The sequence below is a fragment of the Harpia harpyja genome, chromosome 20, assembly GCF_026419915.1.
Source record: "Harpia harpyja isolate bHarHar1 chromosome 20, bHarHar1 primary haplotype, whole genome shotgun sequence".
Lineage (NCBI taxonomy): Eukaryota > Metazoa > Chordata > Aves > Accipitriformes > Accipitridae > Harpia > Harpia harpyja.
Genome location: NC_068959.1, coordinates 7,011,192 through 7,147,458, shown reverse-complemented (window position 1 = coordinate 7,147,458; position 136,267 = coordinate 7,011,192). Strand labels below are relative to the sequence as shown.

The 136,267-nt window shown below is 56.6% G+C and overlaps 6 protein-coding genes across 15 annotated transcripts; 4 read left to right on the top strand and 2 right to left on the bottom strand.

The window, feature by feature from the left end:
- Positions 1 to 6,907: 6,907 nt before the first annotated feature.
- On the bottom strand, positions 6,908 to 29,003 carry NDST1 (N-deacetylase and N-sulfotransferase 1). The gene is made up of 15 exons (XM_052816666.1): positions 28,894 to 29,003; positions 16,273 to 17,182; positions 15,219 to 15,701; positions 14,923 to 15,010; positions 14,540 to 14,694; positions 13,214 to 13,399; positions 12,702 to 12,830; positions 12,343 to 12,525; positions 12,012 to 12,108; positions 11,734 to 11,857; positions 11,081 to 11,255; positions 10,655 to 10,825; positions 9,682 to 9,791; positions 8,691 to 8,793; positions 6,908 to 8,577 (listed from the first exon to the last, which is right to left on the bottom strand). The coding sequence occupies exons 2-15, from the start codon at positions 16,780 to 16,782 to the stop codon at positions 8,458 to 8,460; spliced, it is 2,634 nt and encodes an 877-aa protein (XP_052672626.1). The 5' UTR covers positions 16,783 to 17,182; positions 28,894 to 29,003; the 3' UTR covers positions 6,908 to 8,457.
- Positions 29,004 to 34,079: 5,076 nt separating this feature from the next.
- On the top strand, positions 34,080 to 37,698 carry RPS14 (ribosomal protein S14). The gene is made up of 5 exons (XM_052816203.1): positions 34,080 to 34,299; positions 35,639 to 35,789; positions 36,107 to 36,268; positions 36,767 to 36,843; positions 37,597 to 37,698. The coding sequence occupies exons 2-5, from the start codon at positions 35,641 to 35,643 to the stop codon at positions 37,662 to 37,664; spliced, it is 456 nt and encodes a 151-aa protein (XP_052672163.1). The 5' UTR covers positions 34,080 to 34,299; positions 35,639 to 35,640; the 3' UTR covers positions 37,665 to 37,698.
- A 5,571-nt stretch (positions 37,699 to 43,269) lies between these two features.
- CD74 (CD74 molecule) lies at positions 43,270 to 47,990 on the top strand. Of its 4 annotated transcripts, none has more exons than XM_052816199.1 (9): positions 43,270 to 43,447; positions 44,833 to 45,008; positions 45,121 to 45,209; positions 45,313 to 45,366; positions 45,605 to 45,700; positions 45,939 to 46,029; positions 46,455 to 46,643; positions 47,017 to 47,100; positions 47,328 to 47,990. In XM_052816199.1, exons 1-9 carry the CDS (start codon positions 43,377 to 43,379, stop codon positions 47,336 to 47,338), a joined length of 861 nt encoding a protein of 286 aa, XP_052672159.1. In that variant the 5' UTR covers positions 43,270 to 43,376; the 3' UTR covers positions 47,339 to 47,990. The 4 variants fall into 4 exon arrangements, with proteins under 4 accessions (XP_052672159.1, XP_052672160.1, XP_052672161.1 ...); XM_052816200.1 differs by having other exon boundaries at positions 43,318 to 43,447; positions 47,331 to 47,990; XM_052816201.1 differs by lacking the exon at positions 46,455 to 46,643 and having other exon boundaries at positions 43,321 to 43,447.
- A 1,355-nt stretch (positions 47,991 to 49,345) lies between these two features.
- Positions 49,346 to 71,321, bottom strand: TCOF1 (treacle ribosome biogenesis factor 1). Of its 5 annotated transcripts, none has more exons than XM_052816195.1 (18): positions 71,176 to 71,321; positions 70,504 to 70,559; positions 67,169 to 67,311; positions 66,337 to 66,443; positions 65,763 to 66,117; positions 64,837 to 64,931; positions 64,146 to 64,370; positions 63,247 to 63,516; positions 58,919 to 59,093; positions 58,618 to 58,754; positions 56,508 to 56,681; positions 55,782 to 56,031; positions 55,445 to 55,533; positions 54,487 to 54,706; positions 52,809 to 53,378; positions 50,986 to 51,086; positions 50,366 to 50,427; positions 49,346 to 49,933 (listed from the first exon to the last, which is right to left on the bottom strand). In XM_052816195.1, the coding sequence occupies exons 1-17, from the start codon at positions 71,284 to 71,286 to the stop codon at positions 50,395 to 50,397; spliced, it is 3,111 nt and encodes a 1,036-aa protein (XP_052672155.1). In that variant the 5' UTR covers positions 71,287 to 71,321; the 3' UTR covers positions 49,346 to 49,933; positions 50,366 to 50,394. The 5 variants fall into 5 exon arrangements, with proteins under 5 accessions (XP_052672155.1, XP_052672154.1, XP_052672153.1 ...); XM_052816194.1 differs by having other exon boundaries at positions 50,391 to 50,427; XM_052816193.1 differs by having other exon boundaries at positions 49,346 to 50,427.
- A 20,501-nt stretch (positions 71,322 to 91,822) lies between these two features.
- ARSI (arylsulfatase family member I) lies at positions 91,823 to 97,722 on the top strand. Its single transcript, XM_052816604.1, has 2 exons — positions 91,823 to 92,637; positions 93,777 to 97,722. The coding sequence occupies exons 1-2, from the start codon at positions 92,318 to 92,320 to the stop codon at positions 95,176 to 95,178; spliced, it is 1,722 nt and encodes a 573-aa protein (XP_052672564.1). The 5' UTR covers positions 91,823 to 92,317; the 3' UTR covers positions 95,179 to 97,722.
- Positions 97,723 to 102,089: 4,367 nt separating this feature from the next.
- CAMK2A (calcium/calmodulin dependent protein kinase II alpha) lies at positions 102,090 to 135,909 on the top strand. Of its 3 annotated transcripts, none has more exons than XM_052816650.1 (19): positions 102,090 to 102,370; positions 108,165 to 108,259; positions 112,799 to 112,858; positions 116,802 to 116,856; positions 117,190 to 117,255; positions 118,786 to 118,858; positions 119,239 to 119,341; positions 119,893 to 119,976; positions 120,586 to 120,680; positions 121,109 to 121,231; positions 122,020 to 122,103; positions 123,489 to 123,531; positions 125,374 to 125,414; positions 129,669 to 129,701; positions 130,791 to 130,839; positions 132,141 to 132,216; positions 133,049 to 133,143; positions 133,522 to 133,750; positions 133,972 to 135,909. In XM_052816650.1, the coding sequence occupies exons 1-19, from the start codon at positions 102,309 to 102,311 to the stop codon at positions 133,973 to 133,975; spliced, it is 1,470 nt and encodes a 489-aa protein (XP_052672610.1). In that variant the 5' UTR covers positions 102,090 to 102,308; the 3' UTR covers positions 133,976 to 135,909. The 3 variants fall into 3 exon arrangements, with proteins under 3 accessions (XP_052672610.1, XP_052672609.1, XP_052672611.1); XM_052816649.1 differs by having other exon boundaries at positions 133,522 to 133,759; XM_052816651.1 differs by lacking the exon at positions 129,669 to 129,701 and having other exon boundaries at positions 102,093 to 102,370; positions 133,522 to 133,759.
- The last annotated feature ends 358 nt before the right edge of the window (positions 135,910 to 136,267 follow it).

The window sequence follows — 136,267 nt, the reverse complement described above, 5'->3', positions numbered from 1 at the left end:
CCCCCCGGCTGCTCCCCACGAGCGGGGAGGGGTCCATCAGCCCGGCCGGGAAGCAGGGGGGGACCGTCACCCATGTGGTCACCAGCTGCTTGGAAATCTTTCCCTGGCTCCAGGTCATAAGTACAGATTTTTATAATTATTAGCCTTAGTAATTTACCGTAAAATATTTATTCTGGCTCATTCCGAGGCGTTTGATTCGTGTTGGGTCCGTATGGCTTTTGGGGGGGGGGGGGTTGCACAGGGAGGCACATGGCTGTGCGGGGCTGGATGCTCTGCTCCCATCCTGTATAAATATCCATGTGGATGTGTGTGGCCCAGGGAAGAGACCCCGGCGGCAGCCTGGAGTGGGGGTCCAGCTCGCCGTGCCGCTCCTCACCCCCTCCCCACTGCAACCCGCCCCCCCCCAAGGCCTCCATGCACCCACGGACTGCACCCACCCTCACGCCGCGGGGCTCCCTCGCAGCCCACGCTGGCAGACGGGACCCCGTGCCAGCACCAGAGCGGTCCCTGAGGACAGGCTGCTCACCTGCATGGGGGTGCACAGCCGGGACCCCCACCTCGGGGACATCTACTGCAAGAGCCGGCAGGTCTCAGCTCCGGCGGTGATAGCGCTGCATGCTCCGGCACACCAGCCAGAGCCGGTGGCTGTGAATCCATGTCAAGGAGGAGCTCAGCAACTGCTCTCCCAGTGCTCCCAAAATAAGGGGGGAGATGCTGTCCCCCCCTTGCCCCTGCCAGGCCTGGAGCAGCACCGTGGCAGGGGCACGAGGTGCCCGGGCTGTGCCGGCCGGTGAGCCGGCTGCAGGCAGGGGTGTCCCTGCTCTCACCCTCCTTTTTGCTAGGGCTGAGGGTGAGCCGGAGGTTTTTGGGATCTGTGAGCAGCTGTGAGCTGGATGCCCGGGCCTCTCCCCGGCACAACATCTGGAGGGGGGGCAGGGAGCCAGCCCGGCTCTCAAGGCTGCCGGCAGCAGCGTCCTCCCGCTCGGCTCGCTGGTCCTGCCGTCAGCCCCGACGGGCAGGATGGTCAGTGGGTGCTGCAGGGGAGCGTGTGTGTGTGTGGCAGTGGCACTGCACGTGGACAGGCTGGCCGTGGCACTGCTGTCCGGCCGCACAGCACCCGCGTGGCCGCCAGCGCTGTGGGACACGGGATAGGGGAGGATGGAGGCGATGCCCTGCGTGGAAGGGATGGTGGGGAGAAAGCATCCTGGCAAACCCGGGTGAGGGTGGGTGGATGAAGGTCGCAGGGGAGAACGAGGAGCCGGAGTGTCCCGGGGGTGGCTGCGGCGAGCCCAGCACGCCTGGGTGGTGGGCAGGACTGGGCTGCTCATGTCTGGCTGTGGAGGAAGGGCTGGGAAGATGGGGGCTGAGGTGGGCTCTCCGCAGCACTGAGCCCCCCTGTGCAAGGTGAGGAAGACGGTCCTAAGCACCCTTCCCCGCCTGCCCCGGTGCTGGGATCCACGTCACGGCTCTCCAAGCCCCAGCGGCTCCAGCAGCGGCGGCGGCCCCCACGGTGCGCAGGGAGGACCAGCGGTGAAACTCAACCCAGATGTGCAACAGCAGGAAACCCTTTAACATTTCCCTCCTTTGTACCTAGAGCTGGAAAGCCCCTCTAGCAGCCCTTGCTCCTGAGTTTCTCCTCTCTTGCTTCCCAAGTGCCCTGCAAAGGTGCCGCAGATGTTGTCCTGGGGAGGGGCTAGGACAGGGACTTGCTGGGATGTTCCAGCAGCTCTGGGCAGCGCTGAAGTTTTGGGGGAAGGCAGCATCCCTGCCTGACGCCAGCGGGCAGGGGAGAGGCGAGCAGCCCACGGTGAGCAGCATCCCGAAAGCAAGCTTTTCCCTAGCAAACAAACAGCCTTGAGTTCCCCACAGGGCTTAAAAAAAGGAGGAAAAGTATTAAAATGGTTGAAACCTATATATTATGTGGGTTGAGTTACACCTCCACAGCAGTGCCAGCCCCTCGGTGGTGGGAATGTGCTGGTACCGATACAATTTTTGTCACTCCCTGAGCCCAGAGAAGTTATATCTGCGTTTACATGGCTAGAAGCTGGGTTTGCTGAATGAAAAGCTGCCAGAACAGCTAAAGCCATCCGCATCTTGTCGCCTTTTGCACACCCTCAGCGTCTGGAGCCTCATTTAATGTCTGCCTTTGCTTTTCTCCAGGGCTCAGCATCACCTCACAGCCCTTTCTCATCTTAAAGCTGCCCTGAGCCTCCAGATCCAGCCTCGCTCCGCCTGCCTCCCAGCTGTCCCCTGCATTATTAAACCAGAACCACCTTATCAGCCACTATCTTTTTCCACTGGTGCAAACCCCACCTCATCTAGCTTGGCCAGCTGGCAGCACTTGCATTAGGAGCCAGAAGACATCGGGACACCCCTTTGGTGCTGACCCCACCAACTCTGGGTGCGAGAAAGCCACCGAGCACTGGGGCCCCGGGGAGTCCCGTGCCTTGGGGAGCTGGAGCTGCCCCCCAGTTCATCCCCCCCCCCTCTGCACGGGGACAATTCGCCTCTTCCCTGTCCCAAGACCCCCAGGAAGCAGCCCCAGCCCCCCCGGGCTCAGAGCCGCTCCGACACCTGGTTTTAATAATAAATGGCGCGGGAAGGGACAAAGACGCCTTGCAGGAGGGCGGCGGGATGCAGGATGGCAGGGGGGGCCGGCAGGTGGGGAGGGAGCGGGGATGTGGGGCTGGGATGAGGGGGATGCTAAGGGGGGGCATCAGCCCAGGAGCTTTGTGGGGCTGGAGGGGTCCGGCTCCCAGCAGTGCTCCACGGGGCTACAGCCCCAAGCTGCCCATCACGACGTCTCCTCTTTAAAACAAATACCACTCGCAGAACTGGGTTAACTACAGCCACCGGAAAGCTGGGATTAATGGAAATTGGTTATAAAACAATTTTCCCGGATGGAAGAAACATCTTTTTGTCATCTGTCCTTTGACGTTTCAAGTCTATTTTACATCTCCAGCATTTTCTGATTTAGGCTGTGACATTTAAATGGGCGATTCATATTTACAATCTTAGCCTTCATAAATATCTTACATATAAATGTCTTCTAACGTACGGGAGACATTCTATAGATTTGTATCTTCCAAAGAAGACCTCTCTGTGTTTACAGGAAAATACATGACTTTTTTACAAAAAGATTTTTATAGGCTTTGTAATCTAGGGGCGGATGAACATATAATAAAAATACACTGATATTTTTCAGACGCCAGAGTATAGCATTATTTTATCGCAAAGTGTAAATACGTCTCTTCAAAATCACAAGACGCATTAGAAGAAATATTTTGCATGGCTTTTATTCAAGGACTTGGTGACTTGCACTGTCTCCTCCCAGCCTAGGCATTGTCCCCGCTCCGATCACAGGTCCCACGACAAGGATGCGGTAAGCGCCAGGGCTGGAGAGCCAAGGTCACGTCCCAGCAGCTGCAGGGGTCATGCAAAGCGAAACGGCTCTCCGGTGGGGCTGTCCCCTCCCAGCACTGCTGGGTGACACTGCGTGGGGTCTCGGGAGGCTTTTGGCTGTCCCTAATCTGACCTTCCATGAGGGTCCCATCATCCCAGCAGGAGCCTGGCCGCAGCCAGAGCCCCATCAGCAGCACCTCTGCCACCTCCCCGTCCACGCGGGTCCTGCTGTGTCACACCCCCACCCATCTCCAGGACACTATCCCCCAGGAGGAGGTCCCCAGCCTGGAGGAAAGGGCTGTGGAAGAACACAAAGCCATCGCTGCTTTCGCAATTCTGCTGCAGTGTGAAATATTTGCGTCATCTGGTTTTAACCTCCAGCCATCTGGTCTGGGGATGCCTTTCTTGGGGGAGCAAAGGGCTCCACTGCGGTCCGTGATCTCTGTTATTCATAGGGTGCAAACCCACCCTTGCCTCTCCTTGTGAGAGAGCAGTTTCCATGGTCCTTCCTGACTCCCTGGCTAGGTTTTCAGAGCCGAGGTTTTGGACAGGTTAGTGCTCGCCGGACTCGGCCCCTTTCAGGTACCTCTTTGGAGGAGCAGAAGTAGGAGGTGGTTTAGCTTGGTAGGGAGGGTCACAGCAAGATTTACCCGACATAAAACCATGGTATAGACATTTTTTGATTGAAATAATTCTGATTTCTACTAAGTCTCATTGTAGAACTTGATTTAAATGTCGAGCTTCAGCAGGCTGTAAAGGCTGGACACAGCACAGAGTGCTTGGAGGAAGAACCCATCCCACCCGAAAACTGCCAAGCACCTCCACCTCCACCCGCTTTGGGAAGCCAACACAGGAGATATAGCTTTCAAGTCACCCAGAGGTTTCTTTCCTTGTCCCGCCACCCACTCTTCTCACCAGACGATGGAAGGCATGACATCCCCCCGCGGGGGTTTGCATCCCACATGCCCCCAGCACCCACACAGAGCCGGGGCACCGCCGGCAGCGGGACAGGAGGAGCCATCCAGGGAATACATGCACCCCAACTGCCGGCACTGCCACCTCGTTCCCTGGCTGGACACGCTGTGAAATCCCCCTCCATCCCCTCCTTCCCAGGGCTGGCCAAGCAACGGGGGTTTTAAATCAAGCGAGGCTGTGAAACTGGGAACTTCACTCCAGTCCCTCCTTTCGGGAGTGGGCTGTTAATGCCTACCCTGCCCAGGGCTGTGCCGTGCGTGGCTGAGCCGCCGTCTCTGGTAGCAGATGGAGCTGCGGGGGGAGCAGGGGCCTGTAAATCATCTGCCATTCCAGGTTATAATCCCCCCAAGTGATCCCGGCAGGAATTCAGGAATCTCTCGGCTTTTCCCTCTTCCTGCAGTTCCCAACCCCCAGACCCGTCTGGAGGAGCTCTGGGAGCACAGCGCTGTGCCTCCAGCCCTCCTGCCAAAATCCCCGTCCTGCTGAGACCCGTGCGGCACACGGCACGGCCGCCGGCACAGCAGCTCGGACCTCACGGTCCCTGGGGAGGTCGGGGCCCGGTGTCAATGCTGGTGCGGGTGGCTCTGCGTGGCTGTGGGGTGACGGGGCATCACGCACCGGCTGCATGGGGGAGCAGGACCATCAGCCACCCCACTGCTCTGGGGGGCACCTGGGGGGAGGATCCAGACCCTGTCCTGAGCAGCTCTGCTGGGGACAGGGAGAGGGACCACAGGCTACCTGCATTCACCATCACATCCCGATAACGAGTTACCCCATTGCCTATGGCCAGCACCCCCAGCCCTGTGCCCAGCCAGGCGAGCCCTGCACCCTGCTGCCCGCATCCCTCCCTGCCCGCATCCCTCCCTGCCAGCCCGGCGGGCTGTGGCGTGCCCAGCATTGCCCAGTCCCATGCAAACAGCAGCCCGGGCACTGCTGGGCTCCACATCTCTTCTGCAGCGGGGATTCACCAGCACATCCCCAGGCAGCCGGGAAGGATGCAGGATGCGCTGGGGCATGGACATGGGATGTGTCAGGACATGGATTCGGGACGTGTCAGGGCACGGCAGCAGGATGAATCAAGGCGCAGAGAGCAGCCTCTGGGGCTGGACCGAACCCCGCAGTGGCTCGTCATGGGCAGGAAAGCCAGCCCTCAGCACGGCCACCACAATCCTGCCCGCGGGCTGGGCGTGCGGAGGGCTTGGAGCAGCCTCAGGCTCAGCCCTACGACCTCCGGGACCCCCGGGAGGCTGCTGCCTCACACCCACTACCCCACGCAGCCCCCAGCCCCCCGGGGGCTCAGAGCCAGGCAGGGGCTGCCTTGGGGTCTCCAAAGAGAGTTTTTAGGAAGAGGCCGCAGCAGGGACAGCCTCGGCAGCCCCCGGCCACAGAGGGGGAGCAGCCCAGGGGTGTGGAGGGTTTGAGCCCCGAGCGGGGATGCTGGCTGGGGCTCCCGCTCCCCCGGGGAACCTGCCAGCCGCAGCCGCCCAGCCCCTGGCCCTTGCCCAGTCCGGCACAGATTTTGCCGAGTTTGCACATTTTTGGCAGAGACAGAAGCTAGAAAACATCATCGGTGCCAAGGGGGGCCAAAGGCGAGTGGGACAGAGCCTTCCTCCCCCACAGCTCTCCTGTGGCCTTGGGAGGGCAGAGCCCTCCTCATCCTCCCGGGCACCTCAGGGCCATTGCATAGGGCTGAGCTGTGCTCCTGGCCCTCTTAATTAACAAGCAATTAACTCAGGGTCAAGCTGGGCAGCAGCTGGTCCCACCTGTGGCACCCCAGCCGAGCTGGGAGGGTGGCACATCACCCGGGGCTGGATGGGGACGATGGGGGCTGGTGGCCAGCCCCGGGCACAGCGGGCTGGGGGACACCGGGAAGGGAACCACGGAGTAACGGTGTAGGGTGCATAGCCTGGCTTTGCTCCAGTATGGCCAAAAATTAAAAGCCCCCTTGTCCAGGCAGGCAGCCCCAGGGGTGCGGGCAGGCAGGCAGCCCACAGCTCTCCCCTTTGCAGCCCCCTCTCCTCCGTCCAACGGCTCCTGCCGCACCGCACATCGTTTGTCACTCCGACAGGTTCAAACAAACCCGGCTGGGATTAATTAGACTCCGTCTTCGTTTCCTCCAGCGCTTTGCAGGGGCCAGGCTGCGGAAGGCGGTGGGGAGACAACAGACAGGCAGGCTCTGGCAGGCAAGGACTGGCTAATAGGGCAGGGGGAAGAAGGCAAGCGGGGATCTCCCCGGGCCCCCCCCCAAATCTCTGCCCCAGTGCTAACACAGTCAGGGCTGGATGCTGTCCCGGCCGACGGCAGGCCCCATCCCGGGAACACGAGGCCGCGGGCGGCTGCGCAGCGTGGCCGGATCCAGGACTAGACGGCTGCTGCCACCTCGTGCACAGAGGGCTGCTCCCACACACCCCCTCTTCCTCCCCAAATCCCCCCAAAAGATGGGCCCAAAAGCCCCCAAAGGCAGATGGGACCCCTGGGGGGGAGGACTGGATCCTGCCAGCGAGGAGAGAAACGGGCAACAACCAGCAAGTAAAACCAGAGCCCCCCGATTTATTAGCAGTTGGTTCAACAGGACCTTACACCAGCACCTGGGAGCCTCTCCCGACACATCCCCACGGAGGGGCAGAGAGGAGGTGCAGCCCCCCGCGGTCCCACGCACAGCAACAGGGGCTCCTGCAAAAAGAACCGGGTGGGAAGCCCCGCTGCCAGCGGGGCCCCTCCATCACCCAGGGTGAAACACTGCGTTCCCCCCCACTGCCCTGGCCCCGCTCTGGAGGCGAGGGCAGCATCCCAGGTACCACATCCACCTCCGGCGGCAACCGCTGCCATCCCGCACCCTGCGGAGCAGCTCCATCCGAGGGGAAATTTGGGCCTTTATCCTGGTAAACCCCCGATGGCTCAGTCTCGTTTGCCAGCCCCGGTAGCAAAACCCAGGGGACACGGCAGGGCACGGGAGAGGCAGAGTCGGGGCTGCAGCTCTGTACGGCACCACCGGTATAAAGACACATTCCCGGCCGGGAAACTGTCCCCCATTTCCCCACTGACCTTCATCCACATCACATGTAACAACCAAAGAGACCACGTAAAACCCTCGGGATTTAGGTACAAATTCTGGCACCGAAGAAAAACAACCCCCTGCAAAGTGGGAACCAAACCAACCCCACCCCCCACCCCAACATTATTAAAATACTTTCACTTTTAATATTCAAGAGGTTTGAAGTTTCAGCAGCCTTCCAATTGCCGTTATCCCAACGTCCAGCCTGTCCCCGAGGGCCGGCTCTCCTCCGTGCCAGGGGATGCCGGACACCCCTCGGCTTTACCACAGGAAACACCACGCGTGTACAAGATCGCAGGGTGGGCTTGGGGGGACGGGAGCGCGCCGGGGAGTGTGCTGGGGTCACCACACCAGGGCCAGCACACCGACCCCTTCTCCTGCTCGGTCACGGTCCCACCGCGCTGCCCACGGAGGGGGAGCAAGAGGTTGAGGAGCTTGAAAATGAATGGAGATGACAAAAGAAATCATGCCTGAGTCTTTGAAAGAAAAATCCGTCTTGTTCGCAGCTTTTCCAAGTAGGTGTCGGGGGAATCCAGCAAACTGCTGTTTCCTGCCATGGGGCTGATGGCAGGAATGGGTCTGGGTCCCTCTGTGCTTTGGGTCTCCACCAGCTCCGTTCCTCTGCTCCAGCTCAGCAAAGTCACCTCCAGCATGCCCAGAGCAGCTCCTCCACCCTCGGACCAGGAGGTGAGGCACGGCTCTGCTGCAGCCCTCAGGCCCAGGGGAGTTGGAGGCCGTTTTGGGGAAAGAAAGGGGGAATTTGTGCCACTTCCCCATGTCGGAGCGGGGCAGGAAGGGACCTCACCGACAGGCCCAGAAATTAAAAGGGAAAAATAAAATGAAACGGGTATGGGGTACGCAGCGCAGGGATCGCAGAGTCAGGCCGCTGCTCGGGCAGCCTCCGGCACAGCCCTCCGCTCCTGGGGGTCCCCTCCGAGGCAGCGGCCGGGTATTGCTGAGGAAGGTCCCGCTGGGTGCAGGGGTCGGCCCCGCTCAGGTATTGCTGGGTGGGCAGCGGGCGGCAGCTACCTGGTGCTCTGCAGCTCCTCCCGCAGCCAGGTGGGCAGCGTCTGCCCCATTTTGTACAGGAGCTTAGAGAGCTCTATGTTGTGGTCCCTGTAATAGTCCCGCAGGAAGGCGCGCGACTGCAACGGGAGAACAGAAAGGAGGGTCAGGAGGACCAGCCCCGAGCCCACCGCCCCAGCACAGTGCCCTGGCCCCGCTCGGGACCGTCCCAGGAGGCTTTCTGCATACTCACATCCGAATCCATCTCGGGGTACTTCCTTCCTTTGCTCTTTCCCAAGCATTTCGTTTTCCCTCCATCCAGAAGCTGACACCAGAATCCTTTCTTTGGATCGAACCTGTGAAGTGAGAGCTCTGCCTCACCCCTCTTGTCCCCGCACACCTTCCACAGTCAAGCATGCTGCCCAACAAGCCCCGCTGCTGCCCAGCCCTGCACAGGGGCACTTCTCCACCTCTTTTTAATCCGCAGCCCAGCTAACATCTTGTTATCGACCCCCTGGTACAACAGGTTCCCCGTGCAGCCGCACAGTAAGCAGCCCACCAAGGTTCATTCATCACTGCATCGCCCTGCTGAAGGAGCACGGGGGTCAATGTGGGTTTATTATTTTCTGCAGCACCTTCAGCCCTGGATGCCCTCAAGAGCCCCACAGCACCTGGGTGCAGACTCAGCGTAGCCACGTATATAGACAAGCCCTGCGCAGAGGTAAATTATTATTTTTCTAGGAGCTCTGGAGGCTCCTGCTTCCCACGGTGGACTTTAATGTCTGGAAGGCTCAGAGCAAGCTGACACCTGTGGAGGTGCCACACGGCCAGCACCAAGAGCTGCTCTCTGCAGTGCGTGCACGAGGAGCCGAGGTGCCAGGGCTCAGCACTGTCACATGCGGCACAAATGCACGCCTGAACTCTGCTCCAGGAGCCCAGAGCTGCTCCTGAGCTGCCCAGAGTGACGCCACCATCCCTGGTGCGGTGTCTGGATAAGCATGGCAAAGCGGGGTGCTTGTTTGAACACTATTTCTGATTGCAGCTCCCCCAGTGTAGGTTGCAGCAATGAGGAGCTGCTGTTCGGCCTCAGGTGAAACCCTGGTCTCATCAAAACCAGCAGCAGCTCTGCGGTGAGCCCCAGGGCTGGGGGCTGCCTCGAACAGCGCTGGGTGTCCCCAGGGGCAACCCACTGCACTGGGAGCAACAGCAGGTTGGAGGAAGGAGAAGCTCAGGGAAGGACTCACGCCAGGGTCTTGTGATAATCGATGAAGTTGGTCACGCCGAGAAATTTCTGGACCGTCTCCATCACTTTGGCAGGTTCCGTTCGGAGCAGCTTGCCATCCAGGACCAGGATCTGCAAGGAGCAAGGCAGGGCGGTGAGGTGCTGCTGGCTCCCAGCCCTGCTCTCCTGGGATGCAACAACTCCTTCACCACACCTTTTGCCATCTTGGAGCCAAATTTGCCACGAGCCTGTGCAAGGTCCCCTTTTGAATGCTAACACGCCCCTGTGTTCACTTACACTGGGTGTTGGAAAATGAAATGCAAATAAAAGTCAGGGCCAGGATCCATCCAAGGCAACATCAGAGCTTCGGCTCAGCACTGCCCAACCCATGGCCAGCCAGGATTGCATTACAGCAATTACACCAGCAGCAGACAACTAATAGACTTTATAAGGTTAAATGATGGTGGAAAAATCATTCAGGGACTGAGCCTGTAGACGGCCAGCAGCGCTCCACTGTGCGGGTCACAGCAGGGCTGGCATCCAGCCCCCATTTCCCCTGGAGGCAGCTTGAACCATGGGCAGCTTTGCCTGCTATTTTTGTCCTGCTTCGATGCCGTGGTGACACCAGTCAGGGCAGCCCCGTGGGGTTTTGTGGCCAAGAGTGCCCCTGCAGAGTCACCCACAGCCCTCCGCCCTGCAGCTTCCTTTCAACCCTGCTTTGCCAGAGGACTGGCACAAGGACATCTTCGTGCGTTATTCGTCACCAACCTCACACTACAAGGGTTTCCTTCTTCCACAATATCTCCCCCCTGGCCCTTCTCCAAGTACTTTTACTCTTCCCCCCATGGTTTTTAGGGTATAAGAAAAGCAGCTCCCACGGGAGCACCCTCACAGCTGACTTTGGACCCAAGCTCTCTTCCTGCCACATCCTTGCTTGGTTAAGGGGGGCTCCCCAGGGTGCTGCCACTGTAGGAGTGGGGTGCTCCCATCCCTACCTGGTTGGCATGGTAGCTGTTCAGCCAGCGCTCAATGTGGGTGGCGTACCAGCCTGGCACCAGGCAGCGGTTCTGCAGGGTCCGGAGCTTCGGAGCAGCCTCGGGTCCAGCCGTTATCACCTCGTGGAAGGTGTATTTCAGGGCGACTGGGTCGTCATGAGCTCGCTGGTGCTGTCAGGCATGAGCAAAGCAGGTTTGTTCCTGGGGCAACCCAAATCCTGGGCTGCCCACGAGGCGCTGCGGCTCCCAGGCCACCATGCCGTGCGCTCACGCGTCTTGTTCAGCCAAAAAGTGCAGCGCCCGCAGCCACCCCACCTCCCAAACCAAGCTGTCGGAGGGAAGCCCCTGGCCCAAGGGAAGGTGGAAGGCTCACACCGCCCCACAGGGCTGCCCAAGCCAGGGAAGAGGCAGAGGCAGGCAGCTCACCTGATACCAGGAGTAGGCTCGATCTGCAGGGTTGATGAGGATGGTGATGACTTTGGCCTTGGAGAGCAGGGCTGCGGCTCGCCGGGGAGCCACTTCTGAGTCAAAGTAGTTGGCACTTTTCTCGAAGTAGAAATCAGACGTGGTGTTGGAGGGGATGGGGAAGAACTCCATGTACCTGGGGGAGGCACAGCATGAGGCAGGCGGATGGGCACCACGAGATGTCCCTGGCAGCCCCCCTTGCAGGTGACACCTCAAACATTCTGTACCAAGCACTAACCCTGCAGAGTCCCCCCAGTCTGAAATGCTGCCTGGGGCTCCACAATCCCCTCCGGCCATTCTGGAGGGCCAAGCCTCACCAGATTCCCCAGGGGATAGCAGATGCACACAAGCCCAGCTTCTGTCAAGGGCACTTCTGAGTCCTGACAAGTGTCCTTTGCCTTACGGACAACGTCTCAGGGATAAACCACAGTGGTATGATGGCCTGAAGGTACAGGGCAGAGCCCGTGCGGGATTTGTCCCACCCTGCAGCACCCAAGTGCCCCCTGCCAAGAGGCCGGCAGTTGCAAGGCTGACGGGAAAGCCCACGGCACTGCTGCTCCTGTTCCCAAAGGAAGTGATGCTCCCAGCTTAGCCCCCGCAGCACAGAGACCTACCAGTCGATGCCCTTGTGATAGTTGTGTCCGTTGAAGAACTGTATCTCCTCAAAGGTCTCTGAGCTGGGGTAGTTGCTGCTCAAGTCTGGGTGCATCCCCAAGAAGAGATAAAGGGCAGTCGTTCCTTTGGACAGACAGAAAGCGAGAGCTGACTTGGGTCAAACCTCCCTCTGGGCTCTGCTTCAGGACAGAATGGCTGAGAGAGGCTTTTTGGGGGTGTGGGTGGGACCTGGCAAGCCTGCCAGCATGCTCACGGCACTGAGGGCGAAGGGAAGCACCTGTTTTTTGAGGCCCGATGATAAGAAGCTTTGGGAATCGGTCACAGGTCTTTTCTTTGGACCAAATGTCTTTGTGCCGTTTGTCTTCACAGGGATCCTGAAACACAGGGAGGGGAGGATTATAGACAGGGCAACCTGGATGGGACCACACACCACTGCTCAGCCCCCTCCAGCCCGAGCAGACATGCAAGGAGACCATACTGCTCAGCGAGCAGGGCAAAGACTGGGGTTATTTCCAGCTCTACGGGGCAAACTGCTTCCTGGCACTGCACACAGAACCACAGAGAGGGGAAACACCCGCTGTTCCCCCCATTCCAGGCACAGGAGGTACCTGCCACAACGGGTCCTTCTCCTCGGAGAAGATCTGGAAGTATTTCTGTGCCAGCTGCACAGGTGGCAACGTCTGGAGCTTCAAGTTGGTCCAGGAGTTGAGGAAGCGGACCAGGTGCTTGAAGGTGTACAAGCCCAGGCGGTCGTTGCCGTAATTGGACAGATGGGTCATGAAGATGCTGATCTGAAATGGAGAGGACAGAGCAGAGGTTAGCAGAGCCTCCCCTGGCAGCTGTCCCATGCAGATGGCTCACATCCTGGCTGAGGACATCAGGGACATCTCCCACGGCAGCGCTGGGAGGCAGGTCTGCAAGAGATGCCTGTCCGTCTGTCCCCAGGCAGCCAGATGGCAGTACTCACAGGGTTGAGGAGCACCGTCAGAAACAGTTCACCGCCGTTGATGATTTTGTCCAGCTCACTGGAGCCACCGGGGTATTCGTTGTAGAAGATGGTGTGCGTAAAGAGACCACAGGTTTGCCGGGGGAGTACCTGGGGCAAGAGAAAGATATGGATGGAGCAGGTGGAGGACCCAGGGCAATGAAACGGCCACACAGCCTCCTCCAGGCACCCAGGGCTGAGTCCCCTTCTCCTCCCCAATTAAAAAGGGGTTCTCAAGCCCTCAGAGGTCAGGACTAGCTCCACTGCCCCTCACCATCCTCGACTTGAATCCTGCTACCCAGAAGGGATCTAGGTGGACAGACGGAGAAGCCAAAAATTGTCCTCACACAAGCTTCCCCCATGCAGGATGAGCAGCGGGCACAGCCCCCTCAAATCAAAGCATTCGAGCTGCCCAGAAACCATCCACCGAGGTCCTGGGATTTGGTGGAGGAGGCAGAGGAGAGAAGCACCAGATACAAAGCCTGGCCACCTACCATGATGCCATTGTGGATGAAGCCACGGCGATAGCGAGCAGGTTTCAGGTGGGGGTACTCCTCCGTGCTTGTCACTTTGATTGACCAAACCTGCTTCCAAGCTTCGTACAACTGCACATGGACGGGGTACACGCCCGAGTGGTGGGGGGCCACAGCATACCCCATATCAGTGGGGATGCCATGCTCCTGCAGAGAAGAGAGCGGGGCGCGAGTGACTGTGAAGACCCCAAAACCACAACGTCCCAAACCAATCTCTGCCCAGCGGACTGCCCATTCCCAACTACAAATTGTCTATTTGTGCCTCTGGAGAGCAACCAGGGCAGGATTGTGCCCACACATCCTCTCCTAACCAGGGCTGTCTCCATGAAAGGGAGCCCAGGAGCAGATGTGCTGGGTGGACACCCGCTCCTCTGCTTCACGTGGACCATCCTCATCCTTGCCATTTCTGCTGTCACCAACAAAACAACAGCAGCAAAGCTCTTCTGTGGAGAACGAGGAGATACATCTATACAGGACTATAAATTGGTTTATATCAGTAGATATAGTATATAGTGGCTTGGAAATTCTGAGCTTGACAACTGCCCGTCCCAAATAGGGATGGTCTGGTCTCTCTCTAATTAAGCACCTCCAATTATCAGACAATGAATCCAAGTTAGCCTGAAGATCCCTCTCTTAGGCCATAGGACCCAATTATTATTACCGGGTCTAGCTTTACTCATTTGGATTCAAGACAGCTGTGAGAAAACCAGTCAATCACAACATGATCTGGTCTCAGTGCTGGCTTTATCAGGGCCACATAAAGAGGATGGACAACCCCTTACCAAGCTGAAGGTCAGAGCCTGCCTTTATAAACCAAACATGTCCCAGACAGCTCGGCCTGCAGAGGGAGTTTCCATGAGCTGGAGCCTCCCGGCACACGGCCACCACTCCAGGATCCCACATCACTGCCCAGCACAACATCAAACTGTGCCAGGCTGAGCACCCAACCCGCATCCCCCTGGATTGGACCTCTGCATCCCCCATGGTGCCAGGCCAGTCGGGCATGGCTGCAATACACAGACAATGTCTCCCCTCAAACAGGCACCAGGGCAGCTCAGTGCCACAGCAGCAAGTTGGCTGGAGCAGATAAATCCTTTTGCTCCAGGTACTAGCCTATAAATGGATTTACCTGCCCAGCTGCAATGTGGGGGACATGACTTAATATCACCGGGTCCCTTTGCTCCAGCAAGCAGAGACCGTCACCTGGGTCCCCTGGGAAGCCTCTTCGCCCCCCTTCTCCCATCCTCCCCCCACCATGAGCACTCCCACCGGCGGCATCTTACTCACGACAGCGAATTTCTTGTTTAAGGTCATCTGCTCGGCAAGAACCGACTGGTTGTGGAAGAGGTGGGGCTGCATGTGGCTCCACATGTGGGGGAACCACCAGAACTCCCTCACGTAGGACAGCAGCAGGTCGTCGCCTTCGTCCTCAGCATCGGTACCTGCGGGCATGATGCTCGCTGTCACCACCGGGCACACGGAGCCATGTGTGAGCAGCCGGGACAGAGGGAGGGGGAGCCCCTCTCAGCGACTGGGTGATGGGGGGCAGCAGGGTGGGATGCCCAAGGACCCTCTTGCAGCCCCAACTTCGGCCTCTTTGAGCACTGGTTTGTGCCTCAACACCAGCCATATGGCACCAACACGCAAAGCGATGCCCTTGCCCTCCTCACCCGTGTGGAAGAATTTCCCTGAGTATCCCAGGTTGAAGGTGAAGTTCGGGATGTGGGTGCGCAGCTCGTTCTGCGTGTCGAACAGCGCCTGGGAGAGTGGGAGAGAAAGCAAGATGTCCTCAGCATGTGGCCATGGGGACAGCTGCCACACCAGGGTGAGGACCCATGTCCCTGAGAGCTTCGCAGAGGGGCTCCCACGGGGCCAGGAAAGCTCATCCCTGGAGCATCCCAGAGCAGGTACAAGCACCCAGCCCCACGCATCCTCTGCCCACCCAGCCAGGACATCACAGCCGCACCTTGACATCTTCCACCTTCATACGCGTGCCCTCCTTGCCAACAAATATGTCGTCAATGTCCACCAGAATGTAGCGGTCAAGGGGCAGGGAGAGCCTCTTGCCCGTCAGGAAGGAGACAGAGTCCACGAAGACGAGCTTGTGCAGCCAGAAGTTGAGGTTGTTGCCAAAAAGCACCCTCTGGATGCCGTCGTGAAGGCCCAGGTCCTGCATCACAGTGGTGTGCAGCGCCGCATCCACACTCATGTGCGGGATGGACTCGGCTGACTTGGTCTTAGCCAGGAGGACCGGCTCGTAGGTGGAGTGGTTGGACTGGAAGACAGTCCAGTCCTCCCCGGGGAGCACGCCCTTCTCTACCTCGCTGGGGCGCGTGATGTACAGCAGGGGCGACTTGGGGTTGATGCTGCAGTCCTTCAGCGCCAGGTTGGAGTGGAGGAAGAGGGGGAAGCCCTTCAGCTGGGCGCTCAGCAGGCTGTTCTCGTTGGCCTGCATGGGGGAAAACGGGGCTAAAGGAGACAGGACGCTGGGGACGAGTGCCCAGACTGGCTGTGCAGGCAGGGGGGACCGTCAGCCATGGCAAGGGGGAAGGCGGCTCACTACCCCCCAAGATCCGAGTGCCAGGTCCCCCTCCTTCCTCTCCTGAGCATGGGGTGCCCTTGTCCCCCTCACATGCTCAATTCTGCTCACATCCAACATGCAAAGCCCCCTGCAGGGGGCTGCCTAGCAAAATACCTGCTCATGCTTGTGGCGAACCCCAGCAAGGGTCACTGCTGGGAAACAGGATGCTAAAAGCAACTGGACTGATCCCAGAGGTGTGTTTTTACCCCCAAAAGACCCAGGGGCCACACAGCCCTTCCACAGGGAGAGGATTAAGATGGTGCCCTCTGCTAGAAGCCTGTGCCCCATGCCAGGCTGCAGGCTGGGTCCACACCAACTCAGGCTGCTTGCAGAAAGCAAGGGGAGGGCAAAGTCCCTGCAAGGGCAGCAAGACCCCAGAGCCCCCCGCTTACACCCAGCCTGGGCATGGGGTCTCGGCTCGCCCTGCACACCCCCTTACCTTGAAGAAGCCAATGATGCCCACGCCATACTCCACACAATATTTGTCCAGTAGCTCCCGATTCCAGGCATCCAGGTTGACATACTTGAGGATGTTCTCGTAGATGATGAGCGCAAAGCGTCCCCGGTCCTTGTCGGTCAGCGTGGGCATGTCCCCCTTCCCCGGGGCAATCTCTGTCCTGTATTTGAAGCGGCTTGACTCCAAAATGGCCACGATCTCCTGGCCAAGCTGGGAGTAGAGACTCTCCACAAAGACCAACACCAAGGGGTCCGTGCGGGAGGAGTCGGCCACCTTGAGGGTCTTCAGCGGCAGCAAGCGGGAAGGGGCGACCTTAGGCTCATCACAGTCCGGCCCCACCACATCCCCGGAGGGCTCCAAGCCCCTTTTCCACCCATATAAATAATATGCAGAGATGAAAACACTGAGCAGACAGAAGGCGAAGAGCAGGAGCAACACCACCTGCGGAGAAAGCTGCCGGATACCCCGCCGGGCCCTGGCCAGCACAGTCATCCTTGCATCCGCAGGGCGAGGTGGGGCCCCTCTCCCCTGCCCGCCCCCTCCCCTTGGGAGCCCTGGGGAGGGGAAGAAGCAACCAACCAACCAAAAAAAAAATAGGCAAAATAAAATTGAATACTACTAATAAATTAAAATACTAGCAGGCCGCCTGCACAGGCTCTCTCCCCTCCAGCAGTCCGGCGTCCCTCGCCGTCCGCTTCATGTCACCATGGCAGACGCACCGAGAGTCCCCTCGCCGAGCCGAAATCCCCGCGGTGGCGGCAGCGACGGCAGCAGCAGCCCCATGGCCTCAGCGGGGCGAGGGGGCGGCGGGCGGCCTTGGCGCAGCTCGTGGCGGGCGGGCGGGCATGGCGGCTCCCCGAGGTGCCCCGGTCCCCCGGCTCCACACGGCGCCCTGCGAGAGAGAGGCAGGATGAGCGGGGAGGGACGGTGTCGGTACCAACGCCGTCGCTCTTATTTACGCCAACGCGGTGGCCCTGGCAGATGCCTCGTCGAGCTCGCCGGCGTGCCGGAGCTTGCCGCGAGAGCACCGCGAGCTCCTGACGGTGCCGGGGATGGGGCGGGAGCGCAGCGCGCACGCGTGCCGTGGGATTCCGGCTGCGGCGTGTGCCTGGAGCGCGGCAGCATCACCGGGGTGCTACGGAGGGGAGCCCCCGGCCCCCCGTGAGTCCCCGTTGCACAAAGCAGCCAGAGGAACAGCCCCGCTCCTCCTGTTTGCCCAGCGGGAGCCAGGCTGCAGCGAGGAGAATGGGGGTGTGGGGGTCCGAGCCCCCCATCGCCCAGCCCGGCTGGCAGGGAGGGACGCGGGCAGCTGGCCAGCTGGGCGGCACGAGGCCGAGCTGGGAGCCGCCAGCCAAGGTCACCGAGACTGGCATGCAGGAGTGCCTACATGGAGCTGAAGAGACCTTGGGAATATTTTTTCCCTTCCCTGTGAAAGAAGTATTTGAAAAAAGAAAAGAAAGGAAAAAAAAAAAGATGGGCACCACTTGCTGGGAAGTAAAGCCGCCCCGGGGGGGGGACGCTGATGCGGCCAGTGTGTTTAAGGAAAAAATAAACGTGTTGGCACAGTGGCTCACAGCACTGTCCCCAAACTCACCACCAGCGATGGGGACAAGGGCAGGAGTCCCTGCTCCTCCCCGGGAGAGCTCCCTGTGCCCCACCGGCACCACAGCTGAGCGAGCGCCTGCCCTACAGACACCAGCCGGGCAAGTAAGGGGATTAAACGTGGCCGGCTGAACGGTACCATGGATTAGAGGCTGGGGCTTGGCAGGGTAATCCTGTCATCCCTGCCCTTCCCTGCAGTGAGCCCCGCTCAGGCCCCGCTTCCCAACCCTGCCAGCATGGCACTGCTTTTCCCAGGCCCCCGCACATGCCCCAGCAGCCAGCCTCCATCACTGTCTCCATCACCCACCGGCAACCCCTGCTGCTAGCCGTGCCGGGTACGGCAGAGCACCTGGTTTTATTTACTTGTAATTTATCTCTGTGCACATGGATGATCTCCAGGCAGGACCAAGAGAGGATGCAGCTTCACTCCTTGGCCCCCCGAGATGTGTCCTGCCCCAACTCACTCCTTCCTCCCCTGCAGTGGGGCTGGGCCTTCAGCATCCCCAGGAGAACACTCCCGCTGGGGTATTGGAGCAGGGCACTTCTCCAGGTCCGAAAGGAGAAGCACACGGGGACATTGATTTTAGGGATGTGCCCGTGCAGAGGGAGGCTCCCCTGCCCAGGTACCATCCCTAGGGATGGGGAGAGCCAGGACCACATTTTCAAGCATCCTGGCCACGCCATCCCACTCTCCCTCCATTTCTTTCATCTTTTAGGAGCGGTGGGTGCTGGCAGTTGCATTCCCATGGTGATGAGCAGGCAAGTGACAGCCAGCGGATTTGATGCCAAGCCCTGGAGCCAGTGGCTGATGGGCAGGACCGCATGTCCATCCTCGCACCACCCTCCACAAGACAGAGCAGATGGGAACGGGGCCCTGCACCTACATCACCTGCCATTTTCAAGGGGGCTTCATTAGTCCATCCTCTTCTAAGTGCTTTTAATTACAGTACTTAATGATCAGGCTTTGGAGACAGCATCTCCAGGCAGACGCCGGCTGACTCTCCCCGGGGAGGTAGGCTGCCACGTCAAAGCACGAAGGCAACGCCTGCCCGGGCAGGGAGCCAGCACCGGACCCCTGGAGCAGCCAGGTGTGAGCCGGGACCAGGGCAGGCAGCATCCCGCCCCACAAACCCGCCGCCGAGGCAGAAAGCAGGCAGGAATCCTGCTCTGCCGGTTCGCTGCCAAAGAAAACCCTGCACGGGGAGGATGCTGAGAGGTTTGGGCTGATGCTGTGGGGTGGGGATGCTCTGGCTCAGGGTTTTCCCCACACGAGTGCGTGCTGGCTGCACGCTGCCCAGCAAACCCCTGCACATCCCCAGCAGCAGTGGGAGAGCTGACAGCTCCGTGCCAGAGAAGGAAGCAGGTTTAGGACCAAAAGCACCAAACAATTTCTCGAGACCAACAGCTTTTCTAAAACAAAAAGGGAAACACGATGGTAAAATAGAAAAAAAACCCACAAGAGCTGGCAAGGTGACAGCCAGAGTCAAACTTCCTTTTAACCTGATTTTTAGAAGCTGCTCAGGTGCCTTTTAAAACCACAGTAGTTATTTAAAAGGCACCAGCTGGAAATGTCAGCCCAAGTCCAACACACAGACCTCAGGCCCCCAGAAACACCATACGGCGCCGGCGGGCTCCCATCGCACAGACAGGTGCTCAGCCACAGCCACATGCCAAGGACCGAAGGAGAAAGAGCCCTGGAAAATGCTGTTTTCTGGTGGGTTTCTGAGCAAAGCTGTGGCCCAGGCTCCACTGGAGAAGAGGCTCGGCGAGGAGGCTTAGCCACAGTGCTCTTAATCCGGCCGCCCTGACAAACACAATCAGCATCCGAGCAGCTTTCCTGGCACAGCCGGGAGCCTGGAGCACCCGTGGGGCCAGATCTGATGCCGGGGCAGGCAGGGAGCACAACGGGTGGCCGGGGAAGCCCTTTACTATCAGCACTTCAAATCTGAGACAGCTGCAGGAGGAAGGGGAAAATGGTTTAAAAGCTTGTCTAAATCCAGCCCCCAGTGTGGTTTTGGGGCTGTGGTTTCCCCCTGGCCAGAGTTATTGGCCAGAAACGCTCCCCAGGGAACCTCTGTACCCCAGAAAAGCAGAGGTGCACCGGAGGGGATGAAAGGGGATGAAACCGTCTCCGTCAGCGGCTTGCAGCGCTCTCCCTTTAACCTCCAGTGGGATTTTGCAGGGATGCAACGGGAGGATTAAATATAAGCAAGGAAGTGCAAGCAGACCCAGAGGAGAGAGGAGGGTCGGCGGTCCCAGCAGACGACCACAGCAGCATTTGATTTATCGGAGGGGGGGGTGTGCAATAGGTGCAGCCACAGGTGCAAGCAGTGAAGATCAGGCAGTTCACAAGTCCCAGCTGTCAGATAAATCAACGGCCCCAAGCCCAGGGATGGGAGGTGAGCTCAAAACCACGGGTATGACATGGCAAGAAATTGCTCATGCATCTCTCTTGCACCAATTTGGAAAGGGCTGCAAGGGAGGGAGCAAGCATCCACCTTCATGGCGAAGAGACCCCAAGACCTTGCATGTGCAAGGACCCCAATCCCTGACTCTAGTAGCTCACAGACTCCCAACATTTAACCCACAGAGATGGGGCCACATCCTAAACACCAGAGCCAGATAGGTCACCCCGCTCCTCTCCTGCCAGCACCCTTTGGGTGGGCACCTCTGTTCCTCGCTCCTCATCACCGCAGGGAGAGCCCCACCACGCTGGCATGGCTGGGTAATCACCTTGTCACCGCCCCAGCTCCACTTCTCCACGTAAGCCAGCCCTGGGGGTTAAGCCTGGATGGAGGAGGATTTAGAGGCAGGATGCTAAATTGCATCGCCCAGCTCAGCGATTTGCAATCGCTTCTGCTCGCTCCAACACTTCCCTTCCCGTATCCGACCACCGAAGGGCACGCGGCTGGCTCGGCCCCACCGACGCATCTGCTTCATCTCCCACTCGGACATTTGATGGCAAAAGGCTACTGGAAGATCTAAATTCGGCCAGGCTGAGACCTAGGTCCCCAGCGGGGTGACAGTGCTCAGCCCACCATGCCTGCTGTCTCTCCCACACCTCACGCATCCTCGCCAGCATCCTCAGTGGTCACTACCCGGTGCCCGGCAGCCCCGGGAATCGCAGACTACCTATAAAGATGCACAAAAGGCAGCTGAATTATTATTAATAGGTTTAAGTTCCCTCTAGAGGGAATCCCCTTCACTCCACTGGTAATATTTAGAGGGTTGAAGATCTAAAACCACCGAGCTAAGCATGTCCTTAGAGAGGAGATTAATGCCACCATATTATTCAAGAGACAACTGCGAGCTTAAGACAGGGGAGCTTGCTTTGAAAATGAAAAAGTAACTGGCATGAAAATCCTGCCTTTAAACACCTACCTCAGCACTGCTGCCTTTATCAACTGAACGGCAGCAACCCAAACTGCGACTGGAAATACCTGCAAGGAGTTGGGAGTACTTTAGGATGGGCCCAAAGAGACACGGACGGAGGCGCGAGCTGTACGGAGATCCAGCTGCCTCCTGCCAGGCTGCAAACCCAGGCTGTCAGGGCAGGGGAGAGGGATGGGGAGCAGACAGAAAGGGGAAAATGAGCAGAAGGACAGAAACGAGCAGAAACGAGCTCATCCCAGCCACCCGCTCTCACTGAGGCTGCCCGCGCACCACCGGTGCGGTTTTATAATGCCAGATAAGGAGCATCTTAGCGGTAGATTACACGGGCTGCTTAAGCGCTTTGCAAACAGTAGTTACAACACATCAGGGAGAAAAACACCCTGCTGCTGGCAGGGGGACAGCCCCAGTGCCGCTTTCCTCAGTGCCCAAAAGGTGCAAAATTAAAGAAGGACAACGGCAGCCCCAGCAGCTACCCTTGGGACAGGCAGGAACAGGTAGGGGCAGGCAGCCACTGGCACTGCTCCCACCCCAAACCCACCCAGCTCAGCTTCTCCCCTCCATGCACAGGCTGGATAGGAGCAAACACAAGGGAATACCGGGAAAATTTATCCCCGATCTATTCAAGGTCTGGAGCATTTGCACCCCAGGAGGACTTCAGCAGGAAAATCCTCTCTTTTCCTCAGCACTTTTTTTAAGATCTGATTTATAAAGCCTGACCAGAAATGAGCAGTCGGAGCATCCACCTGGATTGCTGCTGCTGAACCAAGTTTCCCCTCGACACCTCGCTCCCCTCTGAAAATAAACCTCTGGCTCCGGCTGCCCACCACCTGCGTAGGAAAGAAACGAAGACGAGTGATGAGCCCAGTGAAAGTGGTCAAAGATCTTCACTTTTAAAAAGTTATTTTTGGCCAAAGCGCCTAGCTCTGGAAGAGACGTTTTTTCACCCAGAAAGCCCTGTTAGCACTTCAGTTTTACTGGAAAAGATAAAAGTAATATTTTTCTCAGGTTTTCTTCAAAAAAAACAATCATGAAAATGGTTCTTTCCCTGCAGAGGGATGGAAAGGCAAGGTTCAATGTGAGGCAAATCGCTGCAAAGATTTGCTGAGTTTTTAGGGGAGAAAAAACCCAAACAAAAAAAACGCACAAGACCCCAAAGAACTGGGTGAAGTTTCTGGAAGCCTGTGGTTAAAACTTTTTCAGTGGCAGAGCAGCTGGCAAGCACTGACTGATGGGGCTTTTAAGACCAGCTCTAGCAAACCCCATGTCTTAACTCCACTCCCCAAATGCTACCCCTGCTAACCCCTGTCTCCCAGCCCCTTTCCCAGCCCCAAGGTGCTGCAGCCCCCCAACACCGAGGCTGTACAGAGGAACCCCCCGGGGAGGTCACCCCATCTCTGATCCTTGAGGACCGGTGGCTGCCACCCCTTTTTTCCTCAGCACCCTGATCTGGAAGAGCACCCTGATCTCGAAAAGCACCTCTCCACACTCCCCATCCCATCTCTCAACACCCACATGAAATCAGCCTCCTCCATAAACTAGGCCAGCAATTAGCAGCAGTCATTAGCTTTCCTATGCCCCAGGGATGCTGGGCTGGATAACCGACCCCCCAGCACCAATGCTCCCCAACACCGTCCCGACCAAACACCCCGACACCCTGCAGCCAGGTTACAGTTCAGGCTGTGCCGCTGCCTCCCCCCAAAAAAGCCAGAGCCTTTCGCAGGTGACTCCTCCTCACGGGTATTTTTTGCCCTTGAATCCTCAGGAACAGCCTCGCTCCAGAGGAAGCAGAGCTGGGGGAATTCTCCCAAACCTTAATTGAAAGAGGCGCTTAACGAGGAGAGTTTCTTTTGTCTGTTAATTGAAACAGGTTCTTACTGACAAAACTCTCCATGAATTTTAAGTGGGTTCGCAGGGGGGGGAAAATCCACTCAATGAATCGGGTTTTCCTGCTTTGAAATGTGCCATGTCGGTTCCTGTGGCTCTCTAAGCGCCTGAGAGCCTTTGTGGATAAGCAGGGCCTGAATTCCAAGTATTTTAAAAAGAAAAAGGATGAGGGGAAAATAATCTCAAGTGAATTTTTACATTTTGCTGGAGCAGCAGCCTGTGCTCTCACCGACTGGTCGCACGAGGACTCCTACCCAAAAAAACACTGACTGAAAACCCCTCAACACCACCTTTTGCTGCCTCCAACACTGCTCAGCCAGATTTTCCCCGCAGAGATGCTGGTCCTGCCACGAGCGCAAGGGTGATGCTTGATCATGGAGAGCAGCAATTCCTCCCCATGGCCATGGCAGCAGTGCAAGCCCCACGGGACAGGCCAGCTGCTTCGTTTTCTTGACAGCTTCCCATTACGGGGAATCTGAAGTCGGAGTCGGTAGGAGAGCAGGTCCACCCCGCCACAGAAGAACTGCCAGCTGTTCTGGGGAGCGCAGGCTGCCCTGCTGAGTGCTAACCTGGCCCCAAAACAGCACTTTTGCAAAGCAGCATCCATAAAACCACAGCATGAACCAGCTCATGGAGAGCAACTGACACCCCGGCACCCGCATTCAGGAGAAATCCCTGCAAGGATGGAGCATTGCACGAGCTGCCCCCTCCTCCCAGGGGCTCCCAAGGATGCTCCTGCCAGATTGCATCCATCCTGCCTGATGCCCTGATGCTTTACTGAGCTGCAGCTGACCTCTGCTTCCCTGCAGTCTGCCAGGACAGACCCCTCCAGGAGCCCAAAGCACCCAAGGGGCTGGGTGATGGCAGCCGGTGTGGAATTAGAAGGTAAGTGCCTGCTGTGAGCATGAGCATGCTCCAGCGACGGCTCCTGGGCTGGCAGGTCCTTTGGGAAGGGCCGGGCAGTGCACACTGACGCACGGGTGGGATGCTCCCGGGGCCAGCAGCTCCAAGGTCATGGCCGGGCCAGGCGGAGGTCAGATCTTTTATTAGACCAACGGACACAGTTGGAAAAACCGACACATTTTGAGCATGCAGGCATTCCTCAGGTCCAAGAGCACATCTGTTTTTTCCTAAAGGTATTAGTTAGGCTAATAAAAGACATTACCTCTGCACGCAAACTTTGCCACCCTTAAAAAGTACCAGAGGCTGCAATGCTCACCAGCCCAGGGGACATGCAGAGAGCAGGAACAGGTGCAGAGTACAGGAGACACTTGCAAGATCTGTTTTGTTTTCACCCTCTAAGACACTGCTGGTAAAGCCCACGCTTGCCCCCGGCAAGCGCAGCATCGGGGCTGCTGGCACCCAAGCTGCCTCTTGCCTCCCCTATTTCCAGATCTGTGTCTGAGATCGCACGAACCAAGTGGCACGTCCACAGGAAGCCTGTTTCTTTAGTTTACCTGCTCCCAGGCTACAGCATCAGCCCTGTCCTCTCCTTCTCCTCTGCAGGGGCTCCAAGCAAAGCAAATGCTTGAGGAACCAACCTCTGATGTCCCACCTGCACCTCCACCCCAGCGCCGCACTGCCTGTCCCACACACACCAGCTCATGCTTTCAGCTGGTGAGAGCTAATAAACCACGGGTAACATCTGCTGCTTCACATCCCACCGGCCAGCTGGGCCAGGGGACCGCACCGCTCCTGGCCTCTCTACCTGGGGATGTTCCCCACTCAGGTGGGCTCCCATGTTCCCACCCAGCCATCAGGCAAAGCATCGCCATCCCGGGTACCACGCACAGCCTCCCTCCCTCCCAGCCTTGATCCCACTCTCCAATGTAAATCCATGAGGCCAGCAGTGCACCAGCACAGCCAAGGGATGGATCGAGGATGGTGGAGGAGATATAAAATGGCCTGAGCCATACGTTTAGACTTCAGGCATCGATAGCATTTTGCAGCCATATTTCAGGACTGTGCCATTAACACTTCTTAACGCATCCCTTTTTTTTTAAGCTGCTAACACTGCTTCAGGCTCCAAGCCCTGGGGCTGCAGGGCTGTATAAGGCTGTGAAGAAGCAGAGGGTGGTCAAAAGGGAAGGGGGATACTCAGCAAGATGCTGACAAGTAGCTGGAAGGCATTTGGGTTTTGCCGAGGCCGAGGCCGAGGCACTGGAGGCAGAGCCAAGAGAGCAGCAGGCTACCCCAAGGAGCAGGGACACCCTGGGGGTTGTCATCCTTCCGGACCATACACAGAGCTGTCAGGGGAGACGCACACCTCCCCATGTGGCAGAGGGAGCCTAGAGGGACACCCCTCGCTGTACATTCAACCCTCAACATGCTCAAGCCCAGAGAGACAGAAAACACTTCTTCCCGGCTTTGCATCAGTGATGAGATTTCCACGATGCTTGGGGCTCCCTGCCAGAAGGGGGACAACAGGGCAGAGCCCCTGGGAGAGAGTCTCAGTCTCTCCAAGACAACCTGCATCTCCACGGTTTTGGACCAGACCGAACTCTGGGCATGCCCCTCGCACAAATACCAGGACAGCTCCTCCCGGGATATCCCACATTTAGGGATCTCTTGACCTTCCTAAACCCCTCCAGGAAGGCTCGTGCCACCTGAAGGTAGCGCTGAGGATCTCGTCCCCTTCCCCGGGCAGAGGGCTGCAGCAAGGTCCTGCTGCTTTTGGGGAGGACGCAGCAACCGAGGCGCTCCCAACCCCAGCCCCTTCGCCACCCGGCCGGCAGTCACGTGCGGGATTTACGGCTCGATATTGATTCGTCTTCTGCAAGCTCTGCCATTACAGTCGGTGACTTTTGCAGGAAAACAACATGAATCATAAGCTACAGGCCGCCCTCTCCCCGCATCCGCGCTGTGTGACTCACCAAGCCCTTCCAGGGGTCCCGGTGCGAGGGCTGCCCTGCTCCTCCGCACCTGGGGACGGGCGCAGAGGCGGGGTGCAGGGGGACCATCTCCCGTAGGCACTTGGGGGCCAAGGTGTCACAGCCCCCGAGGTTTGCGAGGTGGTCTCCAAGAAAGCAGCATCACGATTTCCCTCCACCCGGGTCCTCCTTCCCCTGTCGCAGGCTCCAAAGCCACCGGCACACACGTGACAATAGCACATTATAAAAATGCACAAAGAAATGCCACCACCTCGGCCAAAAACACCTAAGGAAGCCAGGGGCAGTCCTGAGGCCCTGAAGTGCCTTCAAAAGCAGGGCTGGAAACATGGGTGAGATAGAGTGGAACTCCAGCCCTCCGTGGCCATGAAGCAATCGTGATATATAGGAACTTAGTATCTTGCTTCTCTCTCTGCCTTAAGTCCTCACCTCACTCTAGCAGGCTCTACTTCAACAGCCAAAAATAAAAAAAACAACTCAATAAGGACATCTAGGAGGTGAAATTCTGCAAAACCCTTTTTAAGCAAAGCCCTCCACGACCCTGCCCCAGAGCATGAACAGCCAAGAGAGCAGCTCCACCTCCAGCGCCTGGCCAGAAGCCCCGGAGACGGGATGCTCGGTGGGACCACAGCCCTCTGTCCCTAGCTCAGGCAGCCAGAGATACCCCTAAAATCAAACCTGGTTATAAAAGACTGCAGGCGGAGAGGGGCAGGCGGTGCCGGTGACACTCTGCAGCAGGGACACACTCAGCTGTGCCATACTTCACCATGACATGCTACTGAAAAAAATATTAATCATTCCCTCTTCGTTCCAGCCTAGTTTTTGACTTGTGAGGCGTCTTTTTTCTTCTGTTTAAATTACCACCAACAGCGCATTAAATACGTCCTGTTCTAGAGTACTGACAGCGCCGTACAGAAAGAAAAGGGGGAAAAAAACCAAAACAACCTGTAATAAAAAGTCTGTTTGGCTGGGATGGGTTTTCCATCCCCACCCAAACACAACCAGACCAGACCCATCAGCTTTCCAAAGGCGCAGGAAGCGGGAAAGGCTTCGCGTGCGTGAGCTTTACCACCAGCATCTGTGCCCCATGCCGGCAGCTCCAGGTCAGAAGGGAGGAATTTGGGGGCTGCAGCTGGCGGGGTGGCACAGCACGCACCGGGGCTGGGCGAGGTGACCGTGCAGGGTGGCTTGGGGACCGGCAGGACGGCACCGTGGGAGGTCCTGGCTTCCCGGCACCCAGGCACAGATGCTCCAGGCATGGAGGGGTGTCGGGAAACACGAGCATCACCATTGCTTTCGCCATCCTTGCTGAAAAGGAGCACTGACATGGGTGAAGGGAAGATGCTCGGCCATCCCGCCAGAGGCCAGCGAGGTTGGGGTTTTTTTCCTGCCATATAAAGCCCCACATGTTTTTTCTATTGTTTAATTTCCTTCTTCTCCACCCACGGCAAGTTCACTTAGAAGCAAGGAACTTATTTCCTACAGAATTCGTCCTGGTTGTTTTATTTGGAAAAGGACGACTTCCTCAGCCACGGTCCCCATGCGCAGCCGAGCGGAGCAGGCACAGGGCCGCTCGCCTCCCCATCTGCACCAGCCCAGCCCCGGTAAAAAACACTATCAAGATTAAAGTAACAAAGATGCTGCTTTGCTGCAGGAAGAGCCGCTGTTTCAAGGCTGTCGGTGACAAAGGAGCATTACAAGGCGCTGGCTTCCCAACCCTGCGAGCACCGGCAGCGGGAAGAAGACCAGCCCCAGGGTGTGCTGCAGCAGCAGCAGCAGCTGGCTGGGACCGCGGGAAGGGAGAGCCCCGGCGTTGGGATGCGATCGCAGTGCTGGGAGCGAGCACCAGCCTCGATGGGAAGCAAAGCCTTCCAGGCGATGCCGAAAGGTGGCCAAGCTGGCGCGGCTTCTGCATCGCCGGGCATCAGGGGCTGCCCCCGTAAGCAGGGGACAGCCTGCCTGTGCAGCGGTGGAGGCAAAAAACCAAAAGACTTGGGGGAAATAATAAATACAGTTACGCACGAGAGGCCCAGGAGTTCACCGGTAGCTGGGTAAATGCTCGGACCTCTTCCAGGAGGGGTGATAAGGTGCTTTACGGGGACCCCAGCCAGACCGGCCAAGCCCTGCCGCGCGGAAGGCGTGCACCATCAAACCGGCTCTCAGCCGCACCGCCCCGGTCTCCTTCAACCCCTTATTATTTTTAACTAACGCCACTCACGCTCCTCCAGAGCGGGGACGCTTCAGGCCTGGCACCCCACGCCCTCGCTGCCCGCGCTGCAGCTCGGCCTCGACTTTCCCAGCGGCAGCCGGCATCCCCGCCAGCGGCACCGCGGTGCCCGACGCCGAGGTGGGATGCCCGGGCAGCGCCGGGGCGAGGGCACCCCCGACCACCCCTCCGGGCTTCGTCTCCTCTTCCAGAGCCCCCCCCCCCCCCCGCCGTGCAGCTCACCGGAGGAGGGATGGGTGGGAAGATACGGGGGGGGGAGATATGAGGCCCGATGGAGCCTCGGGGCGAGGTGGGCTCCGGCGCCGGACCCCTCGCTCCGCCCCGGGCAGGCCCCGCCGGACCCCCGGCCCCGACCGGCTCCTCCCGAGGGGGTCCGGGCACCGCGGGGACCTTGCCGAGGGGATGGGAGGGAGGGCACGGGGGAAGCCGCTGTGCCCGCGAGTTGGGGGGGGGACGGGGACGGGGACGGCGAGAAGGGCGGCGGGGCCCGGTTCCCCCGCCCCAGCCCGGCCCGGCGGCGGTGCAAAGGCCCGCCGGGTCCCGGCCCGCGCTACCGGCCGCCCTTTGTCTGCGCCGCCGCCGCCGCCTCCCGCCCCGGTCAGCCCCTACCTGCCTGCCCGGCCGGGCCGGCGCCGCTCCGCCGGGCCGCCACCGCCGCCGCCGCCCGCGCCTCTCCGCTCGGCTCCGCTGGGCCCGGCCCCCGCTCGGCGCGTCCCGCCCGCCGCCCCGGCCAGGCACCGCCTCCCCCTCCGCCCGGCCCGGCACGGCACGGCCCCCCCCCCCGGCACGGCCCGGGCCCCGGCCCCGGGAGCGCCGCCTGCGCCGGGGAGGGCGCCGGGTGGCGGCAGAGCCCGAAAACGGGGCGGGGGGGGGGGGGGGCCGGGGAGGGCTGCGTGTGTGTCCCCTGCCCAGCACAGCTGCCTGGTCCTCAGCCCCCTGAGACGAGAGCCCCGTCGGGGGACGGGGGATGAGCAGAAGCCGTGCGATCATCTCCCGACGGGAGGGCTCCTTCCATCCCCCGGGGCCTGGGGCACCGGCGATGATCTACCCGGCGATGCTCCCACCAGGTCCCTGCTCTCCACGGCTGTTCCCCCGCGGGGTGTCCCGAAGGATAAGGCCCAGGCGGCAGGTTTGGTGTAACTGGGGTGCCAGGCTGATGTCTCCTAGAAGGAGTCCTTTTGTCTTTCTCCCAGCGTGCGTGCACACGCGCGCGCCCTTCGTGTCAGATTTTTGAAGCCAGTTAAGCCTGAGGTTGTCCCCATCCTCCTCCCCAGCTGCAGAACCCGGGTGTGATTTCGGAGCGCCGGTACATCACATCGTTTCAGCTTTTCCACCCTGACTCCAAGACAAGCTCAAGGTACGCATCTGAGTCACAGGCCGGCTGCCCCCTGACCCGCAACGCACACACACAAAATTCCCTTCATTCCTCAGAGAGGGGAAAAACAAGATTAACACGGCTCAGCCGCTCCGCTCCTGCCCCTGCCCTCCTCATGAAGGCTGCCGGGGGCTCTGCTGGCATGCGGAGACACGCTCCGGTCCAGGGGAAGGGAGCCCACGTTAATCGCCAGCAAGAGCCGCCCGGGCCTGTCTCACCGCCTGCGTGAGAAGGGATGCAGTGCACGAAGAAGACCCCGCCAGGTTTCGTGTCCAGCCCACGGGGATGAGGTGCGGCAGAAGGTCTGTTGGGTTTGGTTTTGGCAGCGTGCTCTGGGAGAGCTTCCGACTTAACGGGAGGCGAGGAAGCAATTTCAATCAAATGAAACAGGCAGATAAACAAACAAAAAGAAAAGAAGAAAGGAAGTGGTAGGGAAGGAGACACAAAGAATTGCAGACAATTATGGCTGCAAATTTTCTAACGCACTCTGAAGCATTCATTGAAGTCAAAGACTTCTTATCCTTAAACATTTCAGTTCCCTCACAAGCCTTTTCTCTGAAGATCTCTGAATGTCTTGCCTATGCCAAAGTTACTTGAAAGCTCAGAAAACAAAAAAGGGACAAACAGGAAGTTTTTCAACTGTGAACTGCTGTAAAGGGTATTAAAGGGATTTTTTTTTTCAGCCTTAAATGATTTGCAAACTCAGCCTGAAAATGTATCTCCACCGGGAACAGCTTTCTGAGGCCATGCTAACCTCCGTCAGAGTTTTAGCAGGGGAGATTCATGCACAAATCATTGAGCAAAAAGCCAGCAATGAGTAATCAAAGGCACGCACCAAACTCCGAGGACAATCTGCAGAATCCACAATCTCCAGCGGTAAACTTTTCCACTGAATAATTACTTCTGAGAAAAAGGAATTTGTTGAATTCTTGGTCTGGCATTTGCTAATACATTTTTTTTAAAAGAATGACCTACTCACTGGAAACAGAAGGCTGCTCAGAAAGGCATTGGTATTTATTAATACCAGCTCTAACATTTTACATGAGTATCAGGTAGCTTTTTTTTTTGCCTATCTTCTGTTTGCAAACACAAAGGAAACCAGTTCCTTTCCTGCATGCTTCTAACTTACAGGCTCTTCTTCAGCACATCTGTCGGAAAGAAGTTCAGCGGCTTTCCTCCGCATTGTCTCCAATTTATTAATCAACACTTTCAGCTCCCTACTGAGTTACAGCCAAATTATGGTCCCCTTGAAGTCCATGGCAGCACTTCCACCGACTTCATTAGGACCAGAAACCAGCTCTTGAAGTCTCTGCCAATTCCTTAAGTGCTTTAACTTCAGCGTTGGAGATTTCTTTTTTAATCTTCTTACGCCTGTTTCTGACACATCATTTTACATGTGTGCATGCACAAACTGCCTTTCTGAAACTAAAAACGGCCTTAAAAGCAAATGGAAAACCTTGCTTTTTTTTTTTTTTTTTTTTTTTACCTGTGAATGGCTGCATTCGGGGCCCTGAATTTCTCTTTGCCGGGGCTATAGAGGAAAGATGCCATTTTGAGGGGCCTGGAGCTGCCTGAGAGCCCCAACTGCAGACTCTGCTCTGTACCAGTCAGAAAGCAAGGGTTCAGCCTCTGGGGAGAGTTTTGGCCTCTTCCAGCTCCAGTTTCCGTTTCAAGGCCACCAGTAAGGCAACTGGGCTGGTGGCTAATGGGAACAAGATGCAGCCACCGAAACAGTGACATTCGAGCGCCAAAATTTCCTGCTTGCGGGAAGCCTGGAGCCGGGGCCTTTGCAGGTCAGGCCAGTTGCTTCCCACTGACCCCTCTCAGCCAGGACCAGTTTACACCAGGGCCAAAGCCTGGGCAGGAGAAGAGGTCGAGAGCAGTGTTTCCATTTGCTTTGGCTCTCGGGCTCCCTTTTTGTTTAGTCACCGGCTGAGTTACGAAATCCGCCTGCAGCATCACTGTGTCTGTGGGTTTCCCATGGGCTGGAGAGGCTATTACCAAGGAGCATCTGGAATGTTAATTACCCATTAAGGAACTAAATCTGGGGGATTTCTCAAAGCAAATACACATCATCTCTGGCACTGACCCCACCGTGGCCTGAGCATCCTTCCCATCCTTCCCCGCCAGGCTGGAGGATGCAATCCCTGCAGCCCCTGCTGAGTGCCTCCCTTCTTGCTCATCCCAGACTGGGAAGATCCTCAGTGTTGTCCTCAGCAGCTAGGACAGCCTGGACGGCGCTGGCATTTGAGCCCCAGGAACATTTTGCAGGGCAGGCAGTTCCCTTGCAGGCATGCCAAGACTGGTGCAAGGCAAAGCAAAAGGAAAGAATTTTTCCTGGGGAGTGGAGAAAGCCCCATCCCGCACAGAGCCTGGAGGGACTGGGAGCAGCCTGCCTCCCAGATGCTTTTGGGCTGAGGGCAGCATTGGATTTTGAACTGCTGGGTTGGTTTTTTTTTTTTTTTAGAAGCTCATCTGGTTATTTCAGCCTGTTACCCCATAAGTGGAGGCTTGCCCGTTTCCTTGCCTCCGGCTTGCATCTCTTCCAGGGGAACATCTGTAGGCTGGTGCAAGCCTCGCAGAGGATTGTCGCAGCCTGCCCTGCACGCGTGGCTCCCTGGGGAGAAACCCACCCTGCCTGGCTCAGGCTGCCTGCGTACCCTTCACCGTCCCCATGGCTCCTTCTCAGACGGGTCACCCACAGCCACCACCGCACACGTGGTCTGACGCAGGCTGACCTCTGCAGTGCTTGACTGCTGCTAGCTCCTTCCTTCCCCCCTTCCTTCAAATCAGGCCACGGCCGGTGTCACTGGAGCCCCCGGCTGGAATTACAGCAGTCCCGCCAATGTATATTTTAAAAGCCTCTCCTTCAATACTTAAACAGGAAGATCCCTGACGCAGTGGCAAACTGCTGACAAAGGGAGGAGCGGGCACGAGTGGCCCACAGTGTCGAGGCAAGTGTTACGATGGCACCCGTGAGCACAGAGAGCTTTCCTGGGGAAGAAGCTCAGCACAGGAGAGTGTAGAGAAGCAGGGAGCCTTACGGACCAAACCTCTTCTCCCTGGTGGCAGCTGAGGGGTTTGCATCCTGGAGGGACCTGGGATGCTTGGCCAGAGAAAGGAAAAGGTACTCTGAAAGACATCAGCCTTGCTGGGCACGTGGATGCTCCCCTAAAAACACGCAGCACCCCAGAGCTGCGGAGCTGATGAGCGTGAGAAAGGAGTCAGAAGTTTCCCACGGGCCAGCAGCAAACGCTGTCAGTCCGACAGACATGCTCGACCCTCCCCACAGATGTGTTCTCAGGCCTTTGGACCGTGCAGTCTCCCTAGCGGGGCCATTACAAGGAGTCTCCCCCGTACATCTGCTTCTCCTCTGGTCGGACCAGCTCTGAACGCAGCTCCTGGTGCAGATCTGAAGGCCTGTCAGCCTTCCCCATGTAGGCACCCATGGGTGGGCTCCCAGCCTGTCACTCACAACCCAGACCTGCCTGGCTCCGAGCTCTCCGCTTCCCCGGAGGACTAAGCGCCGGAGGCAGCTCAGTGCCTGGCAGGGGCATCTGGAAGCAGGGCAGGATCAGGCCCAGGAAGCGTATCACAAGCGCTACGAAATCAGGTTCAATCTGCCTTTTTTCCAAAGGTCTTTGATGTTTCCCATCCTTACTCTCCCAAGCGCTTTTTAAATCACTTGGAACTAGAAAATATTCGCTTGCTGGACCACCTTAACATAAAACTTTACAAATTTACACTCTGTTTGCTGTAGAGGTGGAACAAATCTCCCCCAATAATTGTTGTGGGAGATAGTCCCTGCACCAGCGCTCGCAGCTGCAAAGTCTACACCACTCACATCAGCCGCCCGAGTTCCCAACAGAGAATTACCTGTACTGAAATCTCTCCTGTTAGCTCTTTAAGAGAAAATACACCAGACTTCCAGATATTAAAACCACCATGTACATCCCCTTACGGGTAAATTCCCACACACCTCCTCGCAGTCAGGGCTCCCACCTGAGCTCAGGGCAGGGACAAGCAGCTGCCTGGACCCCCACGACACCTCGCTGTGCTCAGCCGCCAGACGGCGGAGCGAGGGGGAAAGGCCTGTGCCCCGGCCCGGCTCTAGCTGAGCCCGGGCAGTGCCGACTGCGGCTGCCCGGCCGGGAGGAAGCGGTCAGCGTGCTAGCATTACACCGATTTTCCTCTCGTTGGTTTTTAAACTGATCCGGGCCTGCGTTTCCAACGCTCTCCCGGCACGGCTCTGTCAGGGGCAGAAATAAGAAACCGGGCACCCGCCGCCATCTTGGGGAGGGACGCTCGGCAAGCGGCCGCCGCCATCTTGGGGGGACCCCTGGGAGGAGGGCGCCGCCATCTTGGGAAGGGACGCGGGGAGGGGGAGGCGGCCGCGCCATCTTGGGGAGGTCGGCCCGGCTTGCCCTCGGGAGCGCCCTTCACGATTTCACGGCGGCGGCCGACGTGGCGGGATCGGGATCGGGATCGGGGTAGAATCCCGCCCTGCGATGGGGGAAACGCCGCTTCCCTCGGCGGCACTCGGCCGCCTCCCGTCACCACTTCCGGGTGAGCGGCGGTGACCTCCGCCCCCTGACCCTGCCGCTTCCTTTCCAGCGGCGGCCGCCGGAGGAGACGCGCAAGTGAGTGCGGGGCTGCCGCGCATCCGTCGCCATCCGCCCGCCCGCGCCTCGCCGCCGCCTCCCCACCCGCCGTCCGCCTCCTCGGGCCCGGGGCTCCGCGGGGCAGCGCGGACGGCGCGGGGGAGGCGCGCCCGGCGGAGCGGGGCGCTAGGCCGCAGGCGAGCCGGGGGCTGCGTAGCTGGGCGCCCGGGGGAGGACCGGCGCTCACGGCTGGGGCGGAGGAGGTCGGGAGGCAGGGCCGCGGCTCTGTGCTCGGCCGAGGCTGCGGGAGGCGGCTGCGGGCCTCCTCCCGCCCGCTGGCCCCTGAGCGGCCGGGGCTGTGTCCAGTGCGGCCTCAGGTGAGCGCTGAAGAGCAGCGGGCTCGTTGCTCCGAGGTCAGTATCGGCGGTAACAGCGCCCAGGGCTCGGTGTTTGCTCTGTCTGTCCTGTGGGTATCGCTGGGCTTTATGGACCCCAGCTGGGGACGGTAATGTCCATGGAGCCTCTCGCTGGCTGTCAGGAAGGGGACGTGGCTCTGTCAGAGTGGCCATGTAGGCCTTGATTTAACAGTCGGTGCTCAGGGCTGTTTTCTGTGGAGGGGACCGTCGGGCTGAGGCCTGTGAGTGAAAGTAGGTCGTGCTTGGATTGATTTCCTTAATGAAGTCACTAGATTTCTCCAAGGTGCCAGTTGTAGCTGGTATTTGGCAGGAGAGGGCAATAGGGAACAGACTTCCCGTGCTCCGGAGCAGTTGCAGGGGATCCCCAGCCACCTAACCAAGCACTGCTGACTGCCATGTCTGCCCACCTTCCATAGCTGGGTATAGGCTTCAGAGGCAGAAGACTTACTTGGGCTAGTCCCAAGGATGTGGTTAGGAGACCAATAACAAGGAAGAACCCAAGCTAGTATTTGAAAGGTCTGCAGAGTCAGAGCTTTGTGACAGTACCTGGGTCTTTAATAATTGTTTGGCTAGGTATTTTCTTTCCATAAAGTCATATAAATAAGCAAGGAGAAGCTCTTGGCATTGTTGGTTATCAAGGAAAGGGGTTCCCTGTGCTGCAGCAGTGCCTGGGGACATCAGCTGCCATGAAGCACAGCTTAGGTAGCTTCTACTGTGAAGTGCTGCTGGAGAGACCCCACTAAACAGTTGTGGGTGGTGACCTGCCTGCCAGCACACAGCAAAGCTCGGAATCTTGGGTTTTATAAGAAGTCCACTTGTACCCCAAAATTACTACCTGTGTTTTGCCAACGGTAACTCATTTATCTTGCTTGGTAAAAGGTTGCAGTAGCAGGGAATTTCCTAAATCCCATAAGAGAATGCTGAAAAAATCCACCATCACTCATACTTTGGTTGTTGTTCAGAAATGGCACCTCGTAAGGGCAAGGAGAAGAAGGAAGAACAGGTCATCAGCTTGGGACCTCAGGTTGCTGAAGGAGAAAATGTGTTCGGCGTCTGCCATATCTTTGCTTCCTTCAATGATACTTTCGTCCATGTGACTGATCTCTCTGGCAAGTGAGTATTGAACGCCAGTCACCTCCCTGCAGTACCTGGCTCCTTTGGTTTTGAAAACAGAAATTAGATTTGACTAGGGGTTCCAACAAAATCCTTGAGCCTCTGCTGAGCTGTAAGATAAGATGGTGTGCGTACATGAACATAGACCAGATGGCTTGGTGTGCTCCTCTGTGATGAATATTGTGCTCAAGGTACTGGATGGCAGCTTATTCATCCTGTAACACTCAAAATACCTGGTTCTGTCTGTACCCAGAAGCTGGTTTGTGGAGAGGAAAGAGGAAGGGCTTTTTTCTGAATGTCTTCTTTCCCTTTTGTAGGGAAACCATCTGCCGTGTGACTGGTGGCATGAAGGTGAAGGCAGACAGAGATGAGTCTTCTCCCTACGCAGCTATGCTGGCAGCCCAGGATGTTGCCCAGAGGTGCAAAGAACTGGGCATCACTGCCCTGCACATCAAGCTGCGTGCTACCGGTGGAAATAGGTATGTTGGAGGGGCTGGGCCCAGCATTCCCAGAGGATGTGTCTGGTCTTGGATCCGTGCCAGATTGCACCACATCCCTTCTTTGCGCTGCCTCAGTTGGTGAGGTAGATGCACCCTGTGAACTTGGCTTTAAACTTGACCTGAAGGATGTCTGTCACTTTGTATGGTGACTGGCTGTTGTCATCTCTCACTGAGCATCTGGAACTCATTCTGAATGGGCGTCTTCAGTTGACTGGAGCTAGGGTATGCTCTTATTTAGCTGGTGGTGGATGGGAGGTGCTGTCAAACTTGGAGATGTGTTAGCTTGGAATGACAGTGAAGTGCCTGTCTGGTGGCTGATTGTGAATGGTTTGGGTCTGGGGACAGGAGGAGGGTGAGTTCTGGTATCTGGATGTTTTGGGCTGGGGAAACTGTGATTTTAACATTATCAGTTGTTTGTGAACTGTGTTCAACTCCTAAATCGTTTAAGGGATTATTGGTTCTGACTGTCTCCTCCAGGACCAAGACTCCTGGACCTGGTGCTCAGTCAGCACTGAGAGCTCTGGCCCGATCTGGAATGAAGATCGGCCGCATTGGTGAGTGATGGAGAAAGTGATAGCTAGATGTGTATGTCATGGTATATCAGTGCAGAGCCTTGTTACTTTGGAGAGAAAAAAAAAAAAAAAAGAAAAACAAAACAGAAAAACAAAACTATGTTTTTCTTGGCCTCTGTCAGATGGCACTGAAGGTGTGGTTTAATTTAAACAGATTCTTAAATTGACAATTCACCAGGAGGTGGCATAAACAGACTTGAGAAACCAAGTTTCTGTCTGCACAATAAACCCCAGCTGCACAGCAGGATGCTGATGCTCCTCTGACATAACAGCGTTTGTGCCAGAGCTGTTGAGTTGCCTAGAAATCCCATGTTGGTCTCGGTTTAAGAGTGTGACTCAGTAATGATGGAATTCCTCCAACTGTTTGAGAGACAGTCCCAAACTTTGTAGGGGAGTCACAAGAAGCAGTGGTGCTGGCTGCTCTGAAAGATACATCAAGCACCCTCTGTTTCTTTGGAAACGCTGTGGCTGCTTGGTTTAAGTGGGATGGGAGATGGGGATTTTTGCTTCCTAAGCATTAAATCACTGAGTACCCAGCCCTTGGCGAGTTCACGAATGTCTGCACTCCCGTGGAGCGTTTCTTCTGCCTGTGCATGGCTCCTGTGGTGACTGACTACTGAGGTGCAGCCGTGGGATCTTGGGGTGACTGCTGGGGTTGGGTGGCTGTGCCCAGTTGGTTTCTTGGGGTATCTCTGGAAAGTAACTGTGTGTTTTTGGGTTTTCTTCTCCCCGCAGAGGATGTCACCCCCATCCCCTCTGACAGTACTCGCAGAAAGGGTGGTCGCCGTGGACGTCGTCTGTAAACAATGCTGCACCTTTCGTTATTAAAGCTCTCTTAAACCTCTTCTCAGCTGTGTGTTTTCTTACTGAGGTACGCTCAGAAGTTGAGTGGCTTTAGTTTAATTACATCCACCAATGGCTTATGCTCTGAAGCTGGGCTTCTGGTTTGTGTTGGGGTTAGTACTGCTGCAGCAGAGGTGCTTTTGAATTACATGGGAAAAGCTTCTAAAAGCACTGGAATTACAGCTCCCTCAGCTGCTCTGTTTATGTATTTATACTTCCAGAGGTATTTAAGAAAAATGACTCCTTGCCTCTTAGTCATGCCCTGCTTCCTGCACTGGTGTTTGCCCTCCACAGAATGTGCTGCCGTCACCTGGAGTAAATGCCCATTTCCACCTTTGCCAGTGTTCCTCTTCCTAGCTCTCCAGGCTTTGAAGTCACTCCTGTTCCTGTTGCTTCCTCGGCTGTAACAAGATTTTAGACCAAGACGAGATTCATGGGCATACAATACTTGAGAAGTGTAGTTGAAGTTAGGTGTGTTCTGTATGCTTGTGGTTAAAATAGCTGTGGCTTCTACAGCTTGAGAGAGAGAGATGAAATTGTCAAAGTTCCTCCTGTGCAGTGGTGATGTCAGCCCTCATACAGTGCAGTGCCTGTTTGGACGTGGGTCTGTCTTGCACTATCCTGCGATAGGTAGGTAGGAGTTTATTGCAGTCGGCTACAACTTATGGTGCTTTCCCTTGTTCAGTGGAACTCTTGGCAATGAGCGAGTGAGCTCATCTGGAGCTGGTAAAGTGTTTGCCCAGGAATACTTGCGGTCAGGTTTAAGTGATGGTTATTTATCAGAATTGGTTGAAAAACTGTAGGGTTCTTAGCACAGTTACATGGCAAATAGTAGTCCTATACGTGAGTGGCGCAGCCTGTAAAATGAAGCTGGAAGGCGGTGTTCTGATGTCCTGGGCTCCTGGACAAGGTCTGCCTCCAGATCCCGAGGCTTGAGACCCTCGCCGCTTTCGCGGGGGCTCTTTCCCACACCTTTGCATCTTAAAACACTTTATGAGGGATTCCTTCACCTGCCTGCTCCTGGCCTCCCTCCCCTCATGGGAAAGGATGCTTTGAGTGATGGTGGTGTTGGAGGTGCTCCGCTCTCAAAGCAGGCTCTGTTCTGGTAAAGTTACTCAGCCCGGACTGGATCCAGGAGATGTTGCTTCTGTCAAGCTTGGTCTTCAGTTGTCAAGCCCTAGCTCTTGCACAGTACAAGGGGATGAGTTTCACAGAGGAGGAAACCAGGCTGTCTGATCTGAAGCTGCGGTGCCTCTCGATCTTCATAGTGAAAACTACTTGGATGCTTGTGGTTTCAAAGTGAGTCATGATCTCTTGGAGGTGTTCTTGCTGTGGAAAAGAAAGCTGGGCTCGTGAGCAAGCTAACTACTGCTGGGTTTTCTGCAAACTGTTGCTTAATACATGACTTCCCCTTTCTGTGGAAAAAATCTCTGCCTGGACAGATGTTCCTAAGCCAGCATTTCCCTTGGCGCAGCCATAGTGTTTTATTTGCAATTTTATATGTGGCCATGGAAAACTTTAGAATAAACTTCCCTTACTGTCTTAGAAGTGCACTATTTGCTGTTCAAATCACAGTTTTCCTGTACTTAAAGTGTTCTTTAAACTCTGAAGAGAAGGTGCTGAAAAAATGAAACCAGCGGTGGCTCAGCCAGCGTGGAGCTGAACTGAGGAGGGAACAGGGCAGAGGACTGCAGCAGAGCAGGATGCTGTTTGCGGGAGGCGAAGGTGTGGCGCGTTACTAACAGCTCATCAGTTTTTTTGGTTTTTTTTTTATTAATATACTCATAGATACAGTGAAACGTGTTGCTGTTCTGGTATGTGTTACTTTGTCCCAGGTGACATTCATGCGGCTACTTCACAGGGTACATTTGGCGAGAGTTCTACAGGAACATAAAATCCAACGCAGGACCTTTGCAGCGGTACAAATTTAACAGACCGGGCTCATCTCTTTTAGGTGCAGTTTGTGATGTTTTCTGCTCAGTTCTATCTCCCTTCTGCTGCCCACCAAGGCAGAGCACAGCCAGCCTGGCGCAGAAAAGTTTAGCCCTGCAGTGTTTAAGGGCAGATGTGGCAGTGGGAAGGTGTCTGCCTCAGTACCGCTCCGAGGGCACGAGAAGGTAAGCGGCTTTTTATCCGGCTGGTGGGTTCTCCCCTTGTAGCAGTCTCGGGCTGATCTCCGGGCAGCACAGACCTGGCTGGCACCCGGTGGCAATGAGCCTTGAGGTGGCATTGGTCTTGCTCAGCTCTGGAGAGGTGGTTGCTGAAGCACCAGCTGGGACCTTTGTGTCTAACCCGAGGCAGGAGGAACACAGACCTACTGCCCTGCTTGGTGTATCCTCCCCTGGGGAGGTTTTCTGGGGCTTGCACAGGTGGCAGGAGCTTTGCCCGGCGCAGGAAGGTGGATTTGCTTTATTAGCCCTTAATCTTTGGAAGCAGGAGCTCTGCTGAGCATGCAGGGCTGTCCGGGCTGAGCTGCTGTAAGCCCAGCCCATGCCACTTGCTGCCCTTGCTGTGCCGTGGGCAGAGTGTTTGTTCCCTGACCTTGCTGTACAATTAATGGCAAAAATAGCTTTTATTTCTTGGCTGATCTGATGTCTTTGAAACAACTTCCCGTGTTGGTGTAAACCCCCCGAGGGAAGAAATGGTGAATGAGGAAGAGAAACCGGAGAGCCAAGCAGGTCGCTGCATGGAGCAGGCTAGCTGGCACACATCCCAGGGCTGTATGGAGGGAAAGACTCTCCTGGCTGAGTGGTGTGGATGGGTTTCATGGCTCTTGCCAGTCCCTGCCCCTACCCAGCTGGCCTGTCTTGTGTGATTTGGCAAGGAACTGCGTCACCTGCAAACCCCCTGCAGCTGGGTGATGGCTCCCTGCCTCCGGCTGCATGGGTGGGAGATGTGTGGCTGCCCACCCTGTGTCTCCCTGGCAGGGATGCTCGTCCTACCGAGGGCATGGGGCTTCTCGGGGGCTGCAGTGCATCCCCAGAGACGGGTCTGCGTTTGCTGGTGAGCCCTGTGGCTCGGCCGTTCCACTTGGGTTTGCCTGGGGCTGATCCTGTGCTGCCGAGGGTGTCTTCTCACCGGCAGTGAGAAATGTGGGTTTGTTCACCACATGTCAGTCTGTGCAGGATCTGCGGGCTGTGATACGGAGGCTCGGCTGGTAATGAATGGCTTCACATGAATGCCTGGGGGGTTATTTCTGCCTCCCTGCCCGAAATAATTGCTCTGCCGGCTTGGGTCAAGGTTCCCAGAGAACAGGCATGTCTGAGCCCAGTCCTGAAACTGCTCCTTGCTCCAGATGGCTTCTTTTACCCCCAAAAGACAGCTGGTTCCCCAGCCTCCTGTCATAGTGCTTGTCAAGTTTTTCATGGGCAGCACAAAATGTGCACAAATACGAAGCCTTGGGGGTGACAGGGTGGTGACGAGCCTGTGCTGGGTCTGGGTGCCAGCCTCAGGCTATGGAAGAAAGAGAGAGGGATAAGGCAGGCTGAAAGCTGCTCTGTAAAAAGGTCTGCATCTTCCCAGGAAAATCCATGTACAGACTTAAAACACGTTAGATGCCACAGCCCTGTGCAGAAAGGCATGGCCGGGGGGGGAAGTACTGAAGAAGTTAATGGAAATGTCTGTGTGCAGAGAGAGGTCTGATTTGGTGCTGACAGTCCCCAGCTGGGCTTGGGGCTGGGGGCTCAGCCTGCCTGTTGGGGGGAGCAGGGCTCTCCCCCACCCCCCAGTTTATTGCCTGTGTTTGTGGTTTGCAGAGTTGGGCCCAGCTCTGTGAAGTCGTGAGGGGGTTTGCTCTCGAGTTCCTGTTCAGCCTTTCCTTAGTTCCCCTTAGGGCTAAGACTGGTCACGGAATGTGCCTGGAGCGTGGCCCCAGGGTGGGGGGCTTGCGGCAGTGAGCAGCTGAGCACAGGCTGGGGCTGCAAGAAAAACCCATGTCCCCCCAACCCCCCCAGTGCCCACTGTGGGCTGAGAGCGAGGGGAGAGCTGAAAAATTTATGGAAGGGTTTTATGTGCTTTTTTCTTCTTCTTTCCCCCCCCCCTCTTTTTTTTTCCCCTTGTTTTTTTAAAACACCTCAGATGGTTTTTAAAGGTAGCATCCCCTAAAAAAAGCAGCAGCAAAGTTATTTGTCTTCAAAATAGCCTGCGGGGAGGAATGCAGGTGGGGGCAGGAGCTGGGGACACAGGTGGCCTGGGGTGAGGCTGATGGACACCCTTGGGCAGAGGGTCTGTGCACCCCTGGGTGCCCCGGGACTTTCCCAGCTGGGTCGCATGAGCCTGGGGATGGGACGGGGCTCCGAGCACCGAGGCCCTTCCCCTGCACGGGGGCTGCGATTTCCCACCCGGGAAGCTGGAGCATCGTCCCACCAGCGCCTGCTTCTCCTCCAGAAACAGCATCTGCCAGGAGATCCTGCCCTACTCCTTAGAAATGCTTTTAGGTTGTTCCTTAATCCTGCTCTCCCAGCGTGCTGCCAGGGACTGGCTGTGCCGTCCCTGCCGGTGGGATGGCTCCGGGATTGACCCCAGGAGAAGGGATGGAGTCGCTGAAGAAACCTGCCCGTGCTCACCCCCGTCTTGCCACTTTCTGGCCCTTGGGCCACGCATGAGGAAGTTTGCCTGGTAACTAGTGATGCCCGGATGGATTGCTTTTCGTTTCACGCTCGGAGTTTCACTTTTGGCTGAACCCGGGCCTCGTTGTGCTGGGTCCTGACGCTGGAGTCGGCTCGGTGCTGGGTGCGGCGTGCCTGGCAAGGCCAAGCCCCACGGCACAGCGCTGGCATCGGGGATACGTTACATCCGGGCTGCCCTGGGTCTTTGTGTAAAATCACCTAAAATCAGCGTTATGGGGTGGATGGCTGCTCTCGCCCACTAAGCGCTAGCAGGGCTGTGGGGTGGGCTGGGAACCCACGCTGCCCCACTCCCACTGGTGCTTTGGGGGTCACCCACCTTGAGGGGCTGCTTCTCCTCCCTCGGGTGTGGGGGTTCAGCCCCCCTAAAGCTGCTGCAGGCAGGGCGAGGGGGGTGCTGCAAGAGGGAGAGGGGCTTGAAAACACTTGGTGGTCCTTTAATTGTTACCCCCCCTCAACCTGAGAGGTGCTGGCCAAGAACCCTCACCCAGGGGGGGTCCAAAGTGACCCTCGAGGTGGGGTTTGGGCCGAAGTGCAGCTTTTCCCTGGCAGCAAAGGTGAGTGAGGAGGGGTGTACCCTGACGGCATGCCCCCACGGAGGGTCCTGCTTAGCCTTTGGTGTGGGGAGCCCTCCCCACGGCATCCCACCTCCTGCCTCCTTCGTCCCCCATTGCCTCCCACCTCCACATACCACGTACCAGTACCCCGTGTCCCACCTCCTGCCCCTCCGGGGGTACCAGACCCCCAGGCCCATGGTACCGTGTGTCACCAGGCTGGGTGTCGTGACCTGCCCGTGGCCGTGGGGTGGGAAGCAATGCCCCACGAAGCGGCTGCAGTGCTCACAGCCGGATCCAGCATCATTTCTGGATTGGAGACCTTCTGAACAGAGGTCTGCCTGGCAACAGGTGATGCAGGCACCAGCAGCCAATGGGGCTTTTTTTTTGCCCCCCCCCGGAGGTGGCAGGGCAGGGTGGGGACCTGGGGGGGGTATTTCCAGCGACAGCACTGGGGGTGTTCATTGCCCATAGGTGTGCTGACAGCAGAGCCATGGCCGAGGAGCAGCGGGACCTCATCTCTGACCGCGGCAGCAGCGTGCTCAACGCTGGGGACACCCAGAGGTGCCGCTGTTGGGGGCACGGGGATGGGGGCCGGGGGGTCAAGGGGGCACGGGGAGGGCAAAGCGGGCACGATGGGGACGTGGGGCAGAGGGGACGTTGCGTGGCTGTTGGGTGGAAGGGGGTAGAGTTGGGCCAAGGGGGCACAGAGTGACCATGGGGCAGAAGGGGGGGGTCACGCTGTGGCTGCGGGGCGCTGTGGAGCCGAGGGGGGCCGTGGGGTGGCTATGGGGTGGAAGGGGCCGGAGCGTGGCTGTGGGGCGGGCAGGGGCACAGGGTGGCCGTGGGGTTGAGGAGGGGGTCACTGCATCTCAGGGGCGGATGGGGACGTGGCATGGCCAGGGGGTGGACCGGGTCACGGTGTAGCTATGGGGCAGCTGGGGGCACGGCGCGTCTGTGGGCCTGGAGCCATGGCTGCGGGCTGGATGGAGGAACAGCGTGGCTGTGGGGCAGGCAGGGACACAGCACGGCCCCAGCCTTGTGGGGCCGCTCCCCGTGTCCCCAACCAGCCCCCATCTCCCGACCTCTTTGGGCCCGCCCCGAAACACTTCCAGCCAATCAGAAGCCCGGGAGCTCTGACATCATCAGTCACCGGGCAGACATCTGTGCAGCCAGTCCCGCTCGGGACATGGCCTGCAGCAGCAGTGGCAGCCGGGCAGCACCCACGGGTGTCCCCACCTCGTCGGGCAGCAGAGGCAGGTGGTGGCTTTCTGGGGCACCACCGCACCCCACCAGTGCCCCGTTCACCCCGGCGGGGCAGGATCTGGCCCGGGGAGGCCTTGGCGGCATGGCAGGCAGCCACTGGGTGCTCGGCTTTGCCTTCCCTTGGCATCCCAGTGCCGTGGCAGCGCTTCGACACCCGCCTGCCCGGCCTGCCTCTGCCCTCGGGGTGCCCCGCACCTTCGCTTTTTGCACGAAATTTTACAAATTAAGTGCAATCCGGCATCCCGTGGGGTATGTCCTCAGCCCCCCAGGACCAGCAAGGCTTCAGGTGGCTTCATCAGCCCGCAAAAGGCGATGCCCAGAGCGATGCCGTACCCCAAAATCCCCTGGCAGCGCCCTGCCCGCAGCCCCCGTGTGCCCACGCGCTCCTCGGGTACCCCTCCGGTGCCTCCCCTCCTCCTCGCCCCCGCGGTGGGTTTCGGTTCCCCCAGTACGGAGGAGTGACCTTCACGCTGAGATTTCACTTCTGCACGCCCGCGACAGGGGAATTTGCATTTGTCTGGCTGCAAACCCCCCGGGAGGGGGGGTGTTTGTGGTGGTGGGGGGGTGGCAGGGGGTGACGTGGGCTGCAGGACGTGTTTGGGGGGGGTGGTGGTGATGGCAGGGTATGAGGACATCTCCTGGTGCCGGTGGCTGGGGCTGAGCTCCCTCTCCGTGTCCTGCAGGTCTGCGTGGGGCCGCAAAGCCGCCCTCTCCACGCTTTCCATCTTGGTGGCCCTGCTGATCGCCGGCCAGGCTGTCACTGTCTACTTTGTCTACCAGCAGAGCGGGCAGATCAGCAAGCTGACCAAGACCTCCCAGACCCTGCAGCTGGAGGCACTCCAGAGGAAGCTGCCCGCCAGTCAGTAGCCCCATGGGCACCAGCGGAGGGGGTGGTGGTGGCCAGGGAGAGGGGACGGGTCCCCCCTGGACCACCCAACCCAGCGCCCCTCACGTCGCTCCTTCCTCGGCAGGTGCCAAGCCAGTGAGCAAGATGAGGATGAATCTAGACATGCCTCTGGCCGTGAGGGTCCTGCCTCTTGCCCCCTCTGCAGACAAGATGGTAAGAGATGCCCACGGCTGCTTGGCACTGGCTGCTGGCTGCTGCCCTCGGGGCTCGCTGCCAGCCCTTGCGCTCATGCTGTCCCTTTGCCTTTTCTCTTGAGAACATGGCCCCTCCTAGCAACAAAACCGAGGACCAAGTGAAGCACCTGCTGCTGGTAAGGTCCCCCGCTCCCCCACCGATCCCGTAGCTGCCCCCTGAGCTGCAGGAGGCGATGGGACCTTCTGCTTCCAGCTTGTTGTCTCTTGGCTGGGTCTGGGGTTTCTTGGGGTGCTCAGTGTTGGTGGGAGCTCGTGGCCTCCTGCAATGTCCGTCTGGCTGATACAAGCAGAGCTTCAACCCACCCTCCCCCTCATTTTTCTTTGCCCTGTCTCACCGTGGTGGTCACTCTGCAGCAAGCAGACCCCAGGAAGACATTCCCAGAGCTGAAGGACAACCTGATGGACAACCTGAAGAGCCTGAAGAAGACCATGACTGATGCAGACTGGAAGGTCAGTGCTTGCTGCCATCCTTCTCTTCCCCTTCCAGGAGTACCCCGCTTTGGGGAGGGACTGGGGTGTCCACACCTGGAAAAACAAAGTCCTGCTTGAGCCAGCCTTGGGTTACTCCCACCCCAAGAAAGGTGGTGGTGCTCACGACCTTCCTTGGCCCAAGGTGGAGCTTGCGGCACGGCTCCCCCCATGGTGCACCCCCCCGTGCCGGTTAACATGCTGGTTCCTCTTGTTGCAGTCCTTTGAATCCTGGATGCACAAGTGGCTGCTGTTTGAAATGGCCAAGAACCCCAAGCCGGAGGATCGTAAGGCGATCCCAGTGGAGAAAGGTATCAGGGAAGGGGGCTGCTGAGCTGGGGAGGGTTGGGACTGGCCCTTTGGGAGCAACCACCCCCTAGGAGGTGCCAGCATGGGACTTCCCAAAGGCAGCTGAACCCTCTGTCCCCTGACCGGTCACGGACCCCTTCGTTCCATGGGGAACCTCTTGGTGGTGACCTTTAGGACATCACAGAGCCACTGCCCGTTGCCTGCAGGGCATTTGGGATGAGCAAATATCTGAAAAGCCAGAGCAGCACACCAAATCCTCAGTTCTTGGCTAGCCCAAGAGCTTTAGAAATGTCACCAGGATGGGGCTTGTTCACCTTTTAAATTTAATTTAACTGCTTCTGGATTAAAAAGCTCCCGCTGAGGCTGCCGAGCGGCAGAAGGGCCCGAGGGGCTCATGGTGTCTCCCCTTTGTTTTTTATTGCCCTAGTGCAAACTAAGTGCCAGGCGGAGGCCAGTTCTGGGGGTGTCCAGCTGGGTCGCTTCCGCCCACAGTGCGATGAGAACGGCGACTACCTGCCCAAGCAGTGCAATGCTGCCACAGGCTACTGCTGGTGCTCCTACAAAAATGGCACCAGGATTGAGGGCACTGCTACTCGGGAAAAGCTGGACTGCCCCGGTAGGTCGCCAGGGAGGGGATGGAGGAGAGGAATGAGCAGCGTGCATGGATGCTGCCCCGTTTTGCTTGCAATTAGGGAGAAGGAGAGCTGCCAGGGAGAGGAGAGGAGGGTGCCCAAGCGGTGGAGAGCATTCCTCACCCCTCTTTGATGCCAGCGTGTTAAGGCTGGAGGGGACCCTAAAAACCACAGCCCTCCTTGGGTAGCTGCAGCTAGAGCCAAGGCGTGCAGTCGCAGTTTTCTATGAGCCCCCCCTTGCCCCCAAACCCACAGCTCAGCCCATGGATGCAGGCTCTCCCCCACTGCCCTCAGAGGGGTAGGGACGATGGGGCAGCTCCAGGTATCCATCACGCACGTCCTGCCCTCCCTCTGCAGGTGCTGCTCCTGCCACCACCCCCGTGGACCCAGAGGAGATGATCTTCTCCGGGGTGGATGCGTTCCAGCTGGGTGCAGAAAAAGGTGAGGGTCCAAGTGCAGTTGTGGGACTGGGAAGGGGAAAGCCCTGGGGGCTGGGGCAGAGGAGGTGGGGGAGCTGGGGGAGGTACTGGTCCACCCCCAAGAGCCAGGGCAGCACCGAAGCATCACTGGGGAGGCAGAGGTTGTGATGGAGACAGAGCAAAAGCAGCCTGGGCTGTGGGAGGTCCTGGAGCCATCTTTCTTACTGATTCCCTCCTCTCTTTCCCCAGCAGCCAAGTAGAAGAGGATGCCAGCGGATGCCTGTCCGGTCTTCAGCATCCCAACTCACACGTTTTATTATTTTTGTTCTATTTCATTTCTGCTCTTACATTGCTTTTCCAAGGCGATTAACAATGGGCACCCCTCAAGGCACCGATTGTGACCCCTCCCCTGCTGCAGATGGGGCTGAGCTGCCACCAGGATCAGTGCTAGAGACAAAGTGTTCCCGCAGAGGGTGGGTAAAGCAGGCTGGAAAAGTATTTCAACTATGTCAGACCCATAAACACTGTTCCATTTTGCTCATCGGCATCCCTCAGCAGCCACGCAGCAGCAGGTGCAGAGCTCACCCCTGCTGAAGAATGATAACCTTAATGCTTTCTTACTCAGAACATTAAAAGCAACAGAACAACCTCCACCAGCTTCTTAACTGACCCCCATAGGTTGAAGCCCTGTTAGATTACTAGAGGGTAGTTTTGTAGATAAGACATTCACCTTCAGCTTTTGCCTTCACGCTCGATAACAGCCACAGCAGTGGGTAAACAGCAGGCAGAGGAGCTGACCCTAGAGTCAGAGGGGCTTCTAATTTTTCTGAATATATCTGATGATAGTTCCTTTATAAATGATCTCACAAGCTAATTATTTCTAATAAACTTTTGAATAAGAAAGCCTTGTAAGCAACTCTAGCAGTGCAGTGCTTGTGAACGGTTTGCAGCTGTCCTAGGTTAAAAATAAATGAATCTTAAGAAAAAAGGGAACATCTGTGCCCCCACCCAGGATCACATATATTCCTTGCCACATTCCTGGCCCATCACTTGTTCCATCTTCCCTGCGCCCTGGGGTCCCCCTGCGCCTAGCACAGCCCAGGAGGCTGAAGTCACTTTTAAGTGAGTTGCAGCGTGGGGGGAGAGGAGAGCAGTCCCCTGTGCCAGGAGCCATCTCCCTTCTGCACCCGGATTGCGCCGGTGTGAAGGTGGCAGCCGGAGAGCTCTGCCCTCACCAGCAGAGCCTGGAGCCAGGCTGCACAGCATGGCAGGGAGGATCATAAGGGGATCTGGTCCCTTTTTTCCTCACGTCCTAAACCCCTGGGCTGGGAGTGAAGCGAGGAAACCAGACACAAGACCAATACAAGGTGCAGGGTAGCAGCTGCCAGCGAGGCAGCAGGCTGGATCGACACAGGGTGAGGCAAAAACCTGCTCTCAGCACCTGCCCCTACACAGCATTTAGTGACGGGGGGAAAAAAAAAAAAAAGTATAAACCAACACCAGAAGAACATGCAATGCAAAGCTGAGGAGCAACAGCCTCTGCTTGTCCTTGGGGAGCAGGCAGAAAGCAAGTAATTCTTCCCCAGGGGTTGAAGCGGTTGAACCTGGGTAGACAGTGGGCTCTGCCCCAGTGCCTGCCCTGCCTCCCTGGCCTGGCCTCGGTCACCTCCCTTCCCTTGAAAGCAGCTTGTGCTGGTTTTGGCTGGGGTAGTTAATTTTCTTCATAGTAGCTAGTATGGGGCTGCGTTTTGGATTTGTGCTGGAAAGAGCGTTATATAATTCAGGGATGTTTTAGTCATTGCTGAGCAGTGCTTACACAGAGCCAAGGCCTTTTCTGCTTCTCACCCCACGCCACCAGCGAGCAGGTTGGGAGGGGACACAGCCAGGACAGCTGACCCCAACTGACCCAAGGGATATCCCAGAGCATACAACATCATGCTCAGCATATAAAGCTAGGGGAAGAAGGAGGAAGGGGGGCCATTCAGAGTTAGGGCATTTGTCTTCCCAAGTAACTGTTACGCATGATGGAGCCCTGCTTTCCTGGAGATGGCTGAACACCTGCCTGCCAATGGGAAGTGGTGAATTAATTCCTTATTTTGCTTGGCTTGTGCACATGACTTTTGCTTTACCTATTAAACTGTCTTTATCTCAACCCACAAGTTTTCTCACTTTTACCCTTCCAATTCTCTCCCCTATCCCACCAGGGGGGAGTGAGTGAGTGGCTGTGTGGTGTTTAGTTGCTGGCTGGGGTTAAACCACAACACAGCTGAAGAAAAATCTCACCGTTCTTTTTTTTTATTTTGTATTCCATAAAAAAAAAACCACAAAAAATTACGCCGCCTTGGCCAAGAACAGCTGCTGGACACAGCTGTTCAGTGCAACTCCAGGGACACAATAATCACTGCTGTCAGTGTTAGAATAAAAAGTAAACCCAAGAGCTCTCTTCCATAGTAGCAAAAGGACTGACACCACAAATCACAGAAGGGGGGGGCAGGGCGGGGGGAAAGGTAAAAGTTTCTCTTAAAAATATAGCTCTGTGATGAGAAAGAGATGGCTGGGTGTCAACTAGGAGGAAAGCAGTTTATGCAAGCTGGCTCTTCTCTGGTCAAACTGCCTCCTTCAGTTCAGTTCTTGTGCAACAGGTGAGCCATTGGGAGGGGCAATAAACATGTCTCTGGGCCCCAGCAGGGCAGGAGGAGGCAGAAAGTTACACTGCTCTGCTCTAAAAGTCACAGTTAAAAGAAGTTATAAATTATTATTTAAAAAAAAAAAGTTGGAATTCTCCTGATGAACTTCCTTTTCCTCTCTTCTGTTTGATCTTCACCCATAAATCCTTAATCACAGGGATGCGGTACCTTTGGGGAGAGGAGTTAAAAGAGTTAGGGATGGGAAGGAGGAGAACAGCCTTACAGCTGAGCAGAGCAAGGGCAGAGTCATCTGGTCCACTTCCAGGTGGCTACAACATCACCATCTAATCCACATTACTTTTCCAAGCTCCCTGTGGTCAGCAGGGACAGACACTGCCAGAGGCCGCTTATCTCTGCTGATGACAGAGGACAGCAACGTCCAGGCTGGACATCCAGTTCTCAGCAGCTAAAGAGTTGAGGTCAAACACATCCAGAGAAGCCAGCACACTGCTGCATGACTTTCCTTACACCGCTCCACTCCCTGGCCCTCTAACCTAAGGCCAGGCTGACTCAGTGAGCATTTAGAGGGCACACCGTCTTCCCAAGACTGGCCCAGGAGTACTGAATTTGGCCAAGGTTACCGCCGTTCAGAGGTACCACCTGGTAGTCCCCACAGGCCATGTACCTTCTCACAATCCTTCAGGCTCAGCTGTTTTCTTCTTCTAAAATGAAAAGGGTGAAAAATAAATCAGTATCATCTGCACCACAAACATGAAGGACCCACCAAAGCCACAAGCCACAGAGGCTTCTTGGCTACCATCTCTACAGGCACATATCCATTATGAGGAACACCCTTTAGTCTCCCTCTGCCCCCCTTCCTAGCCTTTGGGATGGGATGCAGTAGCCTGCCAAGTCCTCAGGAGCTTCAGTTTCTGCTGAAAACAACTAGATGAACAGACAGCTGAAGAACAGCACTTACTCCTTGGGCAGATTCTCTGCCACCAAAAGGGCCCCTGGGTTTGAACCTTCCAGGAAAAGGGACCTCTCCTGGGGGAGTGATACAGGAACAAGCCCTTCTTCGAGCCACCCCAATCCCAATCAACCAAAGGTCAGGGTGTCTGAAGACTAGCCACAGTTAACTGCAGCCTCCTCTGTACTGCCAGCAAGGCCAGGACACGGCTCTGTTCCTCTCCAGCCTGGCATGCTGCAGGGATGAGCATCACAACTGAGGTTCAGAACAGCTCTCCCCATGGTGCCCCATCCCAGGGTCTTGTACATACCTTCTTTTTCTTCTTGTGAACCTCAGCGGAGGCATCTGCTATAGGCTCCCCTTCCAAAGACACCTTTTTGGTCTTCTTCTTTTCTTTTCCAGTCTTTTTTTCTGGAAGAGGGAAAGAAAAGACAAGTAAGAGAGGGACTCTGATATTGCTGGCCTCTGAGATGGAGCACAGAGTGGTAGGAGTATCTCCAGTAAGTTTTTGATCACATCTGAACCTAAGCAAGCTTTGCAGAGCAGTAACTGGGTGAGGGCAGAGCCCTGCTACGAGGCAGCTGCACCCAGGGCTGTTTCTCCAGTACCTCTGAGCCAGAGCAGTTTGATCCCACCATCCACGCACACGTGTGGGCAGAATTACATAGGATCCCCTTCCTTCCACCTCCTGCTGCCCACCCACTCCGAGGAACCACTTCAGTGCTGGAGTAGCTGGGCACATGCCAGAAATCAGGGCAAGGGGAGGTACTAACACAGGATGGACACAAGGTTCAGCTCAGCACAACTGCTCCAAGAGGCTCCAGCTCACCCCTGTGCAACAGCCCACACAAGGGCTGACGGACAAGTCTGTCTCCTCCAAAATGAAGGGCTGCATCTCTGCGGAACAGAAAACCCAGCAGATCTGTCCCACCCATTCCATCTCCCCTTTTTTTTAAAAACAAAACCAACAACAACCACCAAAAAATCCCCCTACAAGATCCAGCACAGAACCAGCTCTGATTTGCAAATGCAGTCCACACTGCAAAGAAAAAAAATTGCCTTTGCATTAGGGCAGCAGAGCATTACAGAGAGGCATGCGGACAAGAAGGGGAGGAAACACTCTTAATTGGGAGCAACGAGCAGGAGGCTGGTACCATCCTCCTCTTTCTCCAGGGGTTTGAAAGCAGCAGTAATAGCCCTGAGTCAAATCTCTTGAATGAGCTGCTCCCCATGTTGCAGCACAGACACTGATCAGGCAGGGTCAGGAAAGGGCAGTGTCGCCCCACGGGAAACAGCAGTGGCTGACACAGCAGATGACAGCGCAGATTTCAAGGCTGATCTCTTTAAAAGAGGCTGGCAGCAAGCGGCCACATTCAGGAAGCTCTAACTAACACAAAGCCCCACGCATGTGAACGCTGGGATTCCTCTGCCATGCCCACAGCATGTCACGGACCTTCCGCCTGCCATCCCCAGCCACATTTCGCCTTAGCTCTCTGCTAGCGCGTTGTGTTTGCCACAGAGGAGCCAGGGCAGCCGGCTGGGTTAGCAGAGCTGTTCTGTGCTGCAGACACAGAGCAGGGCACCATGCAGAGTGCAGCAGGCAGAACACAGGCCTCGTGGCTTACAACTAGCAAGAACTCTCCCAAGCCCAGCGCAGGCGGGCAGGCCATGCGAGGGGGACAAAGTGGCCTCGGGAGGTTCAACGCAGCCTCACCTCAACCTTTTGACAGCCCTCAGCTAGACAGCTGTTTCCAGCCAGGATAAAGGCCAGGAAAGGAGAAAGCCCTGGAGGGACAGGTCATGCCATAGAAGATGCACAGGACACCAACTTGCTCTGCAAGCAGCAAGATCAGCGCAAGCATTAATGCAGTTCCCACTGTGCCAGACACAGGACAGAGGGGCAGGAGAGCCCAGCTTGCTGTCTGCAACACAACCTGGTGCTGAGACTGCAGAAAAACACTGAAGTGGGGTGTTAAAAATCTGGCATTGGCTTTGAGAGGTCCAAGAGGGAAGTAGCCAAGCAGGATGCTAATGGAAAAGTGGGTGCTACTTACAAGGTCCCGCACCAGAGGCTGAACGTGCATCAGCTGCAAGAACCTATTGCAAATGCAGCCCCAAGCCAGGGATGCTTACTTTTAGCTGATTTTTTCTTTTCCTTGCTGCCTGGCAGCTTCTCCAGGTCACCAGCTGCTTTCTTCTTTTTCTTTTTGGGTACTTCTTCATTAGCTTGCCCTTTCCGCTTCTTCTCCTTGGGCTGCCCAACAGCCCCATCTTCTCCTGGCAGTTTCCGCTTCTGAGACGTTTTCTGCTTCTTGTTCTCTTTGTCTTTGCTCTTAGATGTTTTCACAGCCTTGTCTGCTGTGGAGGAAGGTTTCTTCTTTTCTTTCTTTTCTTTTTTCTCCTTTTTCTTCTTCTTCTTCACTTCCAATCCTTCCAGTGTTTGCACTGCAGGAACTTTGGCAGCAGTGGTGACCTCAGTTTCGCTCCCCGAGCTTGACTCCTCTGATTGTGGGATAGAGAACAGTGCATGTGACGCTGGGGTCACTTGCACCCCTTTTGCCCCAACATCATTCTCTTTCACGGCCAGGGCTTTCTTGAGTGGGGAAGGTTTGAGGCTGGCATGACTTGGCTCTGTTTTTCCTGCCACCTTCTCTTTGTTGGAGGCTCCTCCTGTGGCTTCCTGCCCTGGAGGTGGGTTGTTTTCTGCACAAACAGTGAAAAGAGAGAGAAGACAACTCAGGGAGCATTCATTACATAGACCACAGAGTTACTGGAGGATGGAAATATGCATTTGAAGAAGAGCCTCCACAGTCGTCCCCCAAAAGCAAAAAACTTGCTGGGCGTCCCAACTACAGCAGAGCCAGAGAAAGATGCTTCAGCCTTAGATCAAATATCTGGCAAGGGAAGTGGGTGACAACAGCCACAACAGCTTTGGCCATTAGACTACAGGAAACTGTAGTACAAGACAGGTGAGCATAGATAGAGCAGTCCTTCCCCAGGACACCACCCCCAGTAAGTCACGGACTTCCCAAGCTGGAAGGGGTATCCACCCCACCACAGTTAACCATCACCAATGGCTTATCCATCAGCACCTGGGCCTTCTTGAAGCTATATATAGTTGTGACCTCCTCAACAGCCCTTTGCACAACTTAATGATGTGCCCAAGAGGCCAGACCCATTTGAGCCTCTAGAGCGGGCCAGAGTTCACAGCCAGACCAGAGCTCATCTGAAGGTGCCAGGGTCACACGAGAGCAGAAAGACCTTCCAGCTCTGAGTTTTACAATTTGCCAACAAACCAGGGTGATAGGGAAATGGCAGGACATTTCGTTTCTCCATAGGCCTTCCCACTTGCTTCTCCTCCTCTGCCCTCCAGACATGCTACAGAGCCCAGAAAGACCAAGGGGAGGTTTGAATACCAGCATTGTGTAGCCGATGTTCTTCAGCCAGTGTTTAAAACTTCCATAGAATCCATCACTACTGCAGCACACCAATGCAATGTGCGTCAGTTTCAGGGAGAGTCCTACCTGCCCCCATTAACTGCATTAATTATTGCAGTTAAAGCAGAACTTGGAAGAGGCAAGGCACAGAGCACAGAGCCTTGCAAGCCAGCCAGCACAAGAGGGGCGTTCAAGGAAGAGAGGGCTGTGTCATGGCCAGGGCAAGCCAGCAGACGGCAGCAGCACTTCACACTACTGGGCTCTGTGGTGGAGACACACTGGGAACAGGGCCCCATCCCAGTGTCACCCTCCCGTGCCAGCACAGCTTTGCTCCTGGGCCAAGCAGATTCCCAGCCTTGCCAAAGGAGACCCACCTGCTTTGTGGTTTGCAGCCACCTGGTCGATGTCTGTGTCGGAGTCGCTGCTGGAGCTGTCGGCTGGGGCTGCTTTCACAGAGGCCTTGGAGAGGGAGTTTGCAGCAGTCATGGCTGCTTTCCCTTGTCCCACTCTGCCTACAGGCTGGGGGGGAACCGTCTTTGGTGCCTGGGGTGATGCTGGAGTCCTGGAGAGGCCCAGATAGCCTGTGAGGAGGGACTGAAACAGCAGACACTGAGGAATCACAGCAGGGCAGCCTCCCACAGACCAGACACGCAGATCTATCTCTGCTGCTATTGCCCCCATACTCCAAGTGAAGGGCCCACCTTTGGCCACCCGCAGAGTGATCCTGCACCACTCAGCCAGCCCTGCAGAGAGGCCAGGGCTGCCAGGAGAGGGGGCCAGCACTGACAGACACTGGCTGAGCCGACAGCAGCAAGAGCTGATGGCGAGAGGTTCTCCTCTTTGTTCTCGCCCAGTAAAGCAGGCTTGGGGGAGGCTCCTGGCCATTAGCATGCACCCAAGCACAGCTAATGCACTGCAGATGTGCTGCACGCCCTGCATGTTACTTACAAAGGGAATTTAATGGCTTGGACACGGGTTAAGTTACAAATAAAAGTGGGGAAAGAAATCCTGCTGCTATTGGCACTATGCACCAGGTCTCCTGGTTTAACCCTTGCAAGGCATCACCTCCTCCCATCCCTTCCGCTGGGGAAGGCAGCATGAGCCCTGGACCCAAGGCCTGGCTGCCTGGGGAAGCATTCCAGGATCAAAAGCCTCTCTCTGCCCCCACCAAAAGGCCCTGCTCACAGCACTGCATGGGGAAGCCCCTGCTTCTGTGCTGGCAAACCCACTCGGGACCCCATTTGCTATGGCTGAGAATTCAATCCTCTCTCTGTCCTACTTAGGAGCCAGTTGCAAGACCCAAGAGGATCCCAGCCTGCTCAGGTACCATACCTGCGACGCTGCCTCCTCCTCCTCCTCACTGGACTCCGATGAGGAGCTGTGGTCTGGCTGGGTCCCTCCTGGTTTCTGCAGCGAGCCTGCTGGAGGAGCAGAGTTCATCCCATTAAAGCCACCACGGTTGCCTGGGGCTAAGCTCACCTACCCAGCACAGTTACTGCCACTGAAAGACCTTCTGACTCCAAAGAAAGGAGAGCTCTGCCAAGCTGGAGAGGAGGAACCCCTCTCCAACCACTATGTGAAAGTGACACACCTCCCATGGGGCAACGAAACGCTGCCCCTACCCTGGCCTGGCCAGCAGCACTGAGAGCATCTTCTTGGCAGAACTGACCAGGTTTGGGGGTCTGCTTGGGTGTCTCCTCCTCGTTGCTGTCTGAGGAACTGCTACTGTCCGAGGTCTCCTCTGCCTGGGTGGGTGGCACAGCCTGGCTCAGCCGGACATCCTGCGCTGGCTGCAGGCCTGGCTTCCTCGACTTGGCAGTGGGAATTCCCAGGAGCGAAGCAGCCTGCAGGGCAGCAGTGTTGGCCAGAGGAGCTTTTCCCACAGGAACCGTTTGCTTTAGGCAAGGAGGAGTGGGGCCCTAGGGAGAGGAAGATGAAATACATCTGGAAGGAGGAATAACTGCTCATGCCCATGAACTATAAGACACAGCCCAGAGCAGATGGGCTTGGACCACCTTGGCCCTTCTTTAGCTGTACTGTTCCAATTCATGTCAAGGTTAGCCCAAGAACCTCTCATGCAGGGCACAGAGACCCCATATCCCCCCAGCGCACAGATGAAGCAGGCAGCTGTGGACAGGCAGACAACTCCGGACTGTACATGGCACGGCTATCACAAAAAAAGGAAGAAAGCAGCCAGCCAGCTGGGAGGCAGGAACAGCAAAGGTACCAGGTCTACCCTCTGCTATCTGCCTCACCTTATGGTGTGGTAACAGTGGTTAAAATAGAATGAACACACTCCCTCGGCTGGGGACACAACATCAACCTCAGACTCCAGCAGACCCATCTGCCCACTCTCCCCAGGGAAGCTCCCCACTTTAGTCTCCTCCATCATTACCTCTCCCACCAGCACGTCGTGCTCCGAGGAATCGCTACTCGAGCTCTCAGACACTCTGCTAACTGGAGGGACATCAGGTGCTTTTATCCCCTTCCCCAAAGGCAGCGTGGCATTAGCCTTGGCAGCCACTGTGCTCAAAACCTTGGTCGCTTTGATGTTCTGCTGGAGCAGATACTAAAATAGATGAGAAAACAAATCAGAACAGAGCACAACTTGGAAAGAAGAGACAGAAGCATACACCAATCCAACACTAACTCCTGAGCCCTTACATCATTTTCAGCACAGCACCAACACACTTTTTTTTTTTTTTTTTTCCCCCCCTTTACAGGCCCCTGTGAGCCTCTGAGCAGGACTCTGGCACAGGTAGAAGCACAGAATTGAGGGCCAGCACCCCGGGAGTGCCTAAAGCATTAGCTCAGTGCCCCAGAGGTGCCCATCCTGAGGACAGGCAGGCAAAATGTGATGTGCTTGCAGGCTGTGAGATCCCTATGCATTGCAGCACCTGCAAGACTGCAGTTGCAAACCCTACTTTGCAAAGTGGGCACTTGGATTCCAGGATGTCTCCTACACTCTAAAAATCACACATCGAGAGATAACTGGCAACAGAGATAAAGCACAGACGCCAACCACAGGGCAAATCTGCCTTCAGGTCCACAAGCAAGCCACAGATTAGCAAGCAAATTAACAAGAAGCAATTTTGTTGCCTCACATTTGAAACCTCCCATCAAACTAAACGTAAGAGGGGTTAAAAATAGAAGAGCCGGGGGCATGGAAATGAGACACTGACATCAGGTCCAAGACACAAATGCCAGCAGAGGAGTGAGCAGGAGCAAGAAGGAGTGCTCAGCCTCCTGGTTTGTGTTACAAACGAGGCTACGTGAGCAGTCCTCCCTCTCCAGATCTCTGACAAGCTGGGCCTTTGTGGGCTGACATTTCCCTCACACAACATCTGGCCTTCAGAAAGGAAGGCAACGCTCCACCATGCAGAGAGCTGCCAATCTGACGTGAGCTCTCAGCCGTCTTGCACAAAGCTCAAGTTACAGCAACTGCATTATTTTATAAAATCTTGGTACTATAAACACGCTTTAATCAAGGACTGCTCAGGCTGGCTGCCTGCCTGCCCACCAGGTGGGGGGAGGCAGCCTTTCCACTGGCCACAGCATCAGGCCAACATGGGGAAGTGTTTCCTTGAGTGCACATAATCCCGCTCTTCCAGCAAGGGTGCTGGCCAGACAGGAGACACATATGTGCAGGACAAGAAGGGCACTTGGCCACTAAGCCCTGGGCTCAGAGCACCAGCCAAGCCACCACCATGTAGGAATGGCAGCCATGTTCCTCAGTCAATGCTTCTTGATGTGCTTTCTTTCTTGGGCTCAAACTGCAACAGAGGTGGAGAGACACCCAAGTGAGCTTCACACCAAGGCAGTTCAGGCCCTAGGGAGCTCAGCCATGGCCCTGTGGGACTGGCATGGAGGCACAAAGAGACATGACATGAAGAGACTCAGGTGAGAGAGCTGAGATCAGCTCCACAGCATTCAGCAGTGCCCTCGGCGCCACTATGGGGTCACCTCCCTTCTCCAAGGCAGAAGTCTGGCTCCTCCAGCTGAAAGGCAGCAGGACCACTGTGCTACCCTTCAAGGCAGATCCTTCCAGCCTCCCCAGGGCTTGTGAAGGGGAAGTCCAGAGAGCTCCAGCTGCACCCCACACCCAGCGGTTTGGGAGGAACCAGGGGGCGGGTTGCCTTGGAGCTACCCAGCTCATGGAAAGACTGCCTGCAAGGATTTGGCTGCTGTTCCAGTCTAACTCCCCAGAGGAGGGCAAAGGGGACATAGTCCCAGAGGAGGTCTGGGCTCGTGCGTCTACTCATGTTCCTGCCAAAACATTCACACCCTCCACTGCTCTCACTGCAAGCTTGCTGCAGCTGAGCCGTGCACCCAGAGCCAGGGTCAGCAAGACGCGGGGACACTGCCAAGAAAACCTGATCCAGCCAACAGGAGGGCCCCTCTCTGCACCACTCATCACCCACCCAACTACCACCTCACAAGTCCTGAGGCCTCCTGAGCGTGCAGGACTAACAGCACCCGCACCCAGCAGGTCAGCAGCTCCTTACCTGAGAAGTAGGGACTACTTCCTCCTCTGAATCTGACTCCTCACTGGAATCATCGCTGCTGTCCACAGGTGGAGCGGCTGGTGCCGGTGCCGATGCCTTCTTCATGTTTGCTGTCTGGGGCACAGCACTGGTTTTCACTGCAGGAAAAGCATAAGAGATTGTCACCATGAGAAAGAGTTGCTCTCTGTGGCTGTCCAGAGCAGAAGCTATCATAACAGTCTGGGCCGTTCCATATGCAGGGGAGAGAAGGAAACCCATGAGAATGCAGATGATTGATCCTGGCCACTGCCAGGAGACTTACCAACTTGCGGAGGCTGTGTCTGTGCTGCAGGGGACTCCTCTTCACTGTCAGACGAGCCACTGCTCCCACTTTCTGAGGGCTGGCTTTTCAAGGTGCTTCCCACTGCTTTTTCAGGCGGCCCAGCTTTAGCAGCCTGGCTCAGGTTGGGAACAGGCCCAGGCTGTTCTGTTAACCTCTTAACAAAAAAGAAACAGGCCCAGAAATGTGGTATTAGTACAGGTGTTGTTTAGGAGTTTAAGTGCAGTTTCAGCTCAAGTTGGGTTTTGTTTTACCCTAACACAGCTGTTACTAACACTCACTCCATACTTGGTGTGTCAAGATTGAAAGGGGCTTCAGTTACTGCCTGGACTGAGCTGCAGAAGACACATATCATTGCATTTAGCAATATGCTTTTGACAGGAAGCCTGAGCATGTTTTACCACACGAGCACAAAGTGCTAACAGCGCTCATAAGCTCATAACAGCAATTCCTGGCTGAGGCCGAGACACTGGCTGGACAGGAGCTTCAGGACAGGAGAAGCACTGCAACTCCAAGACCCGCATTCCAAGGAAGCCTCTCATTTAAGCATGACCTGCCCCAGCTTGGGGAATCAGTAGGAGCTGGGAAGCCTTGTGCCAAAACACTTGCAAGATTCAGAGACAGTATCAGAGCAGCTACATCCTAGAGCTGCTGGAGAGCTCAGTGTAGACACACGGCTGACACAAGCCCTTGGGAACACAAAGGGCAGGCAGAGACAGACAGGGACCTGCCTTGGCAACTGATCTGTCAACAGGTCTAAGAATTTAGAAACCTCCATACAACAACCCCCCCCCGCAACTCACTTGGGCTGTGCCTTTCTACAGCACCCATCAACACTCTGATGTCCCAGGACAGGCCACGAGCCACTGCCCCAAGCAACTAGTGTGTCAGCACTAGGAGGCCACAGTTATCACAGCACCAGATACACAATGGCCAGGTGAGACGATCTCTTCCCGGCCCCTCCACCGGTTTGGGTCGAGGGCCGCAGACACCCCTCCTGCATACTGCTGAAGGCTAGCAGTGGCAGAGGGAGAGGGAGCACTTGCTGAGAGATCTGGTAACTTCACCACCCGCAGATATTCTCCAGGCTCGCAGTGCTCTGCACCCACTCAGTTTACTCCACTCATCGCTCATCTCCGGGCTGCTCTGCCAAAGAGTACATCACACTTGCCAGGGCAAGCGGACCCCATCCAACCCGCACGTGATGGCAGCCCGCTTCGGCACTCCGTCTCCAAGCCTCCCGCAAGAAGCCAAGAGACTCCTGCCTGGCTGCACAGCCCCTGCCACCCGCCTCTCCCAACCCTGCCGTGCTGCTAATGCAGCAATACTCTCTCAGACTGCAGCTGAGGACCAGGAGGACTTCAGCAGCACCGGCTCACTCAGGGGCTGCTCTGGGCCAGCAGCCGAGAGCACCAGCCTAGCAGTCTCCTGGGAGGATGGATCTTACCATGCTTCCTGGCACAGCCCCACCAAGGGCTGCCACTGGGGCAGTGTTTATCATCTCCAAGCCAAACACTAAACAGACAACAGCATCTGCATGTTTATCCCATTACAGAATAGCTCTCTGAACAAGCCAAGCACACTTTGACTCTGCTTAGAGAAACAGAAACCTCCACAAGCGCTTGGGGAGAGGGGGATTGCAAACCTCACTTGTCTGTTTTGTTTTGATACCAGTGAGTCACTATCTCCAGGAGAGAGGCCAGATTTGCAATGCTGAAGAGAGAACTACTTGAAGCAGACACAAGAATTCACACGCTCTACTGGAACGCGCTAGCTCCTCTCCCTCTTGTCCCAAGCACTGCTGTGCAAGGGAAGAGTCTACCAAGATCACAGCCCACTCGCTCACTTTTAAGACCTTCATAGCAATGGGACTGGCTTCTCCCCCTACTCGGATGTATGGCACAAGGGCTGCTTCGTTTCCTACCTTAGCAAGAGATTGGGAAAGAGCTGCCATACAGAGGCATCCTCACACAGAAAGAACATAACAGCATCCACAGAGAAACCACCCTAAGCTTTACACAGCCTCGAGACTCCTCAGATGTTCCTGGGAGGAGGCCAAGGTCCCTCCATCCACCTCATCTCCATCACTGCCAGATGGCTGGCAGCCATCACGTCCTATGGCGTGGCCCCAGGTGGGATCAGGCCAGTAGCGTGGCTGAGTTACACCCAGGGAGCAGGGCAACACAGGCAGAGAGCTTCTGACAACTTAAGAGTCACAGGTACTGAAGTAACTCAGAGAGAAGAAAAATAATTCAAGAGGAAATAATTTTTCCTGCTCCCTCTCCAGCCCCCAAGCCAGGAGCTGCCTGCAGCTCAGTACAAATGTGATGACTCAGCTCCTGCACAACCCATCTGCCACTCTGCTGGGTCCATTCGCATCATGCAGCGCTGCATGACAAGAGGGGGAAACAACACTGAGCCACGTGCGCTGAGCACGTTGTAACAATGACACTCCATTGCTGTCTGTGCGCTGTGGAAGCACTGCCAGCGTATCAGGACTGGGACCAGAATCTCAGCTGTGTCACAACACAGCAAAGGTATGACTGTCACCTGCAAGGGAGCAGGGACAGGTTTCAAGGAGGGAAAGAGACCCTCCATCTCTTGGGAGATTTGGCCTCTCCCCACAGGGCCTGCGGTCTAAGATAAAAACTTACAGGCACAACTTCTACCAGTGCAGCCTGCACGAGTTTTCCTGGGATGCTCAAGGAAGACACAGTTTCCCAACACACGCATGCATGTGCATCTCATGCCCAGTCCTGGTAAGCAAAGCCGAAGCCTGTCCATAGGGCGCTCGAGTGCCATCTTTGGCCCAAAACGTCCAGGAAAGAGGAAGCAGAGCAGAATTAGCAGTTCCACAAGAAAAGCAGCTCACAGCATCTTTAAGGTCAATCCAGACTGTCGTCCATCACCATCCTTCCCCCCCAAAATATGCACAAACACCTTGTCAACTTCTTTGACTAAATATTCCTGAGTCTTCAGGGGTAAACATACTAATTAAGCAGTTCAATTTAGGCATGATGTTCATTTTAATTGTGCTAATCCACCCCCACAGGGAAAGATGAAGCAGCTTTCAACGCTCTGTATCTGTTTGGATCTTGCACAGAAGCCAGAGGAAGTTGCAGGATACAGTAAGTCAGTGGTTAGCATATGCCCAAGTAGCAGATGGTGAGGATGAGCTAAGAAGAGTTTGACTGGGAGGACAGGACTGTGGACACAGCTAAGCCTAATGGTTTATCTTCAGGCTTCACTCATGGTCTCTGCCTGTAGGCTACTAACATGGGAAGAAACAGCCTGTTTGGCAAAAATAGAGCTCCCTCGATGACGAGCTCTTCCTTGCTGACTGTGGCTGTTGAGGGGTAATCGCCAGTTTGCAAGAGGGAAGATGCTGAAGTGGTTAAATAGCTGTCGGCAAGACGGCTACCTGCTGCTGCCAGCTTCAAATCAACACTGTGGGGAACAAACCTACCCTGGCATGTCCTTCACCTACAACCCTGCTAGAACAGACGAGTCTGGATAGTTTTACAGTGGGACCCCTTGGCACAGCTATCAGAATAGCTGCTCCTGCCACCCAGAGCTGAATCTTCACATATAATCGTGCAGGAAGAGAGCAGTGCAGAGCCAACTGTTAGAGATGCGTCCCCCTCCACCCACCTTAGCAGACCAAGGCTATAAAGACAAAAACGCAGAGCCTCTCCGGCTCCTGCCTGTCAGTAGTGAAAGGACGTGTTGACAAAGAGCCTCCTTGCAAGGACACGTGAGGCTCTGCCCCCGGCTTCCCTTCCTCCCTTGCAGAGAATAGCTGCTATCTCCAAAATGCTGCTTTCAGGGCACTTTCTGAAGGGCTCTGGCAGCTCAGAGTCAATGCAGAAGGTCTCCATACAATGTGCCTAAGGATGCTCTCAGGAAGGGATTTGCTTCCCTATGAGTTCAGCCACTTAAGTCTGAGTCCAGTCTGAGTTCATGGTCCTTCTCTCAAGAGAGGTCTAAACAAACCCTCACAGGAGAGCCAAGGCCAAGCTATCTGTGACCCCGCACACAAGGCCCACTCCAGAGGGGGCAAGGCATGAGTGGAGTGAAGCAGTTAGTATCAAATAGGCTACTCCCCACCCTCCTCTGGTACGGCTAGGTGAGAAGAGTTAGGCTATACTTGTTTCCAAGTAGAAAGACAGACCTTCCTTCTCTGAGGGGCAGAGGTACAACATACTACATGCTACTGGTGTTTCAAGGAGATCAGTAGTAGCATTTAAGGGCTAAACAATTGTCTTGCATAACCCATGCCTTAGCACTGAGCCGAAAGCAGTATCACCTACCTTCTGGCTGATGGGCACAGGGAGGTCCTCCTCTTCACTGCCTGAGGATTCAGAGCTCTCCACTAGCTTCGTACTTTCAGCAGGCTTCGTTGGAGCAGCAGTCCCTCCTAGTGTGGTTTTGGCCTGCTTTGGCACTGCTGCTTTTGGTGCTGGCTTCCCTTGGGACAGTGGAAGTGTTTTTGCTGGAGCTGCTTTGCCAGAGAGCGATGCTGCTGGTGTAGGTTTCACTGGGGATGGGATGGCCTGGGAGGATTTTGGAGGTGGCTTTGTCTGGACAAGACAAGAACAGCATGAAACAAGGCAAATCCCACAGCAGCAGAATTCATTTGCTCAGACTGTAATCAAGGGAAGAGATTTCAGAGCCCCCTGGGAATGGCAAATGCTGAAGGAAGATTAGCAACTGGCAGGACACAAGGCATCCTTTCATCTAGCTGTGTGGGGATAGTCTCCCAAGATGAGAAGGCAAGACTAGACATTCTTCATCAGCCTGCTGATACTACCAGTCCCCTCCAGTGAGGTACATTGCAGCACTTTGCACTCTCCACAGCAGGGAAGCTAAGCTGCACTACAGTTTGACAAATTAGACACTATTTATTGCAATTTATAGCTAAGAGGCAAATTCAACCATGACAATTTGCCTCTTCAGGTGGGAAAAGAATTGCTGGGGGTTTTTTTATTTAAGAGTACTGATGGATTTTTTTATTTTTTTTTAAGAAAGGCACAATGGCTTGAGCTCAGAGCAAAGACATTGAAGTGCCTTTAAACACCCCATGCCTCTTTCCTCCCACCCCCAACGTGACTTTGCTATACACTACATGCATTTACAAAATTTTCTTTTCACTACAATTCCTAGCTGTGGAGAGGCATGCAAGGAGAGACAGAATCTCGGATATACACACTTGGGTTACTGATGGAGGTTCCTCATCTTCGCTGTCTGATGAGTCGCTACTCTCTGATGTGTCATCGGGCTTTGCAGCCCCGGGAACCGTTGTGGATGTGGGTTTGGCCTGGTTTGGTGCCAGTGCTGTTTGCCTCACTGCATTCTTCTTGAGGGACACTGGAGCAGCAGGTGCACTTTTCACAGGTGCTGCATTAACCTGCGCTGTTTTCACAGCTGGTTTTGCCTGGAAACAGGGGGAACAAAAGGGAACAGGAGAAGCAAGTAACATCTCAGAAGAAACCAGTTGAGAGCTGGAACTTCACGGAATCTGTTTTAAAGAAGGCTACCTTGCTGACTTTGACCACGATAGGCTTGTTCAGACCCATGGGCTGTGGAGTATCTGAAGCAAGCCACCTTCTCCACGGCAGTGCCTGACTACATCTGTGGAACTGCACAGCAATCACCTCCTACAGATCAAAGGATCTCCCTCAACTTCAGGCACTAGGAGGAACTGGGGTGGAATGGTTGATGCTGGCAAGAGTTTGTGGGGTGCTCAGCCACACAGCGTGTCTCTCTGGCCTTGGGTTTGGGGATCTCACACACCCAGGGAAGGGGGTGTTGTCAGACTACAGCATTGCAGCATTTCCTTTCTCCTTCAAGGGAAGGGTAGTGATTTCCTAGAGACAAGGACTCTGGGTTGGAGAGGTTACCTGGACCGCTGGAGTTGCAAGCTCCTCCTCAGAGGATGTCTCATCACTTGATTCCTCACTGCTGCTCTCAGCAGCCCCAGCTGCCTGCTTCGGCTCTGAAACACAAGCGAGGAGATGTCACAGCTGCTGCCTGCTCTGAGCTCCCAGAGCATGATGCTAATGCAGCTTTTGAAGTCAGGAAGACAAAACAAGCCACAGAGAGGGCTAAGGGGATTTGCAGGGAAGAGGGCCTAGCCCTGCTGAAAGCATCAGTGGCCTGCTGGGAACAGCTTCTCCAGAAAAACATTGGCCCACAAATACCACTCCCCTGAGTGCAGGCAGAGATGGGAAATCCTTCCTGGCCACCCTCTGACCCTATGGGGACCTGCCCAGCCACACACAGCTCCCTGCACAGGCACCCAGCCTGGCTGGACCTCCTCTGGAAAAGAGCCAAGAGAAGGACCATTTTCAGAGCTTTGATGATCTATTCCTCACTCTCTCCCCCAACACACACACTTCAAAGTAGTAAAAGATTTCCCTAAAGACTTCAAAACCCCAAACCAATCACTTTGCAATTGGGAATAAAAAGATGCTACAGCGCCTTTCCAAAAAGCTGAAAGCATCTGCAGTATTAGTACTGCATCTCCTCCAGACACGCTACGCTGTTATCTCCAACCCTGTAGTGCTGGGCGCTGCCAGACAGACATCTTAGCACAGAATCTGCTGCTTGAAACAGGAGCAAGCATGCTGGATTCATCCCACAGAGCTCCGGAGCTGGCTGGTTTGCAGTATACTTGCAGTATTCTTGCAGCCTCCCCAAGGAACAAGCATTGCTCTGAGCTTTGCAACGAGGGAACTGAAAGGAACGTGCTGAAGGCATGGCTCAGACCTGATTCACAGCAAAGCTGGAGCACACATGCATCTACCACACCCTGTAGGATCCTTACCCACTATGGGGGCTGGGGCTTTTGCAGTCGGTGTCTCTTTTTCGTCCTCACTCTCTGATGAGGAGCTGCTACTGCTGCTGCTGGAGCTTTCCGGTGCTTTGGTCATTACTGGTGCTTTGCTTTGACCTACTTTGGCTGTGACTGTTGCGGCATGTCCAGGCTTCCCAGGACCAGGCAGTTTCTGCCCAGCCTTGGCTGGAGCTGCAGACACAGCTGGTGCATTGGGCTGCTGCTTATTTGAGACCACAGTTCTGTTCGCAGCAGAAGGCACTGCTGCTTTGCCTGCTGGGGCAGTGGGTTTGTTAGGCGAATGCAGGGAGTTGGCAGTTTTGCCACTCACCACAGCTGGTGTAACCTACAGGAAACAAAAGAAATTAGAAGCCTATAGACAGATGAGGGGCTAAATTGGATGCAATATACCTTAAACAGCAATGTGGCAACCGGGCAAGCATAGGAGGGTCATTTAAATATGAATTCCACCCCAGCCCACAATTCTATACATGCCAACAATTCTGGGACAGTCCTGGCCTCCGAGTACTATCAGCCTTCAAAGCCAAGAGAAGAATTGCCTTACCGTAATTGCAGCTTTTCCAGCTGGTGCTTCCTCTTCTGATGAGGAGTCATCATCTTCACTGCTTTCTACATTCACACCTGAGTTTGTGGCCAGGGAAAGGCTGGCTGCTGCACAGGAGAGCCACAGAGAAATTGTGTGAGCGTCTCTCACATCAATATGGCCTCTGGTTTGCAGGAAGGCCCCAGCAGGCAGGGCCAGGTCCCATCTCCACACCTGCCCCAACACCACTGCTGCTGCCCTTGCAACAGGCAAGTGCTTTGCTCCTCCACCCCATCCTTCTCCCCACCACCAAGACAAGGAACCTGGCAAGATCTGCATGTTTCCAAGGGCTGGTCTACAGCAGATGAGACTGAGCCAAAACGTACCAGACACACAGGTTTTTGTTAGACTATGCAAGCCAACGCCTCCCACGTCAGCTGCACCAGGGATCTATCCCCACCTCAGACAGGGGGCACTGGCTTTCCAGACCAACTAACAAGTCCTTCCTTCACCCACGAAACAGGCCTGCCTTTGCTGGCCCAACACACACCTACGGCCAACTAGACAGTGCTCCACAGTGGGCAGTGCTAGGTTCCCAAGGCTTCATCCAAGTGACAACACCCATCCCTTCCCAATGAATCATAACAGGTTTTTTTCTAGGTTCAGCAGACACCTGTGCTCCTCAGAAGCTCCACATGAGAAGGGGGTGCTAAATTAGTTGTCATATTTTTCTAAGAGCACAAGGGAATAGCCATCACTTTACAAGCATTTTCTCTAGCCAAGCAAGTCGGGCTGCTCCTACACAAGCCTCCAGTCCTTTTCGGTCAACTCCAGGGAGATGAAAGGCTCCTACCGTTTGCAGCTTTCGCCTTCTCTTTCTCATCCTCTTCTTTCTCTGAGCTCTCAGAGCTGCTCACGGGATCAGGAACTCTGATCTTTTCTGGGATGGCTGCCTCCTCATCACTCACCTTTCTTCTCCTGGAATTCGAGGGAGTTCTGAGGGAAGAGATTTTGCATCAAAACGGGGAAAAAATATCTTGAACAAATTGGAATACAATTATTCATCCACTCTCAGGTCAGGCTCCAGCCTAAGGACATGCAGCGTCATTCCTCTACAGCTCCTAAGTGGTGGGAAAAATACTTCCCTAACTTGCGAGGGACTTCACCAGTCCTCCTGAGGCAACTCCTGAGAACTACATATCCTTGCAATACTCAGAGGAGATACTGAATATAGACTTTTTTTTCCTGTGTCCTAGGCAGAGTCTTTCTTCCTTTAGCAGAGAAGTAAAAACGTATATGGTCAGGCTAGTGCTCACCACAGAGCAAAGGCATCCTACAGAACAAATTCCATCTCCGGGAAGTAGCTATAGCCAGTCAATAAATGCAGTCCCAGGGTTAGGGCAGGGATCCCCAAACAGGCCTTGGTATTCCATGAGGCCGTAAGAAGTGAATCTAAAGCCATTTGAACTTGGGCTCACAAGCTAAAAGGACAAAAAAGTCAGGTTGCAGAGAGATTTAAGAAAGGAATTTGCTGGACCTACAGAAGATGTGTTGAAAGGAGGGCAAGAAGAGGCCACAGAGGATAACATTGGCTGGGCACACATCTGTGTGTGACTCACACACGCAATACTTCTAAGCCCTGAGACGCACAATTATCAGAAGCAAAACCCCTCACTTTTGTGCCAGTTTAGATTATTTTATTTGTTCATCTGATTTAAAAATAAGGTTAGTTTAACAATTTGGTCAGCAAAGGTTGTGCTTACAATTAGAGCGTTTTAGTAGCATAGCTGTAACGGCAAATTTTTTGCAAGCAGGCTAAGCTGAAGGCACATTTGCTATTACAAAGTCCTGTTAACTACTCTAATAACCCCTTTAATAAAATAATAGGGCAAGCCACACAGGCAGCTATGACACTGCAACGCCTTCCTGATTCAGTGGCAGCTGACAGCACAACAGAGACTACTGTGACAATTTGTCATGAGTGATCAAGGGCTCAGGAATACCATGTGGGGGAAAACAGTGGTGCCCACAGGCGCTGGCCCTACAGCAGCCCAGAGCATTTGAGGGCTGCAAGGCTCCAGCTGCTCCTGGGGCTGACCAGGTCCAGCTTCCCCCTGCCCCCAGGCACCCTTCCATCCCCTCCCAGCATCCTCCTAGACTAAATGTAGCCCTGGAGGGAGGCCACTCTTAAGTAACTACAAATCTCAACTGTTTTAAGAGTTTCTGAAGGACAGCACCAAGGATGGCCTCAGTTAGATGGGTAAGAGTCACAACACAGTCAGAGGAAAGGCATTTTTGGGCCAAAAGCCCATGAAGCGACAAGACACGAGAATCACAGCTCACCCGCACGAGAGCACTCCAGCTAGGCAGAGCACCTTCTGGATAAACAAAACTACTTGTCAATACATCCCCCATTTTGACTCCAAACCAGGCATAACTCAGGGGGACCAGGAATAAAAGGCATACTTGTGGGACAGGACCACAACAGAAGGCTGGCACTACAGAAAAAGGAATTAGACATGATGTGAGTGCCCTGTTGCCCCTCAAGCTTTGAAAGTGTCTGGTAGGGCTTGCTGTAGCACTGTCCTGGTTTCAGCTGGGATAGAGTTCATTTTCTTTCTAGTAGCTGGTATAGAGTTATGTTTTGGATTTAGTATGATAATAATGTTGATAACACACCGATGTTTTCAGTTGTTGCTAAGCAGCATTTACACTAAACCAAGGATTTTTCAGCTTCTCGTGCGCAGCCACCAAGGCGGCTGCAGGGGCACAAGAAGTTGGGAGGGGACACAGCCAGGACAGCTGACCCAACCTGGCCAAAGGGGTATTCCATACCATGGGACATCATGCCCAGTACATAAACTGGGGGGAGTTGGCCTGGGAGGGATTGCTGCTCGGGAACTAGCTGGGCATTGGTTGGCAAGTGGTGAGCAATTGCATTGTGCATCACTTGTTTTGTATATTCCAATCCTTTTATTATTATTATTACTATTGTAATTATTATCATCACTATTATTTTCTTCCCTTCTGTTCTATTAAACTGTTCTTATCTCATCCCGTGAGTTTTACCTTTTTGCTTCAGATTCTCTCCCCCATCCCACTGGGTGGGGGGGAAGTGAGTGAGCAGCTGCGTGATGCTTACTTGCTGGCTGGGGTTAAACCACAAGCACCCAGGATAACTAGCACAGGGAAACGTCACCATCAATACCCAAGAGAGCATTAAATTGTTAGAGGGAGGAACTGCAAACCTGTTTGTACACTGCTACATCCTCACCTAGATCCAGTCTTTCTCCTGCTCAAGTAAGAAAATCATGGAGACACAAGCACAAGAACCAGGGTAGCACCAAGGCATGAGGCATTCTAGGAGAAGACACCTCTGAAGCAAACACCCATTTTCTGAGGCTGCTGGCACGGCCACGCTGAGGAGTATCTTCAGTCCAGCGCTCCTCAACGTAGGCACAGAAGCCCAGCTCCTCTGATTCCCTGATAACCTGGCTCTGCGGCTGCCACCAGGCCTCGCTGCAACGTGGCACTCCAGCATCAAAACAAAGCAAGCAGTGAGCATAGAAGGTGGGTGCAAATGTCGTTTCACCCCACAGATGGGAAGGCTCCATGCTGCGGACTTTCATGTGGGGCACCCAGTGGAATAACTATGCGGGAAGGTGTTGGGCTGAACATGTAAAAGGTTGGAAGGACAGGCTGAAACCAAGAGACTTCCTCTGAGTCAGAACATACATGATCTATGCCAAGGTTTAACTCCCTGTAAGAGCCTTGGCATTTCAGCATCTGCTCAAATCCTCTGTTCTTGGGTCAATATTCCTGCAAAGCACGTGGCTTTAAAAAGAAACTGGAACAGAATTGGGGAAAAGATTTTTGCCAGTAAAGCATGACTCTGAGCCCCACAATACTCCAGTATTAACCCCAACCAGCAAGAACAGCATCAGCTGCTCAAAACTAGAGTAACAACTTATCTCCAAGCTCGGGAAGTCTTAAACCAAAGTGATTTTTAACACCTGAAACACGTTGGTCTGAAACCAGAGGCTAGGAGGAAAGTCTGCCGAGCACAGTTATGATCAGAAATACTCTGACAACGGGAAGTTCCAGCAAATAAAGATCGCACGTGCCACGCAGCCTGGATGTTAACACAGTCTGGAATCTATTTGATAGTCATTTCCTCCTTCGACTTACTTTTCCCAGTGGGTGAAGATGTCCTCGAGAGAGGTCGAGAGAGAAGGAAGCAATTTCTGTGAAAGCAGAGGGAACACAAGTCAGGCATCGGCCCCGTTTCGGGATGCGACCGCCAGACAGAAGTAGAGACCGCAGGGGACCCTCCAAGAATCCCCAGGAACACGGGAACGCGTCCTCCCCGCAGACACACGCTCCCAGTAAAGCCCACCCCCGCTCCCCGCCGGCGGCCCGCCCCTCTGCACCCGGGCTGCGTCCTCCCCTCGGCGGCACCGGCGGGACTTCACCCGCAGCAACACGTGTTCGGGGAGCAGCTGCCCCCCTCCCGGTACGGGACGGCTTTATCCGGCGGGCTGCCGGTCTCGGCCTTTCCCTCCCGGCCAGCTCGGGGTCGGGCCAGCCCGCGGGCACGGAGGGGAGGGGGGACGGGACACCCACTCGCGGCCGGGCCAGCACGTGGGACCAGCGCAGACCGGCGTGGAGCCGCTGGCCGGCGTGCAGCCGCAGGCCCGGCGACCCCAGCGCAGGAGAACGGCGGGCGGTGAGGGAGCAAGGGGCACCGGGCCCCCCGGCCCCGCCGAGGCCCGGTCTCCGGGGCCGGCCGGCCCCCCCGCCAGGCCTCGCTGCCTCCCCTTCCCCACCCCACGACCCTGCCGGGGCCTTGCTGCCCGTTACCTGCCCGGTCTGCGCCTGGAGCTCACGGGCCGCCCGTGCGTAGCCGCCGCGGAGCAAGTGCTGGTGGATGAGGGCGAGCAGCTCCCGCCCCCCGCGGCCGTCCGCCGCCATGGCGCGGCCCGCTCGGCGCAGCCTACAGGCGCCGCGTGCAGCGCGGCCGCGACGTCACATCCGCTTCCGCCGCGCGGCCTTCTGGGAAATGTAGTACGGGGTGGCTGTGTGTGGTGGTGGTCGTTCCCTCATGGCGGGGCCCAGCCTGGGCCTGGGACCTGTTACACGTTCCCCGGCGGGAGCTGGGGGCGAAGAGAGAGGCAGCGGGGAGGACTGGCCGCTAACGGACGGGGGGTGGGCAAGGTGGTGATTGTTGCAGTGACATCCCCTCAGTTTTCTGGCTGTGAAGGTGGAGGCCTCGCTCCTACAGCACTCCGGAGCTGAATCCTCAGGGCTGATTTAGTGTTGAGTGGACGTTAAGCTGCTTTGAGGAGCTGCTCAGGCATTTTGGGGGCTAAAACAAGCAAAAGGCAAGAGGGAAGAAGGAGCTCCTGACACAGAACAGCTGTTGGAGAGGGGCCCTGTGGCAGAGGGGCTGCCCTGTTACCACTCCCCCCAGCCCCGTGCTGATACTTTCCAGGAAAAAATCTGGCTGCCTTCACTTTGGCAGAGGTTTATTTTTGGAAGGCTTAATAATGTCCATGGTGTGCCCGTCACTCACTCAAAATACAGACCCTTTATTTGTATTTATAGGCAAGATTAAATATAAAACTGGCTGGGTTCCAGCTGGCTCTTGCACCAAACGTCTTTGACACCAGCATCATCCAAAGCTGTAAAGCCACTGGCCAGGTGGCAGTTTTACAGCTCCCGTAAATGAAACGCAGACCTGGCTAGTCCTTTCTGGGACTGACCTCCCCCTGCACAAACAGTCATTGATGCTCGGCATAAACGTGGCCGCGGCACACACCGCGACAGGGTGGCTGGCCCGGGACGGTGTCCCAGCGCAACTGCCGCTGCTCCGAGACTGTTACCTGATCAGAAAGTAACTCCCGAAACACGCAAGGTATGTTTAGAGAGGAGACATGGCTTTATTCTGCACAGGGTGCAAGGTGGAAGATTTCCACAAACCCAGCACACCTACTGAGGTTTTCAGTCCATACTTATACACTATAGTTAAAACACCACACCTATCTAATACGTACGTTCTGCCTAACTATTGCATATTCATTATGTTGAGCAAGCATGTCATGTTGTTCTCTTGAGCAATCATCCCAGATTCTTCTACGGCTGCTCGGGGGTCTCTGGTGGCCTTCAGTGGGGTCTTCGGTGGTCCTTTGGGGAAGAATACACCTACTTCTTTTGTCCTTTTATGGTCATGCGTCATCTGAGGACACCAGGGTCTTTGTTTCTCTTGCCAACCCCTCCTTTCTCGATGCTGAAGGAGGATGTATGTCAAGTCTGTGGCTCTGAAATGTCTGTTATCTGGTGCCTTGACTGTTATCCAAACACTCCTTAAGCATCCTCTGTTGTAAGCAGAATATTAAACTAGATAAGCTTTACCTTGAGTTCACATAATCTAAACAGTCCTTGAATAGCAAGCATACCACACTTCTCATGTTTTAGTTTCTTTCTTTAAGCTGTTACCGCCTTCTTATTTGTTAACCAGTCTTCTGAAGGCTTGAGGCAACAAGACGACCTGAGGTGCGAGGTCTGATCAGCCAGTGGCCTGGTTGGGAGACCTAGTTCTCCTAACTGGAGAGGAAGAGCCAAGTAAAAGCGTCCCGGGGCAGACAGCAGTGGCGGGTGTCTTCTGGGGAGGCTGTGGACCAGGGCTGAGCGGACAGAGGCAGCCTGGGGCAGAGCCTGGAGAAGCTGACGTCACGGGGCACACAAAATGAGGTTGGGTGGATATTCAGCCCCTGTGGTCCACAAAGGGCACTGCCTGCTGCAGGTATATTGATAAACAGATTTGAACCTACTTTGACATGGTTTGGAATGGTTTTATACCACCAGGAACGGCTCAGTTTGCTTTGTTTATCGAAAAACCCCAAGTCTTAACACCAAACCCACCCTTCTCCGCCCCTCTCTCTGCCTGCGCCCACCAGGAGCCTGGTGATTACAGGAGGTGCTGCCCAGGCCTCGGGCAGAAAGAAGCAGAGGGTCCCTCCTGGGCAAAGAAGCTCTCCAAACAAATGTCGCACCATTAAGGGAGCCCTGTGTGCTGCAGGGAATTGCAATAGCATTGTTTAGATTGGTCTGACTGGAGGGTGGGACATTTAGCACTGGCCGGAGGAGGGCTGGGAGGATGGTAGGTGACCAGATTAGCAAATCATCAAGATGCCAGCAGAGAGACAAAGGAGGGCGAGTAGGTCCTGACGACTCTTAGGGGTGGGACAATACAGGCAGACCCAGTAGCTCACATTACAGGCAGGAGAGGGGAGCAAAGTGCTGCAGGGCACGGTGGCAGGGCTGGGTCTGGGTTGGAGGTGTATGGCCAGCTTTTCCAGAGCTCTCCGTTCTCTCCGTGCTTTGCAGGCTGTCTGGGGAAACCGGGTACATTAGTTTCGCCTAGTGTCGGGGTTCCAAGAGTCCAGCAAGCTCCTGCTGTGTTGTATTTTAAGGCCTCTTTTCCTCTCCCAAGACTCAGGACTCGCATACTCTAGAAAGCATAAAGAGTTTGGCTTTGACCAATTTCAGTAGAGCATAAAAGGGAAGAAGATAGATGAGCATAGATGGGAGGAAACACATTCAGGAGAGACTGGTCTCAAGAAAGGCAAATAGAGTATGTTAAAGCCCTGAGTGCCCACGGACAAATGGCTTGAAAAATTGACCCCATTTTTTTCCCCCAAGTGTCTCTTCGCAGGTCCGCTACAGTTCAAGGTCACTTGAGTCCAAAGCTTCATACCCTCAAACCACGAATACCCTTAGCAAACCGCGGCGTGGGGCCTGGGAGTAACACAACCCACTTGAATGAAGAAATCTGAAAAAAAATAATATGTATGCTGCACCACAATTACAGGTAGAGACGGTATTTGAGGCGGTTAGTAAACATGACAAATAATAAATAGAGCTATTCAGTCAGCAAACAGCTGCATGATTATAAATAGGAAAATCTACCCCAGCCCAAAGCCAGCTGAGACCCAACAACATACACTTATTAAGGAGTGATTTTTTGTGTGTGTGCATTTTTTGGATGGAGGTTGAAAATATTTTACCCACTCTTTATTTTAGGAAGGTGAAACGTCCCTGGTGGATTTCAAAAGCTAACCTCTCGGGTATGCATTCTCCATGCCAAGACACTGAGTCACAAAGAGATTGGAGGAAGCTGTTTCAAATCCAGACAGGGGATAAAACAGCTGTAATTGAGTAGCCAGCTCAGCTCAGTCTGCTAATAACCGCACAGCCCCGTCCCTGCCCTCAGCTGTACAAGCCGAGAGCTTTGCTCGCTGCCACTTTCACATGCTCTTTGGTTATTGCTTGGGGTCAAACTTGTCCACACCTATTCCGTTCTGAATGACTGCTTGTGTCCGGGCCAAAACCCGGTTCAGGGAGCGTGCTTGCAGGCTGGAGAGTGCTGTCCTTCCTCTGTTGTGCCCGATGGGAGCTGACAGCCTCTGTGCACATCTGCTGGACCCTTGGGCTTGCAGGGACGCTTTGCTGCTCTGCAAGCTTCAGTTTAATGTATTTGTCCACCCATAAATTTTTGGCATATAGTGTGTTGTAGCAGCAGGGGACACATCTTCCATCGTGGTCTGACCTTTTTGTTTGGGTTGCTTATGCCTGTTTGGGGTTGCAGAATGAAGGGACTTTGTGATCCGTAGGGGTGCCAGGGTAGTACGTAGCACCTATGGGGTCTAGATGCTGGGGGATCCCAAGCTGTTTGCCCGAGGAAGTTTCTGCCTCTGGCTGCTGGTCTTTACACCATGGTGGTGGAGCAGAGACAACAGAAAAGGTGTTCTGCCTGTTTCTCAGCTGGTGCAGCTCCTCGCCTGACCCATTTCATGACTGCTGATACCAGCCAGAGCGTGAGCTGCAGGCACATTGCTCCTTCTGCCTTGGCTCCAGAGCAGGATCCCCCATCCAAGGGGTGGGATGGGTGGCCAGGGACAGGACCCTTGTTACCCCCAGCAGGTAACTCTGATGTGTCTCTTGAGTCAGACCATTGGCTGAAAGTGCAAGCCACGTTTAGGAGGATAATCTTCATGGCCCAGTTCAGAAGCTGAACTGAATTTCCCTGCTCTGAGTGCCCCGCCAAGCGGGCTTTGAGCTCTGTCCCTCCTGGAAAGCACCCCAGGGGTGCCACCGGGGCTGAGGGGAGGAGAGCGTATCGGAGGAGGTGGGGAGAGGTCAGGGCAGGGGGAGTGCAAGAGACAGATGGAGATGAAAGGTGTTAAGGGACAGTCAGGAGAGGAGGTGGGAGCACAGGCAGAGAGAGGAGAGGGGGAGCAGGGAAGGGAGACATAGGGACAGAGGAAGGGGTTCTCATTTCCAAGGGAAGGTGAGGCAAGGAAGGGAGGAAGGAAGCAAAGGAAAATCTGAGGAGGGATGGAGAAGAAGAGGAAATGACCAAGGAAGAATAAAGCCACCACAGTGGTTAGCTTGGGGGGATTTGTTCACTGGTGGTGCCCCTGGTTTGGCAGCTCTGAGTGTGCGGAGGGAGGGTTGCCAGGTGCTGCTCTGTGAGGCTTTGAGTCACCACCGATATCAGCATCTCTCACCACATGCCTGGGGATCGCATCCTGGGCTGCAGCCAGGCTCCGGGCAGCGCTGGAGGCAAAATTGTCCACAGTCAGATTCACTGTCCTCTGCCCTGCCGGGTGGGCTTGGGCTTTGCTAGGACAGGGAGCTGCTTTGGGAACAGTCTGACTCAGGAATCCCCTTTTTTTTCTCCCCCTTTTGTTTTGCTGTTCTCTCCCCCCTCCTCCTTTTTCTTTGTCTGCTAATGCGCAGCAGATGGGAGGAAATGCCATTTTAAATGCCACAGCATCCTGATGAAACGCGATGGGTTATGGCAATCTCGGATGAATCATGGCATTGTTTTGTGTACGCGGCCCCGCTGTGGCTCTGCTGGGCCTCGTTTGGGCAGCCTTCTGCCTACAATTTTGCAAATACACTTAGGGTCATTTAGGCATCCACGCCAGCCTGGTGGCAGGTGCTGGGTGTTCAAATCCCATTAATTAACCAGCCACATTTGTGGAGGCAAAACCGAGCCCACAGTGCTTTACCAGTGGTGAAACTAGCAGCTAGCTTTGAAACATCTGGTCCGCACTGCCTTTGGGGACGTGTGGGTTATAAATTACACTCAATTCCCATGTTACGTTAATAGGATTTCCGCACAAGGTGGAAGAACAGGATTGAGAGAACCTGACCTGGCACAGCACAGCCCTCCCTGCCACCTCCAGCTTAGCCCTTTGCCCCTCTGGAAAGCCAGGCTGTGTCCCCACACCTGCCTCTTCCTCGGCCCCACGGCCGGGACAGATCCACGGAGCCAAGGCTGAGGAGGGTTTCTGTGATGTGGCCACTTGCTGCTGGGGCTTTGCTTGGAGTGATCAGATCATTTCACCTAAACTATCAGGCAGGCATCAAAAAATACTGACTCAGTCACTGGCAGCCTGCTGCCAGATGAGAAGGAGCAGCTCAGAAGTGAAAAAAAAAAAAGGGCATTAAAATATATATATATACACACACATATCCCAACAGCTCCATCACTGAAACTCATAGCGACCCAGCCCTGTTAGTTTCAAACTAATTAATTGTGGGGAAAAAGTCACCTCTAAGCCTGCAGCATATAAAGCAGTCTTTTAATTTCGATAGCTGAAAGAACAGATTTGAGAACTCCAACAACCAGAAGACGTGACATTAAAATTTGGTTGCAATATGCTTAATTTTAACAATCTAGATTGGAAGTGTATCTCTGGCTATGTCTAACTGCCTGTGTGTCTACTGGCATGGCAGTTATTCAGCACTGGCACTGAAGAGCTAGTAGCATTAAGCCATTTAATTTCTCTTTTTTTGTAGTAGTAGATCTAATATACATCAATGCAGAGAGCAGAAGGGCTGTTGTTATTAATCAACCCCCATCCCAGCCCTGCTTTCCCCCAGGCTCTTGCTCTCGTTTGTAAGCGTATCCCCGTTAAAAGGCTTGGCTGCCTCGCGGCACAACACGGCCAACACCAACAGCCACAACAGCTCTGCTGTGTTTATACAGATTTCAGCAGCTCTACCTGGGAGGAGAGGGGAAGGGGGCCGTGTTTGCGTTCATGAAGCCAGAGGTCTGGGGTATTATTTTTCTCCCGTCGGGCATCCTTTGCTGCTTTTACTTAAGTCAAAAGCCGTGCGGCAGGAAAAGGAGGGGAAGGAGGGAGCGGGAAGAGGCAGGGAGTGCTTGCGCCGGGGTCATGCCGTGGACCTGCACCGTGGCTTGCGCCTTTCCAGCATCCTGAGCTTTCTCAGCAAAATTCTGACCAGAGCAAAACTCTTGCTCCTGGTTAAGTGGCCCAATATGAGCCTGAGAGAGGAGGAACAACCCCTTGTTTTTCAGCAGTGAGCTGCCCTGCTAGCTTGGCTGTATCCTAGAACTTCTCCCTGGGACAGTCGGCTCCTGCTCATGCTCCCACCAGACCAGGAGCATTTGCCCCCCAGCCTGGGGGTCTCTGCCCCACAGTCCCTGACCATAACCAACACCCACAGCCAGCTGGTTTGCTCTGAAATCCCCTCATGCAGGCTGGGAAAGAGAGGAAACCTGGCCAGGGAGGGATGGCTGGGCAGAATGGGTCACCCACGGGAGGGTACACCACGAGGAGCATCACTCTGTGGCAGCATGTCTCACTGCCCTCCCCTGCCAGCACCGTCCTGGCATGGGCACAGCCATGTGCCAGTGGTGGAGATGCAGCGATCTGAAAACAGGGGAAAAAAATAGGTAAGAATTGAGCCCTCTTTTTCCGACGGTTTCTGCTTTGTACATTAGCATCCCTTCCTGGTCCCCCTCGCGCCTGACTGTGGCTGCTGGGCACGAGGAGAGCACTGTTAATGGGCTCTTGATGTGTGTTTATTTCGTTTAGCACATCCTGAGTGCCGTGGTGAGAGCTTTAGAGACATTCGTTATGGTGATTGCTTTCCCTGCTTATGAAGATGGAAAAAGCCACAGTGGTTAAGGGAGGGGAGTGGACAGATGCCAGATGCGTTAGTGCTCTGGGCAGTCACGGAAGGCCCGTTCTTTGGGTGTTTTGCCTCAAAAGGAGGAAGGCTGTGAAGAGCACGGCTTCCCTCTGACCTGCACCCCTTGTCCAAGCAGTTGCGGGTTGAGGGTAGACCCCGCACGGGACATGAGACCCCGCAAGGGTCTACCCTCATTTGGCAGGGCTCAGTCTGAAGGCAGGGGACACCACAGCAGGGGAGGTGGTTGACCCAGTGCAGGCAGATGCCTGCTGGTGCCTGCAGTGACATCCCTCACTCTGGGTCCGTTTCGAGGTGGCTTTCCCTCTCGTGATGGGGGATTTTGCTGTGAGGTGATACAACACGTGTGTGGTGTGGCAGCCGACTCAAGCAGAGCAGTGGGTGATGCCCCACTCCTCCCAGCACAAGGAGGTCCTTCTCTGAGTGGGCACTCAGTGAACCACCCTTGAGCCATTATCTGACCACTCTGCCTGCTCCCTGCCAGACAAGGGAGTGGGCAGGATGGAAAGCTTGTGCTCCTGATACCCAAACCCGTCACCTCCTGGGCTTCCCAGATGGGCTGTGGAGCCCTCTGCCTCTGCTTGGGTGGGATGCAGCCCCACGCTGGCTCCAGCCACGTTCTCCAGATTGATGTGACTTTGTTGTACCAGAAAAGCTCAAGTTTCATGCAGGAACAACACGTACATATGTGCTTGCATAGAAGTAACATGGGACAGGACCAGGCTTGGGCCAGTGCCAATGTGGACAGCAGAGATGAGCTCCTGGAGCAGTGTTAGTCCCTGTCCTCCCTGCCTTGCCAAGGGGACAGCACGGCCAGAGATGCCTGTTTATCTGCGTACAACAACAATACACAGGGATTGCAAACAGATTCTTGCCTTATCTTGCTCAAGAGTTATTGCAGTAAAGGGATTTATTTTGGCTTTTCTGCCAAAAAATGTACGCAGAGATTCCACCAAAGCATATATATATATGTTTCTCTTGGAAACACAAAAAACCCCAGTATCCAAAAAAGCCCTGCACGGTTATTAATCTCTGGGGTTTTATCCAAGTTTCATTAGGAATCTGGACATACTTGAAATGGCTTTCAGATAAAGCTGAATGAATCTCCCTCTGTCTTAGAGGCTGGTGTGGCCTGATTTTCTAGCTGAGATTTGGGTGGGTTGGGAATTGGGTAGGAGATTCAGCCACCTAAACTGGGAAGGAAGGAGTGCCTTAAAGCAACCCAATCTGAATGACTCGGAGACGCTTTCCGTGGCTTGCTGGGAGCGTGGGGTGAGCAGGGGCGTCCCAATCGAGGGAAGTTCTTCCTTGGCTGGTATTGAACCAGATGGGCAAGAAATTGCTATTGAGACGTGTGACTCATAGGGCAGGAGAGCTGGGAAAGCCGATCCTCCGGGGGTGAACAGCCTCCCCGAAGCTCCTGGGAGCAAAAGGCAATAGCAGGGATGCTGGGGCAAGGAGCAGGCTGAAGGCATTCCTCTGCCTTCCCTGGAGCAGGGGTCCTGGATGTGGCCACCTCAAAGCCACAGCAAGCCTGCCAGCCCTTGTAAGCCACAAGAGGGTGACAAAGTCCCATTCTGTGCTGTGGTGGCCCTGGACAAACCCAGAGATGTCCCTGGCTAGCAGAGGACAGCAGTCCCCCTTGGAGATTAAGCCAGGCTGGGCAACCAGGGGCTCTTGGAAAATACTTGCTGAAGTCCTGGATGGGAGAGAGCGCTGGCTGGAAATGGGATCCTGGTACTGAGGAGCTGGGGACTTTTTTTTTTCTGCCTGACTTTAGTTAGCATCGGTGCTGGCATCAGCAAACAGTTCCTGTTGCCAAAAGAGAGGGGAACTCCCCAAAATCACTGTAGCAGGCAGGGAAAGAAACCTCGCCCTTGCTCCCCGTTGGTGGTCTAATGTGAAACCCACGTTTTGGAGTAATTTTGCAAAAACAGAGCGCTGCTCAGTAACTGTCCTTTGTGCTCACCAGGGAGCTGCATGGCCAGCCGGCCCTCCACCTCCTGGTGCTCCAGAGATGCCAGGGCTTGGGGACATGGGTTGGTGGAGAAGCCCCCCAAACTCAGACAAGGTTGGGATGGAGGCAGCTAGGTGCCACTGCCAAGGATGCTCCAGGAGCATCTGCACCACCTGGAAGTGGTACTGAGCAGGGAAGATGTTCCTGCTCCTGCTCTGGCCATGCTCTGGCTGCCTGGGATGTACCCAGGGTGCCGATGGGTGGTTGTCCTGGGCATGTCACAACACACAGGCTGCAGCCTCCTCCATGCCCACACGCTTGGGCTGCCGGTTGTCTTTTGGCCGCATGGGGAATCTGTTGCAGATCCTAACCCCTGTGGCCTTCCCTGGGGAAAAGCAGTGGTCCCTGCCACCTCTTCCCTCTCCCGCTTGCCTCCCAGGCTGCCACAACCCCCTGCGGCACCGCATGGGCAGGGAGCGCGGGGCTTCTCGCAAAACCATCTTTGCAATTCTGTGTCTAGAGGGACAACCCGTGTTTCTGAGCAGCAGCCTGAGGCACCGTCCAAGACAGAAGATTAAAGTGCTCTGGGAGGTTTCCAAGTTGGAGTCTCATCCTCGCTCCATCCCAGGAGGCCAGGGCAGCGGGTGTGGGCTTGACGGCATCTCCGGCCGTGAGCTCCAGCCAGCTCCCTTGTAACTTCATCTGTCGCTGGGATGGGAAGAGCCTGCAGTGCACCAGACAGGAGGGTGGCTCTGCCAACCTCTGATCTTATCTGCTGATGAGAGCGGGCTGTCGGGTGGGGAGCTGGCCGTGCCTCCCTGGGAAGGATGGGCTGCCTGGCCGGAGAGCCGGCTGCCTTTTTCCCACGGAGTGTGGCTTCATTTTCCCCCTCATTCTGTTGCAGGAGGTGCGTGCACCAGTGCATGTATGGAGATGGTATATTGGGATGTATATTTGTAAATCCCCTCGCTCCCTTCTGTTTCTTATGCTGTTATTGATAGAAGGATGAGGGGAGAAAGGGGCGATTGCACCCCTGGGTGCTTCGAGAGGTGCCTGTGGGCCAGGGACGTGGGATGCTGGGGTGCAGCTATGCAGTATGATGTGAAGGAGGGTGCGTGTCCGGGTAACATGGGCTCTCTTCTTGCAGCTGCAGCTTCTTCACTGAGTTTATACTCCAAGGAGATTCTTTTATTTTCTCTTTAAATACTAGAAGTAATTAGATGCTGCTTATGAGTAATCGTTTGGACTAAACAGTCTGGTTTCATTTAAGTGGTCAGTATGAAATGCCTCATGTTTTGGTAGGGAAAAAAATAAGAAAGAATCCTTCTCTCTCAGGCTCCCAGAAGCTGCCATGGGGTTAAACCCCACCTTTCCTCACCCACCTGGGACTCACTGTGAAGACCTCCCTGACGGAGGAGGGAAAAAACATCACCTCCCTCGGGAAGGGCGGTGAAGATTGAAGAGGGGCTGGTTATGCCAAAACCAAGGGGGCTGTGGGGTTCGGTGGGGAACAGCAGATCCCACGCTTACCTACAGTCCCACAGCAACACGTGAAAAGGTTTGCTGCCACTTCCCAAGCCAGAACCGTGAAAGCCTAAAGCCAATGTTAATGACTGGCTTGCAACATGCTGAATTTTACAGTCCTTGGTGAAAATTGTGACAGTAAATCTGCCTCAGGCTTCAGTCGTTAAGTTGCCCTCAATACCACAAAAATCCCTGCAAATTTCATGTTGACTTTGGCCGTGCGAACGCCGTGCTCTGTTGCAGTGTTAATGGCAAAAGAGATTTTCAAGGCCTTGGATGCGGCGGCGCTGGTTTGGATGAGCCAGCAGTGGGGAGCGGATGGAGGGAACAGTCTCCGTTTGGTGCGTTCAGCACATTTTATCAGCTTATCCGATCCGTAGGCAGATGAAACAGTGCAAGTCAGGCGGGGTGAGAAGAGATTTCCCAACAGGGTAAGCAGGCATTTGGAGGCATGAGGAGTGTGGGAACTGCAAGGGAGAGGAACTTCTGGGACCTGGGGCTGGGGAAGGCTCTGCGCCCTCCCTGCAGCAGAGATCCCAGGCTGTGGGGCAGGACTGTGTGGACCCGGCCGGGCTCTCCAGCCGTGCCCGGTGTCCTCCTGGACAAGCTCTGTATTTGTCCCATTCCTCGTGCTGCTTCCCTGCATGTGGAGCCGCAACCTGATGCATGTCAGAGACGCGATGCTGAGGAGCTGGACCAGGGCTGACCTGTGCAGCCATTCCTATGTTATCCTTGCAGCCCTGGGCTCTGGTCACCTAGTAACTGTGCATCAGATCGCTTGGCAGCGTTAAATAGGACTGTGAACCCTGCCGGGCCCCGCATCCACATCCCTGCAGCTGGAAACTCGGCTCTGGCAGCTCTGCAGTTGCCAGCCCGCAGTCTGTCACGTGCCACCAGGGCAGCTACATAATCCGTGTTCACGCTTCCCCCGTCTGAAATCCCCCCCATCAACCCGGATTTAAGTCAGTCCTGTGGCACCCTGTGCATTGGGAGTCGCTTTCAGCCTGTTCAAGAATCAACTTCTCCCCGCTTTGACTTGGATCCTGGGGCTGATCTACATCCCCTGCTTTCATTTAGCTCAATGTTTAGGGGAGCTGAATATGGGTTATACCTTTCCATTTATAGTTTTAGCAAAGCATGATTGGATTTTGTTCCAGTCATTTTTTATCTTGACTAAAATGTCGGTTTTGAAGACCTATTATTAGCAATTTTGTATAGCTTCTGGATTACTGCAGATAATCATGAATCACCCTCTGCAGTATTGATATAGGTACTTTAAGCCTCCCAACAACCACCCTGTAAGTTATGCCTGCGACTGAGAGCAGAAAACCCTTGATGGTAATGGGTGGGCTTGAAATACGGGGACGGCACTCCAGATCCGGCGTCTGCAGAGCACATTTATCTACTGTCCTTGCGTGCGACAGGAGTCCTGGTGCACATGCTGTGGCTCAGCTCCAGCTCCCAGCACCAGCCTGGGACTTCCAGCCCCTTCCAACCCCTTACCCACATTTTTCCTGCTTGGTGCCCACATTTCCTTGCAGGGTGTCCCAGTGCTGGGTTTGGTGCTTTCTGTTTGGGTAACCGTGTTTCTTTGCTCAGTCTGGTGGTTTTACAGGTGCCTGGTGGGCAGCTGCCTGTGCTGGAGTAAATACAGCTTGCCCTGACCTGTGGCTCTGGGAGGAGGCTGCCTCAGGCCCCTCTGCTTTGAAATGAAGTTATTTCCATGTATCAGTCTCACCCTGCAGAGTTTAGCTGCAAATGCAATGTGCTGCCCCCGAAGAATCACTCCTGGAGTTTTCCATTCGAGTGAAGTACTCCAGTGTGCTCCCCAGTAAATTCAGCTGATGGAAACTGGTTTTTCTTTTTATTATTTTGCTCTGTTTCCCATTCAGGAGGGAAGAATCCTTGCTAGGCAAGAAAGCTCTGGTAGGCTTTGGGCATGACTGACGCAGCAGCACGGTCATCCTGGACATCTTCTCTTCTGGTTTAGGTCCAGAAGTCAGACAGGTCTCTGGGTTTAAAAAAGGACCTTCTGGTTTGACTCATTTTGGGAAGCAATAGCAGCAACAAGGCTGGTGCGTTACAAACCCAGAGCAGAGGAGAACGCGAGCGCTGCGTTCGAAGTTCCATCCCTTCGTATCTTGCTTTCCACCCCGATAAAATGTCTGTGGGCACCCTGGGCCTTCGAAGAAACTTCAAAGCACACCCTCTCCTGTTAGCAGTGAAGGCTGATGAATAATAGAGTGGACCCACCCACTTGTGCTTTAATCTGTCATGTTCTATGGAAATTAAGCCTTTCTCTTACAAGAAGGCAATTTGTGCTCTTGGCATCCTCGGCGAGAAAGAGCTCTCATCTCTCCTGCTGGATTATTGATACCTTTTGTATTAAGTAATGCAATGTCTAATCAGGCTCTTTGCCTATTCTGAACCGCTCCCCCGCCAGCGCTCGACAGAACAGAGACCTTTTGAGACGGTGGGAGTGGGTGCTGCCAGGACCCATGCCCAGGGCTCACTGCTGCCTGCGGAGATGGGGTGGGCAAGGGAGAGCTGTAGGTGCCCGGGTTCTGGCCAGCCACGCTCCCTGCCCTCTTCTTGCTCCAGCGGCTCGGTTGTGGCCAGCCTTGATGCAAAACCCTTTGAAATGCCCCTCCTGAGCTTTCCGCCTTCCTCTTCTGCCAGGATGGAAAACAACCCTTGGTGCTGGGGGAGAAGCAGCCCCTCCACGCCAGCCCCCCGGGTGCTAAGGAAAACACCTCCCCGGGTAAACAGGCAGCCGTTTGCCCTAGCAGTTTACAGGTGCGAGCCCGGCTGGCGCGGGCAGGTGTGTTTTCCTTGCGCTGAACCGGGGTTATAAACAAGCAGGGTGCTCAGGCCATCCTGCCCTGCCCTACTGTGAGCTCCCTCAGCAAGAAAGGGCTCCTTGTCTGGGGCAAGCACCCGAGCCAAGCTGGGGAGTGCCGGGCTTCATCCTCATCATCCTCCTCCTCCTCCTCCATGCCTTGGCTTGGGGTGGTGGGCAGAGCTCTGGGCAGGCATCCTGCCCACCGGCCGTCGCATCTCCTGCCAGCCAAAACCCACTGGCTGCCTTTGAAGAGGTTGCACCTGAAAGGGGAGATGGAAGCTAAGGGCAGACAGGAGCCAGGAGGCTGCCCAGCCCTGGGGAGTGGGTGGCTGGTCCCCTGCTGTGCTGTGGCTTGGGAGGGGAGCCAGGACCCCGGCGGGGTCTTCGGAGGAGGTAGAGGGGCTGGGGTTGCTCCCATGGACCCAGGAGCGTGCCGGGTCCCTGGGAACCTGCCTGCCATGGCTGTTCCTTGGAAGAAAGCAGCCTTCCTGGGGACAGCGATGGTGCTTGTCTCGTGGTGAGAGGGGAACAGCCCTTGCCTGTCCGGGGGCTTTACCGATGGCGCCGGGGTGCAGCCCGGTCTGGCTATGGGATGGAGGGATGTTTGCCAGGCGGGTGCTGGGAAGAATTGCTCTTTCTTCCTCAGCCTGGGTGAGGCTGGAGGTGATGCCAGTATCTTGCATACTTTGAGGATTGAGGAGTTTCTGTGTATCCCATCATAAATCGTGTCAGGAATGAAGGTGGGGGAGTCCAAAATCAATAGGCTGGGGAAGCCAATGTCAGGGTCACACGGCAGCTCTGCCAGAAACCAGCTATGCTAAATGCTTAAATCCTTCCTTCCGCCGCCTTGGGACCTTCTCTGCTTCAAAGAGAGACCTTGGAGGCCAGTGAACCACTGACTCTTTTTTTATACTTTTTTTTTAGCAAAGGTCGGTCCTTCTGGAAGGGGTGTGTGTGTGTGTGTGTGTGTGTTGGGGGCAGAGCAGTGTTCAGCCCAGGAGCATGAACCATGAGAGCCTGATGGGACTGGGCACAAACCCACCCACCCAGTGTGCTCTCTAGATTTCCATCAAATGCTGCCGCACACAGGCAGGTTCCTCGCCTCCAGCCCGTCCCGTGTGTGAAGCCAGACTCGAGTTGTTTCCCCTGACATCCTCCCCGAATCCTGTGGGGATCCACTTCCCAATCCATCCCTGGTTCACATCAACCGGGAACTCTCCAGCCAGACTGCCAGCCATCACGCGAGCCCCAGGGCTCTGCTGGGAAGCTGCAGCGGGGAGCGCCTCGCTTCCAGGGGGGGCTGGATTTTGGGCTTGGGAAGGGGGGGCAGGATGAGGAGGGAGAGCACCCAGGCGATGCGGAAAGCTTGCCATAAGGCATGGGAAGAAAGGAGCGGTGCCAAACCCATGGGCTCCTCTCCAGCTCTTCAAAGCAAGCACGCCAGTCGTTAGAGAGAGGAGAGGAGAAGGCGGCGAGCTGCAGTTTCCCGGGAGGTGGGGAAAGGCAAGGGGAGGAATATTATATGAAGGAAGGGGAGCTGATGGACTGAAGTCTCCTGAATGAAGGGGAAGGAAGAAAACAAACGTGAGCAGGAAGGCATAGGAGTCATTTCACAGGAGGATTTGCAGAATCATTGAGATGTATCATCACTGACCAAAAACGGAAGAAAAATTCCTTAGCCTAAGAGACGAACTGCTCTTATTTAGGGCTTTCATTTCGTATTTTGCTAGTGCTGGGCAACCGGGAGAGGAGGAAGGGGAGCAGCAGTGTTTTGATCGGGAACAAACCCTGGCCAAGCCCAACATGTGTTGTTAGAGGCTATGGTTTACATTAGAAAAGACTCTTAATATTGTGCTACGTCTTCTAAGTGCGTTTTGATGATGATGATTATTTTCAACTGCGCAAATGGCATGAAATACGGGCAGGGTATTGAAAAAAAAGGCCGTTTGGCTCCAAGAACAACATCCACCAGTGCTGATGAGCCCTTGTCAGAGGGACAGCTGATGCTCTCCTCTCTGCCCCCATAACACGCTACCCCCCATGGCTTTGGCATCCTACGTCATGGCTGCTGCTGCAACATTCCTTGTTCCTTTAACGATGATGAGGGTTGCATAAGCAGGAACTGATGCAGATTTGCTGTTTTCTCCTCCCCTGGCTCCAGCTTCCAGAGAGCAAATTATGGTGTGTTCAAAAACCTCCAAGTTCCCCCAAACCAAGCCCCATCCCTGTAATCTGGTCAAGGTCTTACCGCAGCGGTTGCAGCTAGAAAATCGGCTTCTATCCGCAGGATCCATGTGGCTGGAGGCAGGGAGATGCTAGGCTTGGGGTGGGCAAAATGAGGTCCTGGAGTGGGAAAATGGGATTTTGGGGGCTGGTGGGGAGGAGACAGGTCCTGGCCAAGGGCATGATGGCCAGGACCTCTTGGAAGCTCCCAAAGTCAATGGAGAGGCATTCGCCTCCAGCCTCATCCTCTGCCAAGCTTGGGACTGGCGATGCCTCCAGCCTCCTTCCTTCCCCACAAATTGCTTGGCCGCCCCCTCCTCTCAGCCTTTTTTTACCCCTTCTAGACAAAACAACAAGCTCTCTCCATCCCTGGGACTGCTCCCTTCTTTTCCAGACTTGCCTAGGCTCTTTCATCATGCCAATAAAAAAGTAAATGCATCACACGTTGGCCGGGGAGAGCGGAAACCCTTAAACATCTAAGAGGCGAGAGCAACGCGCTGTGTTTTTTCAAGGCCGGGCTCGGCTCCCCGATGCCCTGTTAGGTCAAATGTCTTGCTCTGAAGAAGGAGAGAGGGGACTTATTAAAAACCTTTCATATTTTTTATTTTTAAGGTCCCGTTTCGGCAGGCCGGAGGCCGAGGCGTGAGCGGGGCTGCCGAAGGGGGAAGGGCACCAAGCCGACGGCGTGCAAACAGATTGTGCAATATTTGCCTTGCACAGAGCTCCCATTGTAAAGCCTGGGAGTTCTGCTTTCAATAATTCCCCTGCCATAATGCCCCATTGATGGTGAGAGAAAGGCAGTATTGAGGGCTGAAGGGGCTCTGGCCCCGGGAAGGGTTAAAAAATAAAGAAAAGGGGAAAAAAAAAAAAGATTTGAGGCTTAGTTTTAAACTTTGCTGTGTGGCCCTCGTGGCAGATCGCAGGCGCTGAGAAATATGCGGAGCCTGTTTGCATAACCCCGTTTGCAGTGAGCGTTTTCAGAGCCAAAACGCAAGTGCGGCCGGAGCCGGGGGGCGGTGGGGAGAAAAAAGCAGGAAGGGCTGTGATTATTTTCATTCTTGCCCCAGGCCACATAAAATTAATAAAAAATAATTAAAAAAAAAGAGGTAATATTTAAATATTTGGTTAGAGAACCAGCTGTGCAAATGCAAGGAGCTGTGCCAGCTGCAGGGACATGGAGGGACCTGGCCCAGACACTGGTCAGGGTTTGCTGCCTCGCAGGTCATGCCACTGGGCTGAAAAACACCAAAATGGAGCATATCGGACTTTGGCTGATGGCTTTACCCTGGCTGCTGCATGATTTCTCAGCACTGGGGGCTTGGTCCCAGCTGGAAAGGGTCTGCAGGCGTGTGGAAGTGCTGGGCTGGGGTGCGGGTGGGTGATGCTCTGGGTTGGGGAAGCTCGGTTGGGGTGCGGGTGGGTGATGCTCTGTCCACAGAGCCACTGCTGGCCCCGTAGCCAGCACCCAGCTCACCCGATGGGGCTCCCCATCACCTTGAACTGGTAAAACCACCGCGGATCAGGCTGGGAGGGAGATTCAGCATGTTTTGTCACAGCGGTCGATGTGACGGGGAGGAGCGGGGCTGTCCTTGCCTGGGCGGATGCAGGACCGAAGCAGGCAGGGTCCGCCGGCTGGCTCAGCATCCACGGCCAGGCCGGCTGCCAGGGGAAACCTCCCCGTTGTGCAACGTGCTGGAGCTCTCCATGGAAGCTCCTGGCTCTTGAGACATCTTTGAGTGAGGCTGGACGAGTGACTGCCTTGAATTAAGAGCGGTTGGGGGGGGTGACTGCAGGCCCTGAGTACTTTTTCCATCCCTAGACCTTGTGATGCATTAATCACCCTCAGAGCAGCCGGCTTAAATCGTGCTGACCCTGAAACTCCAGAGTTGTCATTTCTTCCTCTTCCTCCTCCTTCCTCCCAGCCGCTCCCACCTCCTGCCCCCCCGTCAGATGATTTCAGTGGGGCTGGTTTGAGGGTCCCATTGCACCCCATTTCTCCTGGGATCTAGAGCAGTTTCCCCATACCCCTTGCTGCTTTTCACCTTTTTATCAATTCTTGGAGGAGAACCCAGGCTGTGCATCCCCCTTCCCCGGGAGATATTCGTGTGCTGCTGGGACCCAGCCAGCTGTCCCCAGACCTTCAAAGCAGGGTCACTGCCAACAAATTCACTATTTATTCACCCTTTGGCTCTTGGAAAAGCTCCCTGAGCTGAGTTAACCCCGCTGTTTCCTCCCCAGACCTGGGGCCAGCTCAGACTCGCCACTGATTTCCCTGAGCCAGCTGCCCTGGCCAGGCACAGAAGGTCCCCTCTCCGTGCCAGCATGTGCCCACGTCTCTGCTGTTGGTTCCTTCCCTCCTTTCAACCGTCTGAGCTCTGGCCATCGACAGCAAATTAAATTCAGGGCAACTCTCCGAACCTGTGCTTCCTCTGCTGAAGGCGTGAGCAGGATGCGACCCACCAAGTGGCTGCAGAAGCCGCTGCAGCAGCAAATCCATGCACTCGGGAAGTGCTTGGCTCTGCTCTTGCTCCTCGGAGGTGGGCTCCAGGCCCATTCCTGCAGCCGGCACATCCCTTCTTCTGCCCCCTCCTGCACCTCCCTCCCTGCTCAATCCTCCAGCTCCAAACAAGACGCAGTTTATCAGTGGTCTGTGCTGCCTTCAACACACTTTCTTTGCTGCATCTCAGGCCCCACATCTCCAGTTTCCTCTCTAATCTGTAATATTCACCCAAACTGACTATTATTTGTTATTTGGAAAGAGCTGTGATTATAATCCGTGGTGATAACTCTGTCTCTGGTCCGGGGTGTGCATGGAGCCATGTGTACGGGGCCACAGGTCAAAAAGCGAGTGGACAGGGTACTCCAGGGCATGGTTTAGGGGGCATGGTTAATGGTTGGACTTGATGATCTTGAAGGTCTTTTCCAACCGAAATGATTCTATGATTCTATGATTCTATGCTCGGGGAACCCTGCAGCCCCAGATAGCTCAAGGGGGGCACAGAGACGTCTGCCCAGGCTGCAGGTGTCCATCGGGAACAGTGGAGGAGCACACAGGACCCAGGAGTTGGGGGTCCTGAACTACCCACCACCTCTATTCCCCTTCAGTCAGGTCCAGATTTTTCCAAGAGGAGGGAATTGTTCAAAGCTAAAGATGTCAGGGGAGAAAAGGGAGACATGCCGGAGGCAGGTGAGTGATGGGAAGGAGTGAGGGAAAGGGAGAAGAGGAGCGGGCAGAAGAAATGAGTGATGAACCCCCAGGGATTAATCAAACCTCACTGAAGGGCTCGACCCAGCCCTGCCACACTTCTTTGAGCGAGCAAGGGTTTCCACCAGCAGAGAAGGGTGCAGAAAACAGCTATCCATGCCTGCCTACCACTCCTGTCCCCCTGCAACCCTCCCTGTGCTCCCGTAACCCCCCGGAGCCCCAGCTGAAACAGGCTCTCTGCCTCTCCCCGTCCCTGTCCTTGTCCTTGTCTCCTCCGCCTGTGTCTAAAGCCAGGAGGGAGAAGCCCACCTTCCCTTTGCCTTTCCTGGGAGTCACCCTTGTCCCTGGGAGCAGGCAGCCTTGTGGTCCCTCCTGCCCACTCCTCCACAGTGCCTGAGGTCCCATGGGGCAGGACAGTGTGGGGCAGTGGGGAGATGTGGGGCACGGGGGGGCTGGAGGTGTCAGGGGAAGGGCAGAGAGCGTGGGGGGAGTCCAGGGAGGGGACCCAGAGGAGGCGACCCAGGAGAGGGGACACGGAGGGGACCTGGAGGAGGGAAGCCTGGGCTTGGGGACAAGGGGGGAGGCCCAGGGTAGGGGGCCGGGAGCCATCTGGCTCCGCTGCTCCTCTGAGCCAGCCCTTGCCGAAGCGCAGGCAGAGCCTTCCCAAAGCCCCCAGCGAGCCCCCGCCGCTGCAGCCCCGCGGTCCTAAAGGCAGGCAGGGTGCGTGGGCTGGGGGGGGGCTGTGTTGGGGTGCCCTGTGTGTTGGGACCCCTCGGGTCCCCATCGGTACGGTGCGAGCAGCCACAGGGCTCAGCTCCCGGCTCTTCTAGGGGCGGGTGAACATGGGTGGGTTTGTGCTACCAAAATTCCCCCTTCCTGGGCCAAGTCCTGCCCTAGGGAAAGTCGAGGGGGTGAGATGCATGGCAGGCATGATGGCTTCCTGATGCCTGATGAATGCTGGCCCTGCGAAAGGAGTTACACAGGAGCATCGCTCATCTCTCCCAAAAGCTCCCCTGAAGCATCAGGGCACCGACCTGGCCCCTTGTCCCTGTACCCCAAGTTCAGCCCAGTACCCCTGCATTGGCCGAGGTCTCTAGTTCACACCAAACCTTGCCCCTGGCTGGCTGTGGCCATGGCCAGTACAAATGCCCCCTCTCTGCCTCAGTTTCCCCGCTTGGAAAATGGGTGCAGCAGAACCCACCCCACTCTGTAGTGCTCTGCATGCCCCTGGGTGATTTTATTCAACACTGGGGGTGTCCCAACAAGTTTTTGCAGCTTCCCCTTGCCCAGGATTTATTTGGATGGTGATTCTGGCAGCGCGAGCAACTGGCCCCAGCAACCCCCCCCCAGGGACCCAGCCCTTCCTACTGCCCTCCCTGGCTGGATGCTGGGGGGGCTTCAGCTGAGCATCCCACCAGGGCCCTGGCCCACATGTCACACATCTCGGGGCAAGGGGGGAGGAAAGCATCAGCGGCTCAGGGAACGCCACGCTTAGGACCCTGCATGCTCTGGGGCTTCCTAGCTTTTTCCTGGAGCTGCTGAGCTGGGAGGGGCCGAGCCTGAGGCTCCCCATAAACCTGGCGGCTTAGCCCACGTCCCAGGCAGATGTTGGGACTCTCTGCCTTGGAGCGGAGGGTGGGAAAAGGAGAGGGCGGCTCTTCCCCGGAGAGTGAGGAGGGGAGCTCAACACCCCTGGGCTTGAACTTTAGCACCCTCTTCCGCAGGAGTTTAAAGAAAAGGATCATCGTATCCCGAGTGAGCCATCTGGATAGCCAGGCAGGCGCAGGGCTGGAGCGGAGGAGAAGCCAGCTACTTTCTCCGGTGAGGTTTTTATGGGGTTCTTCATAAAGAAATAACACTGGCGAGAAAACGCCAAGAAGCCAGGGAGTGTTCCTAGCGCTCAGGACGCTTGGTGAGCGGCTCTGGAGCTGCCGTTAATCACTGCGAGGAGCCCGTCCTGCCGTGCAGATGTGTTTGATTGGAGCGGCGTGAGGGTTATTTTCTTTTGACTGAAGGCAGCCCAGCCCTGGCGGATTAAGCTCTTTGTGTGCGCGCGAGTGTGCCTTCATGGGAGCTGCTCCCGCAAAACTGGCTGCAGGGGTTTTGGGGATCATCCCCTAGGTCGGGGGACTCTCCTGGAGGAGGGGGAGACCTCCTGTTTCCGTGGCTCTGAGATGATGCCGGGACAGTAGCTCCCTTTACAGGCAGCACAGTGTGCTCCGGGATGGCCGTCTATGCCCTCACGGGCTTCTCGCTCGTCAGCCTGCTCAGCTTTGGCTATTTATCCTGGGACTGGATGAAGCCCAGTTTGGTGGCCGACGTGGCCACGGACCCCATGGAGAAATCGCTGCCTCCCGCCTTCACCAGGCCACCCCACATCATCTTCATTCTGACCGATGACCAGGGCTACCATGACGTCGGGTATCATGGCTCAGATATCCAGACGCCAACGCTGGACAGGCTGGCAGCAGAGGGTGTTAAGCTGGAGAACTACTACATCCAACCCATCTGCACCCCGTCCCGGAGCCAGCTGATAACCGGCAGGTAAGCCAGTGCCTGCTTACACCCCACTCGTGTCCCCACTTCCATCCCTTCCTTAGCTCTGTGGGGCTTAACCCCAGCTTGTCACGAGACAGATGCCCTTGTATATTGGCAGATGATGGAGATCCTCCAGAGAAAGGTATCTTGCTGGCTTTCTCTAGAAGGCTCCCTGGGTAAATGGTTGATTTTCACATGAGATAAATCGTGGCACATGGTAATGCCCAAAATGCAGATGCCATTGGGTAACAGACGTCACTTTGGGAGAGGGTGGTCTTTGGCGAAGAGCTGTGTCCCCAGGGCATTCCCATGTTGCTGTCACACTGGCCCTTGGGGATCTGCTGCTGGGCTGTGGGGTCGAAGGATCATTCTCACCTGCATCTACAAGTCCCTTGGACTGTGCTTTTCCTACTTGTGTGTTCAGTGCTGCACTGGCCAGGGCAGGCTGGATGCTGGTCCATCACACTCTTCCATGGAGGCACAGCCAGATCTCCCCTGATCCTGGGCCCTTCTGCCTCCTGGGACAGATGGGGCTTTCCCTGGAGCAGGGCTGGGAGGTCAGCACTCACCATAGGAGGCAGATTCCATCAGATCGTCTCCTGCTGAGGAGTGAGCCCCAGGGATGTGCCTATGGATGTGGTCACCTACTGCCTGGGGGTGGTGGAGCCCACCGGGGTCTGGGCAAAGGCCTCTCTTCTCTCCTGGTGGCTCTAGAGGGATCCAGGCATCTCCAGGGTGTGCAAAGCAGGAGAGGACAGGGATGTGTGGGCACCCAGGTGGGGCACTGCCAACCCCTAGGGATCAGTACACAACTCTTGCTAGTGCTGCCCAGCCCTGGCAGAGCCCAGCCAGCTCCCCTGGGCTGGCAGCAGCAGGGCCAGCTGCTGGTGGCATCCAGGGAGAGCAGCCCAGTGTGCTTTTGAGATGTCTGCTGAGCCCCCTCTCTTTTTTTTTTTTTTTGCATCTGCTTTTGATACTTTTGGATGGATGAGGAGCTCCCTGTCTCTGGCATGGAGCTTGCTCCATGGGTTTGCGTTGGGTGACATGGAGAGCTGCATGCATTTGGGGTCTCCGGTACATAAAGTGCCACCATGTCCCCACCCAGCGCTGCTCCCCATTGATTCTTCTTGTCTTTTCCCCGGCAGGTACCAGATCCACACAGGGCTGCAGCACTCCATCATCCGCCCTCGGCAGCCCAACTGCCTGCCCCTCGACCAGGTCACCCTGCCCCAGAAGCTGCAGGAAGCCGGTTACTCCACGCACATGGTGGGCAAGTGGCACCTTGGCTTCTACAAGAAGGAGTGCCTGCCCACCCGTCGGGGCTTCGACACCTTCCTGGGCTCCCTGACGGGCAACGTGGACTACTACACCTATGACAACTGCGACGGGCCAGGCGTCTGCGGCTACGACCTGCACGAAGGGGAGGACGTGGCTTGGGATCAGAGCGGGAAGTACTCCACTTTCCTCTACGCCCAGCGCGTCAGCAAGATCCTGGCATCCCACAGCCCCAAGGAGCCCATCTTCATCTACGTGGCCTTCCAAGCGGTCCACACACCTCTGCAGTCGCCCAAGGAGTACATCTACCGCTACCGCTCCATGGGCAACGTCGCTCGCCGCAAGTACGCCGCCATGGTAACGTGCATGGACGAGGCGGTGAAGAACATCACCTGGGCCCTCAAGAAGTACGGTTATTACGACAACAGCGTGATCGTATTCTCCACCGACAACGGTGGGCAGACCTTCTCCGGGGGAAGCAACTGGCCGTTACGGGGCCGCAAAGGGACGTACTGGGAAGGGGGAGTCCGTGGCATCGGTTTTGTCCACAGTCCCCTGATCAAGCGCAAGCGCCGGACCAGCTGGGCACTGGTTCACATCACGGACTGGTACCCGACTCTGGTCAGCCTGGCCAGGGGCAACCTGAGCAACGTCCCAGGCTTGGATGGCTATAACGTCTGGCCTGCCATCAGCGAGGGCAAGGAGTCGCCACGAACCGAAATCCTGCACAACATCGACCCCCTATACAACCACGCCAAATACGGCTCCTTGGAGGATGGCTTCGGCATCTGGAACACAGCCGTGCAAGCCTCCATCCGGGTTGGGGAGTGGAAGCTCCTCACTGGTGACCCGGGGTACAGCGACTGGATCCCTCCACAGACCCTGACCAATTTCCCAGGGAGCTGGTGGAACCTGGAGCGTCTCACCGACGGCCTGAGGAAGTCCGTGTGGCTCTTCAACATAACCGCCGACCCCTATGAGCGCTACGACCTCTCAGACCAGCGCCCAGATGTGGTCAGGACCCTCCTGATGAGGTTGGTGCACTACAACCGGACAGCCATCCCGGTGCGGTACCCTGCAGAGAACCCGCGGGCTCACCCGGACTTCAACGGCGGTGCCTGGGGACCTTGGGCCAGCGAGGATGATGCAGAGGAGTGGGAAGGCGGTGGAGAGCCCCTGAAAAGTAGGAACAAGAAGAAGAAGTGCAAGATCTGCAAGCTGCGCTCCTTCTTCCGCAAGCTGAACACGAGGCTTATGTCCAACCGCATCTGACGGGAGACTCCCCCAGCATCGACCCAGCCTGGCCAGGATGAAGCTCTGGACGGCAGTGCCGTGGGGTGGGAGCGAGGGAGAGGGACAGACAGGGAGGCAGCCAGCACCCATTTGCTTTCCCTTGCTCCAGGGTTCACCCCAAAACACCTCTCATCTCTGGCTGGACCGGTGGCGGCAGGGAGGTGGTCCCGGCGGGCGAGGAAGGGTGATGCGGACTGAGCCGTGCTGCTCGGCGGTGGCGTACAAGTCCTCTGAGCTGGGCTGGCCCGCGCACAGCCCCTTCCAAAGAGAGAGACCTTTTTCTCAAGGACTCTGCAGGCAATCGCAAGCTTTAAGTGTTGGCCATTGCAACAGCAGGAGGAAGCGTGGGACCATGGGGCGGTGATGCAGAGGGGCTGGCCAGCCTCGGCGGCTCTGCCTGCAGGTTGTCCCTCATCATTTCCCTGTATATACGTGCTCCCGACTTTCTGCCTGCTGCCAGGCAGCTGCCTTCTTTGCTCTTGCTCTGGGAACTTGAAGGCCTCCCCCAAACCCAAGACCACAATGTTTCCTTATTATACTTCTTTGTGGAAAGATGGATTCCTGGCCATGGATGTCAGACCTGAGACTGCCATGGCTGGACTCAGCCTTGCTACTACAGGGACCTCATGTGGGGTCATGGCTTCTCCTCTCCACTGGCTTGGGGGGACAGGAACAGCCCTGGTGAGAAACTGTGGCCCACGGAGATGTGATTGGATGCACTCAGAGAACAGAAGGTTCTTCACGGTCCCACATGTGGGAGGCAGGTTTGCCCCAAGCTCTGGTGGACTTCACATGGGTCAGCCACCCAGCAGACCCTTTCATCCACAGTTCTGCCTGGCCAGACCCCCCATGTGCATGGCTGTAGGCACCCACGTTCCTCCCCATGCATCCTATGCATCTGACCAGCCAACCACCCCCAGCTGCCCCTTCCCAGTGCTGGGGCTCTCCCCATCCTCACATCCCCACTGCTGAACCCGGGGCAGAAGGAAGATCTCAAGAAGGTCTCCGCAGAGGGTGATGTGCTGCTCTGTAGCTGCAGGACTTTGAAGCCGGGGGGGGGACGACGGAGACGACTCCCGCCTGCCAGCACCGTACCGCATCCCCTCGCCGCAGATGGGCACCGCTTTCCCAGCAGCGCACGCGTAGGGGGGGGAAACACCTCCCCATCATCCGTCTGCCATGGGGAGCCAACCTGTGTGATTGCTGGGGGCCAGGCAGCCCGGGAGCTGGGGCAGCCAGCAAAGTGCAATGCCCCCGCGCCTTCGGCGGGGTGCGAGCGTGCATACGTGCGCTCAGAGGAGAGCTGGCGAGGATGAAAGAGGGTAAATAGCTTTAAAAGCATTTTGGATGCATGGTGCATTTCCATTTACACAATGTGTTTTACATTTCTCCCCACAGGTTTCTCTTGGTGCAGCGTGTGTAGGCGAAGGCCCTGCTGTGAATTTTGAAAATAGTTATTTTTGTCTCTGGAAAATGAGGCCCGTTAGGACTTGTCAGCTCTTGGATGAGCAGTGTGGGCTTTCTTTTTTTTTTTTTTTTCCTCCCCTCTCTCTCTCCCTTGCAAAATAACATTCATTTAAAATCTGTCATTGAAAGATGTGACAATTGGCAACGTGCACGCTGAATACCTTTCAGTGTGCTTTCAAGCCCTGTGTGTGAGAGAGGGACGGGGACGGGAAGAGAATGCAATGACACGTTTGGTTTTTTTTTTTCTTACTCTTAGCTGGATTATTTGGGGGAATTGGGATTTTCTATAGAAACAAAGAAAAAAAAAGCTGACAGCGAGGCAGAATAGAGGAGGCCTCTTCTTGTAGAATTGGGAAGGAGTTTGCAAAGCCAGAGCGTGGCAGTGTGTGTGCCGGTCCCAGCTGCTCCGTGCACACCCATCACGGTGCCATTCCATCGGCTCCCCACATCCCTACGGGCAAGTGCCCTGCAGCAGCATCAAGGACAGGTTTCAGAGGGGGACTCAGCTCCTCCATCAGCCCCATCTCCATCCCCGGCTCTCTTAGCACGTCACTCCATGCGGACCGGTCCCCACGGCATCACCCCGGCCGAGGCGAGCCCTGGGAAGATGCTGCACATCCTCGAACTACCTCAACCGTCCAGCCTGGTCCCCTGGGATGCGCACCACCGGCGTGCCCATCGGCAGCGGGGCTGCGGTGCCAGCTGCCATTTGGCAAAGCCAACCGGTTGCTGAATAAAAAGCAATGTTTCGCTGAAGAACAGGAGGCTGCTGCAGGCTGAGCCAGAGCCGGAGGAGGACAGAGGGTTATGGCTGCAGGGGGCTCGGGCACGAGTCATGGCAAAGGGAGAACCAGTGCTGGAGGGAGCAGGAGAGCGGGGCTGGCCATGGGGCGGCGACAAGGCTCGGGAAATGGCTTTCATTTCCATATTTATATAAACGCATCCAAGTTTAGTCCTTTTTTTTTTTTCTTCAAAAATGGAAATTTCCATGAAAACATGTTAGATTTTTCTCCTTTCAATTTTACTAATATCCCCATGGAAAGGTTCGTCTGGTCTTGCTTCATTTCCAGTTTCTGATCTGCTGGGCTGAAGCTGGGTTCGCGCAGTCAGCCTAGCCATAGCGTTGGATCTACGTTCTTTTTTTTCTTTTTTTAATTAAAAAAAAGTTGCATTCCGAATTTTTACAAAAAGAAAGAGTTGAAGGAAAGTCTCTGTCCCCAAAAACAAAGAGGAAAAGTAGGTGGGAGTCTCTCCGGGTGCTTTGAGAGTACAGACCCTCCAACCTGAGGAGAGCAGTTGTCCTTCACTGCTGTTTCCAGTCCCGCTGTATCTGCACATTGGGCTGGGAAGGTGCAGGTGGTGGCTGCTGCATGGGATCCCTGTCCCACCACTGCTCATTAATGGTCTCGGTGGGGAAAAATGCAGCAATGTGCCAAAATCCCGTGTTCTCACACAGTTCAAGCCCCTTGGGAGTGCCTGTGCGCTCTGGTTGCCAAGGGGTTAATGGAGCTGGTGAGATGCTCAGGTGGTGGAGCTCCCTGCCCGGCCCTGATGCTGCACCCAGATGTGTTTGCACCCAGACTGAGCGCTCCCCTCCTTCCCAACCACGCTTCAAAGAGCCGTGCAAGCCCAAGGCTCCTCCAAACCCCGGGCAGGAGCTGGGTGCAGGATGGGGCCCTGCGGAGGGGATGGGGCGGGGGGATGCATCTGGGGCCATCGGGGCTCTGGGCTGGGAGGAGGTGAGAGCGGGGTGGGATGGAGGGGTAGCGTCTGCCCCACCTCCGTTGGGATGGACTGCTGCCTCCACCCTGCTGGCTGGAGGGAGTTGGGATGGGGATGGGATGGGGATGGATGGAGTTGGGATGCGTTGGAGATGGGGAGGGGGATAGGATGAGGATGGGATGGGGATGGCGATGGGTCAGGCAGGATTGGGGGTACCTCAGAGCCTCTCCAGCCCTACGGGCATTTTCCACCTGAGAGAGGGAAGGGAAGAAGCCCAGTGGCAGGAAAGGAGATGGACATCTCCACAAACTGCTGTGGTGGGAGGGCGGCAGGGCACTCTGGGCACCTCATGCTGGGGAGAGGGTGCTCTAGATCAGGGGCTGTATCTCATGCCAGGCAGTCGCATCCTTTCTCCTTCCAGGGGTCCAAGGACATGTGGTTTTGCAGAGGTTTCTCCCCACGCAGACCCAGCACACAATGGCCCCGGGGAGCCGTGTGGTACCTGCTGGGAGTCCCCAGGTATCCACGGCCATGTCTGCAGGAGGATACCTGCCCACGGACCCTGGTGTCAGGGATAGGGTGGCCCTGGGGACCAAAAGCAGTCTCATGTGGCCACAGAAGCAAGTGCTGGGGCCCGCAGGGACAGGGCACATTTGCAAACACAACCCTAAATGTAAATCAGCTCTCCTTACCATGGTATTTATAATCTTTATCTAAAAATAACCCCAAATTCAGCTTCCTAGAGGACAGCAACTGAGCATCCCCCAGACCCCAGCTTGCGTGTGAAACTGTCCCAGTAATTTTGGGATCTCTGCAATATGTAATTCGCAGCCCCGCTGGTTCTGCATGTGAGGCACTGCTGCAAGCTCCCTGAGGCCCAGGCAAGCTCTGTCCCCTGGGAGGCGGGGGGGGGACCCGCTGCAGTCCCCCGGGGACACGCTGGTCCTCCCCAAGCTCCGTGGGACAGCTGCCCATTCAGTGCGCTTGGGATTTGGCATCAGACCTGAGGTGCCCATCCTGGGGCAGTCCCATGCTGGGATGCAGAAACTAAATATCAGCAGGGTAGAGCTGGAGCAGGCGTGGGGAGAGCAGGAGGCATTTCTGGAGAGGCAGCCTGGGGATGGAGAGGAGCCGCTGGGGATGAAGGTCTCCATCAGGTGGCCAGACCCAAGCACGGCAGCAGGAGAGCAGCTTGGCTCTGCAAAACCCTGTAGGAGCAAATCTTGGGGTAGCCGGGAACAGAGATGTTGGCCAAGGAGAGACATCCGAAGAGGATCCTGAGGTCTCTGGGAGAGAGCTGGGACTGCTCCCCTCCCCTAGGAGCTGACGGGAGAGCCCCCAGCCTGGAGGGGGAAGGTCCCACCCAGAGCTCCTGCTCCCCTTGGGTTGTCCCCAGGCACTGGGGAGCGGAGCCACGCAGCAGTTCCCGCTTGGGAAAACATCATCGGCAAAGCAGAGCGTGTTCAGCACCCAGAAGCCTGACACCCCTCACCCTCAGAGAGGGAAAAATGCTGAGGAAAAGGGAAAAAAACTGAAGACAGAGGAGGGCAGGAAGGCAGAAACCCTTCCTGGAGAGCCGTGTCTCTGCCAGGCAGGAGAAACCCGGGGAGGAAGGCAGGGTCCCCATGGGGGGCTTTGCCATCACCCCCTGCCCCAGGCAAGGAGTTCGGGGCATGGGGGTCAGGGGTGCAGCAGGGGGCCCTGGGGGGAAGGAAGGGATGGATCCCTCCTCCCGGCTCCAGGAGCACGCCAAGTCACACATGTGGGGCTGAACACGTGTGCCAGCGTGGGGGTGGGCGCGGGAAGGAGGGGCAGGTCACACTGCAGCGCCCACGGGGACACGTACGTTAGAGCAGGCGGAAGCAAAGTGGGGGCACGCACCTGCCCACGGGCATCCATGGGTCTCCAGCTTGGGGGGGGTCTTCCTCTCACCCTTCGGCTCCGAGGGGCTGCCGGGGGCCGGCACCAAAAAGCTGGAGGAGGAGAGCAGTCCCCTGAGCATCCGGCTGCGCCAGCCCCCGCAGCAGCCCCCCGCCTCCCGGCACAGCCCCGGGGGTGGCAAATGAAACCCCCTTTCACGTGGGAATGGGATGGGGAGGAGACATGCACAGGCAGGGAGGCGTTTTTGGGGACCATCATAGCCCCAGGGCACAGATCCCACATGTGCATCGTGCTCACTCCAAGTGAGGGTGCCTGGTGTGCTCTTCTTGCATGGTGGCATGGCCAGGGTGGGTCCAAAGGCCACCAGCCCTTGGGGACCACGGCCCTGTCCCTTTGCCCACGGGTGGGAAGCGGGTCCCTGCCCTGCCACCAGGGCCACAGGGTCCTCTCTGGCTGGGCCATGTGGGAACGGGAGGCTGGATGCGGGGATGCAAGTTGGGGATGAAGATGGGTAATGGTGCAATTAATGGAAAAGCCATTAGACCTTTCTCCTCCTCCCCCTCTTCTTCCTCACTCCGCCACTTGCTGTCCTCCTCCACTTCCACCTCCTTTCTTCTCTCCCTCTCTCCGCTCCTCCTTCTCTCTCTCTTCTCAAAGATTTCTCCCTATTTTTGTCTGGTTAGAGCCTTTTCTTTTCCTTTTAACCCTTCCATGGCAGCCTGAAAGGGAACTCAATCCATCTCAGCTGCCAAAGGCAATGCTCTCCTGGTCGGCGGTGGGAGCCCCTTCTCCCGGGACGGCGGGGGCTCCTTCTGCTGCAAAATCATCCAGAAACGGGCCAAAAGCTTAGAAGAAAGCTCTTCTGGGGGGATCAGAAGGTGGGAGGGTGCAAGGGGTGGTGTAGATGGAGGAGAGGGTGCTGGGTGTCCCAGGGGTGCTGCCAGGGATGCCAGCAGCAAGGTGGGCTCAGAGGGGAGCCTGTCCCCTGCAGTCTTGGACCTTGTTACTCTACTTGTATTGCCCTTTTTGTGCTTTTTTTATGTTAAATGCACTAGGCAGCAAAAAGCTCGAGGAGGGGGGGCAGACCATCCTCCTACCCCCACTCTGAAATCCCCCCCTCTTTGTGCTCCGGCTTGGGCACCGCAGGGAAACACCAGCCCAAGACACAGCCTTTTTGCTCCCCCTCTAGCTTGTGCTTTAGGGCAAGCTGCTCACCCCACGGCGGGGGGGACCCATGGGACCCGCTCCCCCGGCAGCCCCGGGGCCCGTGGGGAGAGCTGGCAGGCAAAGGGGGGAGTGGGGAGCAGCTCCCTGGTGCAGCCAGCCCTCCCCTGCAGAACGATCGGGGCCAGCCCCCCCGGGGACCCCGGCTGATGGCGGGCCGGTTTGGGGACCTGGGGACCTGCCATGGTTTCTCCAGCTTCTCCTGACACACTTCTGCTCCAGCTGCTCCCACCCGCCCCAGCGTGTCCCCCGTCCCACAGCCCCCCAGACCCCGGAGGGATGCCGCTGCGGGCACCAGCAGGACCTGTATTTTGGGGAGGGGGGGGGGGGAAGCAGTTGCCGGGGCGACAGCATCCTCCTGCAACATGAAAACCACAGTTTCCATGGAAACCCTTTTTGCCCCAATTATTCTACCACTGCCACGTCCTTTAATTTGCCTTTAATATTTGCGTTTTAGACTTCCCCCACCCCCGCAGCAGGCGGGTGACCCCCGGGCAGCCCCCGGAGCCGGGTCCCCAGCAGGGCCCTGGTCCCCACGGGCGGGTGGCAGGTTTGGGAAGCAGTTGCCCCGGCAACAGAAACAGGGCGTTTCTGGCAGCGGTGGTCGCCATGGGGACGGGGATGCTGACGAAGGCTTGTGAAGCTGAGAAGACAAATTGCCCTCATCATTATCTCCGGGCTTGTCAATCAAACATATTCCCTTATTTACCTCGGCGAGGAGAGAGCCCCGGGAGCACACGGAGAGGGAGGGAGCGAGAGGAGAGCTGCTTGCCCCAAACTCCGCACTGGGGAGGGAGCATTTCCAGCCCCTCGGGATGGCCACCATCACCTGCAATCGCTTCACCGAGGAGTACCAGCTCTTCGAGGAACTGGGCAAGTAAGTTGGAGACGGGGCTGGGATGCTCGAACTGGGGCTGTGCCCCAGCTGGGGAAAAGCCTCGGCGGTGCTGGGAACCGCCAGAGATGGGGGAAAGGAGACGGGCACGGAGCAAAGGCACCAGGGAGTGGTGAGGGGGGGCTCGGATTAGGATGGGGGCTGCCAGCCCCAGTCCTGCCCGCTCTGTCCCTTCCCGAGTTCGGGTGGCTGCTGATGGGTGCTCGGCTGGGGGCTTGGGTCACCCCAGGGGGCTGGAGCTGCCCGGGGAGGGGCGGCTGCCCTTCTTATGGAAAAAACGCTCCCAAAAGAGGATGCTGCCGGCTCCCCCGGGAACTTCTCCAGCTGGGAGGAGGTTCGGGACAGCTGGGGAGGAAAGCCAAAGCAGCGGGCTTTTCCTTACATTTCTTTAGGGAATTTCTCTGTGTGGATTCACCGGGGTTTGGCTAGTCCTGCAGGAGACCCAGCCTGCTTGGCAGCCCCTGGTGAATCCCAGCAGCTCTTGGACAGACCCGGGGTGTCTCCCACCCCTGTCCCAGCGTGAGTGCCCCCCCAGGTGAGCCACAGCCCTGCCTGACCCGGCTGTCCTGCCGGCGAGGGCTCGGCTCGGCAGGTCCGGGTGTCATCGCATGTGCCTGGATCAGGGTGCATGCGTGTGTGCATGTGTGTGCAAAATGCCCGTGCATGGCGAGGCAATCCTGGGGGGCTCTGAGCACCCCAGGGTGGAGCAGGAGATTTCACGTCCTCTCTGTGGGGCAGAGGGATGCTCCATGTCTTGCTGAGCATGTGGCTGTAAAACGGGTGCAGAAGTGAGCAGGCGTGTGCCTGTGTTTTGGTTTCCGTGCCTTTTTTCAGAGCTGATGTGTAAATCTGGGGCGTGCAGCCGTGTTCCCTTCGGAGTGGCTCAGCGACGTGGTGGCATGCTCGGGGTGCCTGTGCTGGGTGACTGATGCCCATGCTTCAGATGGGCAGCTGTGTCCATCCGTAGGCAAGGGCACTTGCTCCAGCACCGCAACACCGCATCGCCCGGGCGCAGGACAGCCTGCGCCTAAATGTGCGCCCACATGCGCGTGGGCGTGCGAAACGGGGGTGAGGGAGAAAGGAGAGGACAAAGATGGAGAAATCGAGAGGCTGAAACAGGGGAGGACTTTGTGCCAGGCTGAATGCAGTTAATATTCCCCAGCCAAATGGGAGGACCAGGTTGCTGCTACAAAGTGCAGCTCCTTGGAGGCGAGTGGATCCCCCGGTCCCAGGACATGCATGTCCATCCCCTCAAGCATCGGGGGGGCTGGTGGGGAGCAGTGGGATGGGGAGCAGGTCCCTGAAGCAGGGACAGTCCCAGCCGGCACTGCGGGCAGGGGCATGGGTACGCACTGGGGAGCTGGTGACAAGGTGGGGTTTGGGACCTGTTTTTTCCAGAGGTTTCTCGGCTTTTCTGGGCTCTGAGGCTCTGTGGTGGTGGCAGCGGGTGGGCAGGGGGTGGGCAGGAGAGGCAGCGGCTGCTGGGTGCCTGCAGGGAGGCTGCTGGGCCCTGGCTGGGCAGACGTGGCTGTGGGGATGTGGAGGGGAGCTTGCAGGCCAGGTGTGATGGGGGAGGACCAGGAGGGATCCCGGAGGCATTTGCGATGCAATGCTTTGCTAGGTGGGTGCTGACACAGACGGCTGAGCACCCAGACTTGCGGGCTGCCTGTATGACCCGGCACTACAGTGTAAAACCACCTCGACAGATGCATTTTAACACGTTCACGAATAAAGGAGCAAAGCTGGCGCAGCGGCTCGCCAGCGCCCTGCGAGCCTCGCACCCCGGCCCACCAGACCTCCCGGGGTGATGCAGAGGCAGCGCGACTCGGCCGGTGGCTCGGGGCAGCATCCCCAGCTCGGAGCATCCCACAGCTTTCCCTTCTTCTCCGGGGGGCCGGTACCACTGCAGCACTGAGGCATGTTCCCGAGCGAGGGGCTTCACTGGGCTGGTCAAGGCACTGGGTTGGGGATTTTCCACCAGGATGGTTTCCAGCACATCCTGGCACATTCAAAAATCAGTGGTTTCCCATGGGGAAATTTCCGCTTTTGTGGGCTTAGAGAGAGAAATCAGGACGAAGTGCTGCACCTCTGCTCTGCTGTGGCAGCCACTGGCAGTGGGAAGCAGCGTTCCTCCTCTGGCGAGATGCTCCCGGTGCCGGTCCTGGTGGGGGCATCCCGGCAGGGGCAAGGCAGGGTGGGCAGCATGGCTCTCCCCCAGCCAGACCCCGAAGGGGAGCAGCGGGGCTCGGAGCAGAAAGGCTCCATCTTGAGTTTGCTGTCCCCAAGGGACTGGGACAGTCTGCTGGAGGGGGGACACGGGGTGTCCCCGAGCCTGGCTGACAGGAGGGAGGTGCTGGGTGTCAGGCTGCTGCACCCACCCTGCTCCTTTGCCATCTCCTCGGCTGTCACCCATCCTGACACCCAGGCAAGTCAGGGGTTTAAGATGCCACATAGCTCTTGGTAGCACCACGACAGGGCTTTGGGGGGGACAGAGATGGGGGGGGGGTCTGCAGAGCCTGCCCCATGGGGCATGAGCCCTTGGCGCACCCCTGCACCTCCCAGGCATGGGGAGGGCATCCGTCCTGAGTGGGGGACATGGAGCTGGGAAAAACCTTCTCCCGTGGCAGCCCCGGCAAAGCCAAGCAAGTGAGAGGCTGCTCCGATCCCCCCCGCAGCCCCACACTTGCAAGAGGGGACTGGGGCGAGGGCGGGGGGCAGCGCTGGGGGGGGACGACAGGGAGAGGATCCTGCCCACGGCCCCCCGGAGTAGGACAAACATGAAGTGCAGCTCCATCGGCGCCTCCAAATCCGCCCCCGCGGCAGGTTCAGGGAGAGGCTGGAGACAATTACCGTGCCGAGCGGTACGATCAGCCCCTCCGCTTCCAGAGCTGCAGGAGAGGGGTTTTATTAAAAGGGGGAAAAAAAAATATATGGAGGAACAAAAAATCCCCAGCCCACACGCTTCTCTCTAGAAAGGAGATAAAATGCCTCGGAGGAGGAGGAGGTGTTGAAGAGAGAGGGAGGGCAGCAGCAGCGCAGCCCTGCGCTGGCAGGGAAGGTGTGAAAAAGGGAGAAGCAGAGCATCCCGGTGGCAGAGCCGCTGCTCGGGCTGGCAGGGGGAGGCCGTGGGGACAAGGCGTGGGGTCATGCCTGGCCCGGGGGACCAAGGGACAGGGGCTGCAGGGCTGGACCCAGCAGTGCCAGGGCTCGGGGCTGGAGGGACAGGGCTGGCTGCTGGGCTGTGGGTCCAGCGTCACCCTGAAATGGCAGCCATCAGACATGGTTGCTACCCACGGTCCTGTGGGTGATGTACCTGTCCAGTGCTAAAACTGGGATGTGCTTGTGTTGTCTGGGATGAATGCTCCATCTCCGTGCCAGGCAGAGATGGGGGCCGCCGGCTGCCACGGGGGTTGGCCCCATCCAAAGGGCCAGCACCCTGGGAGGGAGGGAAGGGACCCACTCCGCTGCCCACGGCCAGGGAACAGGGCATGGCACCTTCCAAAGGGGTTTCTTGCACCAAGATGGAGCTGAGCTCCCTGCCTGGCACTCTCTGCTCTGCCCACGCTGCCCTGTAAGCCCCTGGTGCAGGAGGGGAAGCCTGCATTTGCAGGGAAGGAGATGCTGGATTTAGATGGAGCCAAGGGGGGATTTTTCTCCCAGGCTGGGAAGATCCCACACGGGGCTGGGAAGCACGGGAGCAGCCTGGCACGGGGAGTAGAGCCTGGCTGCTGTGAAACGCCCAACGGGGTCAAACACGCAATGTGGAGGGGTTCCTGGCCAGCGCAGACCCCCTGCAGGACCTGACTGGGACTGGGAACAGGGCTATGGCAAGCGTGCTGCACCCTGGGGTGTCCTGCACCTGCACCCAGCACTTTGTGTCCCCCCCACCCACCAGGCTCACAGGGTCTTGCTTGCACTTCACTGAGCACAAATAGACATTTGGTTTCTGTTAAAAAGGCCCGGAGGAGCCAAAAGCCATGAATGCAGCCGGGGGTGTGAAACCCTGCACTCTGCCAGTGCGGTGCATCCCATCCCCGCCTGCTGCATCCCGCTTCCCACGGCTCCCCCTTCCCCGCCGTTCAGTTTAGCTCGAATAAATGGATGAGCGAGTGGCTGTGGGCACTGGGACCAGGAGTGGCCGGGGGTCCCCAGCCTTCAGGGGGTCTGGGACACCTACATCCCTCCAAACCCACGTCAGGTCCCACAGTGAAACCCTGCGGCTGGGGTAGAAACCCCAAGCTGGGGCAGTGGGCATGGGGGCTTCCCTGCTTGCCGCGCTCACTGCTGTGGACTTTCCTGCCACTGCAAAAGCAGCACATGTGTCTTTAGGAAAAATATAGGAAAGATGGGTCACAGGGACTCACAGGAGCCCCCAAACCCCAGGCAGTGCGGGGTTCCCAGCGGGATGGGGAGAATGGCACTGCAGGGCTGGCAATGGCTCCAGTCTCCCACCCCATGGCAAGCTGGATACAAAGCATTTTGCCCCCCCTTTCCAATTAATCCCCCCCAGACTACAGGGATATTAACAGCTCAGCTCTTCCAGCAGCCACAATTAAACGGCAAGACGGGGAGGCTGGGAAGCGCTGGGATGCTGTTCCCCCGGCTCCTGCCTGGCACGTGCCGCAAGTGATGCTCTGTGCAGCAGCCCTGGGCGCGTGGGCTGCCGGCTCTGCTGGGGCTCCAGCCCCATCCCTCCGCACCCCGCCGTTTGCCTGTTCTCCTAAAGATCACATTCAAATCCAAATTGCCCGTCTCCATCCGCCCCCACCGGTAAAATCAATTATCCGCCGCCACTCACCAGCCTGCGGCCTTTTATTCCTCGGCAGGGAGCGGGAGCGGACGACTGGGAGCGGGGGGGAAGGTGGGGCAGGAGGTGGGATTGCTTTTGATAGTTGTTATTTTAGCGATTGGAGGGGTTTGGCAGGAAAGGGAACCGGGTACAAAGGTTGTGCTCAGCAGGGCTGGAGCGTGTGTGTGCCTGTGTGCGTGCAATGCTGCAGCTCCCAGCATCGTGCCGGTGTGCTTTCAGTGCAACGAGCTGGCAGGGCTCGGGGTATGGGGTACGGGGGCAGAGGAGCTTCTTTGGAGTGTCCCAAACACCCATGCTCATTTGCCTGCCAGGCCCCAGGAGACCCTTGCACGTTGGTTCACGCGTGTGCAAGCCGCAGCAGCATCAGTCCCTGTCCAGTTCGGCTCCAGCGGTCCTTGCTTGCAGGGTCCCCTGGGCTGTCCCTGCCTGTGTGACAGTTTTGCAGCTGGGGGGACCTTGCACCCCTCACCTGCACCCACTGCTGCTGCTTGCACCCGCTTCTGCAAAGTGCTGCTGTGATCGCAAGGTCTAGAGCATGCAAAGCCACACGCACAGACTAAAATGAAGCGGCCGAGTGCTGCGTGGCAGCTGCAGCCATCCTGGTGTGGGTCAGGAGCCAATACCCCTGCCAAATCACTGCCCCTTCTCTCCCAAGGGATAGGTAGGGCAGAGCCGAGGAGGGAGAGGAGGAAAGGCACACAAAGCCTGGGGTGTCCCAGGGGAGCACGGAGGGGCGAATCCTGCATTCATCCCCAGGTCTACCTGTGCTTCCCCCATCATTCCCCAAGAAGAGTGGTGCAGGGAAGCCAACTAAGAGCCCTCCATGTTTTCTCCAAGCCCCTTCCCCAGCCAGCACCCATTCCCATCCCCGTGGCTGCCCCTCGCCCCACAGGCACGTCAGGGCTGAGCCGTGCCCTTGCCCGTGCCGAGCCCTTCACCTCTCCCTCCGGCTTCTTGTCTTCCCAGGGGCGCTTTCTCCATTGTCCGGAGATGTGTGAAGGTGTTGGCAGGACAAGAGTATGCGGCCAAGATCATCAACACCAAGAAGCTGTCTGCTCGAGGTAGGTACTGGGGGTGTTTTTGGGGAGGCGAGAGGCGAGCAGGGTTTGCGGAGCGGGGAATTTGTCCCCTCTGCACGGCACTGGGACAATGACTTTGATGTGCAGCGAGGTGGGGAGTGTTTGATGTGTGGTGGGGGACCTCCTTATCCCACCCTGTCTCCACTGTGGTACACGCTGAGCTCCTTGAAGGATGGGGTGAACGTCCTGAGGAGATGTCTTGGTGGCTGCTCACCGCATCCCAGCCGATCACAGGGATGCACCCACAGCCCGGCTGTGCCAGGGCTCTGGGGGGCTCCCAGACCCCAAACTGGCTAGGGAGATGTAGGACCCCATTTCTCTCCCTGAGACCATACCACCACCTTGCACGCCATGTTGCGGCAAAATGATGGTTACAGCCTTGCAGCAAGTTAAACTGCTGCCAGCCTCAGGCGCTGGGTAGCCCAGTTATTTTGGGAGCATCACCTTCCCTGAGAGGGCCCCGCTGACCCCCCCCGTGCCTGCTCTCAGGGGCTGCGGGTTTCCTTACTCGTGTACCTACATCAATGAAATGGGAATGTTGTTCAAGTGGGGATTTGATTTAATTTCTACCTGGAGATGGGCCCTCACCCCTCATTGCTGTCTAATTAATCGCTCTGGTGGAGCACGTTGGCTGCTTTGCTGCTGGAAGAGGTGCTGGCAGGTCTGTCCTGGCTGTTCCTCGGGCAAAGCTGAGCTGAGCCAGCACAGAAAAGCTTCATCCAGCCCTTTGCTTGAGGCAGGGACCCCTCTGCCCCCAGGCATCTGGCAGAGGAGCTGCGATGAGGAGGATGGAGAGGATGAGACAGCAGCTGCTGTGTCCCCGGCTCTGGCTCCTCCTGTCCGGGTGCGTTGGGGAGCGCAGGATGGGTGCCAGGAGCGAGCGCCCTGCCAGGAGGGTTTAATTAACTCCCTCCCTCAGTTTCTCTCCCTGATGCCACTGCTCACCTCCGAAGGCAAAACTGAAACACAGAAAATGGTGACAAACTCCTTTCTGACCTCAGATTAAACCAGTGCTTTGCAATCTCCCTCCCGCAGTGCTGCCAAAGCGGCACAGCACTGACACTGAGCCCCCCGCCCCGTGCTGGTCCCTGTCCCTGTTTGGGAATGGGGACCATTCCCTTCCTCTGAGGCCAAAGGTTCCCAGCCTGGGGCAGCCAGCCAGGCTCTGGGCAAGGTGTGTGGTGCTGGCCTTGGCACTCGGCTCCTGCCCGTGTACCCCAGCTGGCAGCGGGACGGGCAGCAAACACCTCCCGGTTTGCCGGGCTGCCTGGAGAGCAGACTGAGCCTCCTTCCCTCTGTTCCCTCCTGCCTCTGCTCGCCTGCTCTGGCAGTTTTCCCCTTTCCATCCTCTTCTGGGGTTTGCGCTGTCCCTGGAGCAGCTCTGTGTCCGTCTGTCCCCTGGAGAGATCTCACAAGGGTTATTTTCCCTGTCCTGCCTGGTGAAATTGGTCTTGAAACCCCCATTTCTGCAATGCTAGCATGGGGGATGGCGCTTCCCCAGGCTGGGAACAATCCCCAAAGGGGCACGAGGAGCCACTGTCCCACCGGGATGTGCCACCGGCTGTGTCACACGCGAAGGGTAGGAGGGCAGGTGTGCAGGGAGGAGAGGGGTCGGGGGGAAGATGAGAGGAGCTGCAAAATATCCCCATGGTCTCTTCAGACATCTTCCCAGCTGCCGACACAGGGAGCCGGCAGGAAAGAAACTGGAGTTTTTGGAGGAGAAATGGGTTTTCGGTCCAGGCAGCAGCTGGATTTATGGGGTAGGAGAGGGGCTGTGGCTGTGGCTCACTGCCCCTGGCAGCACTTCACCGGGTGGTGGACGTGCCGTGCCATGTGGGTGGGAGGATGCTCTGACCCATGGCAGCTGCCCCCCTAAGCTCAGCAGGGTCTCTCTGCCCGAGGGACATCTCCCTGTCCCTTTTTCCTTCTGTCCCTCTGCCCCGGCACAGCCATCCCACCCACGTGCAAAGCCCCTGCAAGCCCTGTCCCGGACATTTGCACAACCAGGGGGGTCCCCTGCCAGCCTGCGGCCCCATGCGGGGGTTGTTATCACACGATGCTCAGAGGAAACCGCAAACCCGGAGACCCAGCCCTGGGCTGTGCCCCCGTGTCCAGCCCATCCTTGCTGTGCAGTCACGGCGGGGAAGATCTGCCCGAGCAGGACCCACACAGTCTTGGAAAGAGCAAAGCCCCTGGAGCACAGGCTGCCTTCGCTCCCTGGGCGGTAAGCGGCTCGTTTCAGGCAGCAATTCCCCTTGCATTTTGCAGCTGAGCCCGTGGCACCACGGGCAGTGATGGCCACGCTCCCCCAGGACCTTTCCTACCGGGTGCTCACATGCTGGGGCATGCCCGGGGCTGCATCCCCAGGCGCTGCAGCCTCGCAGGCACGGCAGCCTCCTCCGCACCCACACCAGCTTCATCCTTCCATGGCCAGCTGGATGTGTTGGGGTTTGCCCTGCTGGGGCATTGCTAATGGGGACTGGCCAGGGGTCCCTGGGCAGGGGTCCCTGGCCCTCACCCCGTAGGGATAAGCACCTTTCCCAGCCCCTCCTGGGTGCCACTGGGTCTCCAGTGCTGTCCTCTTTCCCTTTGGAGGGACCCCCATCTCTGCCCCCCCTTTAAATTCCCTGATCCGTTTTCCATTTCGCCTGGTTTTTGCTGATCTCCCACGCTCTCCCCGTGCTGTTTGCAGTTTATCGAACCTCCCCAGCCTCCCAGCGTTCCCCGCCAAGCCGCCTGTGCCGGGCTTTGCCTTCACAGGCGTTTTGGTGGCGACAGATTGCGAGGATACAAAGGGGGGGGGGCAGCGGCTGGGGGGGGGCCGCACAGCGCTGCTGCTGTGGTGGCTTAGCCGGGGAGCCGGAGCCGAGTCGGATGGCTCGTAGCAGGGAAGGGATGGGGCAGCCTTCTGCCCTCCGCCAGCGGCCACGCTCGCCCCTGTGCAGCTGAAGGCTCGGCCGGCAGCGGCGTGCAGGCACACGGAGCGGTGCCATACTTGGGGTCACATTCACCTCCCTTTCTGTGATTTCTGGCCTCTTGTAAGCAAGCAAAGAAGCTTTACTGGACACCAACAACGCTGGGCTTCCCCATGGGCCATTTGGCCCCAGACTTCAGGCTGCAGATGGGGAAACTGAGGCAGAGAGTGACAATCAATGACTCATCTAAAATCACTGTTAGGCAGGAGCAGAAGAGGAGGCAGAAAGCAGCTCCCCCGTTCCCCAGATAAGTGCTTGCCCCACTGGTCACACTGTCCCTCCATCCTGTCCCTGTCCTCCACCCTACAATGCATTTTGGTTGTCAAAAGCAATAGCCTAAACCCCAACCTCTCCCTGTCATCCCGTCCCACCCTGGGCAGGTTGTCCGCCGTTGGGGGAAACACCGTGGGGAGCTGAATGAGGCCACCAAGTCTGTCCCAGCCTTTGGCTCCCGGATCCCAGCACAGGCTGCAAAACTCGCCCCAAGCCCTGGGGTGACTCGCCCACTCCGAGCCCCGCCGTCGCTGGACGGGGGATATTGAGCCCTGGGGAAGGCTCCAGCCCCCGCAGGGAAGGGGCTGTGTTGCCTTCACGTCTCAGCGGTCGGAGACACCCAGGTTTGATGCAGAGCGAGACTCTGGGGTGTGAACCTGCAAGGTAACAGTGGTAGTGCTGAGAGACGAGCAGCCCTAATTATATCTTCGCTTCTCCCAGCTGCTGGGTTCCTCCTAGCACGAAATGCCTCAAGACAAGACACCTCCGTGCAGGGTGGCTCGGTCAGGTATAAGGAGGGAGAAAAGTGCAGAGACATGGAAGAAGAAACAAAATTATTTGAAAATTCATTCTGGGCTGCCCCAGGGTGGAGGCTTTTTTGGCTCAGCTCAACTTGCTTTGCCCAGAGCTCTGTTGTCTCACATTCCTAAGCCTGGTGAAAGCCGGGGAGAGGGACCCGTGCTGGCTGTTTGGAGACAGGCACCATGGTGAAGCAAATTTCGGAGCCAGGATTTTGCGATGTAGGAGAGCAAAGACCTGATGTGAAACCGCTGGGGATAGAGAAGGGGAGCGAAGCGGATAGCCCCGTTTCAGCTTGATATCTCTCGCTGGTCGGCTTTATCTTTTGTTGTTCAAATTGTACCATTTGGGGCCAGAAATGTCCTTGCTGATTGCCTGTGCTTGTCTGAATAAGAGGAAACAGAACAAGTGCTGCTGGCAGTGATAAGCCCGGCAGCTCCGGGGTTTTCGGGAGGGGATCGGGGGTTGTTCAGCAAAGAGAAGGGAGGGCGAAGGATCAACCAAAGCCCAGGACTGCCCATGGCATTGGTGCCTGGGGGTTTGGCTGGGGGCTGCATCCATGCTGGGATACTGTCCATCAGGCCCTGATGCTGAACATGTCTCCAAACCCGTTATTCTTTAGCAGAAAAAAAAAAGGGTGGGTTTGCTCCTTGCCAGCTGCTCCGTCCCCCCAGGTTTCCTCCTGCACGGCAGGAGCTGAGAACAGTTTATTCCCTTTCCCCGGACCCTAATTTAGGACCATTGCCTCTTTCAGATCACCAGAAGCTGGAACGAGAAGCCCGGATCTGCCGCCTCCTGAAGCACCCCAACATCGGTAAGCGCACCCGGCTCCCCACCCTCCGCGTGCCAGGCAAGGAACCGGGCAAATCCGCCAGTGCTCCGTGCCCGGCTCCGGTGCCCGCCTGCTCTCCCGTGCTCCCACCGGGGCTAGGGGGTCCCCAAATTCAGCCCTGCCTGCAGCAGCACGGGCTGTTTGTCCTTCCCTTGCGCTCCGGCTACCATCCCAGAGATGGAGAAGGGTCTCGGCAGCAGCCCGCTCTGTTGATCTGCAGAGCCATCCCTCCTCTTCCTCACGGGAGTCAGCATCTTCAAATGGGGTCAGGGGAAGAAAGGCCTCCACCGAGTATGGGGGGATTGAAGTAGGTCCTACCTAACCTACTTGGCCGTAGCTCCCTCAGGGAGAAGCGGGGCCCCAGTAGGCTGCAAGGGACTATTTTTACTCCTCTCCCCCCCCCCGGGTGCTCTATTCCTCTGCATGCTCCAAAAAGCGGCTGCAGCTCCGAGCAGCAGCAGCAGCAGCGCGGGGCGTGTAGGAGGAGCGATGGCGGGGGGAAGCGAAGACTTTCCCACCGACCGTCCATCTGAGAGTAGCCTCCTTCGGAAAAGCTGTTTCAGGAAAACTCCTGAGCCCCTGCAAAAGACAAAAATAGGCCAGAAGGAGAGAGAGAGAGGGGAGGGGAAAAAACTGCAGTAAAGAAAATTCCAAACCCCAGCCTTGAGAGTGATGCTGATGCAGGCTGTTGGTCCCTGGGGGTGGTCCGGCAGCAAGAGCAGGGATGAACCCCCTCTCCTCTCCACTGCACCCTGGAGTGTGCCTACCCCAGCGGAATCCTGCAGCTTTTGGGAAAGCATTTGGGAGTAGGATAAGAGCTACGCAGCCCTTGCACCCTGCAGCCGGGAGCTGGGAGGTTTCCCCTTTGGCTGGGCTCCTCCCTGGCCCCCTCGCTGCTCCCGGTGGCCTGGGATCCATCCCTTCCCAGGAACCGCTGCAGCAGATCCAGGGAGCCAGACCCGGTGCCATTGGGACCAGCCACATGGCTCCCACCCCATAAATATTTCAGTTCAGATAAAAAGCCTCTCAGCTTCCATCTGACTCAGGCACACAGTGGCGTGGCAGGTCTCCCCTGCATTGCCGGGGCACCGGACCCTGCAGGATCTGGCCATCGTCCTTCCCCCTGCCTCTGCTCCGGCAGGACCCATGCCCCGCACAGGAGCTGCCCTGCTGGGGTCCCGGCGGGGAGTCCAGCTTCCCCCAGTCAGAGCAGCAGCTGGGGCCTTTCCTCTGCAGCAAAATACACATGGGGATTGCTGAGATCTGGAGGAAACACGCTGCAAAGTGCGTGAATAGCAAGAAATACTAAAAATAGAGGAACCCACTCCAGGAGGATTTGCAGGATGGTAGCTGGGCCATGCAGCCAGAGCTCCCTGCCTGGCCCCAGCTTTTACCTACTGCTGTCTTCCTCCCTTCCCTCTCCATCACCTGCCTGTTGGGCTGGTAGGGTCTCAGGGGACAGAAACAGCTTGTCCTGCAGTTCAGCCCCCCTGTGCCTTCTCCCCCATCCCTACACCACACCTCGCTGTTTGGCTGTGACCTGCAGAGATAGCAGGCTTCGAGCAACCCTGCTGCACCAGGCTGGAAGGGGTTAACGGCATGAGATCCTAACAAGCCCAATCTGCTGCTATTTATACCCAGGAGGCTCTTCTCCACCCTCCCCACCCCACACTCTCAGCCCCCCACTGCTCCTGCTGCCTGGAAACTTGGGCTCACAGCTTCCCTTCCATGCAGCACAAGCCAGCTAATTACCCACCCAGGAGCTGGAACGAGCTGCAGACCAGCCCTAACAAGAGGAGCCACGGCTGCCAGGGGCATGGGGCAGGCAAGGCAGAAAACCCCCTCTCGATCCCTCCCTGGGAGAATCACCCCAGCTGCCAAGGGGCTTTGCTGGCCCCTCACTCGTTTCCTGCAGCGAGGTGGGTCCCTCCGTCTCCCATGGGAATGCCATGCTGCGGCTGTGATCCTGGAGGAACCAACCTGTGCTTTGCACTGTGCCTGCTGGAAAGCCTTGCATAGAAAGCCATGCGTGGGTGGTCGAGGGCAGGTCCAGGCCCCCAGGACCCCACAGCACATCTACACACCAGGCGATGTATTAGGGAGAGCTGCCATTTCCCAAAGCTGCGTGTCCTTGCACGGAAGCCTTGCTTTATCGGGGAAACTTCAGCTACGCCGAGCCCTGGAGTTTTAACTCCTGGTACCCATAGTCTTCTGACCCCCTGGTCCCAAAGCTGTGTCCTGCTCCTGCCTTGGCTCTCGGCACTGAGCTGGAGTGGTTTGGCTGTCGCAGCTCTTTCTGACTATGGTCAGTAACAGATACTTGTAGGATGAGGCTATATTTAGAGCAGCTGCTCCTTCTTATACCTTCTTGGCTCCTGGCAGCCACGGGCATTGGGACTTCCTCAAGCAGGGGTTGTATCCGGACCATCTGCTTGTAGTTACGCTGGCCCTATCCACACTGAACTCGCCTAATCCCCCTTTGAACACTTTGGCTTCTGCAGGATCCCAGGCACAATATCCCCAATCCCTCTCGGGCAAGATGAAATGGGAGGAAATGTGTTTCTTCCAGCAGAGGAAGGCAGAAAAGCTGGGATTATGTCGGAGAAAAACAGGGAGCAGATAGTGGTGTTGGAAAGCAGGGGACGTCTGTGGAGACTGGCAGTGAGGAAGGATGGCCAAGGAAATAAGATGAGAAAATTGTGTCAATAGACAAGACCAAGAGGAAAGATGCCGACTGGCTCAGCACACCTCCTCTGCCCCTGCAGGGTGAGGTGATGCCGCTGGCAGCTTGCTCTTAGCAGCGGCTGGATCTGCGCACTGAGCTTGGAGGGAGGGGTAGGATCAGCAAAGCGACGTTTGCTGGCCTGGGAGAAAAGAGCGATGCAGCACAGTGTCTGCACTCGATGTTGGGGCTTGTTATCTCCCCCGGCTCAGACTTGAGTCTGGAGGATGTTTCCACGCAGGGCTCAGCTGATTTAGCTGCGGTAAAATGGAATTTGTGCTCCTCGCCCCACAAAATCACTCACCTGAACGTTTCCTTTTCCTCCCTGGACTCCAAAGATCTCAAAGATATTGAAAGTTGTATCAGGCTGAAACCAGGTGAGCAAAGAGAAAGGGTGAAATATTTACAGCCTCAGGGAAACCAGAATAAAATGTGATGTGGGGGCCAGAGGATGCTGGAGCGGTCTTTATACATCCTACCTGTTTCTGTGCCTGTCCCCTCACTGCACATCTGCCTGCTAAGCTGTGAGCAGGGATCTAAGCCTGAATAACCAGAACGCAGCTGCAGGATGGCAGGTTTGCACCCAGCTGTACCTGGCAAGACGTGTCCAAGGGCAGAGGATGCCCCTCGGTGTGATGAGCGGGGCGAGATGCCAGCCCTGCGGGAGGAGATGGGGAGACCGCTTCCTCCGAAGGAAACCCATCCCGTGGTGATTCCTGGATATCCCTGACCTGAGACCTCCCAAGGAGAAAAGGAAGGTCATGAGCAGAAAATAAAAAAAGCCCCGTTGGTGCCAGGGCTGGCAGCCCAGCACCCTGGCTGAGCTCTCCCTGCGCCTGGGCACCTCTCCTGATGGAGCAAAGGGCTGGGCTGGGGGCACCCGTGCCTGCAGCCTGCCCAGCACCCAAGATAGACCAGCAGCTGCCCGGGACCTCGGCCAGGCACCGGCCCCAGGCAGTCCCTGATTTGGATGTGACCTTTGAGCCTTGCACCACTGCCCAAGGCTGGGGCCACGGCTGGGGTCCCCTGTTGAGTGGGGATCCCCCCCACCCAGCCAGCGGCAATAGCAAGAGGAGGAGGGAGGAGGAATAGTCCCATTCTGCCCTTCCCCAGCTCCTGCTTGTGCCCAAAGCGGAGCAAAGGCATTCCTGGGGAGCGGGGTGGGAGCCAGGCATACCCGTAACCCTTCTGTCTCTGCCGTAGTGAGGCTCCATGACAGCATCTCCGAAGAGGGCCACCACTACCTGATATTTGACCTGTGAGTAATGGTTAAATGCATCTCTTAATCCACCGGCAGCTGCATGCTTCCACCCTGTGGCAGTGCGCCCTGCACCCCCGCAGCCCCCCCCAGGCTTTCCCCATCCTCCACATCACACGAGCCCTTCCCGCAGGCTGGGTTTGAACCAAGCTTGGGTCCCTCAAACTGGGCAGAGGGCAGGTCTTTGCCCTGCACCCCCAATGCTCCCCCCCCATGCATGGTGGAGAGGCATTTTGGGGGGGTTTGCCAGGGCTGAGCATGCTATAAATCAATCCAGCTCCCTTGCGTGCTGTGCTGAGATGGCCAAGCGTGACTCCCCCCGTTTTCTTGCAGGGTCACCGGTGGGGAGCTGTTTGAGGACATTGTGGCCAGGGAGTACTACAGCGAAGCAGATGCCAGGTGAGCACGGACACACGCCGGGCTGTGGAGGGGACAGCAGTTGTCCCCTTCTCCCGTGAGCTGCTCTCTCTCAGGGTCCTACGCATCTGGCTTTCTGCAGCATAAGCTCCTTCCGTGCTGGGAGGTGTTTTACAGCCGCTCTGCAGCGCGTACTCATAAAACAGATGTGTAGCGCAAAAAAAAAACCCAAACACCTCTTTTTAACTCACTCGGCTCCTGTGCCAAGAAGTGTGTGTGTTACCAGAGGGCTGGTCCCTGCCTCGAACCAGGCAGCTGCCAGCCATCGCTCGCAGCATCCTCCTTCCCTGGGGCTGATAGCATAGCCCACATCTGACCTCCCTGTAAAGGAGCAAGGCATCAGGATTGGGGCTCCCCAGTTGGGGGACAGCGGGGCTCCCCAGGCTGGCAGGGAGGAAGCCCAGCATCAGGCTGGTGCCCCAGCTGGGAGAGGGATAGCACAGACTCCCAGCAGTCCTCACCCTTTCCCCTTGCAGCTGCATTAAAGTAATTTGCAAGCGTTTCTCTGGCATTTACCACTTGAAAGCACTAAGGAGGAGCAGTCAAGACAGGCTGGGTGGGAGGATGTGCTGGAGCTCCGCTCCCTCCCACGCTCCCACTGGCACTTTCCAGGTACCCTGCTGCAGAGGCAGGGGGCTGGGTAGCATTTCAGCTACACCTTTGGTCCTTGCAGCTCATCCAGGGAACAGCATTAGCCTTATTTTTTTGAGGGGACATGATTTAGCCCTCTCCAGTCTCCAGATAACACTGTGCCTCTTGGCTTTGCCCCCAGGATAAGCATAGCCCGTACAAACGTCCAAGGGGGTGGTAAGCATGACGCTACCTCTGTCTGTATGGAAATATCCCTTATTTCTAGGCAGAAACAATCTCATTTAATGGGTTGCCCGCACTGAATCCACTTACAACCCATCCACTTACTAGTGTCATACAAATAAAACAAAATACATGTAAATAAACACCTTCTGCCTTGCACACAGCTGTTTTGGAGCAGAAAAGATCATTGCCTCGGTCTTTTTCCCTTCCTTTCTCATGCATGCAGCAGAGCTGGAGTTTAATGAACTAGATACAAAGCGAACAAATGCAGCAAGAGCCACCCGCATTAGTGGCCAGGGAAATGGGGCCGAAGCAAAGGCTAGGTCTAAGTCTGAGGAGGACATCTTCTCTGCCTGGGTTTGGAAACCATATCTAGGCTGGCATCGTGACTCTGCTGCTGGTCTCCAGCTCCCCCCCATGTTGCTTCTATGTGGACCCCATGGGCTCAGCCGTAGCCCCCATGCTCCTGCTCGCTGCAACTGGGTGTCCAGCAGCTCTGGTGGGATCTTACTGGGTTACAACTGCTCTCCACGGGTGTGTGGCTTTCGGTGGAGGGGGACACTGAGCTGTGCTGCAGGGCTGCTGGTGGGAAGCATGCTGGGGAGAGGGATGGAGGGGGTGAGATGCAGCCGAGTAGAAGTGTCTAAGGAAACTCTGCCTCGCTGGCCACTCCTGTGAGCTTTCTCCTCTCTCCCACAGCCACTGCATCCAGCAGATCCTGGAGGCCGTCCTGCACTGCCACCAGATGGGGGTAGTCCACCGGGATCTGAAGGTAGGAGCTGCAGGGGAAGTGCCTGTGAAAGGTTGTGGGGACCCCATCTGTGATGTAAAACCCTGTGGAGCAATGCCCAGCGTCCTCCAGGGCAGCTGAAACAGCGGGGAGGAACACCATGTAGGGCTTCTGGAAAGCCACAGAGCAAAGACTAGCTCTGGGGTGAAACAACACAAGGGAGAAGGGGTAGGGAGGTCCTTGTAGTCCATGGTCCTCTAAGGATCCGGGGACACCGGGACACATGGCAGGACAAAGCAGCTAGGGAACACATCCAGAGCCCTGACCTTCCTCTGTGCTGTGCTGGGAAGTCCCCACCACCCCGCAACAACAAAGCCCCCGCGGGGCTTTTGCTCCTCTCCAACCCCTGTCTCCTCCTGCAGCCTGAAAACCTGCTGCTGGCATCCAAGCTGAAGGGTGCCGCTGTCAAGCTGGCTGACTTCGGCCTTGCCATCGAGGTGGAGGGGGACCAGCAAGCGTGGTTTGGTGAGTAGGACTGGCCCGAGTTGGGGCATCCTCCAGCCCTCATTGGTGTGTTTGGTCAGGGGGGGCTCCAGGAGGGACACACATCCCCAGGACCTGAACCCCAGGTTATGGGAGCATCCCGGCAGCACCAGCCTAGCAGGCACAGTGGATGAGGGGGTTGATGGCTCCAGCTGTGCCCCTGGAAATAACCCAGTATTGATCCAGGGCACAGGCAAACAGCTCCACAGGGACTCGGTGAGTCACCAAGATGTCCTGCTGAGCTGGACAAGCCGGCAACAGGGGCAGACCCCGGAGGAGGAAAGCCTCCTCCAAGTGCTGGAGGTGCACGTCAGAGCACTCCAGCCTTCTGCACCATCCTGGGGTGCCACTGGCAGAAAGCCGCGGTTTGCTCTGCTCTCGGGAGTCACAGAGGTTTCTGGAGGGAGGGTGCCTGTCCCGCTGGCTCGGCATGTGCCAGGGCTCTCGGCTCGACCGGGCACCAGGCACTGCTGGTGAGCTGTGTGGGGATGGGGGCTGCCTGCCGGCGGTGCGTGACGGGCTGTCTGTCCCAGGTTTTGCTGGCACCCCGGGATACCTCTCCCCCGAGGTGCTCCGGAAGGATCCCTATGGCAAAGCCGTGGACCTGTGGGCTTGCGGTAAGTCAGACTGGGGCTGAAATGCCAGGAGCGCCTGGGCTGGGTTGCGTGGGATAAGGGAGGCTGTTCATCCATCCTGAGTGGCCATTGCTAGACATGTCTCAGGGAGGTCGGGTTGGAGGATTTAGCCAAGAGGTGGCACATTACCTTGGGCTGTCCCAAGAGCAGCACCCTTTCCCAGTCCAGTGGCACCCTTCTCTGAAGGATCAGCCCCCTTGCTATGCACCCAAATCCCCCAAGCGGGGGAGATGCCGACTCTTTTGCCCCGCGGTGCTGGTGGAGTCAGGCAATGCCTCCACACAGCTGCAGCCATAGGGGGAGCCTTCTTCCACCCATGATGGGGAGGAGGCATGATGCCACGATGGGGCACCTGGCTTGAGGCTGTGCATGGTGGCTGCCAGAGCCATGTATCTCCCCAGCCGCTGAGCACATCAGCACGGAGCTGGACCCACCAACGAGCCCTTTGCTTTTTAATCAGGGAGCAAATCCTCCTGTTTCCCTAATTTCTCAGTTTCTCTGCTTGAGTTCGGCCAGTCTCCAGGTTGGGTCTGCTCATACCTCCAGCAATGAACTCTCACCCACTGATCCCACTTCTCCTCTCCTGGGCAGGCGTCATCCTCTACATCCTGCTGGTTGGGTACCCACCCTTTTGGGATGAAGACCAGCACCGACTCTACCAGCAGATCAAGGCTGGGGCTTATGATGTGAGTGGGTTTGTCTTACTCCCCCCTTTCATGGTCTCCCCTCTCTCCTGCTGTCCCTGCCTTGCAGTCTGCTGCTCCAGAAGGGCAACCAGGACAAATTCAGACAGACAGGAGCAAGTTTCTTTGCTCTGGTCACAGAGGGTTGGCCAAGCGGCCATGCCCAGGTGCACACGCTGGCACGTTTCAGGTCCACTTTGCAGGACAGATAGGTCTTGTCCTGGGCCTTCCACCTTTCTCCCTCCATTCCTGCTCTCCAGTTTTCCAGCTGGCAGCTCTTTCCAGTTGCTACTGTCTCTCCAGTAGTATGTCTGTCCCTGTCCCATGGGCAGGAGCAAAGGGTTGCAGGAGAACCACCCCAATTGCAAAGGGGCTTCTGCTCCTTCTGTCTCTCCCTGCAGTCTCTCACCCTGGTCCCTTTGCTTTGGCAGTTCCCCTCCCCTGAGTGGGACACAGTCACTCCTGAAGCGAAAGATCTCATCAACAAGATGTTGACCATAAACCCGTCCAAGCGCATCACGGCAGCAGAGGCTCTGAAGCACCCCTGGATATCGGTGAGTTTGGTGGCACTCACCAGTTGGGGTTGAAGGTCTAGAGATGTGGGGGTTCGCAAGGGGGGAACATCTCACTGGGGAGCATGTGTTATCAACCTTGCTGTCCGGCTCTTTTCTCCATCTTGGGAAGACGGTTTCCTGGCGTGGTTCTTCCCAGTGCTCTCAGAGCAGCCTTTTTTTCCCTGAGGCTTTACAGCAGAGAAAAGCCCAGAGTGTGAAGGCAAACAGCATGTCCTAGGGGAGCTGGTGATGGGAGGGACACATGTCCCCAGTCCTGGTGGGGACAGGCTGGTTTCTTGGTGTCACGCTGCGCTGGGGGGGGCCTTTCCTCAGGGGTGGTGGGAGCAGGCTCATGTTTATCCATCCATACACTCCAGCAGCAATCCCCCCCGCCACCCTCGCCACACCCCGCTGCTCCAGCTGCCGGTTCTCACTCTGAATCAGCTCCTAAAGGCAGGAGGAGTCCAGAGGCTTAACCCTGGGACCCCATACCACGTGCAAACCCTGAGCACACTGCTAAATGTGGCTGGTCAGCCGAGGGGTTAACTCAGGGGGCAGCCAGCTCTCCCCGCAACCCCCCCCCACTACCAGAGCAGATCCTGCTGACTCCAGAGCTGCGATCTCCCGCTGCCTATTAAAGTTTTATTTGCTGCTGCTGCTGCTGCAGGCAGCTCTGGCCCGTGCCTCGGCCGCAGGAGACCGCACATGTGTGCCTGCGTGTGAGAGCGGGGCTGGGGGAGCCCCTGCCCCCTCGGCGCCTGCTCTGAGCTGGGTCTCTCTCCTCCCAGCACCGTGCCACCGTGGCATCATGCATGCACAGGCAGGAGACGGTGGACTGTCTGAAGAAGTTCAATGCCCGGAGGAAGCTGAAGGTAACTCTCGTACTCTCCAAGCTGACTGCAAAATGCGTGATCAGGTCATTGGTGGGTTTGTTCCTCGTGTGGGAAAGGACAGGGTGGTGGGTCTGGGTCAGCGGTGTGGGGGTGATGGACATTTGGGGATCCCCATTGTGAAGAAGGGAAGAGAGACCGAGTGGGGTGGAGGCTGCATCTGGCTGGGGCTCCCAAGTGATTAGAGGAAAGCCATGGTGAAGGAAAGCAGCGAGTGACACAGCTGCCCTGGACACTGGGGTGAGGACTTTCCCACTGGAGTCAGTGTCGACAAAGCTCCTCCTTGGGGCAGGACATGGATCCGAGAGGCACAGTGAGACCCCTTTGCCTAATGACCAAGCCACTTTGCAGCCAAGGAAACAAAGTGATCCATAGACAGGCAAAAAGCTCAGGCTCACCCACACCAGCAGCCCCACAGGCTTTCCCTTCTCGGATGCTGCTGCGTGCCGCAGCCTGGACCCCCTCTGGAATCACCATCTTCCCAGGCTTCACTGTCAAGCTGGAGAACCTCCCTGAAGCACCCACCTCCCGGCTGCTGCTCAGCCTCAACAGGCAGCACGGCACTGGGAATGGGCTCTGGAAATTGCAATGCCTCCTCCAGAGCCGGAGACACAGAATGGGACAGCGCTGATCTGTGCCACCGTCAGAGCCATCAGCGCTCCAGGCCTGAATGCGATGTGGCACAGAGCAGTACAGCTGCAGGCTACTAACAAGATTATCAAGAAAAGAAACTGGCTATAAACTATTATTACTTTTCAGCTAGACAAGTAATCAAATTAGTTCAGGTATACACTTCAAAATAGTAATCCATTACTGTAAGCAATTAGTCCAAAGTAATCTCATTATACACTGAACAACTAGTTAGTAGAGTCAGCTGGAAAAGGGGAAGCATCTTTATGAATGTTATTTTGTGGTGGTGATCTTTGCGTGGCTCCCATGAAAAATCCCTACCCCGCTGCTCTTAGCTGGCACGGCTTTAATTGCAATTAAATCCGGTTCCGCTCCCGGTGGCTCCCCTTGCCGCCAGCTGCTGGCTCCGGTCAGTGGAGTCATGCTACATCTAGGGCAGGGTGGAACGAGACCGAAATGCACCCGGGGGATATTTAATATCCCTTTAATCTTGGAGAGAAGGCAGTTTTGGACGATGCAACCCAACGCCCTGGCGCTGGGGATACAGAGTCGGGTACCGAGGGCTGCTTTTGATGGCAGGAGGGGAATATCAGCCCGTGGGCCAGTTTCCTTCCAGCGAGGTGGCTGGGGGACAGGTGACAAGCAGGACTTTCCTCCCCCAGGGCTGGGGGGAGCAGCAGGGGTGTGGGGGGCCGGGGCCCAGCACGCCTTTTCCTTCTGCCTTCTGTGTCTTTCAGGGAGCCATCCTCACCACCATGCTGGCCACCAGGAACTTCTCCGGTAGGTGCCGTCTCCGGGGCTCATCTCCTTGTCTTACAGGGTGCTCAGGGCAAACCCGCAGGGTCCATGGAGAGCCAGCTTTGCCTCGGGTGTCACAGGGGGGCTGAGGTTGCAGCCTCGTGCCTTTGGGGATGCGTGGCATTGGGTGGTTGTTTTGGGTGTCACCTGGCACCTTGCTGGCTTGGGATGCAAGAGAAAAGGTGTCTGGCTGAGGCACAGCAGTTCCCAGAGGTTTAGGTTTTGGGGGTTTAGATGCGCCCAATCATCTGGCTTGTGCTGGGGTGGGGATGCGGGTGCTGGGGGCAGCCAGGTCTCAAGGCAGCTGGCTTTGTGTCCTCCTGGAGATGTTTGTGGCTCAGGGAGAGCATCCTCTGTGCCGGAAAAGTGTCGGAAAGGTCCCTGGGTGCCACTGCAGCCGTATGGCAGCAGGGTCCCTCGAGTGTCTCCCTGGGCAGGAGGGCTCTAATCCTGCAGGCCCCCCCGCTCTTCTCCTGCCTCCCTACATCCCGAGGGCTGCACAGAGGCGGAGGAGCAGGGACAGAGCCCAGCAGCCCAGCCTGTGCACTGGGAGAGGTCTCGGTGCAGCCACAAGCTCTCCTGCCACAATGTCCTTGCGGAGAGCTGTCCCCTCTGGGGACACCCTGCTGCCTCGGAGCAAGCCTTGCAGCTGGGATTTCACAGGCAGGGATCAGCAGGTCCCGGCGATTCCCAGGCACAGAACCAAAAAGGAGCCGGGTGACCGCAGAGCTCATCCGCTCACCGTCACCTCCAGCCCTCCGCAGCGCCGGGGATGGCCCCGGCAGAGGTGCTGCAGTGGTGGGACAAGCCAGCCAAGCCCAGCACGCCGGCTGAGCGGGCTGGTGGCAGCCGTTTGGTGTTAGATGGGTGTTTCGGGGTGCTTCGCCGAGGCGCCCCAGGAGTCAGGTGTAGCAGGTGGGCAGGGGGGAGATGGGGGCTGCTGGCCCAGCCAGGTGCCGGGGGAGAGGGCCGTGGCCGGGGTTGGTATCTGCATTTGTCGTGGGGGGATCGTGCTGACACATTTAGCACTTGTGGGCAGCGTGCGGCGCGGCTGGAGGAGTCCAACAGCTGGGGGGATCCGGTGTCAGGCCCCGCGCCGGCAGACGCGGCGGACACGAAGCATCAAAGGGCAGGAAATTCAAAAGCATCTCTCGTAGCTCTGCCCGTCCCACGCACAGCCCAGGGGCTCGCCGGTCCCCCCTGCCCGGGAGCGCGGCGGGGCTGGTGGGTGATGGGGTCCTGCGTGGGTCTGAGCCCCATCAATCCCACCCCGGTCCGGGGGTGCAGAGGGTTTTGGGGTGGCTCGCACAGCCCGGGGGGCTGGGGCAGTACCGGCAGCGGTAGGTGGGCGCTGGGGAAGGCGTCTGCTTTTCATCATCGTCAAAATGTGGGCTGCAGCTGTCGGGCCGGCGGGCCGGCAGCACATGATCCCGGCAGCATGGGGCTAAAATTAGAGGGCGGCAGGCGGGCAGCCCATTCCACCGCGCTGCGCCGTCCTCGGTCGCCAGCACCCACCGGCCGGAGCCTGCCTGCTGCCGGACAGCCCCGCCGGCCCCCTCCGAGCCGCTCCGAGGACTCGGCGTGACTTTAGGAGACGGGTCATGCCCCCGGCTGAGAGCTGCTGGGGCAGGACGGGACGGTGCCGGCAAGGTCGCCCCTGAGCTCCCGGGGGTGGCACCGGGGGTTGCCGGAGAGAGGACAAAACCCACCAGCCGGTCCCGCGGGGTCTTGCCGCTCTGCCGCCTGGCACCATGCTGCTGATCCTCGGCCTCCTGGTCTTGGTGCCCTGCCTGGCTCTCCTAACCTCCTTCCTCCTCTCTCCAGGAGGCAAAAGCGGTGGCAACAAGAAGAATGACGGCGTGAAGGTAAGCCCCCTCCCTGCCGCCCTCTCCCGCCTGCCCCTCCGCCGCTGGGGTGGCAGTGGGGGTCTCCGTGCTGTGCTGGCGGTCCCCGCGACACGCTGCGCTTTAAAGGGCAGCTGTTGGCCCGGCTGTCCCGACGCGTCCCCGTGCCACCAGCTTGGCTCCTGCCAGGACAGGCAGCGCACAGGAGGCTTTGCAGGGTGGTGAGCGAGGGGAGCAGGCTGGTGCTGGAGGGGCGCGTGGGGGGAATTCGCTACCGTTTCGTTGCCTGCAAAACGTGCTCGCCCCTTGCTGCCCCCAGCGAGGAGGAGAGGCTGGACCAGGAGAGGGGACAGGGGGAGGCAGTTTTGCAGCCCAGAGCCATGGCTTCAGCCTGGCAGCAGCTGTCCGGCAGGATGGACGGCTGCATCTCCTGCTCGCACCAGCATGCGTCCCGCTGTGGCCGGTGGGGCTGGGCTCATCCCCCAGCTCCTGTCCCATCCCCAAGGGCTAGTGTGCTGCTGGGGGGCACATGGGTGCCTTTAACTCTCTCGGCAGCCATGCTGGCCCCCTGTGCCCAGTGCAGACAGAGGAAATGAACTCGGTGATGTTTGACAGAGCAAATGGCTTGGTGATGCTCTAAAAAGAAGCTGGTGCTTGGAGGACCTTGTTTCTTGGGCTGCAGAGCCCTCGGGTTCACCGGACTCTCCGAGGTGGGGCTACAGCTCTTCTCCAGGACAAGGTGCCTCCTGAAGGCAGCAAGATCCTGCTGCCGAGCAACTTCTGATGACATGGAGATGTGGTGGTTAGCAGTGGTTAGCGAGCTCTGTCAAACTCCCGCAGGAAGGAATGGCCCATGTAAGGGTCTTTCTCTCCTTACCTGTTCCCTTCATGAATACAACCAGTCGCTCAGCAGGGGAGAGCTGGGGTGATCACATCCCCCATCACAGGGCAAGGCGCAAGGTGTCAGGCAGAGCTTTGGGGACCTGACTGCAGCATGGCTGCTCTTCTTCCTCTGGCCCGTTCGTAGGGACTCAGCTGTTGGGCTGTGAGCGGCACAGGGTTTTGGAAGAGCAGAGCCCTCAGCGAGCTTCTTCCTTCCTCGGTCCAAATGGGCAGTGGAGCCAGAGGTCTGGGGATGGCTTATTTTTCTCCTGCTCCTTCCAGACCCAGTGCCTGGGACAAGCCTCCAAGGCTTGAGGCCATGCACAACCCTCCAAATCTGGGCTCAGCTCCACAAAAGACCATTCTGGCCATGCAGCGTTATTCTGCAACATGAAGCTGATGGCCTGCATTGCTATGAGAGAACGTTGCTATGGGCAGTGGTGTCACGTGAATATCACGTGGCTTCCAGGACAGGATTGCTAGTTTTGGACAACAGTGCTGGCACAGAGGGGACAGGTCCCATAGGATTCACAGCAACCGATCTGCCAGCCACTGCTGGCCTGTCCTCTGCTGCTCTGAGGTCCCAGCTGCTTCTGGGAGTCACCTGAGAAGTGACACCACAGGTAGAGCTGACTTGGCATGACTTGCTGGAGCACAAGTGAGAGCAATCAGGAGATGCATTTTTAAGCTGTAAAAGGAGAGATTGAAGGATGGAGGGGCTTCATCAGGCACAGTCCTGAATCTAATTTTCCAGCTGAAAGGGACGGCCTTGAATTTCATCTCTAGCATTGCAGGGATGATGTGGTGGTAGAAGACCATTTGCCAGCCAAACTTGCTAAGAATGCTCCCTCTTGGTCTTCAAAATAGGTTTCAGGGCGGACATTATCCTGGGAAGAGGGGCACTTGCTGTTGTAGCAAAATAGCCAGTTTGGGTAAGCAGCCTTCTGGCCCATTGCTGAAATTCAACAAAGAGGGTCTGGTTTCAGAGCAGGATGAGAGAGGCTGGTCTGTATCCCTAGTCCTCAGCCCTTCGCTGGTGAGCGGGGAGCAGCGAGTGAGGCTTCACCCTGAGTGCAGTCTACCAGCCAACACTCAGCTCAAGAGGGTGCACAAGCTCTGGAGAATGAGTTTGCTTTTTTATTGCCCCCTTTCCAACAAGTGGAGGCAAGACAGCCTGGCTAGATGGCCAGGAAGGTAGAGGAGGGGAAGACAAAGTAGAGGTGAGCTCATTCCCAACAGGGTGCTTGTGTTGGCCACCTTCAGCGTTACCATTCCCACCTCTCGATCCCCTGCTCAGTGTAGGGGAACTTGCAGTGTAACCTCCTCACAGGGGCACAGGGAGGCTGGGTGCTCTGGGCAAAGCTTTAGTGGCCACTGTGGGCTGGTGGCAGGTGCCAGGGCATCGCTGGATGGCATTCGTCTCTTTCCATCTTGCTGGAAAAGTGAGGCAGGAACGTGGAAACCTGCTTTGGGCGGGTGGGAAGGTGGGAAGGGAATGGTCCTGCCTGCTCAGGGCAGGGCTGTAAGTCAGGCCACGCGGTGTGGTTCATTGTCAGAAGAGTTGGGTCCCGTTTGGAGAAACCTGCTGGACTGACAGTCCCCAGGAGACCAGGCAGCTACCCCTGCTGTCTCTGCCCAAAGCTACGCAGGTAGGCAGCAGGTAGCTGGTGCTGCCCTCCAGCCTGCCCGCACAGCCCTCCAGCACCAGGATGGTGCTAGCCCAGGCTCAGAAGGCTTGAAACTCACCCTACTGAGGAGGTTCCTCCCCTACTAAAAGCATTCACGGGACCAAAAATCCCCTTTGAGCCCTGCTCTGGGGACTGTGGGAGGTCTCCTGGTCCCAGCAGCTATGATACCTTCACTGCCCTGTGTAGTGTCACATCTCGTCACATTGTAAACTAATGAAATCACTGCCCCATGTCGCATCCTGTCCCGTCCTAAATTAATGAGCTCACTGCCCCGTGTTGCATCCTGTTACTGTATGTCCAGACTTGACGCGGTCACTGCTTTGTGTTGCATTCTGTTGCGTCTGAAATTTCTGCAGTTTACTGCCCCGTCTCATGTGCTTGGGTAGCAGAAGCTGTCAGCCCTTCCTGCAGACAGCCCAACTCTCGCGGCTCTGTTTCCCATGAGGTTCCTTCCGAAATACCACAGCTCACTCTGCCCTTTAGGACATCTGTTGTTTCGGTGAAGGAGGGGCAAGGATTAACATAGGACCTAGCGAGGGAGGGGAGAGCTGCACCAGCAGAGGGGAAAACTCAGTGACGACGCTGGTGGGAGCCAGTTAGGATGTGAAAGGAGCAATGAGGGGGAATGGATATCAGCAGTTTTTACACTGCAGCCCACCCACGTTCCCTAATGGGTCACTCGATGGACTTTTCCAAGAGATTTGCACTGTGTGTGCTGCTTTTCCCTCTGCGGGGCAGGCAGAACTGGTGCCTTGTTAAATATGTTGGTAAAACACTTTGTTATTTGGCACGGCAGCTTCTGATTCCTGCACACTGGTGTTCCCTGTCACCCGCTGTGATTCATCCCCTGGGAGCTGGAGGTGGAGAAAGGGCATGAGGCCAGCGTGCACATCCCCCTGGCTCCTGGCTAGATTAAAGGTGGAGGCGGGGAGCAGAGCACAGCAAGGAAGGAGAGTCCAGAAGGTAGTTTGGGATTGCAGAAAGAAATGTGGCTATGGGGTCATCCAACCCAAAAGCCTTAAAGCCTGATGGTAGTGGTCAAGGATGGAGATAATATGTGCATGCGTAAGGCCTTCTCTTTGGAGGAGACTTGTCCTGATTTAAAGTACTGGAGCTGCACTCAGGACAGCTTCCCACACCGTGTGCCTGCCTTGTGGGGTCAAGTAGCAGTAGCCATGCTGGCTTTAAACCAGCCAGCTTCTAACTGGTCTAGGTCCAAAGCTAACTGACCATCTTCATACTAGTCAGCAACATGGGCAGATGCACCCAGAACAGCTCCAGAGTCTGTAAATATCAGTACGGCATTCACACCGGGCGCAGGGCTGTACAGATGGTGGAGCTGCCTTAGCTTTTCAGCGTCCCACTCCTGTTCCTGTGAGCTTGCTGGCCTGGTCACAAAGCCACCAGAGTGGTCATTGACTCCTAGAGGACTCTCTTTTGGACTAGTCAGGTCCTTGGGATGAGCAACGCCAGAGATTGTGGCAGGTCAGGAGAGAAAGGTACCAGCAGGAAGGTGGGGAGGGAGCTGGCATAGCACCACCAGCATGTCCCTACAGAAGCACCAGGTTGCCCCCCCGCGCCTTTCGTTTGCCCCTCCACGAGGACCACGAAGGGTGGCTCAGGAGCTGCTGCCTCTCACATGCCGCTCTCTGCCTTTCTCACTCTGTGTCTCTTCCTGTTCCATCTCTTCTCCTTGTTTTTCCAGAAAAGAAAGTCCAGTTCCAGCGTTCAGTTAATGGTGAGTGTCCTTCGTCTTCCTCAATGCCGATATTGCTGGGCCTCTCCACATGTTCCAGCTTCCCCCGTTTTTGGAAGTTGCCTCGGGGTAGGGAAGAAGGGACAGCGGGGTTGGAGGGAACATCCTCAAAGCCGTATCACCCACAAACCCCATTAACAGGGTTGGTGCAGGCACTTGCTGGCCACCAGCTGGTGGGAAGCCAGCCCTGGTTCTTGCTGATGGGTTCTCATGCCGTTTCTCCCAGTTCTCCTGACTCAGGTCTGCAGGCTGCATCGGTCCAAGGAGCCTTGGAGAAACACCTTCCATGCCTCTGCGGGGACTGTATGGTCATGGGACACCTTGCCAACCTACATCGGGGTATTATGGGTAATACATAAGCAAGGCTCTGCTGGGAAGAGCTAGCAGAGCCATTGCTCTAGCTCCGCTAGCAGAGTCGCCTTGATGGGGCTCCTGCAGAGAGACGGGGGGTCAGTACCCCCCTCCCCCCCAAATCTGTGTAGTGCTCAGCTGTTTCTTGAAAGAGCTGTGTCTCAGCCTTCGGTGGTCCATGTGGGTCTTGGAAGCACTCTGTTTTATTGTACATTTCTCTCCCTACTCTGCGGTCAGTGTGGTCTCTCTCACTCCTGCACAGTCCCCTCTTTCTCATCCCAGCTCCTCCTCGCTGTGAATTTGTACATCTCTCTCTTTATCGTACAGTCAACATGGTGTCTTCCACCCCCGCACAGCCCCTCTCCCTGCCCCTCTGGCAATGCTCCTAGGAACCCACCAAACCCCCCCCGGACCTGCCCCGTCTCTATCCCCACAGGTGTCGGTAGGAAAGGCAGCGCCGTTCCTACGAGACCCTCCACAGCCCAGCTCTTGTGCCCTTGGCTACAAGGAGTGGAGGTCAGGGAGGGCTCTGCCAGTGCTGCCCTAGAGCTGTGGTTGAGGACGGGTTGGACCTGCTGGCGTTTTCCTTGGTTTCTGTCCGTTGGCACAGTCGAGCGCTGTGGGGTCAGACTCGGGGGGCTGTCGAACACACGAGCTCCGTCTGGCGTGGGGCGAAGACCCCTCTCACCGTCCCATCTGTCCTTTCTGTTCTTTGCTCAGGAATCGTCGGAGAGCACCAACACCACCATCGAGGATGAAGACACCAAAGGTACCGGCGGGGGCACCCAGGGAGGCGGGACGGCTGTTCTGGAGGGGTGCCCTGGGGTCCTTAGTCTGGCCACCCCAATGAGATATTGGCTACTGCGAAACCCACCACCATAGAGATGCCTCAGGGCCCTTCAGAAGTTGCTTTAACTCCTTAGGTGGTTTCACTGCTGGGTCGCTGCCATGAGCAGCTGGGGCACTGCTGGTGAGGAGGGGGGGCTCCCAAAACCAGGGATGTTCCCTGACAGCAGGCATGGTTATGGCAGAAATCTGCAGGGATAGCCGCCCAGCTGCCCGCTCCTCCAAAATAAATGGCCCTTTGGGAAAAGCCTCCAGGGGAAATCCCTACCTCCCTCCCGCCCGCCTGCCAGAGCCAGCTTTCTAAGAATAACCCAGGGAATAATTTATTGGTGCTAATTTGTAAAGTCTCTCGACGAAGCAATCTCAGCACAGAGCAAGATGGACTTTGGCCTGACATGAGAGTTAATGGGACACTTGTTCTCCTGGGGAAGAGCTCCCCGAGAGCGGACGCGGAGGCAGGCGGTGCTCGGGAAGTGGTGGGGATCCCTCTCCTCCTTTTTGAACAACTCTCAGGAACGTGCTCCCTCTCCTTTCAGTAGCCATAATACAAAAAAAAAAAAAAAATTAAGTCAAGCATGACGCTGATTTGCATTTGAAGCAGAGCCTCGTTAATAAGCCCAGGGTTACCTCTGACAGCTCCTCCTGCATCCTGGGGAGCCAAACCAGCTCTCGCAGCCCAGTCCCTTCCCAGATGAGCTGGCAGCGCCCAGGGTCCCTGACAGCAGCTGCACGGTGCTGTGCCCTTCGCAGAGTCCCTCCTTGTGTCTCCTGGGGTGGCTGCCCACATCGCCCACCTGTCCTCCTCCCATCTCGGAGGGAAGTGGGAGCATCCTTGGTCCAGCTTGCCCTGGCTGGCCCCTGCTGTGAGTTCACAGGGTAGAAGGTTCCAGATTGGCAAGGCTTTGCAGCCATGACCAGTCTGTGCCAACTTTTGGGCCGAGGGCAGCTCACGACTCAGTGATTAACCTTTTTGCTCTTTAGGAAAATACAGGGGTTTTCGGTTTTGCCCTGACATTGGAGGTCTTTCCTCTCCAGGGGTGAAGAGCCCTTCCCCACATCTCTCTCCCAAGTCACTCTCCTACTTTTTCCCTGGACAGTTTCCAACATCCCCCAATGTCCTGTGGTCTGTTTCTAATGAGAAAAAGATATCTCACCGATATTGCAACACCAGCACTTCTGGTTTTTTTTTCTCCTTTTATTTTCTTTTTCTCTTTAAACCAACAGTACGGAAGCAAGAAATCATTAAAGTCACAGAGCAGCTGATCGAAGCAATAAGCAATGGCGACTTTGAGTCCTACACGTGAGTGTGCCCAGCGCGGGTTTGGGCTGAGGTGGGGGCTCAGCCTCCCGGAGCGGGTGCTCTCACTGTGACAACACAGCCCGGGAGGTTTTACTGCTGCCCAGGGCAGGGTGACCGGGTTGAGCTGGTGGTAGGGCATGGAGACCATCCAAGAGAAGCAGGGAGATCAGTTTCCAAGGCTGCTGCTTCTCTCACACTAAGCTGACCACATCTCTCTGGTCTTATTATCATGGATGAGCCCATTTTCTGGTTTGCAGAAAGATGAATAACTGTAAATGTGATTTATGGTGGAAGAAGGAACATTGCATCCATGGTATCCATTATATCCAGATTGCCACAGGCTGCTTGGAAGCATAACTGCTTTCTACTCGCTGAGCTGATGCTTTTCAGAGTACACTTCTTCTGTGTCCAAGGCCTATTTAATTAGCGTGTCTGAGCGAGTGCAGGTCTTCATCCCTGCCTCAGAGAATTGCAGCAGGGATACTTTGATACAGAGCAGAGAATATGAGTTTTTCCCTGCTGTTTTTCTTTCTTACAAAGAAGACGGCAGTGTTTTGGGAGGTTTAATTGGAGATGGTGACTGATGGAGAATTCACCCCGCCTTGTTGGGGTCCTGGCTGTAGTCAGTGGGCTGGAGGCGAGGTGAGGTGGGCTTCATGCAGAGTGCAGGGATGAGGTCAGATTTCTGCTTGAATTACTTGCTGGTGCGGAGGCTCCTTGGTCTCAGGCTGAGGGAGTCATCCCGAGCACGAGCCATTTGGGTTTTGCAGGCTCTCATGCCAGAAACAGTGAGATAACCTCTCCCTTTTCTCTCCCCTTCCCACCTCCCCAGGAAGATGTGTGACCCTGGGATGACTGCCTTCGAGCCTGAGGCTCTGGGCAACCTTGTGGAAGGCCTGGATTTCCACCGATTCTACTTCGAAAACCGTAAGCAGCCCCCTTGCCTCCCGAGGGACCCTTCCCACCACGCATGGGCCTGGCTGTGTCTTGACCTCCATCAGCTTGCTGGAGAGAGGAGGGTAAGGGTGGCTTTGGGAGCATCTCTGGCTGATCTGGAAGATCCCAGCAGGAGGTGAATCAAGCCTGTTAGGTCAACCGGGGCCGTGCTGTATGCAGAGGAGTTGTTTGGTTAGCTGCTTTCTGGGTGGACCCATCCTGAACCCACCCGTGCAGCATTTACTCAGCCCCTCCAAGCAGAGAGCCTAACCCAAGCATCTCCCCTTCCCACATTTGCTGCTGCCCTGGGCAAGAGCCACCCAAACTCCTTCCCCTGCCTAAAGCCACTTGTACTTGTCCCCTCTCCAGTGTGGTCCCGGAACAGCAAGCCCGTGCACACGACGATCCTGAACCCCCACATCCACCTGATGGGAGACGAGTCCGCCTGCATCGCCTACATCCGCATCACACAGTACGTGGACGCGGGAGGGATCCCCCGCACCGCCCAGTCCGAGGAGACCCGCATCTGGCACCGCCGGGATGGCAAATGGCAAATCGTCCACTTCCACAGATCCGGCGCACCCTCTGTCCTACCGCAGTAAGCCCTGTGAGGCTCCAGGGACGGGGCACGGGCGGGCAGGGAGGGGATGGTGCGGGCTGCTTGCGGCGTTGAGGCTGTAGAGGGGGTGGGATCCTACCCCGAGGATCCGCGGTGGGGAGGAGATGGCCGACCGCTGTGAGATGGCGATGGGGAGAGGGATGCTCTGCCAAAGGGGTGGTCGAAGCAAACTCCCTCTCCTCCTGGTGTGTGTTTTGCAGCTGAAGCGTGGTCCTGCCCGTGTCGGGTTTGTCACTGACTGACTACCAAGGGGAGACCCCCCTCCGACATCTTCACCTATGGGACTTTGGCTGTTGGCTCTGCTGCTTGGTTCCCGCTGGAATAACCCCTCGCTTCTCACCGCACACATGCAATGGCCCTGCCGGCGCCGCGCAAGCATCCCATCGAACCCCCCCACCCTGCTGGGGCTGTGGCGCTGGGCCCCCTTCCTCTGCATGAACCATGAAAACAGAAACCATGAACCTAAACCCGAGCATCTGGCTGGTGAGATGACACGTGCCGGGGTAAACGCCTCCCCCCTCGGCTGTATGGCGTTGGTGGGACCCCCCACTACCTAGCATGTCTCCTGAACTGGGCTCGGACTCATCATCCGCCTCCATCCCCACCTCTGCTGGGAGCCCCCCGAGGAAGAGGAGGGCAGGGGGACAGTTTTGAGCCATCCTGTGCCACACCCTCCCTGCGCACCAGTGGATTTTGCTTTGCTGCTATTGAGGTCCCCATCTGTCACCGTGGCTCCCGCCTGCTCCCGACCCAAGCTCCCGCTTCCCGGCAGCCTCGGCCGGGGAACCGCGATTTAAACCTTTTGCAAAGTCCGTATTCCACGCGCCCCCCCGGGTGAGGAGGGCAGCGTTCGGATGGGTGAGTAAAGGCTATCTGTTTATTTTCCCTTCCCAGGAGCGTAGGCTGGCTCCTGCCCAGGAGAGCGAGTAGGTTTGCGCCCTGGCTGCCGTGCGGAGAGGGATGCTCTCCCTCCTTCCTCCCTTCTCCCTCTGGAGCAGGGACTGGCGAAGCTGGGAGAAGAGAGGAGGAGAAAGGCGACTGCTCCCTGGCACCACGTCGGCACAGCCGGGCGCCGGGGCTCTCCCAGCCGTGCCGTGGCGGTACCGTCGCTCCCCGTGCCCTCCTCCCCACCCACCACCCAACCAGGATCCTTTAGCCCAGCACCCAGCCCTGCCGAGCACCCACCCCTGCCCCTCGCATGCAGCACCCGGCGCTCCCCCGTGCCCGGCTCCCAGGCTGGGACTGGGACGGCTGAGCTGGCCACCGATTCAGGGTGCAAACCTCCATCGCCCACGCGACTCCTTCCAGCGACGACGAGGAATGCAAGCTTTATAAAGTAACAAAACTCTGCAGAATCTGATCGTGCTTTGAAGAAAACAAACAAGCCTTTAGCTGTCTTCTACTTTGAGCGCATGCCTTTTTATAGGGAAAAGAAAATAACCTACCGTGTATTTCGTAACTTGATTTTGAGTATTTGCTGAAATGGATCTTTATGTAATAACTAGAAACATTCAACTGTTTAGGGCAGGGAGGGTGGGGGGGGATTTTCGGGGGTTGCTGTTATTTGTTGCATTTACATTTGGAGAGGGGTTGCGCCGCCATGGTGCTCCTGCCAGGGGTCCTGCGGCTGCCAGCCCCCACCCCACGCCGTGGCAGCTCATCCCATCCCGTCCCACAGCACCGGGCTGGCGAAGGCACCCACCTCCCCGGGGCACCCACCTCCAGGGAAAGCCCCCTCCCCGGGGCACCTTCCCGCACCCCACGGGTCTTCCTGCAGGGCAAACCCAGGCGGTGGCTCTTGGGGAGCCACCGGGACATGGCTTTCAGGACAGAAGACATGGCTGGGAAGGGGAATTTTGGTCTCGCCTCTTTGCCGTCAGGTAGAGGTCCGAGAGTGGGTATTTTTCCGGCGATTCTTCTGTTTCTTGTTCTCTTTTTTCCGACTGGAACCTCTTTGCTCGTTGACGTGAGACTCCTGCAGCGCTGCTGCCCCGGGGGACTTTCTAGCTGCACTCTCTTCATCTGCATGGCGTTTAACTTTCTAGACGGTGTGTGTGTTGAAAAACAAAGAAATGAACAAAAAAACGCTTGTTTTGGACATAAAAAAAAAAAAAAAGGAAATGTTTTCTCCATGTAAATTCTGAGCGTGTATTTTGCCTTTTCTGTGGTTTTGAATGCTTTGCTCTCTGTCGAGGCAGGGATGGCTGCCGTGTGAAATGCAGCCGTATCCTTGCAGACTGCAAAAATATTTTCCCACTGGATGGAGGGGAAGAAATCGAAACTGCTGGGGCATGAACAGGCCCTGAGAGGTGTTTCGGTGTGTCCCGCTGTGCCGGCAGTGCGATGGTTGCTGGCAATGTGTGTAGGAGGTGCCTTTTTGGGGGCAAATCACACAGGTGCTCCACGGAGCAAATGTGCATCCCCATGCCCTTGGTGGACCTGTGCTGTTTGACCGTGGAGCTGCGTTGGCTTGCAGGAGATGGCCCCGAAGCAGGG

What these genes read in the sequence shown, in the direction of transcription:
- NDST1 (XM_052816666.1), bottom strand. Translation starts at nt 16,782, where the DNA reads ATGACTGTGCTGGCCAGGGCCCGGCGGGGTATCCGGCAGCTTTCTCCG. An exon ending in TGACGGTGCTCCTCAACCCT is followed by an intron (nt 12,526 to 12,701) that starts GTGAGTACTGCC and finishes TCTCCATTTCAG; the next exon opens with ATCAGCATCTTCATGACCCA. An exon ending in CATCGGGCCTCAAAAAACAG is followed by an intron (nt 11,858 to 12,011) that starts GTGCTTCCCTTC and finishes GTCTGTCCAAAG; the next exon opens with GAACGACTGCCCTTTATCTC.
- RPS14 (XM_052816203.1), top strand. Translation starts at nt 35,641, where the DNA reads ATGGCACCTCGTAAGGGCAAGGAGAAGAAGGAAGAACAGGTCATCAGC. An exon ending in CGTGCTACCGGTGGAAATAG is followed by an intron (nt 36,269 to 36,766) that starts GTATGTTGGAGG and finishes TGTCTCCTCCAG; the next exon opens with GACCAAGACTCCTGGACCTG. An exon ending in AATGAAGATCGGCCGCATTG is followed by an intron (nt 36,844 to 37,596) that starts GTGAGTGATGGA and finishes TTCTCCCCGCAG; the next exon opens with AGGATGTCACCCCCATCCCC.
- CD74 (XM_052816199.1), top strand. Translation starts at nt 43,377, where the DNA reads ATGGCCGAGGAGCAGCGGGACCTCATCTCTGACCGCGGCAGCAGCGTG. An exon ending in CCCCCTCTGCAGACAAGATG is followed by an intron (nt 45,210 to 45,312) that starts GTAAGAGATGCC and finishes TTTTCTCTTGAG; the next exon opens with AACATGGCCCCTCCTAGCAA. An exon ending in AAGTGAAGCACCTGCTGCTG is followed by an intron (nt 45,367 to 45,604) that starts GTAAGGTCCCCC and finishes GTCACTCTGCAG; the next exon opens with CAAGCAGACCCCAGGAAGAC.
- TCOF1 (XM_052816193.1), bottom strand. Translation starts at nt 71,286, where the DNA reads ATGGCGGCGGACGGCCGCGGGGGGCGGGAGCTGCTCGCCCTCATCCAC. An exon ending in AAGTAGTCCCTACTTCTCAG is followed by an intron (nt 56,682 to 58,617) that starts GTAAGGAGCTGC and finishes CATCTATTTTAG; the next exon opens with TATCTGCTCCAGCAGAACAT. An exon ending in AAAGAAAAAATCAGCTAAAA is followed by an intron (nt 51,087 to 52,808) that starts GTAAGCATCCCT and finishes TCCCTCTTCCAG; the next exon opens with AAAAAAAGACTGGAAAAGAA.
- ARSI (XM_052816604.1), top strand. Translation starts at nt 92,318, where the DNA reads ATGGCCGTCTATGCCCTCACGGGCTTCTCGCTCGTCAGCCTGCTCAGC. An exon ending in AGCCAGCTGATAACCGGCAG is followed by an intron (nt 92,638 to 93,776) that starts GTAAGCCAGTGC and finishes TTTCCCCGGCAG; the next exon opens with GTACCAGATCCACACAGGGC.
- CAMK2A (XM_052816650.1), top strand. Translation starts at nt 102,309, where the DNA reads ATGGCCACCATCACCTGCAATCGCTTCACCGAGGAGTACCAGCTCTTC. An exon ending in TAGTCCACCGGGATCTGAAG is followed by an intron (nt 118,859 to 119,238) that starts GTAGGAGCTGCA and finishes CTCCTCCTGCAG; the next exon opens with CCTGAAAACCTGCTGCTGGC. An exon ending in CCGATTCTACTTCGAAAACC is followed by an intron (nt 133,144 to 133,521) that starts GTAAGCAGCCCC and finishes TCCCCTCTCCAG; the next exon opens with TGTGGTCCCGGAACAGCAAG.